Source organism: Manacus candei, unplaced genomic scaffold, assembly GCF_025592945.1.
Source record: "Manacus candei isolate 608988 ecotype Guabito, Panama unplaced genomic scaffold, ASM2559294v1 h1tg000049l, whole genome shotgun sequence".
Classification (NCBI taxonomy): Eukaryota; Metazoa; Chordata; class Aves; order Passeriformes; family Pipridae; genus Manacus; species Manacus candei.
The window spans coordinates 26,523,153-26,662,862 of NW_026138097.1; the positions used below are offsets into that span (position 1 = coordinate 26,523,153).

The 139,710-nt window shown below is 39.3% G+C and overlaps 1 protein-coding gene across 1 annotated transcript; it reads right to left on the reverse strand.

The window, feature by feature from the left end:
- Nucleotides 1-67,572: 67,572 nt before the first annotated feature.
- On the reverse strand, nt 67,573-120,685 carry BASP1 (brain abundant membrane attached signal protein 1). The gene is made up of 2 exons (XM_051799338.1): nt 120,473-120,685; nt 67,573-69,201 (listed from the first exon to the last, which is right to left on the reverse strand). The coding sequence occupies exon 2, from the start codon at nt 69,190-69,192 to the stop codon at nt 68,461-68,463; it is 732 nt and encodes a 243-aa protein (XP_051655298.1). The 5' UTR covers nt 69,193-69,201; nt 120,473-120,685; the 3' UTR covers nt 67,573-68,460.
- Between the last annotated feature and the right edge of the window lie 19,025 nt (nt 120,686-139,710).

Here is a 139,710-nt window from a genome sequence, read left to right on the forward strand (position 1 = left end):
CATGTATTTGAAAAATGTTTGCTAGAATGAACAAACAAAACCAAGAAACACACTATTTTCATTTGCTGCCTTTTGTTTTACAGAACACTGCAAAGATTCTTGAAGTTAACAGGCAAAGGAGGCAGGAGCATTTTGTAGGGGAGATAAACATAGCCCTTAATTTTTGAGACTTATGAGAGATGGAGACAGTAGAAACATCTAGAAGGCCAGGTATAAAGCAGAGTAAGGTAGGAATGTAAAAAACAGGTCAGGTTTGCTACAAAGTCTCAAGGGAAAATGAATAATACTATTAAGCTTTACCCTTTGGTTTCAATGTAGCTTCTACAGATTAGCTGTTTGCTGAGTTTCACCCACAAGTGGCCAGACACAATTAGGAAGTTTCACTTTAAGATGGCTTGTAGTCAAATTTAGAGCCAAATATAGTGACATTCTCAGATCAAGAGCTTAATACTCAGGCCCTGATCACAGAATGAAGAACTGGGGTAAAACAGTACAAGCTCACAGGTACTGAATCAAAGAAAATAAAAAATCCTTTTTTTTTTCCTTTGTCTTTTTTTTCCCCCTTCTTTTTCCTTCTTTTTTTTTTCTTCTTTCAAACCTACTCCACTGGTTTTGTGTGATGCACAGATCAGACTGACTTAAGAATTTTGCAGAGATGGCTCTTGATGGAAACCCAAGATATTTGTGCTTATCTGTCTGGGCACAGTTCTGCACTCCCTCCTGCTTATTGCACTCCAGTGATTCTGCTTTCAGAGCTCTCCATACAGCATGTCTGGCTTTTACAGAGTCGATCAGTAATAAGTATTTTGGTCATAGAGGTTTTCAAACACATGGGAGAAAAATGCTGTGATAAATTTGACTATATGCACCATGGGACTAATCCAAAAGATACATCCATTCAGGTAACTGATAATTGGGCCAGCTTTAATCTCCTTGTCTTCTTTCTTTCACTACACTTTCTTCTCACTGAACAGAGACACTAACTAGGTGAGTGGATGGGAGGGGTATGGAAAAAGTGTTAGCTCGCTAATGACTTGAGCTGCTCAACTTGACAGATTTTGGGAGGTTATGAAAATTATGGTAGTAGTAACTGGTCCATGTTATTTTGTTTCCATCTAAAATTCCTGGAATATATTAAGCTGACCTGGGTTCTAAAACAACATTAATTTTTCAAATAAAAAAAGGGAAAACAAGAAAACTGTTCTTTCACTTTCTACCAAGTCAATGATACAAACAGTTTAGCATGGTACTAATAACATCAAGGTTGTGGGTTTGATCTCCATAGGGGCCGTTCCTTAAAGAGTTGGACTCGATGATCCTGTGGATCCCTTCCAACTCAGAATATTCTCTGATTCTGTGATTCAAAGTTTGTTAAGCTATGCTGAGGACATAAATTGTATTTTAGTTTTGTCAACTTCCTTTTCATGGACTTGTGGAAAACTACGTGTTGAACATTCATAAATTTGTCTTTTCTTATCAAACAACATTTCCGTTCTCACTGAAAATAAGGGACTGGATTAATGCAAAGATGGTACTCAAAACAATTGGGAGTGGATAAAAAAAATCTCTGTTTAGTCACATGGACAGTATTTAAGCCCAGGACTAAATTTATTGTGTAGTAATTTAAGGTGCATTTTGTTCATCAAAGTACTTTACAAATGTTAAAATTCAGATCCTAAAGCCTTCTTCATTTACTATTTCAAATGGTTTAAAATAGGAAGCCTCTTTAGAAGCAGACTATACAGACTTTTAAGAAGATAACTTGTTCACGGATGAAGAGAAAGTGAACATAGAGGCTAGCCTGTTTATTTTGGCCACTGGATGTCCAAAGCTCCAGCGTCCCACCTGCTCAGATTTAGATCAGACTAAACCACCTTCTCCACTTGTTTGGCTGTGTTTTCAGTGATAATGGTTCTTACAAAGGGGCTATCATCAGTCCAGCTGTTAGGAAAATCTGCCTTCAGCATGCAGAAGCAACAGACTTTATCATGATTAGTGAAATTATAATTGATTGTGAAGTGCTCCAACAGTACCCATGTACCCGCAGAATTGTAGAGTACTTTGGGTTAGAAGGGACCTACAAAGATCACCCAGTCCAACCCCCCTGCAACGAGCAGGAACACCTTCCACTAGATCAGGTTGCTCAGAGCCCTGTCCAACAGGATACATGAGTGTTTTCAGTGATGAAGCATCTACCACCTTGCTGGGCAACCTGTTCTAGTGTTTCACACCCTACTTTGTAAAAAAATTTCTTCTTTATATCTAGTTTTTCTTCACCATGACCCACACTGATGCCCCATGTGCTAAGGACCAGCCAAAGGTATTTGTTCAATGCCATGTTTTGTTCCTAATGAATAGCTCTGCTAGGAACAAGCAAAGTCACAAAGAATAAGTCACTCTTCCAGATTTGGCCATTTCACTGAGTCCTAGAACATGCCTATGTTTTAAAGAAACCTGGTAATAAACCAGCATGGGTGGCTGAACCATCTGCTGTTGAGCCTAGAGGCAATTTTGAGCAACTGAGACTATGAGTTCTCACTCAGAAAATGTTTATACCCCAGTTCCTGCTGTCCAGGAAGACATTTCAGAGACAGCTTCACGGTACTCAAATCAGAAGCTGCAAGCAGAGAAGTAGCCACACTATAAATCTCAAATGGTACTGAGTTGCTCAAATGTTTATTCTCAGATGAGAATCATAAACTGTTGAGCATCATGAATACGTTGAAAGCAGTACCTAACTTTTAAGTTTCTTTATTGTCTACACTGACTACAATATTGGCTCATCCTTAGGTTGCAAGACTTTTCAGGAAAGAAAATATCCATTTGAGTGAGTAACTCGGAGTTATAGGGCAATATAGCTCCAATGTCCAGCTGGATTTTTACTCACAAATACGAAGTTGGAAGTAAGTATTACTAAAAATAAGATGTCAAATACTGTGTCAAAAAGATGATTTTTGAGTATGCCCAGTAAAAAATAGTGCATTCATCATTAAAGCAAGCAGTTCTCAAGAGATGTAAAAGCACAAATTTCAAACAAAAAACACCCAAACAAAACTGCAAGGTCTCACAGAACTCTCTATATGTGTTGTACTTAATTTGCCATTTTTGTTCTTATTGCTTCTTCCATTAATTTTTCTCTAACTTTTTTTCTTTAAGTAACTTTTCCTTCCCACATATTCTCTGCCCATCATTCACCACCTACCTTCCTATAATAATAATTAAGAGGAGATTTATGTCTAATTTGCTGAAATCACTGTATCCATGTTTTTTCAATGCAGAGTATAAAAAAATAAATAAAAATAAAATGAAAGGTGATTTTTACTTTTTTTTTTAATTAAAAGAATGTGAGTTTGGTTGATTGTTGGGTTGGTTTTGGGTTTTTCCTTCATCAGGTCACAGATAACTTTCGTTGTCACAGATTCTGGGATTGTGACAGCATTTTTAAAAAACGTCTTCTAAGTAAGTTAAAATCATGCCATACAGCAAACTGAAATGAGGCAATGAATCACATCTCCCATGGGTATAAATCTGCTAAATTCCTTTTGGGTCAGTTATTTTACACTGATCTGCTGAGAAAGTGGTGGTGGAGAGGGTTTAATCCCGTTTTGCATCATTCTTTCCCTCTGCTGCTACACTCCTATCCTCTTATCATCCCTTTTTGACTTGTAAGACTCAAGTCAGAAATATTTTCAGGAAGTTTTCATAATGCTGGTGACACTTCAAACATGTTAGAGGGGGCAGAGAGAGAGAGATTAACTAAGTAACTATATTTGTATGCATTAGCTCAAAAAGCAATTAGCTGCTGTAACAGGAAACCTAACAGATTGGTGCTTGGCAAGAGCATATATGACTAATGCTGTGTGACTGTATCAAGAGGAGCAGTTTGCCCACTAGAGAAGCTAACACATTGCTATATAAGAAGTAATTCACTTTGAACTCACATTTTTAAGTTTGCAGCTGCTCTCAACATTTAAGGTTTTTTTTTAATTTTTTGCTTCCTTTTTTCCATAATTATTTTTGACACCTCCATCCCTCCTACTCAGCCCAGTGCAAAGCAATACAGTGGAAAAAGCATTGCACTTACACCAAGAAAATGAATAGATGTATATTTTATTGTCTAACCCTTCTCCTCTTCCTCCTCCCCTGGAAGCTCCAGACCGGAGATATAATAGAGGACAAAACCAGAATATTCACTCTTATAGAAAAAAACAATAGAACTCTTATCCACTCCAGTGACAGCGATGTCTGCCTTTACGTTAAAGCATTTCTCACCTCCTATCCACCCCCAGATTCTCCCCGGTATAAAATGACCATCTCAGATGGATGCATTTGACAGTTCCTCTTAAGTCATTACTTCAGTGCGTAAAGTTGGCTAAAAGCAATATTATTTTGCATGTGTTCCAACACAGGCCACATCCATGCCTACTTTACAACAGTACTTGTTTTGATATGATTGCTTCTAGTTTCAGTGGTATATGGTATTGTATTAACACTGAGAAATCACTAGAGGCCTTGAGAGTTTGTCCTTCTAAGTTTCCTGAAGGCTGGGCCTCTGGTCCCTGGGAGGAGGGAGATGGAGAGTGAGTGAACTCCTGCAGTGCTTCAGGTTACACAGCTCAGCAACACAAATACAACAGCCGTAAGTTTAATATCTTTCACTCTCCTCCTCAGAGGACCCCCCTACCTGTGCCTGTAGTCACACATTTTGTATCAGCTTTACCTTACCTTCCTGGTGACAGCCTTAGAACACAGATCTGTGACTTCCTACCTAACTGAGACTGGAGAAAATTACACAACCCCTCTTCTTCTGCTTCCCTTTCAGTAATACTATCGCATATACTGAAGTCTTCAGTTCAAGCAGATGAAAGACACTTGAGGAAAGGCTTAAGACACTGATTATTAGGTTTCCCTCTAATACGGTTGATAGGTTTTTCACACATTTAATTGTTTTGGTTTTTTTTAAATTAGTACAGGAAACCTCCTGCAGTCACTTGACACATATTAAAGGAGTGCAGGAATTGATAAACAATACAAGACTAAAGATCAATTGTTTTGAGAAAAACTGATGAGATCATTCACTTATGAAATAGCAGCCTTGACAGCAAGGATCAGGTGTCCCTGAACTAGTTCCCGAAGTATAACTATAACAGGTAAATATCAGCCCTCAGAGAGGCTAACATTTCTCTTCAAGTCTCATTTCTTTCTGCTATCAGTGAGTTCTTCTGCAAACTCAAGGCACAGTGGAGCAGAACAACAGGGAGTGCAGTACTGTTACTATACAGGCTGCATTGTCTGCAGAACACACTGCTAGCTAGTAATAGAAAAGAAAACAAAGACACTGCTGGAGAGTCACTTGGAAAAAAAAAATGCCAGAGGTGCAGCACTGGATATGCTTGCTATTACAACTTGGTTCAGAAAACAGAGAACTTTCCAGGGTCATTTCCAGTCTTTGCAGGAAACTGAGCTCCCTGGAAGAGAGAACAGATTGGGCTGAGTGGACTTGCCATGCCCTGTCAACTTTTCACCGCAATTTTGCCTGTTTTATCCTCTGCTTTTCTGAAGGGAAGAGTAAAAAGAAGTGCCCCAAACAACTCTTTGAAAATATAGAAAATGCCAACCTAAAACAGCAAAAGTAATTAAAACCTAAGGCCAGTTTAAAAACCATGTTGGAAGTCATACAGCTGCAGCCTTCAAAGGCTTGCTTTTTTCTCGAGAGGGGTGGAGAAGAGAGCTTTGATGTAAAAACCACCACCACCACAATGGATCACTTGATCTTTTAGTTTCTCCTGTTTTATTTTAATTAATGTTTCAAAGTACCGATTTAAAGTCAATCCAGCTTTATTAAAGGTTCATTGCAGGATTAAGACAGATTTGAAACCAAGCTCAATACAGTCAGCAAAGAGAAGCTCAAAATGGCCACTCAGCAAATAAAAAGCATATCATGCTGGTAGTGTTTTGAGCGATCAGCCAGCAAAATCAGGCAGCATTAATAAACACTGTGTAATTTTTTTCCCCTAGAAATGAAAATCTTTTAAACTCCTAATTAATAGGTTTTTGTACAATTTGTGCAACATTTCTTTGCATTTTCTTGAGAAAGCATTCATTCATTTTATGTTATTGTTAAATAGGATCTTGCATATATGTACATCAAGTACGCTGTCATTAACCAAGCTAAATGCAACGTGTTAGCAACATAATACCATTTGATTCCACCTTTTTTGCCAAATTTGCAAGCTCAGAAAAAGCAAGATTTCCTAGTTGAAGAGGGTGTCGGGGCTTTAACCTAGTCAAGACTGCACATTCCTCTCCACATGCACCATGTATAGGACACAGAAGGAGCAAGGCTTTTGAAGACAACGAGCTTATTTTAAACTTTTCGGAAGCAGCCACCTTTCTAACTCTTCCAGGTAGATTGCATCCAGTTGACAGCCTGCCTTGGTGGTATCAGGACTGTGTCTAGGAACTTAATAGTGTTTAATATGGATTAGGAATCAACCTATTTATTTCAGACTCCACTAAAAGAACAGTAAATCTGAGATCCTTTATAAAAAAGCCCTGTATTATACTTGTCAGAGGTATCCAAAATGTCCCTTTCTCCCTTCCAGAGGGAATGTTATCCAAGTTATACATGCTGAACTCCTCAGACCATATTTATAGCACTCTGTTCAGTGCTTCTGACTTCTGTTGGTTTTAGGGGAGACAAGGGAGAGGCACACAAAAACTTCACATGCAGTGTAACACCTTGGAAAGCACCATTCTCGCTTGCAAAAAGCTTTCCACAGCTTCTGCAATGGACATGTGGGAAAAAAGGAACTGCTCTGTGAAAAATCTGAATCTGCTTGTAAGGCATCCAGGGTATTATCAGGAAAGAGTGTGTAGCAGAAGAGTGTGGGCATTGGGGCTGCCGTACAGCAGGTCCAGGATCAGCTGGTATGGCTCATAGTTCCTCTGCTTCATTTGGCACAGCTAGTTCCCTCTCCTTCAAATGGACAACAGTTCACAGCTGTGGGTGTATTACCCTAATTCACTCTCTCCTGTGACAGTGTGTCTACAGAGGGTATCAGGGCCCTCCATTACATTAGTGGGGCTGCTAAAGCAAGACAGTACTTACAGAAGTGTATTTCAATTCTGAATCCAGCAGGCATGCTTTGGTTACTTTTGTCCACTTAATGAGAATATAATCTAAGGCCCAGCTGGTGTAAATCAGCACAAAGCAATGAGCCTGAGGAAACAGTGCCAATTTACCTTAGTGAGGATCTGGCCCAGGGGATTTATAATGGATGGAGTTGTCTAGTCAACAAGAGGTTAGAACGCCTCAAGATGTCTGCATTTATCCCTCACTTTCACAGTCCAGACAGCTTCTGCCAAATGGTATGAGCAGCTGGACATCTCTTTCAAATCCATATTTAATTCCCTAAAGCTGCATTGAAATGAAGTATACTACCCACAAGAAAAAAAAAATCAATATTTTGCACTGCTTGAGCTTCAAATTTTAATGAAGATGATGCTGTAGTGTAGGAAGAAATCATATAATCAAAGTTACTGAGTCTCAAGGCTGAGGAAACCAAGAAAAAAAGCATTTTTAAATATTTCCTTTGTTTATTGCTTATGACATTAAAAAAATTGTTTATTAAACAAATTTAACACCTTTTTTTACTCAATACAATATTAGTAGAAAAAATAAATACAGTCTGAGAATTGAAATTTTTGTGCAAATTAAATGAGAAAATATTTATTATTGTCATTCATACTGCCATCCATAGACAGAGATACTATAACTGAATCAAACTGCTTGAATTAGGATCAGATTATTATTTAATCTCTCTACTTGAGTTTTCTCTTTCAACACAAAATAAACAAATTTCAAATCAGTGAATAACCACAGGTATGAATGGAAAATAGAGGTCATTGAAATTCTGATTGAACTTTCCTTCTTCTCCTTCTTGGTCTAAGCAGAAGAAATCCTCTTCAACATTCTTTGGTGCTAAAAAATTAGTCAAATATGGCTGAGATGCACCCAAACATAAGGAATGGAATATAGGAAATAAATAATTATACCGGTAGTTTTATTGATTTTGTTGGAACTATCTAATTTGTATGAGGGTACTTTACATTGTGGAGTGGGACAGAATCCACAGAAATGTAGTGTCTTAGGTTCTATTTATAAATTTCAGTCTTAAGAATCTGTTTTGAGGTCTCTCAAGTTGAATTGTCACTCTTGTTAAAAAAGGCATTGTAACGCTGGATTTTGTCTACAGCTTTGAACAAAGGCAACCTGAAATCCTCAAGTTTCACCTGACTAAACCAAAGAAGCCTAGTTTAGAATATAGGTATTTCTGAAATTTTTGCTATCACTGAATACAACATTCCAGTAAATGGGAATCTGATCTTTACTCACATTTTAAAGCTAACATCTCTACATCTTTTTAACTTCTATTGATAGTTTAAATCAGAAGAAGAAATTTGACCTCATAACAACAGAGATGCAAGCTTTCATATGCTCGCCTGAGACTATAAAAATCACTTATTTTACAGATGGATCAAACCCTAAAAGCCCAAATAACCCAAAAGCCCAAAGATAAGATGATATGAATCTCACTTTCTCTTTTTGACCCTTTTGAAGCTTGAACGTGGTATCCTTCCTCTTAAAACAGTAATTAATCTCTAGAAATAAACATGGGAAAATAGTTTTTTAGAGAAAAAGGCTCAATTTCTCAGTCAGATACAACTACACTGATATTTTCTGCAGTGAAACAATGTCATTTTCAAACCTCACCAGTAAATAAACCAAAGGTGCTTTCTGCTAAGAAATAACTCTCGCTAAAAACTACAATCTACAGGGTACACATACCTTATATACAGTACACATTGGAGCAAATGTACCTGGGTGTGTCTTTCAGAGCTTATATTTCTCTGCATTACAAGGGATTCCTAAGACTGCCAAAGCTGGCGTGGTTTAGAAAAGTAAAACTGCCTAACTATCAGGTAATGGGAAACCAGATTGCTTGCTTGACACAGCTTTAAGGTTGATATTCATGCTCTGTTACAAATGAAATCTCAAAAGAATATCATAATAAAACATAGTCTGAACATATCCAAGGGCAGCACAACAACAGGCTGCTTTGCAGGGACAGAGAGAAAAAAAGGAACAGGAAATAATATGGGTAAAAGAATGCAAACTGAGAAAGGAAGTGAAAATTAAAGCATGCAAGTGTACTTGAACAAGGTACAGAAGAGTGGGGTTTTTTTTCAATTAATTTCATAAGCAAAAATTCTATACATCTCTAGACTCATATGGACCAATCAGTTGCCCTTCTAAAAGCTTTTTTCACAATTTAGAAAATTCTTGCATCATCAATTGCAGATACTATATATCAAAATCAAAATTACATGTATTTATAGTCAGATTTCCATGTTTGCATTACTAGAAAAGTCGTTTTACTGAGTTTTTATTTTATTCAATTGGCCTGGATATGCAATTAACAGTAGTCCAAACCCTAGTCCTTCTTTGTATTAGGTTCACAGGATGCAAACTCCACTGATATATTAATACTGAATCAATGGTTTGTGCTTTGTAATCAATATGAACACAGTGGTGGAAGTTCTAATTTTGAGGGAAGACATGAAGATAACAATGCCAGAAGACAGGAACTACAAAATATACTGTAATAAGGAGAACAGAACGAGGAGTTAGCAAATAGTGTGGCAGAACAGAAAAAGAAGGAAGGTCTTCTGCATAGGAAGGAGATAATTCTTTGTATTGTCTCTGGCCTAGTCCTGTTGACTGAATGCACACTGGTACAGTAGGTACTTGGAGCACATGTACCATTTCATTGTCCTCCAGAAGAAATCTAATTTGTGTACTCCAAACATATCTGTAGTGCAAAGAAACCACAGTAATAGGAGATGCATGGGAGAGTGACCTGAAAAGTTCTTTCCTGATCCAAATGAAAACATTGGCATGGATGCACCTCTCATTATCCTGATTGAAAAGCAGAGACAGAGCAGGGAAGGAGTAAAAGGGCTTGGGCTAGGAAATTATGAAGCTGGGAGAAATTAGACAGAGCCGGGCACCACCAGAGAAAGGTCTGCTGCTGAACCCTGAGTGACAAGTCCAGTAATTCAGTAACCTCAAATTGTGCAGATTTCCCACCTCTGGTGACTATTCACACCAGCAGCAAGAAACTCTTTTTCCATTATCAGGAGTGACATAAGATCTGTGCTGTCTCTCTAGAGGCTCTAGCTTTGCCAGGTAAGCATGTTTCTCTATGAGTGAATTTGATGGGGTGGGGAGTAGGGGAAGAAAAAGTCTAGAAAGCACTGTAAGTGTAACTGCATCCTAAAATTATTTTGAATGCTACTTGAGTCCATCAAAATCCAGTTGTGAGGAGTGCTGAATATTTTCTGTGTATATCTAAGGTTGGTGTGAGCATGACTAAACATGTTAGTCTTTCAAACCTAAGCATTTCTGTCAGACCAGCTAAAACAACACCAAGAGTCTGAAAACTACCCCTTCAAAAGGAAGATCTGTGGGTGAGGGTCAGGTGTCTTTGATGCAGACCAGATACAGCACAGGAATGTGCAATATCCTGCTTCCTTCAACACCAGAAAAATCAAAGTGCTAGAGATAGTCTCCCTGATCACAGGTCCAATCCTTCCAGACAACAAACTCTCCACAGGGGGGACCTCTCTCAGGGGACTGCTCCAAGGGCCTGGCTGTGCATGGCCATCTGTGCATCTGCATTTTTTTCCTTTGTCTTTTCCCTTGGGTGGTTCGTTGTTGTTGTTATTTTCTCTCTTTGCCTCCATATTCCACCACTCCAATAGCCCTGTGCCTTAGTCCACACTGCAAACTTCTGACATAAAGCAATCTAAGTTTTTGCACTCAGGATGGTATTTATACCTACTCACTTCTGTCCACTTAAGCCTTGGTTCTGATGGGGGTAGGGATGTACAGGGCATTTAACAAACACTTGCACAGACCTTTCCCACATCGAGGTCCATAAAGCCGAGGCTGCAGGGTACTGAGCAAGCATGGCAGCTCCCTCAGACCCTCAGTGAGCAGCCTCCACAACCAACATGAACTCTCTAATAAACTCTAGCTGCATTCAGAGCAGCCATGAAGATTGCCTGGATATATGTACATACATACACAGATATATAATCTTAACTGCCTAATACTCTACCTTTGAAGCAGCAGTCACACACCTCAACCTCCCAAAGGTCATGAGACAGTAACTTAAATAACACTTGTGAAGTACACAAGAAATTTATTATCAGCAGCAGAGCCCACACAGAAATTAATAATTGTTTACTCAGAACAGGCTTGGCTCTGAATGTACAGCAAACAAAGGGCATTGAACACTGAGGGCTAGTGATAAAGGAGAAAAAATATGGTCATTTCCTCACCATCTCATGCACTGAGGCAGAAATCAGAGGGGAAAAAACCAAGTGATTAATAATTCAAACACCTATTTTATCATATATTTGCAGGAATAAAGTCTATACTGAATAGAGACTTGTTCCTAAATTTTCTTACTTCCAAATTATTTTAATTTTTCAAATATTGCTGTAAATGTAATGTAAATAATACTTACAAAATATATTTTACAAATTCAATTTATTACTAATAGGATATGATGTATTTCACTACCCAGACTGTCAACTAGCAGTCCAAAACTTGCAGACACTCTTTTGCAGGAAAGCCCTACAAGTGCCAGAGAGTCATATTCCATTTCCATGCAATCCTATATTTGCATAGTTAAGACTGAATATAACCAAACATTTGATAATCTCAAGAATTATGTGAGAGCTCAATGAAGATTAGAAACAACAAGATGTCAGTGTCTCAGGGAAAAATTAGGGGAGAATATTGCAGGGGGAGGGGTGATACAAATCAAGAAAGCAAACCAGAAAGTTAATTTTTTTTCCATTCCTCTGCCAGCTACATGCCAGCTCTAATGAAAACAGCAGATAATTAGCCCTGCTAGCCCTCCAGATTGGAGATGGATATGATGACAAGGAATGCGAAGAACGAAGCACTGCTCTTTCTGTTGCATCTGTTTTAAAATCTGACATCATCATCCCTTCAAAGCTAACTAACCCAGCAATTTTTGCAGCTATTAATGGGACACACTTGCTATTAATAAACTTAAGGTGGCAGGAAGAATCAGACCCCAATCCATCCAGTATAACAACTGGATTGTTATTATTTTACCCTTTAGAGTTTTGCTGCTCATATCTTTTGATAGAGTTTTCTTTTTGTAAATTAAGTCCAGGTCATTAAAAAGGGTAGAAAACAACAAATTTGAATACAGTCTCCAAAAATACTAAAAATTAAAAACCTTTGGCCTTTATAAAAAATATCAAAAAATAAAAATAATGAGAACAAAAAGTTAGAAATTAATGCCTGCAATTGAGAGTCCCCAGCTCCGTATACCTGTCACTAAGAGTGTGTTATGCCATAACAAAAAAGTCAGCAAACTGGAAATTCCTCCTGGAGTGCACATATAAAGCCAGAAATGACTGTCACTCATGCCTGTACAGGCAATAGCAACATCTGTGTGATGCTACACAAACTGGGTATGTTTGAGTACCCCTAGACTACAGCAATTTTGACAATTCAGCAGCACACTTAGGCACAAGCTAGTTTCACTTCCATTCTGATGTGGATCCTGTTAAAAGACTTGTTTGTAACCACAGGAGGATCTGAGATAGCCAAGGGGGTATATAATAATATTTATTTTTTTTATGTTCCAGACAGAAAAGGACAGAATACCACTCACTGATTTAGTGCAAAATACAGTAAGGAAATGACCAATTAATTATTCTGTTTTCCCTACCAGTTGTTGATACTTTACCCAGTGCTTTTTAGAGTCAGAATGTTGCCTTTCTGATCAACAATTCTACAACTTCCTAATCTGTACATTTGTGCATTGTATGAACAACCATTATTGATATAACTGCAAAATAACACAGTCTCTTCTTATGATGTAATTAGGCATCAGGCATGATAATACTATTATTAATGAAAATTTATTGCCTTCCAGCATGGTTGCCACAAGTGAAATTATTGAACTCTCATATTACCTGATTGTATAAAGTGCAACAGCAATCTTAATGTTTTGTACAGATTGCACAAAAGGTTAAACACAAACTTTAGACTATTGAGCAGAAACTTGTATTGCAGCATCAGCCATTCTGTGATTTTGTGTCAGACCATAACATGGAAGAGAAATTTCAAAGACTTTTTCCTTGATCTAATTAGAAAGTAGACAGTTTTTGTCAGCTGACAAGATAGTTAGCCAAATGAATCTCAAAGAGAACCAAAAGAATGCCTGATTGTGGAAACAAATGGAGAGACCACCACTTTTTGTAAGCGGATCACAGGATGTACTTTGAATAAGGACAGTAAAAGAAGATAAAATGGCATAAACCAAAAAATAAACAGTAAGAAATGACCAGAATTAAGACAACGTTCACCCCAAAATGATAAAGGAACATGAGCAAACAGCCGGAAAGAAAAAGTTTTAGTTTGCAATCTCTCTTTTATTAGTCCTTTCATCTAAGGACTGAGAGGTGGCAAATGGGAAGTCAATTTTTTAAGAGATCTTGCAAGGGAACTACAGGCTTCTAACTCTGGTCATATCTATGCTGGGAAATTTAATAGAAACTAAAATAAAAACCAGAATTAGTGGACACATGGATAAAGATTATATATTTGGAAAAAAAATAAGAGTTTTCACGTGGCTCCGCCTAGTAAACTTATGAGAGTAATTTACAGGGTCAACAAGTACATCCAGCTGATATAAACTACCTGTATTTCCAAAAGTGTGCTATTTTAAAAGTACCACTTCAGTACCTTTTCAGGAAACTCATTAGTTGTGGCATTGCATGGCAAATACCTCATTAAAAGTCAGGAAACAGAAAGTGGAATAAAAATAGAAAAGAACAAGATCATTAACGTAAAGAAAATCTTATGTTGGCATTACTCCATACAGTGATAATCAACCTGGAAAGGACATGAGCAACAAGTAAAAAATGTCTGCTGACAATACAAACGGATACTGAGCAGGAACAGGAGAGAATGATGGTGAAAAATGAAGAGGTTCTTTGCACACTGTACAAAGAAAAGACAGGTAGTTCAGTAGAGATGAGTGTAAAGAAGAGCACAAGGGGAAGAACAAGACTTAAGTGATATACAGAATCATGGTCTCAGAGCTGACTGCTAGCATTCAGAAGAAAGATCATGGGTTTGCAACTGATGAAGTGTTAATGATTATTAAGAATAAAATTGAGAACAAAACATTCCACTGTAAGGGATCAGGGTTCCCTATATATCAAGCTGTGTAATTCTGTCTCCTTGATTTAAAAAGGACACAGAATTACTGGAATAAATGCATGAAAAAGATAATTAGTAATGTGAAAGGGCTTCAATAGAGGTGATGGCTAAATGGAGTAAAATTCTCGTCTGGCTCAGTGGCAATCCTGGGGAATTAAGATAAGGGTCTCTAAAACCATATGCTGCAGGAAGAAGGCACATAGAGATCAACCATTCCTCTTTTCTTTTAACTTAAGAACTAAATTTCATTGAAAAGTCTTGAAGAAGCAGACTTCAAGACAAAGGTAGTTGTTAACCACCGGAATATTCACTTATATATATATATATTCACTTAGGTGTTGTTAACTATTGTAATTCTTTGACCAAAAAATTTGTGGACCCAGAGTTTGCCTTGTTTGAAGAAAATATTAGTCAAGTTCATGCAAGGGAAACCCCTGAAGAACTACTATGTCCAGAAACCACATCTAGCTCATTTCTTTTTCAGGATATTCAAGGAGCAAAAGTCCCTTTTCCCCCACCGCCTCTGTCAGCCAACCTGGAAGTTGGTAATAGACAGTTTTATCTGAGAGGTCTCCCCAGAGACCAGCATCAGCCAAAAAAATGTCTTTGGAGAGCATCAGGAGATCAGAGAGATTTTGATATAAAATACTCTAGGATTGAGGCAAGGATGTCAGAAATCTGCATTTGTGATAAAACAGGTCAAAATATTAATAAACTCTGGTAATACCAAAATTTTCTATGAGGTCAAGGAAGATAAAACAAGTCCCTGGAGAAAGACCACTTTATGCTTGTCCTGTTCTTATATTCTTAGCAGTAGATATCTATCAGTAGATATAGCAAACAGAGCTAGAGACAACTGCGTTTTGACCTGCTACTGGTATTTTGTTGATATGAACTCTGTTTTTATGGTGTCATGCAAGCAGGCAACGACAGAGCTTAAAATGCATCGCCCTGCTCCTGGGGCTTTGGCTGCCTGGGCTCAGGCCAGCTTAGAAACAGCACATCTGCTGATGTGAAGAAAACTAGAGGAAGCCCCAGCAGACACCACCTCTCCTTCCCTGGGAACTGCTTTTAGCTGTGAGTGTTGCCCTTCGCCTCCACCTGAGCTATGTTGCAGTTGCGTTATAGCCATGTCTGCGCCCAGTCACATATCCCACTGCTGAGGGCTCCTGCCTCTGCTAAGCAGGCTGCCTGCCCAGTGCACCCAGGGACCCATCTTGTCACGGTGACCTCACCTGGTGATTACTGGCCCTGAGTTCTCCCTTGTCCTCAACCCCAATCCTTCTTGGCTTGGCTTGTTGGGCATGGCAGGACCACACTCAGCCAGGGGCGGCCCAGTTCTGGAAATCTGTGGGTACCTACTCTGTCTGGGTGCAGTCAGGCACCTACCTTGCCCTGCCCATAACCCATGGCTCATGCTGCACCCCAACACAGGGCAGCAGTGTGGAAGTTTGATCAACATCTTTTATTAGTATCCACCCCAGATCAGAAGAACACATCAATAAAAAATGAGGGATCTGAACAGTCAGGAAAACTGCAACAGCATCTTTTGTCTTTAAAAGAAGGTATCTCCTAGCATACTGTCATAATTCAAAAGAGCTTCATTTATGTAGAGATATCTACTGTGAAATTCCATTGATTGCATAATACAGCATTTCCTTTTGGAATTGGCAGCTAAAATATATAAAGCCCTTTGTCACAGGAGACTTGTGTCCAAACTTAGGATACAGGAAAAAAAAGCTAAATACAGGCTGTTCTCTTCTTCTTTGCTGTGCTTTTAGAATAATGTTCCCCATTCCTGCACATTCCTTCCTCCAGAATCACTGCAAGAAATAACTGAAACTGGCTGCTCTAGTAGGATAGCAAAATTGCAAAGCTCTGGCTCTGAACAGAAGTGTAAAAGTACATCAAAAGCCAAGAAAAAAAGAGGGAAAGGGGAAAAAAAGCCTCAATTGACATTTCCTTTTTTATTTGGTTCACTGAAGTACATATTCCCCTAAATAATATATTGCATTAAATTTTAAAATACTACAGTTGTCAAAATGTTTGATTGTTCACTCTTGTTTCTATACCAGTGGAGCTCGTTTGTTTGATTCTTTCCATAGTTATGGAAATCTGAGTTTTCCTTTTTAGTTTTATCATAGGAATCTTAATTCATTTATTCAACTGATTCCAGGAACTGGGGTTTAAGAGTAGAACATTAAACACTGAAAAATTAGCAGCAAACTTCTACGAGATGGCAACAATTATGACTGCAACGACTTTACTTTTTAGCTCTTAAAGTTTTACAGTTCAGAATCACTAGAGTTTAATGATGGAAACAGTAGAATCTTCTGATAAATCCTCCCGAAATCTCTCATCTTCAAACTGGAGTTCTCATAAAATAAGTAAAAACATCAAAATACAGTCAACAGCTTTTATGCAAAATACCAGCTATATGTATATGTACTTTAATTGTGATCAGACACTTCACATTTCTTACTTTCCCCACCTCTCTTGCTCATTTGCTTAATAGTCTTTTACAATAATGTTTTTTCATACCTTGGTAAAACATGATGCTAGAATTCAGTCAGTGAGTCTGGAGTTCAAAAATATTTTTCCTTTACAGCCAATTTAAAGTATTAATTCTGTAAAGTCAGGTCTACTTATATTCTAAAAATTAAAAGTTAAAATTAAAAATTGACAAGAACAGTTTGCACTGACTTTAAAATGTATTTTGTATTCAAGAAAGAAAAAAAAGAGTGACTATTACAAAGAGAATTAGAGAAAAAGACAAAGTTCAGAAGAGGCTTGATTTTAATATCCAGTAGTTTACATTAAAATTAATTCCAGTTGAATTCTATCAAAACCAGAATGAGACTTCAGGAAAAGCTTTCTGAAATAAATTTATGTATGTAATTATGATAGATTACACAAAAGGAAAAACAAAGATCTTACTCTCTTTCAGACATTATTGCTGACCAGAACTGGTCTCAGGAAAAGCTGCTGTTGATAACCCAGATGAGGAACACAGCTTTCTTTCCAGTTACCTTTAGATGTGAGTTCACCTGCATTAGCAACTTTCTGCTCTTTGCCTTCTGTCTTCTGTTACTAAGTGATATTTGGCTCTTTCCTGCCTCTTGAGCTGAAATGAGAAACACAGGCTCAACCTCATGTGAGCATAACTGTGAAAGGTATTTAACAACTAAGATTTCCTTGTCATCACCCTGCAAGGAAAAATTCAGATACCTGACTTCCCATTTACAGTGCCAAAATCTAAACATTATGCCATCAAATAGTCTCTCTCTCACTATCTTTTAAACCACATATTAAGAAGACTAAAAGTTTCTTTCCAAAGAAGCCCTGGAGCATTTTGGTTGGTTTACATAGGAGCTGATTTCTTCACATGTAACAGAAACACCACAGTAATCAATCTACTAAGGGAGAAAAATTAAATATTCCCCCAGCTACTCAACTTCTAAAGGATTCCAGCAGTTTCTGAATTTAATTACTGACAAGTTTAGATATGCTGGGAGATTCCAGGGCTGATTTTATGCACTTTCCCTTGAACCTCTCTTGTCAGACTTTCTCACAGTTCTTCATAAGTGAAGGCCTCGATTGTTTATGCTAAATTGGAACATTGTGTTTATGTCCATACAGTGTAATACTAAACATAAATGAAATCACATGAAAATTCTTGGTATGAGAAAAGAAGACAGATCTCCAATGTATCTATTGTATCACAGAGCACATAATTTATCTTAAAATCCAGAAAACCATATTAGTATTTAAATCCAAACAAATTATAGTAATGTAAAAGAATATACAAATTTATCCTATATAAATAAATCTGATAATAAACAAGTAAGCCCTGATTTTTTTCACTGAGAATCAGGACGACTTACTCTGGTACAAAATACATTCAGTGCTAGCCCAAAATTCGAGGCCACTACTCAGGCTCAGCTGAACACAGCAAAGACTGCTGAGAAAAATTGCACAAAGTTAGCTATATTAGTTCATGTATTTTCCCCAGATTCAACTGGAGAATGTTTGTGTGCACCCAGGACCTTTGAATTTGAAATCAGAGTTACCAGCTACACAGAGCTGGCAGCTCCTGGCTTTTGAGCACTGTAGCCTGAAGTTAAACAAATTGTTCAAAGACAATGTAGCTGCACATTCATGTTCAGCTACAGAAGTCACATGCTTTGGGTGCAGAGATATAAGAACGAGAGTTTGTGGTTGGAAGGAAAGTTCTTGAAAATATTTTGTCTTTACATTCACAGCAGAATATTCCCATTAAAGCTACTTCGCTTTTATTGTTACTAAAAACATCTCATAATGGAACACCTGAAGTTTCTTAAAATTAAAAATTAAGATTATTGAAATATTCTCTTTATCAAAAAAATTTAAAATTTTCCTCCACTCCTCCCAATGTTGTTAGAGAACAGTCATCTTTATCCTTTTCCTTGTATTTAAGTAAAAATGTTGAGCAGAGGAAGACCACAGCTAAACAGATAGGCAAGTGCAAAAATCAAAGAATGACTTCCTGATGCCTTGTCCATCCATCCTTTCACTCTTACTGCAACTGTGGTTCACACACCACCGGTAATGACATGTGAAAGCACACTTTGGTGTTTGAAACTCCAAGAAGTAGCAATGACACTCAGGAATCATAGAAAGGCTGGGGTTGGATGTGTTTATCTTAGATACCTGTTAACTTACTCTGTCTGGTTAATAAATTGTCAGCAATCATGTTATTACCTCTGAGTTACTGAAAATACTAGGAATAAGTGTAAACATTTATGTAGCTTAAATATAGGAGGATTTAAAGATGCTACCCTTTCCTAATGCCTGTAGTGACTTTTTCATTACCATGGACAAGAAGTCTAAACGGATGTCTTTCAATGTCAGTCATGACTTGAACCAAGCCTTAATTAAACTGGTGCTTTCAGCTTTGAAGAACCAATGAAACATGCATACACACACCACAAAAGAGAAAGAAAAACATATGTCAAAATTTTGGGGTATTTTTACAAGATGCTTGACATACCTAGTATGGCATTATTACACGGAAACAAACAACAACCGAACACAAAAGGGTTTTTTTTGTTGCAAGAGTAAAACCCAAATTCTTTGTACTACCTACATTCTCATGAATGAGAATTCATAAATCATTGCTGTACCTCTGAAGATCTACATTTTTCAGCCTATGACACTGTGTTTTACCCTTGATACACAAATATGCCCCATGAATCTACTTGGAAGTGTTGGAAACGTGCTTGTGCATGTGTAAGCATGTTTTGGATTTAATGAGCAGTGAAAAATTAAGCAACAATTATAACACTTCTGCACAGTTTATAAACTGGTATTTGGGAATGTACATGCACTGTAGAGGCAGTTCTATACTACCACTTGAAACAAAAATAAACAGCTATCAATCCGTACTTCCCCATATAAAAATTTCTCATTTGACAGCCTTACTTAATGTTGTGTAAGAACACCATATTTAGAAAACAACAAGCAGCAAAGAACTATTCTGCAGCAGCAACTCCTTTCAGGAGCTAACTTTAGATGCAAAAGGAGAATCTTTTAGCTAGAACTTACGTTGTACCAGAACTCATTCTCTGTTGACAGGAAACAAAGATTTATTAAGTTTCAGTTTCTTTGTGAAGCTGAACTGCCTTCAGCAGGAAGACCTTAGCAGAAGAGCAGACTCAAACTGGATATAAAATCCCCATTTCACCAGCTACCGCTAGCTAGCTGGATTTTCAGATACATCCTATGATAAGTTTAATTTTTTAACACCATTACAATTCAACCAGTATATGGCACGACCTACACTGTGGTGTGCTGATGAGGAGGAGGAGCTTCTCCCCACAGATTCTCATCACACAGGTTTGGCTAGGTTTGAGGCTACCAGATGCCCCCTTAAAAAAAGGGACATTAAACAGGTGTTATCATCATGAGGCTAGAGCCAGATCAGAAGATAAAATAACTTAGCTTGAAATACATGAATTTTGTATAAAGGAGGTGTAAAATTAAGGGAAGCTGAGTTGACACAGGTCATTGAGGTGGAAGTAGAAAAAAAATTCATCTGTTAAAGTTAAGAGCTGGGGAATGGGAGGAAAAATGCACAGTCAAATGAAGGAGTTAAAAAAGTATTGGAAATAAGGAACTAGGAAAGTATTTCCTACTCAGGATAGCTGGGGAGGATATTATTCTAATTCAGAGAAACATGATTATGTTCTCTTCTCCCTTTTTTTTCAACCCAGCAATAAAAAAACCACTGGACATGTGCATTGTACTTGTATGTAAATAGAGAAAACCCCAATGAAAAATAAGGGAACCAAGTAATATATGCTATAGAAGGAATCTAAATTACCATGGCTTGGTGGTTCAGCATACATAGGAAAGAACAAGTAAGGCAGAATTGTTTCCTTAAACAAAAGAGGTTGGAACCCAGTGTGATCCCAGTTTTGAAGTTGTCACTAAGAGACCTGATCCTAGCATTTTAACCACACTCAGCAGCAACTTTCCTTGGTAGATAGTTTCTCATGGACTGTGACAGAGGGGGAACCAGACAAAACCCAAGCATAATACAGCCTAAGAAATGGTGCACTGGGATTTTATTATAAAATGTCTACACCCAAGCGTACAGTAATAAAAGAAAACAATAAATATGTTGGATGAAAGTGAGGTGGAACTCATCAGTAGGCACGTACTACAGGAGATCTCAGCTAAAGAAATGGGAATAGGCATTTGCAAAGACTACAGAAAGAGAGGTGTTTGTACACACACCAACAGAAGACTTCCTTATACAAAACAAAAGCAAGAAACAGAGGCAGGAAGGAAATCACAGGGAATAGCTTGAGTAGAAGCCAAAATGCAGTTTCAGATCTGCGTAAATGTCAAGATGGAAGACAGAAAGCAGGGAGATCTCACATATAGTGCTAAAAATCAATTCTCCGATCAAACAAAATTACGTGAGAAAGAGGGGTAATAGAGGGAGAAAGGGACAAGTACTTTGATTAAGGCAGTTAATCCCTAAAGTTATACTTTCCACCTGTAAAAATAAACCCCAGAGTCCTAGCTGTGCCAGTAGATATCAGTAACAAACTGCAAACATTAGCTGAAAGAGGAAAAGTGTAATTTGATAACTAAAACACAAGGCAGAGGAAGAAGAATATTCAGAGTAATACATGGTCAGATGGAGAACACTCCCAGATTAATATTTTGTAATCTCTTTATCTTTCAGTTCCCAGATGAAAATGGATGAGCAAAACATTAGAACAAAGAAGGAGGAAGAAACACTAACAAATAGTCTTTTTTTCCATTTTCACTGAATGTAATGAAGACTGAAGGAAATTAAATGACTGCGAAAGGAGGTAATTAATGCAAGTAGGAGAAGTATTCTTAAAGGAACATAAATTATATTAGAAGGAAGCATATTGTGTGAAACTTCTCAGGTGTCAGAGAGTTCAGTAGATTCACTGATTTCTAAGTTCTGTTTAATCTATGCTTATGAAGCTCTATTTTAAATCTTTCCCAGTTAACTCTTCCAATTCTGCAAATTTTTGCGTACAGAATTTGTCAGATACTAGGAAAAAATCTAGCCTCAAAAACTGTAACACCATCTCTCATAAGAAACTTTTTTCCTCCCATGACCATAACAATGAAGCCTTACTGCAAAGCGAGAGAAGGACAAATCAGTAATTATAAAGTGAATATGTATCACCTGACTATGGTGGTTGCTATCAATAATAAACAAGACTCATAGAAACAGCTGTTTCTACAAGACCAGGCTATGCATGCTGTACAGAAACGTATTCCAGAGAAGTTCTTGTGGAGTGCTTGCATGGGAGTACTATTCTCAATGTATCTTTCTGATTCTGCATCCTTGTCCAATATATGGCTTCCGGCATGGTGGACCAAAACCTAAAAATGGAAAAAAGAGTTAAAGGGGAAGTATTAGAAATAAACCAAAATTTAAAATAGAGGCAGAAGACCTCAGTATTCTGGATCTGCCTTTTGGACTTTCAGTGCTTAGCTTTCAGACCAGGTTGGAAGCCGAAGCACACTGGAGAATTCTTTTCACCCTCATTCATTCCATAGTGAGCAAATATCATCATAAAGGATATGAGGCTAATTTATGTTGCTCATCAGTAACCATGGTTGATACAAGAACCAAACTATGCAAAACTTTTTGAAGTCTAACTAGTCTGAGGAAAATATTGTTGACAATGGATTAACAGCAAATGTTAAGGCATTGACTCAGTATGGCTAAGGTTTAATCATTCTTACACAGGAGTATGTACAGTATAGCTTTTTTCCCCTCCCAATTCTCATTGCACTGTAAGATCCAAATGGTTTCCCTGTGGTGATCCACTAGGTTTCCAAATGGTAAAGAAAGATTTAGAAAGTGAGGGTGACAGTTTTCACACTGCCTTCAGAACCGAAGAAGGAGGTTGCCAACCTGAGATACATATTTGGACTATCTACCCATCTGACCTAAATTAGAAACTCTCTCTGACAGCTGGGAGAAGGCCTGTCAAGAAGCTGAAACCTCTTCCTTTCAAAGCATTTGGAACTTAAATGGAACAAAACCTATGTTTTCCTGAATAGGAATTTACATATGTGCTCTTTTCTTTACAAATGTAGGCAGAGAAATTGCCCAAGAATTAGGAAACCAGTAGATGATTAAATCAGAATTTGAAGCTTTCAAGAAAAAAACAATGACAAGAATAATCTGAAATACTTCCTTTTCTTTTTTTTTTCTCTCTGAAATTACTATAGGTAGAATTTTAGAATCATTTAAATTAACAATCCGTTTAGGGTTTTTTAGCTTTTGCACACTCACATTTGAAAATTCAGATTGAGACCTGTGAAGAAGATGGTATAGAACGCTACTTTCACTTTTGAAAGAATACAAGGGAGTTAAAAAGACATTGCTCAGAAAATCCTACTGTGAAGCTCAGTTGGCACAGAGGCATGTTCACGAGCTTAGTTGCTTAGATTTCCTCAGTGAAGAAATCAGATTGAGCCTTACCATAGGTTTCCTAGCATGATGCATTTCTGTATTTTGAGAAGACTGACTCTGGTACCACTGGAATGGCTGTATTGCAGACATAAGCCATGCTGAAGTAAAGGTCCAGGTCTGGCAATTTTTAAGGCAAAAGATAAAATGATGCAATCTTTTCCTAGGAAAAAAAAAGGAGTACAAGCTCTTTTATCAATTAATATGAGGAATAATTTACCTTAAAAGCCTAAAAGTGAATTATAGAACTACTCACTGCCGAGTTCAATTACAAGTGGAATGAACTGCATGTAATGGAAAAGAGGAGTTTCCTTTTCTGTTACCTCCTCTTTCATACAGGCACCAATAGATGACATCAGAATATGATGCAATGTCTTTCTACATTTGCTTTTTTGCCAGTAAGTAACATGTAATTATACATCATATAGAACAAACATGAGTTAGAGGTGGGGTGCTATCAAGATTTATTACTCTAAACAGCAACAAAAAAATCTCAAATCCTTTGTAAGCACATACAAGAGTTAAGATAAAGACACTCTGGAAGGTTCTTTTCCCAGAAAGAGCACAGAGTAGTTACTGCTAGTACCATCCAGGGAAAGACTGAATTGTGTCTCCTCATGAAACTGCTTATTTCACACTACCTTTTACCTGACCTTGCTGTCCAAATAAGGGCTACTCCAATGCCTAATAATTGCAGCACCTTGGAAATTTTGTTGATGGTTGAAAAGAGATAAATAGTTTTTTCTAAACCTTACATAATAAGAAAAAAATTGTCTATTACTCGTCTCTCTCTGACCATAATTTTATATAATACAAATATGAAGATGAACATTTATGGTACTATTTTGTCATGAATAACAATTGAGCATCCCCAGGAAAAGGCAACTTACTATGGGAAAGTAAAGATCACAGGACTTCAGTCTCTTTTTCATCTCTGGCTGACATGTTCCAAGTCATATGGCTTTACAAATTCTTACTGATCTCCATCAACATGTCTCTTTGATGTTTAAAGTCTCAGCTGGAGTCACATTTGTAAGCCAATACCTCCTTTCAAAATATTTATGTCCTTTGACTCAAAGTTCAAAACAGGGCAAGATTCACTTTGTATAATTGCTTTGAGCAAGCACAGTATTTCTGTTATACCAGTTTGAGAGATAGGCATGTTGTGTATTTTAAGACACTGTACCTCATGCAACTTTTGACACTGGTGTCAAAGAACTATAACCTTTTAGTAAAGAGAAAAATGTGCTCATTAAGCCAGTTTTGACTGTACTGAAAACAACTTCAGTGGTCTAAAAGTTTTCCATGAGGAGAATCAAGCTATAACAACACTCTAAAATGAAGATCATGTACAAAGTTTACTGTTTTTCCAATGTATACATAAATTACCTGTGAAAAAAATACAATGGAATGAGAATATTGATTAAGTCAATAGGGTCCATTAGGCATTTATCTGAAAGAATTTAATAAATTATGACATCCTTTCTCCAGAATTTTTTAAGTAATATGTACTTTCTTTAGCAGGAGAAAAAATGGTGAATTTCAGTTTATCGAGCTCTGTGCAGAGTATCAATTTTATGTATATCAGCACAGATTTTGTTTTGCAAGACTTTTAGATTTATGGTTCCGATGCCCTTCTGCTTCCTAGGTATTCTTGGCAAGATGCTGAAGCCCCCAACTGGATGACAGTTCTTCTGCTAGATGATCCAGAGAGAGGGTGTGAGACAGACAGAGAGGAGGAGTAGTTCCTTCATTTCTCACTGATTTGCATAGCTCATTCTGTCTGGGCTGGAGGGCTCAAACCAGCTGCTGCAGAAGGTGTGTTAATTACCACATAGAAGGACACATTCCAAATCATTCCATAACTCATATTCCAGATACCCCTGTTCTGGAAGCAAGAGTTAAATACAGGATTATATTAAACATAGGTGTCAGTTTCAATCTTTCTGCAGCTGAGCCTGACTGGTGCTACTGTCTTCTCTCTCTCATTTACATTTTCCCATCTGTTCTTGCTTCATTTCCTGACACCCCACACACATTATTACACTCCTTTCTAAGTCCTCCTCCATCTCTTTCCTTCTCCCATTACAGCCTCTGTCACTGCCTTCTCACTTGCCTTTCCCAGACTGTCATAATCCTTCCTCCTTACCCAGCTTCAACCATCACAGATCCTTCCCTCCCTTGCTCCATCTTGCCTCTCCCCATCAGCATCTGTGGCAGTGCTTCCTGACCCTGTTGACTTAATTGCAAATCTGTACAAACACAGCAAAAATGTGGCAGTCTATAAGCCTTATGTGACACTACATTGCACCTTCATCTCTCATCAAGCATATATATAACCTTAGAAATGGTGGTGTAGATAAAAGATATCTCATTTAAATATGTATTTTTTCTTTTGTATTTCAGTTAATTATATTTTCATGCATAGCACAATGAAAGAAATATTTGTGTATTTTACCAGCCCCAGAAATTTTGCAGAAATTTTGGGTGACTTTCTGGCTAGGCTATTTAAGGAACATGGGAAATTACCAATTATCTTTCAATATTTTCAACTTTTTATATCTGAGAACAGTTTGCCAAACACAGCAAAACTAATGAAATATGGCTGCTTCATAAAATAAATGTCTCAATGTTATCCTCCCTCTATGAAATCCATTAAACGGCAAGCAGAAAATGCCTAGGTATTTTATGATGAACCAGCAGAGAACATCATGACCACTAATATGCCAGAGCAGCTCCAGATATGCTACAAAGACTGTTTTACATTAAAACCATCCACTACTTTTACAAGGTGGTGGATTTACTGTCCCTGGAGGTTTTTAAGATGAGACTGGATGTGGCACTGGGTGCCATGGTCTAGTAACCACAGCGGTAGTGGATCAAGGGTTGGACTTGATGATCTCAGACATCCCTTCCAACCCAGCTGATTCTATGATTCTAAGGGGTTACCTCAGAAGACTGCCCAAGTGATTAAGGATTTACCCTGCCAAACTACAAGACAGAGCTTTTAACCACAGAGAAAACTGAATTGACAAAAACAATGCTCTGGTTTACTTTAAAGCTTTATATATATATATGTAATTTCTGCACTTTTTTTTTATTTGACAAATGTAAACTCTTTAATTCAAAGCACAGAGAGTCATATTCCTATTATCAGGTTTTCACTATACCCATGCTTGACCAAATAGGGACATCTTCTCTCAACTCAAGGAACCAATTGTTCCTTACATCTGTATACCTATATACTTTCATGCAACTGCAACAAAGCACATAGAAATCCATTTTTCAGGACCTGATTCTGCTTCCCTGCTGTTGCACCCACATTCTCAATCTTTCAAAAAGGAATGGCATAACACATTCACAAATATACTGTGAAGCCAACGGAGAATTTTGTCTGTAAGGTAATGTGGCAGGAGGGAATTTTGTGAGGATGTATGAGATCTACTTGACTTAGACATCTCTAAGTGTGTTATTCTCTAGCAAAGACAAGTCAGTTCTGTGAAGAAAACTATCATTAAGAAAGAATTGCTGTGATGTAAATTGCCCCTGCTTTATATGAGGCAGACTGGTTATTATCTCGTGAGGGATCAGATGAGAAGGGCCAGCAAATTGATGCTCTGTGGAATAGGTTGCAAAAATTCAGGAAAGAAATGGCTCTTCCCTCTATGACCTGCAGCATTACCCCTGGTCTGCAGGGGCTTAAAGATTATTAGGGAAAACTAACCAGCTTATGATACAGGAGTCCACTCCATGCTGGGATTTTTCCCACTCAATGAAAAAGGTAGAAAATCACTGCTCTAGACCCCTTACATGCAGATTTTGTCTGTATAATTGCATTCTGCCAGAATGGCTACATAAGAGGAATTAACTCTGTTTTCACTAAAAAAAAGAGCAGCAACTTCCAGTGGCAGAGAAAGCTTGCTTCTCTATATTGTATCTATATGTCACTATTCTTACCCCACTTTACCACTAGCAAACCATGGCTTCGAGAAGGGCCTGATGAAAGTGTGCGGAATCCACCTACACCAAACTCCAGCAAGTTTGCTGGGATTTCCCACTCTGAATCAGGAACAAAAAATGTATGTGATGTGTACAGCTGGTTGTATTTATAGATTATGACTCCTCTGACCAATCGCACATTTGGCTATTTTGGTGTTACAAAAGTTACTGAACACTCTTTGCTTTATATTAGGTGTCAAGGAATAAAGTTGCACTGGTTTGTAGAAATAAGATGGCGTAAACATCTAGACTGAAAGCACAAAACCAGATCTATTGTCATAGAGTAACCTTGAATTAGGCCCTCAAAAACTAGTTCTACCTTGACACCTTGAATTTTTGTTTGATTCCAAGTGGGAAAAAGGGGACTCACATGTATGACATAATTTGATTATGAATGTCCAAAAAACAATTTACTCCTGCTATTTACTTTGCATGCAGTCTTGCACAGGTTTATTTTTATATCTGTGACATCTTTATTTGCTGTCGGCTCTTCCTAAAAACAATAAGCTCTTCCTGTGCTTTTGCCGACTATTGTAAGTAAACAACTCTCCTTTTGGTTTTAAAATTATCTTTTGGTCAAGGAACATTTGTCCTACATAACAGCCAGGAAATTAAAAAGGATGTTGACTGGGAGATATATCTGTGTATAATATATTACAGAAAGTTTTATGACTTCCTACATAGTGACTTCTCTACTATTTTACCAGTGTGGGCCACAAGGGATTCTGGAGTGATTAAGTCAGAAATTTCTCAAGCGCTGTATTTTGAATGAAAATTATAACAGGCAGCTAATGTTTTATGTAGATCTGGACTTCCCCCACCTCCTGATCTCTTCTTCCACATTGGTTTATGGTCAGACTTTCCAAAGAGCTCAATCACAGTAGTAGATAATTTTGAAACCCTAACACAAGACTCATAAAAATCTTGGAAGCTTAAAAAAACCAAATATCAGAAACCTGGAAATCTACTCTGCATCTAGTACCTGACCTATTGTTCCAGGCTATCTCATTTTTTTAAGTTTTCAAAATCACTTGCAAGATCTCAAGGAACCTGTTGAAACTGACTTTGCACAAGTCCTACTTCATTCAAATATATGGGATCCTTAGAATAGCTGGATAAAATCAGGTAGGGAATTTTTAGCCAAATAGCTATTTGTGAATGATTGCTCTCTAGAACATTTCTGTTTCCTACATGCCACCCATACCCCCCAGCTTCATCCTTTCATTCTTCCACTTGCATCATTCCTCAGCTAAACTACATTCTGCTCCTTCTCCTTTTCCAGCCCACCTTTGATTAATTACAAGTCCTGTATTCACGTATTCTCTCAAATTTTAGCAGCTGACATTATAGTCTTTAATTTCCATCAATTTGTGGACAGGCTTGAAAGGGACAATCATACGTGGTTGAATATGGTGAGAAAGAACTATTTGTTCTTCATCTTCCATTCTCCTTCCTACCCTTGTGGAAGTGGATAGGCATCCTTGACCCATGCTTTGTGCTTGTTACAAATGCTGTCCCCATTTTTCCATTTTGAATACCTGCAGGTTTTCTGAGCAGGAAAAAAAGAGACATAAAGGCAGCCCTGTGCTTAGAAGAGAGACAGAGGGTTATGGGACTCCTAGAGATCTGTTTTGTTGCTGAATGAGAAAAGTCTGAAAGAGAGATAGTCGATGAGCAAAGACAAGGCAGGTAGGTAATGAGCTGAGAGAGCAAAGCAGCTTGTTGATCTACAGGAGTAATTATGAGATCAACTTTGTGAAGCACAGAGAGCAAACAGAACATGCAAGACTGGTGTCACAGGTAACAGAGAAATCAGGTAGTAAGCTCAGACGAGAAGACAAGATGCTCTCTGGCAAATTCCACAGGTTTGTTCTCAGTGGTTGTCAAGACAGATACAGACCAGAAGGGACTACACAGACACTAGCCATGGAAACCTGACCATCTAGTGCTGCTATCAAAATTACAGTGGGTTTTTGTTGAAAACAAAATGAGAAAGTAGCTTCTGAAACATCTGTGCCCTCTCATCCCAGCCAGCCTGAGCAACATATCAGGAATTATACCTGTCTGTGACTTTTCAGCATAAAAATCCAACTTCAAATATCTGTCACGACTTATCGCAATGTACCCTATGATAACATACCAGAAGGATAACAACAGTCAGTCAGCAGTGACACTTAATCAAGAACCTCTTTCCAACATAACTGGTTACTGGAGAAAGGAGAGAGAGAAGCTTCAATAAAATGATACATTTGTATTTTTTATTTTATTTTAGCTGCTTTTTCTAGTTTTGCCAGTCCTGTCCTGAAGCTCAACTTCCCTGGTACAGGTTGTCACACACTGTGCTATGGAATCTAAAAGTGTTTGCTAAAGTAAAAGTAACGAATACATGCAAGTCCAGAACACTCATGTTAAAACTGGAGACTTATATGGGAAAACCAAATGAGACCCAAAGATATATGTAAGAAGGACATGCACTGTTTGAACAGCTCTTGGCCCTTTTCTATTGATAGTTTCCAAAGATTCATCAAACTGCATGTGGTTTACTAACATAAAAGTATTATGCCCACATCCATGTCACAGCTCAAATAAAATAATTCTATAGCTTCAGTTCTAGTGAAGGCAACTTCATTTCTTCATGGAAGCCAACAGACTCACATCCATTTAGACTTCACTTATAAAAGTAACTAAGACCAGAGCTTGGCACCTGGCTCTGAGATGGCAAGTGGTACAATGTGTCTCACCTTCAAACAGCTAAGCTTTCCCTTCCCCACACATAGCTGAATGGCCTCATCCATTCTACTTGCCAGGAAAAGTCCTCAGCATACGATCCTTCCAAAACCATGCCTAGAAGCCTGTTAACAACCATGGGTCAAACAGGAACATAGTTCCTATTATGCACAGCTATGCATTACCAAGCACATAAGCCTCAGCACTCTTTGGGGGACTAGCAGTCACGTAGCTTTGTACGCCTTTTACAGAAGAGCAACAGAAAGCCAGCTGAACTGTGACACAAGGGAGGAAATACAAGAATTGGTAAAAATTGATTTGGCTTAATTTAAAAAAATGAACTGTGAAACATGGGGATATTATTTCTATTATTTGTTCATGTGACAGGCTGCTGTCATCATCCTACCATGCACACCAAGTTTCAAAACCAAAAAAAAATATATTAAAGAACGCCCAGTCCTAAATGTACAAACTGTTACATGCCTTGCAATGAGTGCATTTTTCCTATGAAAATATTCTCTCTCATACAGCAAACCTCTTTCCTCAAAGGGCTTCTGTTGCCTTGCCCCTGTCAAATACTTTCAATGAAAGTAAGATAGGACCAAAGGGGAGAAACAAAAGAACAAAACTAATAAAAAAATCTATTCAGATCATTTATCCTTCAGACTTCTACAAAGTTCAAAATAAAGTTCTTATTTGTCATTGAATACTTGCAAGCAGCTTAGGTCAATTGCCTTCACATAGTATGGGGGTTTTAAATGTTGACAGCAACAATTTGCAAAACATTCCCCATTAATTTCATCTGATGTAAAGGAGTTTGAAGTTGTGGATGTCCCATCCTGGAAGTATACAAGGCCAGGTTGAATGGGGCTCTGAGCAACCTAGTTAAGTGGAAGGTGTCCCTGTTCATGACAGGGGAGTTGGAACTAGATGATCTCAACGGTCCTTTCCAATTCAAACCATTCTATGATTCTATCAAATAGGCCCTATATCAAGGAGATTAAACCACCCTGGGACAAATTTGGAACGAATTTGCCTGCACACTAGTGTAAAACCTGAGTAATATATATGACTTATCTAAGGGGTAAACTGTTTGCTTTAAACAGCTGAAGATTTCAAGGGGAACAGAACAGAGCAAACAGTGCAGGGGACAAAGTTCCAAGACTGTACCTGGTTTAGGTAGCACCTTTTTATCTGTGACTTCTCAGTCACAGCTAATGCTCAGAAACTGTTCTCACCGCATTCCATACACAGTGAACCTGGCTCCAATTTATACCCTCTCTTAAGTTTATGCAATACTGTTACCAAACAAAACAGATGTCCTAGGACCCAACAGCTTATTGCACTTGGGAAACAGCATCTGGATTTGGTCTGCAATTATAATGAAGGTAAACAAATAAACACAGAGGACTAAGGAGTGACAGAGGCAGGCTATGAAACAGAAATAATCTGGCAAGGTCAATAGAAATCGTGCTAGGAAGGCATTGAAGACATCATTACATTAGAGGTTAAATGTTGAGCTGTTCATTTCGTGGTTATCCCATCAGTGGATAGATTGGAAATAAAAGTAATTAAAGTGATATTATATTTAGAAGTAGACTTTGTTTTACGCAAAAGTGCATTTTCAGTATTATAAAAATGCCCTTCCTCTTGAGGCCTTTTGGCCTTTCAAATCAGATCTAGACTGCTGTAGCATATCTACACCCAAATACATTTTGAACTTGGAAGAAAAATTTGAGTCTGTGAATTACACTGATTTTACCTGGAACAAAGTTATTTATCTGAAGTGAAGAGATACAGAATAAAATGTTCTTGAGACACAGAAAATTTTTTCAGTCTTTTGATTCATCATCTCAAGGTTAGCCTTGGCAGATGCTGACACTGCTTCTTTTCCTGCTCCATGTGCACAACCAGCTCACATAGTTTTCTGAGGAACGATTCTCTCCTTAACTAATGATTTCTCTCTTATTAATGTGATTTTTCAATACCAGCTAAGGTAATGGATCCTACGCTTTAAGTTTTTCCTAAACTCAAACTGACATTTTCTTTTAATAAATTTATTGTCATCAATTGTTGTTGTAATTGTCTTATTCTTCTGTAAGGTTTTTCTTTGTTTTAGATGTGACCTTGACCTACTAAATTTTGGAGATAAAATTTTCTCTCTTACTACTGGCTCAGTCTGATTTTTTCCAAACAGTTTTCCTTTTGCCATAGATCAGTCACTTTTGAAAGACTAGGGAATGAAAAGCATGGAGTTTTTTCCGTACTAAGACAGGTGATTTTTTCTTTGAAAGTTACATGTTTTGGAGCACAAACTATGAAGAGCCAAGGTAATGGCCTTTGTATCAGAAAATATGCTTTGCAAATTTGCATTCAAGATGGATTGTGCTACAAGCCTTCTGCTGCTGGTGGAATCATCCCATTTTGAATATGAACAGTAGGGGTTAACTAGGATTCAACAGGTAAAACTGCTGTTCCACTCATATTTTCCAGGAATGAAGCAACACCTTCTTTGCCACATCAACTTCATCACATGTTCCAGATCCCAGGTAAGGAACAGGAATCTGTCTGTCTCCTACACAAAAGAACAAAAGATAAGATGCGTATGAGACAAGATGCGGCAAGAAGAGGTGTCAGGAGGAGTAGCAAAAAGGTGGCCAAAAGCAGCAAACCTGAGAACCAGTGAAAAAATGCCCTAAGGGATAGCTGAGACAGATTTGATGAGGCATGGGGTATGGAGCTGACTAGGCAAAGATACCATGACACAACACTGTGAGATTCAGAACAGAGTGAGGGGGATAATGAACAAGTGATTAGGGGCCAGACACAGAGTGAAGAGATGGAGGGGACAGAAAGGTGAGAGTAAGATTGTCAGAACAATGTTGTAGAGCTCTTCCTAGATATAAAATGCTCAAGTTTGTAAGAGTGGTGAAGACCTTACTTGTGAAGGAAGGAACAAAATATGAATCTATCTTTTTTGACTATTTTTGCTTGTGCTTATGTACAATTACAGGAAATTTAAAGTGATTTTACAGACAACAAAAATAATAAGCTAAGGGACAATGTAGTCTAATGTCTGAGCAGATGAGTATTTAAAGAGATAACATACAAAACCGCTGAAAGAAAGGAAGAAAATAACAGATTGTGACATGGCTCTAGAAAATAGGGGAAAAAAATAAAACACAAGAGGAGTAGACTGGCACAGTTGTTATGGCCAAAGGGTGTCTTGTACTTCGGTGACATCCCACTATGTCAGCAGCAGGCAGGGAGAAATCTTAATGCTCCGGAGCATTTTAATTCATTTAAAAATCCTGCTACATGAAAGACTCCTTTTTCTGTAAATCAAGAACCATCAATGCAGAACAATGGGTCAGAGATTTGGCAAACTACACAAAGATGACTGATTCATGCAATTCCAAACTGTACAGGCTGAACTAATTTGTGATAGAATAATGACAGGACAAAAATCCAGGCACTTAAATGAGAATGCTTAGGGATCCCATTAACTCTACAGAGAACTAAAGACATGCACAGCTAGTGAACAAACTCACATCCGAATAGAGAACATAGGAAAAGCAGTCACAAAGGTATTTAAGAAGGCAGAGCAAGGAAAGTATGAAAATTTACTGAAAATTCAACAAAGAAATGCATACAAACACAAAGCAGAAGAGATGAAGAAAATCCAAAGACTTATGACTATTGTGAGGGGAAAAAAAGATAATAATGAAATGCCCTTTACATGGGGTCACACGCAAAAATTCTGACAAGTCATTATGCAAAGGATGGCAGACAAAGAAAAAATGCCCCCATATTGAGAAAGTAATCAGTGACTCAGAGATCTTTGCATGTATGTGACATCACTGAAGTGCAAAACAGCAAAAAAATAAATGGACTGTGAAGTTCAGACTAGCACCAGATGCAAAGACAGGGCAGCAGAACACAATAAGAAATAGAATGCAAATGAACAGTGGGCATTAGTGTGTGTGAAAGGCACAAAGACCTCTTCAGAAGTGTACATAAAAAGACAGGAAATAGCAAAACCAGATTTTTAAGTCTTTGATAGAATAATCTCTGTACCATTAGGCCAAGTAAATTACGAGTGGGATATCAAGTAAGAAGTAGATAAAGTTGAATTTCAAGTAGTGTAAATGTTAGGAAGACATTTAGCAAAAACAAGAAAGTTATTAGCCCTAGAACATTAAACCTAAATTACAGATGATTCCTGTGAGAGACACAAAAGTAAAAACCATACCCTGTGTGGCCAATGCACTACTGCATCCATACAATGAAGGACTTTTGAGGCAAGAAAGGAACTGAGACGCTTAGAGACAAAAAATTCAGAAGTGCCCACACTTAAGACAATAAAAAGAGTTATCATCTCTATTTATTTGATTTTAGTATTACACATTATATAGCAAAATTTCAGAATACAGCATATGATAGGTATCAGGAAGTCAAACATATACATTAAAGATTAGAAGAAAAATAATAATAATAATAATAAATGATAATTTACATCTAATTGCTCACAATTAAAGAACTGTTACATGATATAATAAAACAAAACTCTTCATAATAAAATCAGTACATGTCACCAAGTGGGCATATCTATCTGCTTTGCAGTTACCACCACAGAAAATGGTTAGTGCACATTATAGAGTGTACATGTTCTACTCTTTCATTGGAAGCTCAGAAAGCGGGCAGGAATGAGCAGGAGACAGTGAAATACCATAGAGCAAAGAGATCATGCTACAGCAGAGGAGTCTTAGTGTCTGAGAGTCCCAGTCTCTCAGAGGAAAGGGATAGAGCTAGAATAAGAAGAGGTTTGGGAACACACAACCTCCAAGCCTGGTGGTGGGGATACACAGAGGAAAAAATATGGTACTGAAAATAGGCAGAGGAACAGATCAAAATCATTCATTTTTACTTATAACATGAAATATAAATCGTGCCTTTTACCATTTTTGCTCAAATAACAATCATCTGTGGTTACACACCCAGACAGCAGTCTTTGGATCCACACTTGCAGTGGACGGACATGGAAAAGGTGTGGCCCAGGGTATGCCATCAACCACCTTGAGAACCGACACCCCTGTGAGGGATGCTGTGGCAAAGCCACCAGCAGTGGGAGCTGAGATGGGGGCATGACCCACCCCTAAACACAAGGGTAATTCAGGTCCTTGTTAATAGATCCCTTGGGGTAGATTAGAGTGAAACAACACTGAATGGCCCCTAATTACAAATATATTTATGTATGTATATATAGGGGCTACTTTAGAACAATTTGGTTGCAAAGGAAAGGAGGTATGTAGCCATTTTGGCTATTATCTATAGAAAGATACCAATATAAAAGTATTAAAATAACACTTAAGAAAATGTAGAAGGAAAAGAAAGACAGAGAAAGAAAGGATAAGAGTAGAAAGATATCACCACCCATAGATCAAGCGATGAGACTTGATAGTTGCAACTTAGGTGTCCATTGGTCAAAGTGATGGTTGCAGTCTTGATCTGTCAGGAGTGGGGGAAGCCTGTGAAACACAACGTTCAACAGGTTAGGTTTACGTGGGAATGCCCAGGTATCTCCCCTGGGAGTGGGAGTTTTACCCTGTCTATTGCAACACTTTGGATAGTGCAGTCTTCTGGTGGAAGGTCCCAGAAATTAGTATGGGGGTACTTCAGGGGTCTTTGATGGTTTATGATCCCTTCTCAGATGTGAGAGCTGCCTCTCATGTCGGTATAGTTCAGCCAGTTATTCACTATCATAAAGAATTAATACCTTCAGGCCTACCCATGAATGTCCCGCATGAATGTATATGTCTCAACATCTTCCCCAAGGAGTGAGGGGAAGTTTTACAACTGAGCCAGTTGTGCAAGGGAGGATATTGGCACTATCCCACCTCCACAGGGTCTGCTTCTCATCTGCCTTCTCCCTTATCCGGCCCAAAATCCAGTTTGTAACCTTCCATAGTGGGTGTGCACCTTCTCTGTCTTATGCAGATCAGGTTTCACTACCTCACACAGAAAACTCTCCTCCTCCTCCTTGGTTGAGGGGTGCAAACCTGGCCTCAGTGAAGCACCGTGCTGCTTTTGCAAACAACTGAGTCCTTAACGATCAACATTACAGTCTCTCACATTTTCCCTCATCTCTTCTCCAGAAGTAGCCCAGAAAGAAGTCTGAAATTAAATTAAATCGGCATGGGTCTCTTCCCTGCCTCCCACCCACAGCCCAGAACCGCATTGCACCTTCCCAGAACTCACCCCACACACCCCATGGCCCAGGACCCTATGTCAGAACCCTGGGGCCACCAGCCCCTGCCCCAGTATCCCCACAGCAGGACCAGTCTCCAGTTCCCCACAGTCCTGCCCTGGCCAGCCATGGGCCCTGCCGAGCTGGGCCACCGTGGACCCATGTCCCAGACTGACATTGGCCCATCCCAATCCCTAGAGAGGTGCCCAATGCCTGGGCTGTGGCTGCCCTGGTGCCCCCCCGTTACCCTGTTCCCGTGTGGGGAGACAGGACAGGCCCTGCCTACCTGCCTGCGATCGTCCACCTGTCATTTATAATGCCCATCCCCAGGGAGCCACCAGTCTTGACACTGGCAATGTACTTGGGCTGCTATTCAGGCAAGAGAAAATGCTATAGCTCCTGCACCCAGATACCCACCAAACACAGAGGCTTTCCATACTGGTAAGTAAAACAGAGTGAAGACACAGCCTGGAGCCCTGGCCCAACTGTTGAGTTGCCAGCATTGGCAAAACCATTTATGAGGAGTGAGAATAAAGCAGAAGGACAGTTTTAAGCATATGAAGGTGCACTGTAAGGCCTATTTTATTTACCACTACTGGTGAAAGCTCTTTCTGTACTACTCAGGTGGGAAAAGTTCAAGCTGTGTGTTCCAGGAGAGGGAACTATTCAGGCAGAAATTAAATACGCATTGCTACAGAGCATTTTTAAGGGTTAGTGCCTGTTACTCAATTTGCAATGTTAGCTATTTGATGCATGGTACACAAGACAGGTATGTGCTTATCAAGTTACGCAGACTAGCCTCACACTACAAAATAAATAGCAACTAAGTCGGAGCATGAGATCTTCAGCCAACTGGTAGGATGTCTGTCTTTCTATAACAAAGAAATATAAACCAGAAGACTAAGGGACTGTTTTACCCTTCTTTCAGGGCAAGGGATGGAAAGAGTCCAGTAACAAATTTTCTAGAGGAAAGAGGAATACGTGTTCACATTTGTTGTACACAGCACTTGCAGAGCAACCTCATGTGTCTCTCCAAACAGCAGGACTTCACACAAGCCAAATGTGTAATATTTTGCCTCCTATATTCTCATATCATAATATCAACACTAATGAAAACAGAAAATCTCCTAAGAGATCAGAACTACTCCGAAAAAAGGCAAGAGAGAAAGACCATACGGAAACCTACAGTGGAATTCATCTCCCCTAACTGTAGGCAGACAGAAATTACACATGTCCTCTAAACTACTTGCTTACTCTGACCTGAAAGTTAATAGACAGCTATCTCTGCATGAGTTAACTGTCCTGAAGGTACCTATTTCTTCCTAGTGACTTCAAGGGGAACCATATAGCTAGTTCAGAGTACAGACTGACCTTTTTTCAAAATAGAGAAGCAACAAAATCCAATTTTTCCAATGCCAGTCAGAAGAACAAGACAAACAAAATTTATTATCTACTTCCAAATGAAAGGTGGAAAGCAAAAGGCCATAAGATCACAGAATGGTTCTGGTTGGAAGGGACCTCTGGAGGTGATCTGGTCCAGCCACTTGTTCAAGCAGGTTGCCCAGGACCATATACAGGTAGCTTTGTAATATCTTCAAGGATGGAGATTCTACAACTACTCTGGGCAACCAGTGCCACTGCTCACTCACTCTCACAGTAAAAAACTGTTTCTTGATGTTCAGGTGAAATCATCATATGACAGCTTTCCTCTATTCCAAGACATAATCATAAAAAAAGCATGGGCCAATACTTCTGTGGCAAATTCACAAACAATGTCCTTGTGAAAAAGGGGTAGTATTTGATCAAGCATCAATTTTTTTTCTTCACTGCCTATTGCACCAATGTATTACAGCTGATCTGTTTGAAATGCTAGAGGCAAGTTGTGGGGTTCACTGCAAGTTCATGCCATAGTAATTTTTAAGACTGATTATGAAAGAAATTTTGCACCGAGCAAGAAGAGGTTGAGTGAAACAGGACAAATGGTCTGATTAAAGACAAGTAAAACCCAAAGCAAACTCTCAGGGTGAGAAAAGAGACCACACTTACTGTACATACTCTGTAAGAGAATTAATTTGATGGCAAGTGAAGGTAGATCACTTTAAAAGGAAACACAGTAAATTTATATTCACAAGTTTTCCTGTATGAGGTAACCCAGTATTAAATTTGTATTTTCATTGACAAACAAGAATGCAACATCACTGAGCAGAGCAGCAGGAAAAGAGGATATTGGGATTTAAGGTGTTTTTCTGAAATTCACTTGCATTTAGTCTCTAGCAATATGAAGGAACATCTTTATAAAGCCATGACTAAGAAAAGGATCCAGATCCGCGAACTAATAAAAAAAAGCAAAATACCTCTGAAACTGTCCTCTCAGTAGGACTACTGGTAGATAACTTTTCAGAAAATGTACTTCCAAACAAGTTACGAAGTTGCAAAGGCTACTCTTTGCTAAAATAAGGTTGATGGAATACTTTTATTTAAGATATGTCTTAAAATGGACTCTCAAATGACAGATAGGACCTTTTTTCCCCTTAGCAATTAATTCTGCTTTGAGGACTGCACAGATACACTCCTGAAATACTTCCCCCTTACAGGTCCATTTTGACCTATAGGGGCACATGCTTACCACACTTACCATGTCAACTTCAATGATTCTCCGATCTTTTCCTCTTTATCAAGTCCTTTCTCAAAAAGTAACTGATAGCTATTACCTTATAACTTCATAAATTAAAAAAACCCAAACATCTAAGCACAAAAACTGGATATCAAAGAACTCTAACAAGAAAAAACAGGCACCATAATTTAAGGGGGACAATAAAGCTGATAAAAGGATTGGAAGGAATTTCCTACGAGGAGCAGTAAGGACTTTGGGTTTGTCTAGTTTGAAGAGAAGGAGGTTGAGTGAAAAATTCATTTCTCCCAACAATTTCCTGAGGATGGGAAGAGGAAAGCAAGGTGCTGAGTTCTTCTCCCTGGTATCCAGTGATATGGTAGATGGAAATGTTTCAAATCTGTGCCAGGGGAAGTTTTGACTGGACATAAGGAAGCATTTTTTTTTTCCAAAGCAGTGGTCAGTCACTGGAACAGGCTTCCTAGAAGGTGACCTATGCTACAAATCTGTTAGTGTTGAAGAGGAATTTGGACAACGCCCTTAATAGGCTTTAACTTTTGATCAGCCCTGAAGTGGTCAGACAGTTGGACTAGATGATCACCATACATCCCTTACAACTGAAAATATTCTATTCTATTCTAAAATAAGCACTCTTTAGACAATCCAACAATCTGATATGAATAGAACATGGGACAGAAAGCAATAGATGACAAAATAGATTCAACATACCCCAGCATAAGATGAAGCAAGTGCAAGCAGTAGCAAGTCACCAAAACAGACTTCACATTTTTTCAGCATCTTACTAAATAAGCAAAGGCTTTTTACTAAGACAGAGAAGACATTATTCCCAAAACAACGTAAAAAACTGTCATGGTTTAGGAGTGGTATTTCCCAATTTAGTATTCTTTCCCAATTTAGTGTTCCCACTGAAAACACTTCAAACCACATGCTGCTTGTTCACTGCCTCCTCCCCCTGCAGTGGGCTGGAGAGGAGAACTGGAGGCACAAAAGGTAAATATCACAGAATGAGATAGAAAAATTTACTAGAAACAAAAATGACATAAGAAACAAACAGTAACAACAGCAATATTAATAAGAGAGGCAAAAGTCCACACACAGAACCTGGCAATACCCAGACTTCTCCTCTGCTACTGGCACGACTGGAAGGAAACCCCTTTGCCCCCACACCCTCGTCCTCTGTGCGTAATGTGAGGTGATGTAGAATAACCTCTGGATCCTGTCTATGCCCCTCCTGGCTACTGCAGAAATTAACCCTATCCTAGGCAGAACCAGGACAAAATTCTCAGTAGAGTTGGTGTTAATTTATCTGAAACAGATTTTCGAAGAATGTACCTGAGACTTCAGTAGCGTAGAAATTCTGTTGTTCATGTTTCATATCATTAACTCTCATGAAATTAACACAAGGAAAGTTGCAGTTTGAACCTCCTAGTATGGGTCTGTTTGTCAGAAGAGTTAGTGTTTAGGAATTTAAAAACACTTTCAGAAAGTACTTGGTGGTTGTCATAACAAAAAGAGCAGAGTAAACCCCGGGTACTGCTTTTTCTCAGTTGTCATTTTACATCAATTGAATGTGACCAGCAAGGAATGGAGGAAGGCCTGAGAAAGGAGCTAGGAGACAGAAAGTGTCTGCAACAGGGACAGATTGGGTGGAAAGGAAAAAAAGAAGCAGGCATGAAAGTTTGTGCCTGTAGAGTACACTCTCCTAAAACCTGAGGGAGTCTGAGGGTTGTGGTCTCATCTTGCATCATCTGTTACGGACCCATTTGAAAACCCACTAGAAGAGAGACCTTTCCTTTTGCAGCATAGGCTGCAACAGAGAATGACATCCCATTACTGGCACCATTGCAAGCTACAATAACTCAAATGGCAGAGATCAGAATGGCACATCTAAAGGGCTCTAGCCATGATTTTGAACAATGACATGTGAATATGGAAAGATACAGTGAAGGCTGGAAGATGCAATTTGATCCACGCCTTTTAGCACACATCTAAGAGGCGTTTGGATAATACTCTCAGGTACATGGTGTAACTCTTGGGAATGGTCCTGTGCAGAGCTAAGGGTTGGATTCGATGATCCTTGTGGGTCCCTTCCAACTCAGTATATTCTGTGATTCTGTGGTTCTGTTCAGGCAACATTGGTTTTTATTGCTAGAGCAAGTGGTCTACCTTTTTTCAGCCTAACAGGCACTAAAAATCAAACTTTAGGGTAACCAAGAGTTAAAACTGGGTAATCTGCCCCCAGGGTCAAGAAGAACACCACGTATTCTGCAGACTAGCACAAGGTTGAGCTTATATCTTAATCTTATTGGACAAGAGAGATTTTTAACAGAATTCTAATACAAGGAATCAGTACCTTTCAGTTCAACGCTTCCTGAAATTTTCCAAAATGTAGAAGCAAAACCAAAATAAAATAAAATATGCACACAGTAGGACAGAAGATATCTGTGGGAAAATCTCATTCTCAGTTCAGTGATCAAAGTGGAAGCAAACTGTAAAGATGTTGAAGATTTAGACTAGTGTAATGAGAAAATCAGCTTTTAATGGAGACAAAAATGTCAATTAAAATGTTTACAGTCACAGCATTTTGCTTTTCATTGCTGCATGATAGCCCAATATTTATTCAAATAGCAGGGATAAGCCAATTCCACAGATTTAGAGAAGCAAAAGTGAGTAAATTCAAATAACAATACCATAGCAACAACCCTATGATCGCCTCAGTGAAAAAAAAATTGGATCCCTCTGGATCCCTTTGTGAACTCAAAGGTATTGACACAGAAATCCTGAAACTGATAGAACTGTTTTTAATGCATTTCTTTCACTTTTTTCCCGTTGTCATTATCTAATTAAAGACATGATAAATGCCAGAATTCTCACTAATAGATACTAACCTACATTAGCGCTGAACTATTATTAGTTACAGCCTAGTGCAATTCTGGTTTAAGTTCATAACAATCTAATATACTTTTGCAGTGTCAATCAACATCACTATTAAATGTGAAGGGGAAAAGGTAAAAGTCAAAGTTATTGTTGCTGGCAAAAAAAGTATTTAAATATTTTCTCTCCAGATTAGATGAGCTCATATTTGCTGGAGAGATGTGTGACATCAAAAATCCCATGGTTCAAAATGCGAGGTAATCTGCAGAGGTCAGCAAAAACAAATGTCAGACAGTCACATTTAAACAGCAGTAGTGTACATCCAATTTCCGTATCATTTATAGAATTTGCCTTTCACCTGCATGCTTCAATGATCACAGAACCTTCCCTTTCCACCTGTAGATACCATGATAAGATGAGGTAGCTCACTCACTTCCACTTAACTGAAGAGTCTGCAAAAAAAAACCAAACAAAAAGCCTGACCAGGGCAGCCACTTGTAACCAGTGTACCATCTCAGAGTAGATAACTCAGCTGAACAGATGATCATGACTGATCAGGTGCTTCACATACCAAAGTCAAAAAAAAGCCAGATCGATGACAAAACAAAACAATATCTGAGATCAACTAAAAGTTGTACTTCATGACAAAATTAGAAGTCTTAAGATGTGCATTCAGTCTGGAAAGGAAACCTTTTGCTCATTCAGTATAACCCCTTTATCTTGAAAGAGATTTAGTTTGACTGTATGTGTCTACATCATGGTCCACAAATTTCCTGGCTTTACATAGGTTTCTCTATTCTATACAGGTATCTTTTTATAGGTATCACTATTAACGGTTTGACTACGGTCTCTGCAGTTCAAATCAAAACCTCATGTTTACAGCGACACTACAATTTTAAAATCTTTGACATCTGAAACCCATGTCTTTCAACCAAATGGGTGATTTTTTCTATCCAATAGGTCAAAAAAACCTCTGGCTCTCAAAGAAAATTCAAATAACTGAAGAGGGGGTCATGTGTTCTCTATATTAGACATCATTGATTTCACTTCTTGTCATGCTACAAGGGTTTAAAGTATTCTTACAAGTGTCTTAAGATTAATCTCTTTTGTATAATTTTGTCTGTATATATTGCATAGCTACAGTAAATATTCTTTCACCAATAGATTTTTTAACTTATAAGCAAATCAAGAATTAAAAATCTAAGTGTTCTGATAAAATCCCAAACTTTACACATGTAAATACCATTTTTACTCTTAGAAATGGGGTATAATTTGATGACAAGTTTTGTTTTCCAGTTTTATTTTACTTTCTGGACATTTATGAAAGTAATTTAGTAACAACAAAAAGACTATCAAACTCTAGCAAGTAATTAATACAAACAAAAAAAGGAAAATTACTAAATATGCTATTTGGAAATTTACCAGCAGTTTTTATACCCACCTTTACAAAAAAACTTTTAATATTCTATTGATAATGCAGAGATTTTTTCACATTAAAAATTGAAGTGATCTCATGACTGCTACACTATGTTAAACACACACTTTGTCAACTCTGGTAGAGGGATAAAATCCAGGAGAATAGGGTGATAAGATCTGAGGATCCAAGATTTTATTTATGCAGTTACAAAGAACATTCTTCCATTGCACATTTTTCCTCTCTTTGAGCAAATTTTTAAAAGGCCAGAAATAAAATGACGTTTACAAGGAACACCAATAATTGTCTATAAAACAAACAAAAATTGCTGTTGTTACAATTAAAAAGATTTCGTATTATAAATTTGCATTTCTATCTGAGATATGAAACTGTATTGTGCATGACTTATTACTGTCTTGATGCAGCTTTTATAATCATGTGGTCTGGGATTCTCTTGATATCCTAATATTTACAGGATTCTCATAACATATGTCCAAATGGAATCTACAGCCTCAAAAATTTACTGCTTCCTCCCATACTAAATTATTTTACTTCAGTTGGTTTATGATAGTCAGATGGTCTTTTGAGAGAAGTTCCTCCAGAAAAAAAAATCCAAGAAAACAACACATTCTAGTCAACGATGTACAAGATATTTCCTACAAAGAGGGAGGAAGCACTTGCAAAGAGGCAATGTTTCACCTGAGATTTTAGCTGCTTAAGAACTGTTCGTGGGTAATGAGAGTTTAATTCCCTAAAGAATTGTTCTCTCTTCTTTTTCCCTCACTCTTCCCAGGGTATCCTCACAAACTCTTAAATTTCTCCAATTTTTCAAAGCACAAATATGATGGAAAACAGAACATGAGGTTTGAAGAATACAGATTAACACTTGCCTGTCAACAACCAGCTGCCATTGGTGTTTTGATTGTGAAAGCTCATGCTCTCAAAATATGAAATTTAAATTTGTTTCTATATTCTCACGGTTTCCCACCATCAGTAGGTTAAATAGTTTGTTTTCAACTGCTCTTCTGGTCCTGTAGCAAATGTGTACGACTTAGATCAGTAGAGCAACAATTCTTCTGCTTGGAGAAATAGCTTTTATCTTTTCAGGTCACCTTTGTCACTTGGAAACAAAGGCAGTTACTAAACATAGAATATTAGTAACCAAAATTTTTGGGCTTTAAAGGAGGCGATGGGAAAAAACAATTTTCAATTTATAATCTTCGAGGTTAAAAAGGCATAGAAAATGTAAAAAGTATTTATTTTTCTCAAAATAATTCTATTATGTAGCAAAAAATCAAGACAAAACTTCTTCCTTTTATCTATCTAGTCTGAGCATTACTTCAGAGCAAAGAAAGAATTAGCAAGTTTCATTCATTTCCAGTATAGAAATGATTTGCTGTTCCTGTTGGCTCACATGGTACATCCACAAAGATATTGGGGGAGAGAAAAACCAAGCACAAGCCAACTTGTTATTTACTCATTTAAAAATCAAGGAAATATTGACTTACAGAAGGACAAAAAGATTTAAAGCTCAACTAATGAAACACAGAGAAAATTAACAGTCTGCTTGAGTAACTGAAGACCAATAGAAATACTTTTATTAATTCTTTTCAAAAGCAATATTTCACTGGGAAAAAATAATAACAGTTAATTATGTCCAAGATATTTGAAAAATAAAATTTGCATTTCAGTTCTGCATATTAGAACTTGAGGTAGGAATAATAATCCAACTGGTGTGATTTTACTGTGAGGATGAGTATCTTTGAAAACAAAACAAATTCTCAAGTAAATTGTGGAATGAACTCTTGGTTTTACTTCACCCATTAGTTTCAAGGCATCTGTATTTTTTTCAATCAAGGTTTCTAAGGGCTTATCAAAGAAGGCAGAAATACCTTCCAGAAGTTCTGATGGGATTTCTGGCAGAATTGAAGAGCTGCTGACCCATACACACACTTGGAACAACTATGATTTGGTCAACCCTAATATATGAGGGGTTTTTAAATTAATTTATATCAAATTTGGTGTAGAAGGATATGGTTTTCATCTTAGGACATAGTACATTGCACCAGGTGAAGTCTCCTGCCTTAGATTGAGTAAGAGATGGTACGAGATAAGCTTTTGAGCTGACCATTAATCCAAAGATTCGAATCAGAGATGACCACGAAATTGAGGTTTATTTTGAATTCACTAGTAAATATTTCCTCACAGAAAAACTAGAAAATATGACTATGTAGAACAGTATCAAATACTATAAACACACTTAAATTTCTTGTTCTGTTTATTAATTTATTTTCCTGTAAGAAAACAACAAAAACAACAGAGTTGTTGGAACTGCGGAACAAAGATGGAAAAAAAATAAGATACTTATCTGGCAATTTCAGGTGTTTCTCTTCTCTTTGTCCAAAGTAACTATGCAAACATTTTTCAGGCTGATACAGTGTTCTAATTTTACCAGCATTATTTTCCTGTCAGAGAGTGAACATACTGATGAGAACATTAAAACACAAAATATTCTTAATGCTCTAATGTCCAATTAGGGGTAAAACATCTAAGCTAACTTCAAAGAAGGAAACTGCTGCATATGACCATGTTCTGGAAATTGCTTCACGTTGGAATGCTTAACTGTTAGCAGAGAATGAGACTCTTGAGTATCATATTTGATTTTAATGCGTTGCTAGATACATTTACTTCATTAAAAAGACTGCTGCCTGTAGACATGGGTAATAAAAATGGCAAGGCTATTTAAAGCTGAGCAATATCACAGTTATACCTTGCTACAGAAATTACATTGAATATATAGATATGTACATATATGTACATCTGCAGTGATCTATTTACCTTTATATGAAATAAGTGTGTTCACAGATGTATCTGTGAACTTGGTGGCAGTTAGTCCTCCCACTCTGTTTTCTTAACGCGCAACAAATACTAAAATAATAAAGAAAAAAAAAGAAGAACTCATGGAAGTCTGAAAATATATTAGTCTGGAGGTTTTCCTCTCTGCAAAGCAAGGACAAAAGTATTTTTTTCTGTCCTTTCTACAATAAGATTTTTCATCGTTGTTTTTCAGAAGTAAATAAGTGACTTCCTCAGAAATTGACAATATAGAGGAACCACCATGGTAGAGCACTTTAAGGATATTTGTTAGGGCTCCTCTTTTAAGCAGGAGCTTTAGATTTGGTAGAAGGATCACCTCCAATACTGGGTTTTTTTTTTCTGATGAATATCCCCTCAAAGTAGTTTACAAGCCCTGAATATTCTAGTCTGTATCTGCTCAGTGGTTTGATAGCAAAACTTATAAAACTCTACCTTCTCTGTTCATCTCTCCACAAAGCCTGAGGAATGAATGGGACTCTCCCTGGAATTGCATCTGCCGTGACGTAGTACCTGCTGCACTGGCAGAATGAGTCAGTGGCTGCTCTGAAAAGACCTAGGTGACAGAGAGACAGAAAAAGCAGCAGACTGTTTTGGAGCAAATAAGAAAAGCAGAAACTGAGGTGCAAAACCAGAACAGATGCCGGAGGTGTGTGATAAGAAAGTAAATGAGCAGTAAGGAGTTGCAGAGCTGAGAAATAAAAGTAAGACCATCCCTCTGCTCTGAATATTTTCTGTGACACTGAATATACCACTGGGCCAAAATTTTTTCCCACTAAAGATGATCAATGCACAGAGTTTTTTAAATATCTGCATGCAAACTGATTTTCTCCACTCCCAGGCTCAGATCTGCAGAAGTGATAAGCACTTTATAACAACTGAGGGCTGTGAGAGCTATGCTCTGAGCAGAGTAGCTGCTTTCAGGAGAGTTGGTGCCTAACTTTCACAGACTTGATTTGTCTGGGAATTGAGAATCTAAATATCCTTCTTTGTGTGTGTGTGTTTTTTGTTCAAAAAAAATTATGAAATGGCCCTCAGTTCCATCTGTCGAGTGGCCCAGAGTTTATGTTCAGAATTGGTCTCCAGGTGTGCAATATATTCTTCTCAATCTTTTTCACAAGTCTTGTTACTAAGTAATTTGGTCTTTGAGAGTGTCAAAATTCACAGTGGAGATTTTGATCAAGACTTTCTGAATCAGCAGTGAGATCCTTTGAATACATTATACAGGCTACCACCCTGAAAGGCCTTACTTTTGGAATGTGTTGTTTTGCTATTTCACAGCATGGAAGGCACTTTGCATGAAATTCACCAGCTGTTTTAATTTGAGAAATGTATGCTATAATCATTATCAGTTTAGTCATTTCTATAAAAATTTTCTATTTCACGTCCTTTACAGTGTGATGTGACTGGATATGCAGGAAGAAAATTCTCCTCCTCTACTTGTCAGCGTTTTTGTAACACTTCAGTAAAGTAAGAAAAAAAAAAGAGGGAACCTTAATCTGACTTGGCACCTCTGAATGACGACCTCTATGCTATATATAATTTTAAAAAACCCAACAAAAAAAACACCCAAAAAACCCCCACCTAAAGCGGAAACTTTGCCTGTGACTTCATCAGATGCATAAATAGGCCATAGAAGAAGGGTTAATATGAAGAACTAGTTATGCATATAATTACCACTTCATCAGTTGAGACTGTAATCCTGGCAGGATAGAAGAGGAAAAGAATAAATCACTGGACATCGACGTTTCAGTTGGCAGTCTTTGCCTACAGAAACAATGCTCTAGCTCTAGCTTCCACCATAGGACATTTGCCCAGAATCTAAGCCTAACAAGTGAGCCTTCTTTGTCCTACACCATCCTCATTTTCTGGACCCAAAAAGTCAGGTGTTAAGAGCTGTTTGGAGAAGCAGAACTCCAGGAAGGTAGCTTATAAACAAAGAATTGACTTCAGCAAAATATTTTTGCTAAAACAAAAGATTTTTTAGTTGAATTTTGGGTTTCCTTGTACCTCTGTATGATAAATATCTGTCTAATTATAATAAAAACATATCTAATTATACCACTGCAGGAGAGCACAGTAAGTCTAATCTCAGGAAGCACTATAGCAAAAGCCTCTCAAAGCCTTCTCAATCTCTTCCTGAAACACTATTCAATCAATCAAAGCATTATTGTCACTCACTCTTCAAAGTAAAAACACTTCCTCTTTTATTCTCAGTAAGAAGAAAATATGTAAGCTTCATTATAAGACTAACAATTAGCATTCGACTTAAACATGGAAGCTACTAGCTGAAGGAAGTATAAGGATTGTAACGGACTTTGCTGAATAAGATAACACCTTTTGAGTGTTGGTGTGAGATAATGAGAGGTTCTGATCCTGATATTGCACTTACTGACTTTACACTTCACTACAGCTACTCCTAATTTAAATGTGAACAGACTTGTATACTCCCTAACTTTTCCCTTATCCTGAGACATTTGCCTTTGATAAGGTGTTTGCCTGCTTTAAAATGGGAATATCCATATCCCTCCTTCTCAGGCCTACATATTCCTATTGCTGTATATGTTATCTCAGGCATCTAAATATTACTTTGCATTTAATCATTCAGCAAAAAGGAGTCAAAGTGTTCTGATTAATCCAGAATATCAAAGCTGTCACATCAGAGAGCCACATCATAATGTGGTAGAACTTTTTTATATGTTAGTCCCTGGAGATTAAATAATTTGTTTAGAAAAATGTGGTCTTATGCAGATATTCCTCTCTATTCCCAAAGTAATAGTGTACATATAAAACAGATGCAGTTTCATACACATTTTCATACTTTTTCATCATCATTATTATTATAGCGTTGATACATGTTTCCATGTGCTTTTCAAGATGAGAAGTTAGCTCTGATTGTTTGAAGGCTTCACTTAATTGATTTTCTGATACATAGCTAAATTCTCTGCTGGCTCAAACCAGAACAGCAGCACTGCATTTGATACAGGTACTTAGAAGGTCAGCAGCATTTATTGGTCAAATTCAGCTTTCAGTTGCTTTAAATTGAGAGAGACTTAATTGATTTCAGCTAATGTATTGTAGAGCTGTACTTGTACATTTGGGAGCCAAATTTAGGCCAAGGACAGCAAGGACTGCAGCCACAAATGATTGTGACAGAGAAGCACAATTTAAACTCAACAGTTTAGGGGCAGGTAATAAGTAGACCAAGGCAACACCAGGCTGAGCTGTCAAAAAAGCAACTACACTCAGCCTGTAGTTGAGTTACTGGTAGATTGATCCCAGCTCTAAATTTCTAGCACTACTTATGATATTAAACTGTTGGAGAGCAGTTTGTGTTGTGACTGCAGTACAGGTTTATCCCAAGTTATATAATTCTGGAAAAAAAGCCCATTGATTAACCAGTCACCTACCACTGATAACATTTTTTTAAACTAATCCTAAATAGTTCATTATCACAGTTCCATTTGTAAAAGATAGCTTAGCACTTTCCCATGGTGTCAATTACAAAACAGCATGAAAACCACAGCCTCCAGGTGCTGTGAATTCCAAGCTGTTCCTTGTGAGATAACTACTATCAAGATTCCTTCGTTTAGTTTTGGCAATCCCATATTTAACCATGTTGCTAAGAGTGCTGAAAGAAAAATCTGAAAGGGGCTTTTCTCAGTTTTCATATAAGTGTTGCTATGTAGCTTGCAGAGTGATTATTTTTCAGATTTGCTTTGAAATACAATTTTTATTTGATCTCTTTTCTTACACATGGTCTTTTTCTTCGTTGCATTATAACCTGAGCTGAGAGCAGGGAAGTGTGTTCCAAAATTGCACACTAAATGTGTGCAAAATTCCTAAGACTGAGATATTTTGAAGCTGGTTTCAGATTTTGAAAGTGTACTGCAATATGATCATAACAAGGAAAGGTAATCCTGCGCTTGGAAAACACTATCAAATGTCATTTTGTATATACAGATTCTGTGTTTAATGTGAAATTACATGTTTTAAAGTCTCAGTCCACTTTTGGAATCACACTCTGTACTAGTTTTTGTTTTCTTCTTGAGCTGAAAAGGTAGAAGTATCAGAGCGCCATGTAGAATTAAACAAAATCTATGCCTTTCCACTCATAATCATAAAGATGATCTTACCAAAATCTCAACATAATACCCACTCAGTTTAGTGGAGACTGATTATGGTGGTTTGACCTTGGCTGGTGTCCAAGCATCCACCAAAGCTGCTCTATCACCCACTTCTGCAACTGGAAAGAGGAGAGAAAATACTGCAAAAGGCTCATGAGTTAAGATAAGGACTGGGAGAGATCACTCAGCAATTATCAAAATGGACAAAGCTGACTTGACTTGGGGAAATTAACTGAATCTATTACTAATCAAAATCAGAGTAGGATGATGAGAGGTAAAACAAATCTTAAAAATACCTTCCTCCCCATCCCTCCCTTCTTTCAGGTCTAAGTATTATTTTCATACACAAAGTCTAAGCCCCAAATGCTACCACTCACTGATATTCAGGTGAAATGTTTCAATCTACAGGTGGACTAAGGAAAAAGGGATGCAGGTTTAGTCACAAAATTAAAAACAAATTACAAGGTGCTCCTTGTAAATACACAACAGTATTTATACAGTGGTATCTCTTACATCTTAAACTTAGCATATGAAATTAAAATTATTTGATCACAAGAAGATCAAGTTTCTAGTAGATTGAAAACTTTCCTGTACCTCATGTTTTTGAGCCAATGAAACTGGTAAAACCCAGTAAAAACTATCTTGAGAAGAGCTGTCACTGAGAGCCTTCTCATTCCTTCTTTCTATGATGTGCCCAGTTGAAGCGTTATTTCCAAGAAGTGCTCCAGTTAGGAGGTTTGGTAAAGTTTCCAAGTCACATTTCTGCAGGATGAGGAAGTCCAGCATAATGACTCTGAAACAGACATCCAGTACATCCATTGAGCTATGAATGCTGCTTCCCCTCCTGATTTTCTTTCAGCATTATTTATTTATTCATTAGAGAAAGCCCTAGTAAGTAGTACTAATAATTTGACACTCCGTAGTTCTAGAGATGAGAATCCCCTTTTTTCTTTCACACATGGTAAGAAACTTTCTGGTGTCCCTCTTCTGGTGCTTTGAGATTGTTCTGTAAAGCCCAGCTACAGCTGAGAGGTTGTTACAGCAGCTTCAGTCACTGCACTCTGAGCCTGTGGTTGCCATGCTCTCTTGCACACGAAGGACAGAGAAGTAGCTGCCCTAATTATGTCCAAGCCATCACGTGTCACCAATAGACAAGTGCAAATTATTTTGTTTTCTGTACAAATGTCCTTGTATCAGATCTGGTGCAGAACTTCCATTGACTATGTGTGCATTTATGTGTATGACCTAAGGTTATTTATTATATATTTATTATTATTATATTGGTTATTTATTATTACTTATAGTTTTTTCCTGAGGGAACTACTGATATTCTTAGTTTTATTCAGCCTCTTTAAATAAATATAACGCAAAGGGTTCTGAGCATCAAGCATCTGCAGCAGAAAAGGAACAGCAAGGGAGCTATGAATCCATTCCTAAGTTTTCACAGCCTCATACTGTACACGCAACTTCCTCAACAATTTAAAAACACAAGATTGTGATTTAGAGTGGTAAAGTCACCAACTAACACAGTCATGCTTCCCTTGTTACCAAAAGCAGGAAAAAAGGACAAAGGATAGATCTGAAAGAAAGCATGGATGTATGAAGCCAAGTCGTGTCTTAAACTGTCATGGTTACATTCAGAAGTATGAAGTAAGATCCAGTGATCTTCCTGAATGAAATCTGATTTAATCAACGTGATTAAAATTCCTGATTTGGAATCCTTGAGGTAAATAGCTCAGCTTCTGTGTTAGAGCTAAACTTTCAACAAGAACATTCAAGTTTAGGAAATGGTTTGAGGTAAAAGAAAGCAGGGCAGAAACCCAACCTGGAGGAATGTCTCAATCCCCATAGTGATCTGGCCGGTTGCTTCCTGGGGGTAAAAGACATAAGCCAGAACTGCAGTACAGGCTTGTGAAACAGAAAATGGAAGGGAGAAACCAGATAACTTCATAAAAGTTTTAGTCTTAAAATAGAGTTGTTTTAAGCAAGCAGTGTCCTGCAGAGAGCAGAGACTGTGTGCATGCTTATTTCTGCTCCTAAGACTTCTCTGCTGCCCGCCACAGGAGATCTGTATGAACATGATTGCTAAGGGTTGTAATTTAAAACCCAGAACAATGTATTAATAAATCTGACAAAAAACACAATGAGCACAAGTCAGACTTGGGAGCTGCAGCAAATGCTGGAAAGCTGATGTGGCTACAAAAACTTTGTCTCATGACCGGCCTGGATTGCTTTTACATGAGTCATCCGACCTCAGAACATGGTCCTGTGAGGGCTGGGCTTTCATATTACCCTTATTAGGGGTTTATTCTTTCTCAGATTTCACACTGCTGGACTGTCATTAGAGAAAATGACAATACATCTGATGGAAGCATCCCCTGGAGGTGGCCAGTGATTCATTTTGAGTAGTGTGATAAAATTGCACAAATATTTTGGTTACTAGATGAGCAGGATGTTAGTGTGGTGACTACACTTACAGAACTCTCTCATGTGGTATTAAGAAAACCTAACACGTATTTGTGATCACATTTTTACTCTGTATTAAACATATCTGCATCAGAACAGTAAAGCAGGTCCATAGAATCAAGTCACTGTAAAATGGCTAAAATAAAACCAAAAATACAATATGCTAACTTAAAGGTTCCAATTTACCGAGATACACAAAAGGATCAACCTTGCTAATAGCTAACGAAAAATATCCCTTCCAAATATCACTTCCAGAGCTACATTCAAATCCAAACTTACTCAAATGCTGTGTCTTCAGACTTCAGACTTCAGCGTATACAATGAGGTTTGAATTCTGAAGCTTGTCTACATCCAGATTTTGGATTTAGATTCTATTCCATTTTATTACCAACTTCATACCTACTTTTGTCTCTGCAGACCCCAAGAATGTATTTTCTTTAGTGTCAGAAATGAAATGTTCCCTTTGAACATTTAAATCTTATTTCAATAGTTTCTAGCTGCTGAAATTTGCAGGGCTGCATTTTAAGCTTCATTTTAATTTCTATAGGTATTTAAGCAGTTCTCCTACTCCTATTCTTAAAATACAACTATAATCTTTTTCTCACTTGCAAATAGATCTACTGTAAGTGAAGTGGGCTTTGGCATGGAAGTGACTACAATCCAGAAACCAAGATTTTTATTAAATGCTGTTTCACATTTTTCTCTACATCTTGGGCAGAGACACTATGCATCAAACCTTTAATCTGAGTGATTGATATGCCAATTTATACATTGTCTTTGATCTTTCAGTCCTACCACAGGGCAAATTTGGCGTCGTATTTAAAACTTGGAAAATCCCATGGTTATAATGTCTGCTTTTTCTCACTTCCCATTCTGAAATAGTTGACTTTTTTGTGGTTCCTTTGAGAAGTGTAGCCCAGCATCTCCTCTTGAAGTTTCTTTTCTCTGTGTATTTAGACAACTGTAGACTACTGCTTCAGGATTTGTCTTATTATTACATTGCAGCTATTCATATGGTAGAGATCTTAAATTCAAAAAATTCAAGTATGCATTCAAAAAATGTTGCAACTGTGCATGACTTTTAAGTATCTGCTAAAGTCTCATTAAGCTTATGCCTGAAGTAAAATCTATCTAAGTATTTTGCTGAACAGAGCCCTTTTGGATCTAATCCAATGCACATTGCAGCCAGTCAAAAATTCCCATTGACTTCAGTGGGCTCCCAGCCGATTCCTGGGAGGTATTATGTGTGTGAAGTTCAGCTCTTCTCCTGCCAGACTTCAGTTCTTGCTCTGACATGTGTTCTTTAGTTTTTTTACACTGCCTCTTTTCAACAAAAAAGTATAAAAATTTTAAGGCCTCCCTGAAAGGCCTGAAGAGTTTTTCACTGCTTTTTTAAATGCACTCTGGTCAAAACTGAAGCATTTCAAAACCATTCATTTCCTTCTACGAGAAACATAAAAGTAAATAGTTTCAGGTCTAATATAAAATTTTAGGTCTGATAAATGCCATTGCAGCCTTATAATTTTGAGGTTGCATTAGTATTTTATACAAATATTCAGGATATTCATTACAAATACTATACACATAAATAAACACAGAATGCAAACACATTGTATATAATCATAGCTTTCTAATAGTTTAAACACTTTACAAAATATTTTTTCTTTTTCAAAATTTCAACTTTAATAATTTTATATTCTGTTGGAAATTTTAAAAGAGAGACATTTTCAGTTCAGATTCAAACCAAATTTCTAAATGTTCAATTTTCTGTAGACAAAATTCCTTTTTTTCTGTCGATACCTTCTAGAGTGCTTTAGATATTTAGCTTTCTATACTCACTTCTCTCTCCTCTCTGTTTGCTTTTACTAGTAAAGATGGAAATCTGCTTTTCAACATCCTCCTTTATTAAAAATACTTCTTCATTATGTATACAACCAGTACCAGAACACAGAACTCAACTGGCACAAATAAATCTTCCAAGTGAACAATGCATCAGACGTTCATCTTAAATAGGATATCACGTTAATCATAGTGTAGCTCAGACTTGGAGATTTATACCATGACCATTCTGTTAATTAGTAGGTACAAGTACACATGGCACTTTCACCTCGGCTTCTCTGTTTGAAGCAACTTAGAAACACTAACAAATTCCTTCTAAAATAGTCTTGCAGTTAAATAAATTTACTTTGTATACAATGTGACAAGCTAAACTAAATTCGGCAGAGGAGAGCTCTGGTTTCTAGGAACTGTGGTAGTTTTGTGGCAGCTTCATTAAATATAAAAATTGAGGCTGAAATCTTAAGAAGTGTTAAAATCAGTAAAGCTCTGAAGTCTAATGAGCTATACTGATTCAATGCAGCTGGAGAATCAGTCCATCGAATATGAAATTGAATAACAGGAATTGAATAAAAAAAGCCTCTGCTTTATTAAGATAATACATTCAATTCCTTTTTTGTGGTCCCTGAATTTTCAAAGAGCCTCTTTACTTTCTTGCTGTCTTCTTCTGGAAGCTGTTGGGAGGGTGCTTCATGTTTAGATGGTGGAGATGGGGAGCTCACCCTCAAGAAGGTGTTGGAAGAAAACTGAGCTTCTCAAACAGTTTGAGTCCTAGGATATACATGCTAGAGGGATCTGGACAAAATTTAACCACAACTTAAATTTATCACTTGGAACGGCTGGAGTCACTTGGCCTGTTCAGCCTGGAGAAGAGGAGTCTGAGGGGAGACCTCATTGCAGTCTGTAACTTCCTTGTGAGGGGAAGGGGAGAGACAGACATTGACCTCTTCTCTGTGGTGACCAGTGACAGGACCTGAGGAAATGGCATGAAGTTGTGTCAGGGGAGGTTTAGACTGGGTATTAGAAAAGGGTTCTTCACCCAGAGGATGATTGGATGCTGGAACAGGCTCCGCAGGAAAGTGGTCACAGCACCAAGCCTGACAGACTTGCAGAAGTGTTTGGATGATACTTTCCGGCACATGATGTGACTCTTGGGAATGGGTGCAGGGCTAGGAGTTGGACTCGATGATCCTTGTGGATGCCTTCCAACTTGGCATATTCTGTGATTCTGTGATTTCACAGTTACTAGGCCATAACAGTACATGGCATGTCATGTCTTTTAGATTCAAGCAGGGATTGACCATAAGGACTAAGGGACCTGTAAGCGCCATCTCCAGAAGCCACTCAGGAAGAAGCAAGGCACCACTAAAGCCACTGTCCACAGCTGCTTTAGCCTTGCTGTTCCCAAGGCCACACCAAAATCTCAAGTACCTGGGGACAAGGACATTACTCTTGTGCCACACATACCTGTGGCAGCCAGTATTAGCTGCTAGGGCAGTCCTGGCTTGGTACAGAGGCTGGCATCCAAACACTGCTTCCTCTGAAATATGTTAACTCACTGGAGTGCATCCTGTTGCTATTCAACCACCCTCACAAGGGAAGGACTGAAATATTTATCATCATTTGTATGAGAAGTCTTTCTTACGTGTTTACAAATGCAGATGTGAATGATTGTGTTTTGTGGGTTTTTTGTTTGTTTATTTAAAGAAAAGAGAAAAAGGAGGGGGAAAGAAAAAGGTAGTGACAAAAGGGAAAGTCTCTACTTGCACAGTGAGCTGTATGTCAAAGATTAAGAGACTGAACTTTCTTCAAGGGTACTTAAGTCTCAAGGGTATTATGTGCCTGCATAGTCACTGTACTGGTTTTAAGTTGCCTTTCACCATAAAAAGAACTCAAAGTGTGTTTGTCCTGTAAAGAGAAAAATGAAAATCATTGTCAGTCATCTCCTTCAAACATTTTTTCCTCCTCCATCTCTCTGCCTGGCTGTTTATTCACAGCAGTGGCTCTTCCAAGTTGAAGAGAAAATCCAAGAAAGTTTTAATTTGAAAAATCACCTGTTGATACTACTTTGAACTTGTTCCCACCACTAAAATCAGTGGTGATGTAATTAATTCTTGCAGCGTTGTGCACAACCTGATCCTTATTTTGCAGAGACCTTGTTCTGCAAGGACCTTGTTCTTCAGGGGTAAGTAGCCAAAGCAAAACTTCCCTCACTTTCATTCAGAAAAGGAATTTGGAATTCTTTTTTTTTTTTTTTTACCATGCGAAGCAGTGCTTGCTAGGATAAACACAGGTAAAGCAGAGAGGTTATTGGAGCATGTAGGTTCACTAACATCTTTTACTCCATGACAAAAATGATGGATTTATTGAGATCTTTGTTCCCCAAAGGGAAAGTGGTCATGTTCTTTTTGTCAGTCTTTTTGTCTTCAAGATTTTGAAGTAGTTAAAAAAAAAAAAAGAGAGAGAGGGAGAAATAAGAAAGCCTTAAAAGCAAATAAATAAAAACCCAGAGATATCACTCTGCCAGATCACTATTGTAGACCCTGCAGAAATGGGAAAAAGGGGACGCTGGTAATTAAGAGGTAGAACGTAGATAATTTTTTTATAGTATAGTTGATAGATTTTTTAAGAGAATCAATGATCAGGACAGCTACAGAGTAAAGTGCAAGACCACAACAGAGACTCTATACTTAAAATATGTCAGCATGTCCACCTGCAGAGGATCACAGAAATATTACAAAGGGAGAAGTGCCAAAACTGCTGAGTCTACAAGTATAGAGAGAAAATGAATAGGAGAAAGCAGAGGAAGCCTCCACCCTTCTTAAGTTTAGCTAATGTTTTTAAACCCTCTCACTGACTGTTTCCCTGGTGCTTCTCTAGCAACCTATCCCTCCCACAGATTAGTTAAAGTAATAGACAGTAATTTATACTACTGTAATTCAGATGATGCCTCTTCATTGTCCCAGGATAATCCAAAACATTTTCTTTCTTAGTGGAGCAGTAGCTTATGTTGTACAGATATCTACATAAAGGCAGCTTACCAAAATACCCAGTTGGAAAAGAACTGTACACAGAGGTTTAATTAATCTCTATAATTTTAGATAATTTAATAGAGTTGGTATTATTACAAATATGTGAAAACATGAGCTTTTAAGCTTTGCATCTCACCAGCATTATTTCTCTCCCTATTTTATCACAGCTATACTAATGGTTATAACAGAGCAGCCACATCACCTTCTTTCTTCCTCAGACCATACTGTCTGGCCAGACTAGCATGCTTGCCTGAAAGTCAGGAACTCACTCCCCTGGACTCTCACAGACACTGGAGGTGGAGGGAAGAGTGGGCTACATGGGTAACTAGTGTATGCCTGATTTCAGAACAGCAGTTAATAATGAACAGCATGGATATCTTGTCCAGGACAAGCCTGTGTTGGTTTTGGTTTGGCTTTCCAAAACTGAAGTGAGTTAGGCTGCCATTCTGTAATGCCCTCTACTTCTTTACCTGCTGCATAACTGCCTAGATACTTGAAGATCAAACTAGGTGCAACTGCTCTGGACTGACTTGAAGCTTTGTTTTATACTGAGGCCATTTTTTTAACCTTCTATGTTATTTTTCCCCTCCTTAAGAGTAGACCATGCATTTAAGAACATCTACAGAAAGCTTCGGGCTCTAAAATCTTAAAAATAGAACTGATCTCCTAAAAGTAATATATATTAGTAAAGAAATGGCCAAGTACTGCGGAATAAGAAATCAATACATACAAAAATATTTTCTCTTCCTAACTTTCCGCTCCGTGCCTCAAGCCTCCACCATCTCCTGGGAGCTGTTCTGATTATACTCTTAGGCAATTGCTTTAAAACTAATCAAATTGAGGGTACTAAGTTTTGAAAAATTGTTTTGTCTTTGTCCCACAGTGGAAAAATATCTCATTAAACATAAAGTCATGACAGAGTAGTGATATCTGTGATTGTCCAAGTTATCAGCCGTAGCAGGAATGGTACCTCTTCCCATGTGGCTGTACTTCACTGTACGAAATGACTGGGCCCACTGGAACAGCTATATGTAATGGGAATATATACCCTGCTATTTGACTCCCATAGCGAAATCAGCTTCTCAAACATACCTTGCAGTTCATGAGTGGAAGTTGCCAAAGTACATATTCTACAGTTCCATTCATTTAATCATTTAAAATAGCATCAGTTCTGCACAGTTTGTGCAGATAATGAGTATTAGGAGCAGTTGCAATCATTGTAATGCCCAACACTTGACACATAGGAGAAGTTTGGAATATTTCCCTAAAGGAAAATTATGAGAACTAATAATATTGTAATGCAATTTGGGGGGAGCGGTGGGAGTGGAATTAAACCACACTGCTATTTCATGTCTCTTAGATCTTTGTTAACCACATCAGGAAGAGAAAAAGGAGCTCTCTTCTCTTCATCACTGTTTTTAGGTTTGATACAATGGCTCATGGAACATAGCTCTCCCTTAGTTATTCAGTAACTTCTTATGACGATTCGAATTGTACATTCTGTAAGTAACTCATGTTTCTTATTTGCAAAAGATAAAGCTGTTCAATAAAGATTAGGGACTTCGTGGGAGTATTATAAATAGAGACAGGCAAGTACTAAAACACTTCACGCCTTCCTGTATCTGCATAGTAATAAAACAATGGAGAAAATCTACACGGTAACAGGGTAAGCCATCCACTGCTTTCAAATAGCAGGTGAGAGAAATCTTTGGGAACCACCCATGAATAAACAGTCCAGACTTTGTGGAAGGACATGGCTGTTTATTCAGCAGTTCCAGTTTTTCATATGGAAAACATGTTTAAGCATCTTGCCTACACGCAGGTGCTCCAGTTGAAAAAACTTTCATTTTCATTTTTACCTTCATTTTTATAGCTTTAATGATTATTTTAACAGCATAGTTTTCATGACTAAAATCACAGGAAGCTGAATATGTAGATTCGTCCTTAAGTTCACTGAAATTTAGAAGACTTTTTACAAACTAAGATGGGAGTGGTAAGGGATGCCTGGAATCTATGTTGGTTTCCAAGACTTTTGATGTAAACTCCAGCAATTTCTGCAGATATTTTGCTCTGAGGCTTATGTGTTGATAGATGCCAGAAGTCAAGACAGAGTACAGAGGGAGAAGAACCCACGGCATTTTTGACTGGAAAGAGTTTGAAAGAATCCTCAAAATTGTTGGTTCCCGGGTTTCAAGTGGACCTAATTACTCTGACGCATATGGCTGAGTCATTTCTGAGCAGCTTCTAGTGCCCAAACGTGGCTATGTGGAGATGCACGAGGACTCAAGAAAGTCTGACCTAGCTTCAGTTTCTAATCTTGCTGCTTCCTCCCCACAACAAAAATGAAAGGCTTAGAAAATAATTTTCTCTTCAGGATAAAAAGAGAGAATTTAAAATTTTGTGGTTTCCCCTATGCCTATCCCAGCTCTGAATTAACTCAGTACTAGTATATCTATGCACAGGCCACACAAAGGAAAAAAGCACAGAACAGCAACGACAGCAATGTCAGCACTGTACATGAGGCAGGGATTTTCCAGGTCATTTTCATCCAGTTCATCACTACAATTTGCTGGTCTAATTCTGCCAAATCAGCAGAAGTACTTCTTAAAAGAAAGCCTCACCCAGTTCTGCACAGGCAGCACTCTAAGAGTTTGCAGGGTTACTAGCACTTTTCATCAGAGATCCATTGTGAATTGCACTTTTAAATAAAGCACACAAGGATTAGAAAATTCTGACCACTGCTGGAGGTATTCATATCCCCAAGGCAATTTATAACAATTGATTTTGCCCAGTTGAAATAACAATATGGTCCTTGCCTATAGCAGGCTGAGACACGAACTGAAGAAATGCAAGGGAAGCTGTGACCAACAGTCATTTCTCATTCGTGGAATGATTGGTGTACACAAAAAAAATAAGTAAGCAGTTTTGCCTATTGATGGCCTAGTGGACAAAAGAATGCCTGGAATTAAATAATGTAAAACAGTGGGAGAAAAGAATGAAGTAAAATTGAGGAATATTTCATTTCATGCACTTAGACAACACTTCAAAAATCCATTTAAGAGTACCTTGTACTGCCCTTAGTCCTGCTGAAGGCAAAGTAGAATGAATTATTATTCCATGAAAGCAGATACAATCTAGTTCTTATTCAGATGAAGAAAAACAGTTCTTACTGGGACAATCTTTGGTAATCACAGAACCATACAAAACTTGAAAGACCTTGACTTTTGAGGTCTTTTAGGGCTTTCCATTCCCCTGCCCTAAGGGAGAAGCAACCATATCCATTTAAATCTTGTCAAAGAGCTCTTACCATCCTTAAGCTCCCTCAAAGCAGTTCCATGGTCTACCCAGATAATTTACTGTCCTCCTAGCCAAGTCTCTTCATCAGGAGACTGTTGCAGGTATTTCCCGGGTGGAAGGAGGAACAGCTGGAGGGTAGAAAGAGGCAACCCACCTGCAGACCGCTGCAGGGAGCCCTGGTGACCTAAAGGTGGGCAGCCCTTCTTACCCTCATGGTCAGTCCAAGCCTGGCATTTTGATGCCAGCTATCATGCTTTCAAACTCTTCCATTCTATGCTTATCTTGACCAAGGAACTGTATAGCTTTTTTCGAGTTTTCAACCCTTCAGCTGAAAGAAGCACCCTCCAGCTCAGCATGCTAGAATATATCAGCCACATTTACTTTTTTAGCACATGGAAGAGAGGGAGGCAATGTGACGTGGGGCACCCAACACACATTAAAACCCTCTGACAGCTTTTCGCAGTCACTGCCATGGGTATGAACACATCAAAGCCAGAGGTAACAAGCTCAGATGGAATACAGTAGCACACAGCTCAGTCTGGATGCTAAAGGTCCATCTGATAGCTTTTGTCATCATCTCTTCAGGTCTCCACTAATGTAGCCATGTTGGTCTTGGCAGATTAAAAGTGAGACACTGATATGAAATTAGATAAAGTATAGCTAGAAAAATAGTGGTAATCCAGTGAAAAATCTGGTTCAACATGTGTATGATACAGTTAAGGTAGAATAGAACACTAAAACATGGGGAAAGGCAAAATTCAGGCCCAAAATATTTAAGTGCAACATGATGCATCAGTTCAAATTTAACAGCTATTAGAGAGCTACCACTCCTCCCTGCTGGCATTAATTTTTATTACCCATTTAATTTTCACTTGCATATGTAGAAATATGCTAATCCTTATGTTGTCCCCCATGTCTCCCACTGTGAATCATTCATAAAAAACTGACTACCTAAAGTCTTGAATAAATCCTTTAAATGTGCTATTTCAGAACTTGCATTACTTGCCTAATTAGTATTTGTACATTGCTTCAATTCAAATCCAAATCTGTCCATTATTAGGTTATCACAAAGGTTAACAGCTTAATTCACTCATATCCAACCACTCAGTGCTGCCTAATATAATGTGACATTCTACTACTAATATTGTAGTGTTTAGATCTATGTGGAATAACTGCAAATGTAACGATTTTCATACAGTGCAGTGGACCTGAATCAATAATTCTGCTAGCTGATGATCTGGCCTCCCATGTTCCAGGTTTTCTTTAGCCTGCAATGTGTGACCAGACCCCATTAGATTGTCCATTTAGCATACATCAACACTTATACTATAAAAGTATGATTTTATTAATATGTTCTTGAAAAACTAGCTATCAGAAAATTATTTAAAATTTATTCTAAATAAAATCCTGGAAAAGACTCCTAGGTAGTCTTAGAACTTCTTTTACTGGGAAAGGTTATTCATGGTTTAATGGGATTGAAATTTTCCTTTGCAACATACTCACTTTGAGCTACTGTTGTTTGCCTTTTGAAACAAAAATGCTAGCTCGGGAATGCTGTCTTTTATTAAAAAATAAAAAAATGAAGTGCAGCTGACAAAGTTCAGATAATTGGACAGAGCAGCAGAGCTTAAACACTGTATTCAGCATAGTGACATGTGACATCTTTTGAAATCTCCATAGGGTCTTTTAGCTTACAGCGAACCATTGCAGAATCCTGGACTGATGGAGAATAAAGGGTTTGCTCTTGCAGGCATGCACCAATTTCCAATAATACAATTATTTTTTTGGCTTCCCCTTTATACTAAATCAATTCATATTCTACTTGGTAAACATACATGTTTTTGCTAACCCAGTCCAGAATCCAAGTAATGCCACAACTCTACAAAAAAAAAAAAGTTCAAAGCCAGAAAAATGTGTTTAGTGGAGCATCAGTATGGTCTGACATTACAGTAGACTATTCTCATTAACACATAATAAACCTGAGACTGGTAGAAAGCCAATAAACCAGGAATGGGGGAAATGGGTGCTAAAAATGAGACTCCCTGGAATAGATAGAACAAAAGACCAGCAGCTGGTTTCCTGTCACACAATATCTCTAGTAGTCCAGGCTCTTAGGGATCTGTATAGCCTGTGATTAAAACACCTACTATTCAGGTTTAGGGTTTAAAGTATTAACTGTTAAGTTTTAAAGACCATTTTTTGGCTAGGATAATTTACAGTCTTGCCCCATTCCTAAAGTGCGAAGACCAACTAGGGGCAGACTCTTGTTTCACTCTGGTTTTCTGAACAGGATGGAACTGAAGTGAGTTAAAAAATTTAATTCATTTCCGTCTCCTAATGTGAACGGAGGCTAAAATTGCTGGCCAGCTGAACCAGCAGTGATGTTTAACAAGCTAGGCATTTTGCAGCAACCTGATGACATTCCAAATAACAGACTAATCAGGCTCATAGGAAGATTTCACTTTACCCTCAGCAGGAACATCGTGTAAAGCCTTTGAATTTTTGCTTAGTAAGTGAAATAAAGTTGAACTCAGTCAAATCTGCATCTCACTTGGCTGAACAATCTCAAAAAAAAATCGTCTTGATCAAGTTAAGACATCAAGAAGCTCAGTCAGCCTTCTGATGCAATTGAAGGCTCTCAGAGATGTCAGTTTTCCATTGTGGAGGGCAGACAAGCTAAAGATGGAGGCAACACATTTAAATGACAGTAAGAGCTGGAATTAATATTTATTGCCTAAACAAGCAAATACACTAAAAGAGAGACAAGTATCCTGACAAGCTGGAAAGACTTGGCAGTCTTGTGGTGGCTGGTTAATACACAGTTGTGCTGTCTCCAGGAAATAAATGGATTGTGTCATATGTTCTGTGTCCCAACTTCTGTGGTCGTATTTTGAAATACCCACCCCTTTTCTCTCTTCCCTGACAAAAGAAAAAAAACCTCCTTCTGCGTACCTGACTCCGTAGCTAGATTTTGACCCCATCATGATAAATGCGGCTAGCAATGCTCTGCCTGTCCTGAAGAAGGCTCTTTTTCACAACAATAAAGGAAAACACAGGTACATGGCTTTTCCCTGTGCTGTGTTTTTCCCCTGACTGGAGCACCATGTTTTCTAAATCTGACTGCTTAACAGCTTATATACATTCATGTTGCATAAATTATGGTGGGGAGGTTAAATTTAAAACAGGATGTAAACAATTATATATGTAAATGAATAAATGAAAGGTGGAAAGTCGACCAAGAGTCAAGATAAATGCCGAGAGTTTGGTGCAGAAAAAAATATGTAGCCCTGAATAAAAACAGCAAACTAAGTGATTATCATCTTAAAAATCTTTAAGAAGAGCCTCAAAGGCTATGAATTCTGTGCAAGGAGACAGCAATGAAAGCATAGCAGTACATGTACTGAAGAAATGTATTTTGAGAAAATGCTTTCTGCAGCACTGGCAACAAATCTGAGGCATTTCTTTGAGACACTCCCCTATTTGGTTAAATAAGGATAAAGTAACAGAAATGTAATGTAGTGATAAGAAGCTCCTGAAGGAAGACTGAGGACTTGATTCACCCACTGACTCATTACACTTGCACCAAGTTGGAGTTCGTGCTGATTTGGAAAAGACAATGATTAGGTGAGACAGAGACTGGACGGACCTCCTAGTTCAGTGCTGGGACAAAGAAAGCACCAGCAGAAATTCAGAAGTCACTGACTGTTTAGATACTGACAGCTACACAGACACACATCTAGAAGCACTGTTACATAAGACAGTGACACATCCTATAAAGTTTTATTGTACTGTTTCTTCATGGAAGTGTCTGTCTCATACAGACACAGAAGTAAGCATACAGAAACCTATTGTAGAGCAAGTTGTAGGCATTGCTCCTAGGAAGCCATTCCATTATAAATAATTTAACATAACTTCAGGTTTTTTCCCATCTCCAGAAGTCATTCTAAAAATAGTATGACGTACATTTCAAGTACAGTAAATTAAAAAAAAAAAAAAAGAATAAAAAAAGAGGAAAGGTGAAGTTGCTCTACGTTTAACAGAATCTGTGCTTCTCTTTCCTGTGCAAGTGCAAGCAAAATATGAGCAAAGCCAATGGCACTGACCTTCCTATTGCCAAAGGGAGAGAAATGGATTCTTGACAGTCTCCAGGGCAAAACAAGGGAGACCTTGCAAACATCTCTCTGTAGGGGCTCTAAACAATAGCAAAGGTTCTTTCCCAGGGTTGAATTTCCCTATTCCTTTGGCACACTTTCATGAAAAGGTTGGGTTCTTTGAGGTATTTGCAATGTGCTTGCACTCAAAGCATTAACATGCCTATTAGCTCTGTACCCTCAGCATACTTTTATTAGTATTAAAGAGTGATCATAACTCGAAAAAAAAGAGGATCTTGGAGATGAAATACTGGACTGAAGAAAAGCAGGCCTCAAGGTTCTCACGTCTCCTCATGGAACTTCAGGCAAGTAACATGCATCACATTTCTATTACACATGTACGCTTAGTTCGTAAGATCTTTGAATAGAGATGATTTCTTTCCTTGCATATGTAGGTATAGAATAGCAGCACTGTAGAGCAATGGCCTCAGCCAGAATGCCTTGGAATGCCTACCAGTTACACACTAAGTATTTTAGCAACTATGAGAAGGCTAATTTTGCAGCCCCCTTTATTAATAAAAGTATTTAAAACATTATATGGCAACTTTCCTTTATTTTTTGAGAATACTGAACACTTAAGTGCATGATCTTTGCTGCGTTGCCTCTCAGTTTCCCACACACAAGCACATATTTCTTTGCCCATATGCTATTGATTTCCAGTTATGTGGGTCATAACACTTCTTCACACTTTTGATACTCTTGAGATGAAACTACCATCAGCAAGCAGGTCGTGAGACCCTCAGCATGTGCAATTAAGAGTTTGTTGTCAACAGCTGCAAAGGCTGCTGTGTTTGGATATAACTGTGGAGCACGGGTATTTTTAATTACCTAAAAGAAATAAAGTAAGACTGCATTCAAGATCTCAACAACTTTAAATATGCCAAATGAAGAAAGCTCAAGGGAAAAAAAGGACATGTGTTGATTGTCAAACTGTTAGAGTAATTGAGATTAAGTGCTACTTTGAACATTATATTGAAAGTGAATGGGTGTGATATTGTTAGTAGGCACATTCCCGTACCATCCCAGTAAACAAGTTACATACCTATTTTCCGTTGTCAGCCACTTCCAACCCAAAGGCAGAACAGAGAGTTAGTCCCATCAGCTTCAGATTGATTCAGTGCTACATCACCATGAAGTACCACAGGATGCCTGCACTCCTCTCTGTCCTGGACTCATCTCATGCAAATTCATGTGAAAGTTGTGGACAGATGTTCTCCCTTTCCAGAACACACCTACACTGGGAAATGGTGGCAGAGGACTATTAGAGAATTGCAGGAAAGACAAAAATTTGACTGCACAAAGATGCTGTAAATCGTGACACCTATATATACAAAAAGCTTGGTAAATTATTCCAAATGTGTTATCTGTCTAGTCCCTTGCAGTGCTTCAGCTATATAATCTAAAAAAACCCTGCTCTCTTTTTAAGCCAGGTATTAGGCTAACTTTTCTCTGTGCAAAAGAATCCACTTTATTTTAATGTGTCATGCATGAAATTGACTCCTTCACATCAAGGATGCAAAAGCTTGATGGTGGTGCAAGACTCATGTAAGTGAATGACCTGATCTAAACCACACAGAACTACTCCTGCCTTTTCCAGTAAGCTTTTCCCAGGTACACAACTGCACACCAGCATCCTCAGCATGGTATAGGAAGCTTGTATTTCCGAAAAATTTTAGGATTAGTATTATGGAAGTCTGTAGAGTGAATCATCCTTGCTGCATGAAGAGAAAGTATATGCAATAATTTATATCATTTTAAAACACTATTTACTAAATACAAGTCTGTTTATCCCTTTGGTATGTGTACAGTTGTGTTTCTATTTACCACTGCCCACTTCTTTCATAACTTCTGCTCTGTCTAAGAGTTTGTTAATAGGCAGGCCAAATATGCTGCTTTAATCAGTTCTGTGAATCCTGGGCTCTGCACTTGAAATCATTGTCCATATCCAGCAAGGGCACTATTCAGCAGAAACTGCAGTTATTCAGCAGTTCTGTTGAATAAAAATGGGGCGAATAGGCCAAAGTAGTGAAAAATGTTGTTTATGTTGGGCTAAACTCTGCTCAGCTACACAAGGTTATTCATATTTGAAACACACAGAACTGGCCTTTTGTGGCAGCTGCGGTTCATCTCCTATACAATAGCAATGGGAAAAAAAGCAAAGTCCATCAGCACTAAAAATATTTTACTAGGACTAGGATTAAATTTAATTGCCTCATTTTTAAAGATCAGTTTATCAAATCCACTGTCTTAGTACCAGTTAAAACCCAGCCATCATGCCTCTGGCTCTTCAAAATAGCGAGAGAGCATTTTTTTCACATGTTAAGGCAGGCAAAAGCCATTTCTACTTTACCTGGGATAAAACACATGTGAGATGTGCTGTTCCTTGGCCACTTCTTTCAACCTCACCTGGGAACACTTGTGGCTATTGGAGTGTTACTATTTATGGGAAAGTAAACAGCCCCAGATGTAATAAGTGTAAGAATCTCCTTTGCCTAGTTCTCAAGGGGTAAAAGTGAAGATTTAATCAGTCTTTACACTTATATATTTTTTAAATTATTTAACTTTTATTACTGTTGCACCATTTATACAATTACATATAATTTCAATGCATCCATTGTACATTTTGTTTTTTCATTTGTTTTCCAATGAGTGTGTGTTGGTGTCTGTGACACAGAATGGAAGAGAAACTGGAACTGCAATGAACGCAGACTTTTTCATTTCCACTGACCAATAAACAGAACTACAGGTGCACCCAACCACGGACATGCATTAACTCGTCATGAGAAATCTAGGTAGGCTAAGTAGGATGAGAATGCTTTTTACTCCCAAAAAATATTTGGAGAGGAAGAATTGGAGGATTGGCATTGAGAAATATGTGGACAGCTAGGTGGGTTTTGTCTGAAAGTTGGCATTCATCCACTGCATAAAAAAAATATCAAAATAAGAAAGGCTGTAAATAATTAAAAAAAAAAAAAAAGAAAAAAAAACCACAGAAAATACTGCTTTCATAAAGATCTAATTGCCTTGGCACAAACCTAGTGGGCAGAATCCAACGCATCACTCCCAAATCCCATTACAGAACAAAAAGAAGATTTTGATACACTGGTGGAGTGCATTTACAGCAGTTCAGATACAAAAGATGTGCTGTACTTTCAGACATCCATTTATTTTACTTTTTTTTTAATCCAGGACTTGTGTCAAGTTAGCAGAAAGTATATTAGATATTTCCCCACAAAAATACTATTTGGATTCTCCCCCCTCCCTCCCTCCCAACTTGATGGGACATCCTTTTCATTTTATCTTTTTTTTTCTCCTTCTTTCCTGGGCAATACATATTTGTTATTTCAGATCTGAAACGAGTTAGTATAGCTGAAAAAATAAAAAAAAGACACAGGTTGTTTTAAGTGGTTGTTTCAACAGGCTGTCCAATTTAATCTTGCGCTGCTATGGTTTGATCCGAATTAGTTGCTGGAACTTCAGAAGGTTTCGCTTCCTCTGGCGGGGCTGCAGGGTCTGAGGCCTTAGCAGTCGAACTAGGTGCTGCTGTTGTCACGGGCTCCTTGGAAGAAGGCGCAGCCTCGTTGCTGCTAGGTTTTGAGTCTGAAGCTGGGGCCACTTCACTTTTAGTTTCTTGGGCTGCAGGCGTTGCGGGAGCCTCAGTCTTTTTGGCTTCCCCTTCCTCTTTGCTCTTGTCATCTGCTTTACTGGGAGCTGTGGCTTCTGAGGGCTGGGAAGCTTTTGCATCGTTGCTAGGCTCAGAAGTTTTGGATGCTTCACTACTGGCAGCGGGAGCAGAGGCAGCAGTCGGCTCCTCTTGCTTGGGTGCCTGTTCGGTGTTCTTCTGTGGCTCTACTTTCGCATCAACAACAGACTCCGACTTCTCAGGTTCTGGTTTCTGAGTTTCTTCCTGGGTCACTGTTTTCTCCTTCTCTCCTTCTTTTTCTTCTGTCTTATTGGCAGTGACCTGAGTATCCTTTTCACCCTTCTCCTCCTTGTTGTTCTCCTTCACTTCTGTGGTCTCTGTGGTTTTCTGGGCATCCTCAGCCTCTTTTGGAGTCTCCTCTTCTTCAGTTGCTGCTCCTTCAGCCTTCTTGTCTTTGTCTTTAGCTTTTTCATCATTGACACTGTATCCCTTCTTCTTCTTGCTCAGTTTGCCTCCCATGTTGGAACTCTGTAAAGAAAAAGAGAAAGAGGTGATTACACAAAGCTCAGCAATCTTCACTGAGATAATCAAATCCAGATCAGCTGAGGTGCTAAGGAAAGATTGATGCTGGTTCCTGAAAAGGAGACTACATGAGGTTTAAGATGTTATCAGCTGAAGGCACTGATGCTATGGAGCTCCACTCCTACTGAGCTTATGTCCTGCTCAGCCATGCAGCACTTCAGTCAGCAAAACCCCTTCTGCCACATCCCCTTATGAACAGTCCTCTGAACAGCTCTAACCCTGGTTATAAGACAGTGGGGAGGAAGAGGATGGAGTAACAAGATGATGGAGGACACAATCTTTTGTGTCCTGAGAAAGGATGGAAGTTGAAAAGAAAACATATTTATATTCAGGTTGCGCACAAACTGAATTTAACCGTCAGTCTTGGCATTCACACCTGGTTAACACAGAGCCCACTATCACTTTAGCAAAGGCCATGAACCACCTTTTCATTCAGGCTTGGAAAACTCAAAGGAAATCCAGAGTCAGTGAGAAGGCTAATGCATAAAACTGTGTCTACTCCCTACATCTCAGTGCCTATTACCCTAACAGCCAGCTCCCACAGTAGATACAGCCTATGTGGAGGGTTGATGGTACCCAAAGGCCAGGAGTATGTGCCTCCTTCATGCAGAGGGATGTGGGCACCAACCTTCAGATGCCCCAGAAGCAAGACCAGCTCCCATGCAGAGTCCCACTCAGCCCCACAGCTCCCACAGGTATTGCCCACATGAAGTCCTACATTCCCACACACAGCAGGATGGGAAACATGGAACCTGAAGCATAGGAAGACTGTGACCACTTCATAAGACAAAAGAAACACGTACAGGTACTTCTGACCACAAGCCTACACGTGGCATGTGACATGATGCAATAAAAAATGTGAGGAAAAGAGGAGGGTATACCTTGTAGCCCCTGCTCACAGTTCTCAAGCATGACAAGCCATCAGGTACACTGTTCAGTTATTTAAAAGAAGTTGAGCACATGTATAACCACATCAGTATTTATATACTCTTTATGTGGGAGTCTTAACAAAGAATATACAAAATCTTTCACAGTACTTCAAAGCAAACTTTGCCTACTAAAACAGGAGACCCAGTTATATTGGGTCATTAATGAACATGAAAACCTCCATGAATGGCTGAAAAATACATTTCTGGTATTAAAGAAAATACGTAAGGAAAAAACATTTCCATGTTTCATGCTCTTTGAAATTAGGAGGAGGTGACTATTTTAAAAGAACTCTCAAACAGATGTTTAATGTACGAACTTCTCCAAGGGAGATTAATCATTGTAATTTTCTGGTTTGCACAGGTAGATAGAATTATATAGACTGTATATTTTTCACACACTTGCTAAAATCCTGAGTACAAACCTGCAAAAATTCCTATGAGCGTGCATAGAAGGCTGAATAATAAATAATATTACATACCACTAAGAACTAGCTGCCTCTCAGTAGATTTTCTGTTATCACAGATACAAGCCCCAGGCAAAGCCCAACAGCAGACTATCCACGTGTCTTGGGGAAAAACGAGATATTATGGTCAGCAGAGATCTTTCTGATTTCAGCTTTCAAAAAGAGTAACAATTTGCAAATACTGTTGAAGCGTTACCACACAGCCCTGCAGAATGGTAATGTGATGTTACTGAAACACTACTTTGTTGTCTGAAATTTTACAGAGAACAGCAATAAAAGGATTAACTTCCACAGAGACACAGCTGAGCAATCTAATCTCTACCTTTATGACAAGAGATTTTAGGTTTTTAGGTATTTAGGGCAGGCTATGGACATTAGTTTGTTATCTGACAAATTTACAGTCTTCTTGATTACTCCATAAATATTGCCCAGATTATTGTTCATGTACAGTTGCAACCAAATACTTTGAAAGGGCTTTTGCAAATCAGCAGGATTGGAGATTTATGCTGAAGTCATGTGTGTATCCCAATTTGCAATCCCTAATTAAGTCCGTATTTGTTTTCCAGCAAAGCCCAGGTACTGTGAACCTAATTTCATTTGCTGTGTCTTCTGTATTTTTCAAGATTTTGCTCTTTCATGGGTAGTCGTAACTCCCTACAATTTATATTTCCTTTCACAAAAATATTTTAGTCTCAGATACAGCTGGATACAAAATGTGTATGCCAAAGGATCTTTAAGAAGCAGCAAAGCATGCATATGAGAAATGTGCTCCCAAACTATGAAAAGAAATATGCACTGTCATTGTTTGGAGGTATTCTGTGAAATCTCTGTGTCTCAATTTGCATCACAGCCAGCTCTAGATACTAGAGCAGAAGATGGGGAAGATATTCAGAGACTATCATTATGATCTATTAGTAAATATTTACACTTAAAAATGGACTGCCACCTTCCAACATAGTTTCAACTCCTTTATTACACAATAGATTCACTCTTTGTGACACTGAATCTCATATCTCCCAATTAAAAAGCTGCCTAGATCATCATGATAACAGCTATGCCAAGCTATAATGCAGAAGCACAGCAACCACTGAGGTCATAGCCCAGGTAGCAATGTTACAATGTCCCTTTCCCTCTATATCTGAATTACAAACATTCCTCCTCCTCCTCCCCCCAGCCTTCTGATAACATATCTGGGTTCCCCATCACCTTCTCCAGAAACAGCCCCCATAAAAACAGATACTGATCTCATCCCTGTCCCACTTTAACTATGCCTGAAGCACAGCTCTGAACCATCCAGCACAGGGTCTCAAGGTATAGCAGACACAAAGTAGACCTTAAAAAGTATTCTAAAATTAAAACCAGCTATACCTGTAAGAAGACTGGCATGTGGATCAAGATGCTTAAACATCTCTGTGACTGTGCTGGGTATTCTTGAAAGGCTAATCTTGCCTTGTACTAAATGAAAGTGAATCTCAGTGAAATGTTTCCCAAGTGAAACAGACAGCAAAGTCTTGAAAGAGTACAGATTTTTTTTCTCCCCCCACACCAAATGACTAAATTCTTAAAAAAAGGAGATAACCCACTCTGTCCCAGTGAGACTGATGGCCCTGTGTTTGTTGCTCAGACTCTTCCACTACTCCTGCCTCTCCCTAACCTCATAATCATTGCATTCACCTTGTGAATTACAGATCCAGGACAAAAATTTGTCTAAACTATTCTCCAGGCAGGCTAAACCACAGTATGTCTTCAGTTATTTGCACTGCCATTGACACATACAGGTTTTGAACTCTCTAGCAGCTACCGAGTGCAATGCTCTTTGTAGCAAGCATGTACCAAAGGAAGAACCTTGAAAATTTTGGTTCTGAGCACCATTCCTATAAAATGGCACAGCATTTGATGTATATGCCTTCCTACTACTGGACAGAAAAAGCTCTGGAGAGAAACACTCTTGAAGCAGATCTCATAGAAGAAGTTGCAATATATCATTAATCTTCAGGGAACTTTGATGAACTAGTTGGCAGACCGGTGCTTCAGAAGAACAAGGTTAAATACAATACTTGGAAGTTATAATAGACTTTATCTGCTTCTCAGGTTGCTCCATATTCTTTGTATTTCTCTTGTCATGGAAGAATAAACAGATCCAGAGATCACTGTGGAGGACTTTTGCAACAAAAGCAAGGATTTCTTCAGTTTCTAAGAGCTGCTGTACATTCTGCTCATCCTGAAGTTTCCATTCTTCTGCAGCAAGCAGGAACAGAACCAGAGAGCTTGCACAGGTATCTTTCTTATTGTATAGAATAAATAATCAGCTTCTCTTTGGATTACAAATATGTTTACAGGTCAAATGGAGCATGTTAAGCAGTTTGAAATTTGAATATTAGTAATAATCGGGTTTTCCCGGGATAATAGTCTCAAAAAAAGATTTTATGTCCATAATACCATAATGCAAGAGAATTTCAGATTTTCCATCTGAAGACTTAACTGATCTGATGGACATGAATCCCTGGAACACTGGCAGCATAAATTTGTACTGCTTGTGAAAAGATTATTATTTTGAAGTTTTATACTTCAAATTGTGCTTCGGTATTGAAAAATTCCCTGGAGTTAAACTCTTACTGTCTCTTTTGTCAGTAAAGATTTGTCCACCTAATAAGTTTTCTTATATGCTTATACATTTCTAAACATTTCTTTTAGCATACACTGTCACATGCCAATAAAGAGTCTGACTATTACAAGAATGGACTTGCTATCACCCTCACTCACAGTAGTGAGAGCAGGGCATCAAGAAAGGACAAACATGCAGATACCACCTGTGTGTTACCTCAGTCTGATTGCCATAGCTAAATTTCCAAAGCTCCTGTTCACCTTCATGTGAAGTGTGGGGAGTTCAGCCCACCTCCAGAAAAACCGGTTCAGGAAGACAATAGATATCTTCTGGAATTCCACTGCCTTCAGCACAATGTAGGCACGTGCGGTGGGTCAGGCCAAAGTAGCCCTTGCACAAGCCTGTTCCCAGGCATGACTTATCTCATATTGCCTGCAGACAAGTGCTGTAAAATGCACATCCCTCCCAAGACAGAGTTTCAACACTCCAAATCAAAGGAAATACTGATCCCAGAAAGTGCCCCATCCCCCATCCGCTGAAAATAAATAGAAACATCTTGAAGAAGCCATTACATCTCTATGTCTCACTGATTCACCCTACATCTTCGTAAAAACAAAACAAAAAGTAGAGAAAGATTTTATAAAAGGGTATATATGGGAAGTTAAGGAAACAAGGAATCTGCAAATACAGTTTTCAAAAGATTTTCTAAAACTTTTATAAAACAAAAAAACCCCAAACTTACTATTTCTCAAACTACGCAGTACAATTTCATGCTTCCCATTACATATACTCTTGCATTATGGTATTATGGACACACACTCAGAGACATCCCTACCTCACCAGGCAAGGTCAATCAGTTTTCCAGGTTAATCTTAGGAAATGTCTGTAGCGTACCCTTAGATAGAATTAGACTCACTAGTATTGCCTTTTAGCAATAAAGCCATGCTTTTGTGTTCTCTCTCAATTATCCTCACAGATCCTCCTTTTCCTCCGATTTTACTTGGAATTAACAGAACAGAAATACTAGGTCTCATTCAGGTTCAAGCCTCTTCACTCCTAAGTATCCATGATACTTTCTTTTTTCTTTTCTTTTCTTTTCTTTTCTTTTCTTTTCTTTTCTTTTCTTTTCTTTTCTTTTCTTTTCTTTTCTTTTCTTTTCTTTTCTTTTCTTTTCTTTTCTTTTCTTTTCTTTTCTTTTCTTTTCTTTTCTTTTCTTTTCTTTTCTTTTTTCTTCTCTTCCCTTCTCTTCTCTTCTCTTCTCTTCTCTTCTCTTCTCTTCTCTTCTCTTCTCTCTTCTCTTCTCTTCTCTTCTCTTCTCTTCTCTTCTCTTCTCTTCTCTTCTCTTCTCTTCTCTCTTCTCTTCTCTTCTCTTCTCTTCTCTTCTCTTCTCTTCTCTTCTCTTCTCTTCTCTTCTCTTCTCTTCTCTTCTCTTCTCTTCTCTTCTCTTCTCTTCTCTTCTCTTCTCTTCTCTTCTCTTCTCTTCTCTTCTCTTCTCTTCTCTTCTCTTCTCTTCTCTTCTCTTCTCTTCTCTTCTCTTCTCTTCTCTTCTCTTCTCTTCTCTTCTCTTCTCTTCTCTTCTCTTCTCTTCTCTTCTCTTCTCTTCTCTTCTCTTCTCCTTTTCTCTTCTCTTTTCTCTTCTCTTCTCCTTAATCATTTCTCCTTTCCCCTTTCCCCTTTCCCCTTTCCAGTTTCCTTTCCTTCCCTACACTATCCTCTTGCTTTGTGTTCTTTGTGCTTCAGAGCAGTGATGGGAATCAGCTCTGCTACAGTCAGGCAGGTTGTGGTGCTGGTGTGAGGGAGGCAGCAGGAAACACACACTCGACCAACTCTCCCTTCTGAAGAGGTGGCTGGGCCAGCACAAAGCTGTGCCACGACAGGCCGAGCACATCATGCAAAGCCACCCCTGTCGGGCTATGAGCAGCACATCACTTGCACATGGCAGCTGCATGGACCCCATTGTAACAAGATGCTAGTACACAAGATGCACACAACAAAACATGCCCTGGTTGTTTCTTAATGCTATGCAATTTGCTGTGGCTGTTGCTGTGAGACACACAATAGCAAACTGAGAATATATCAGCTTGGCACTTGTGCTCTTTCCTTCACAGACCACAGATAATTTTTAATCCTTCCCTCCGCATGTTCACAATCCTGTAACTACTGTGTCTCCCTTCCTTCCTCCAAAGCCATGTGAATCTCAAAATTTAGCAAAGAGGAATAGAGTAAAAGAACAGTAAATGCTTAAAACACAGAAACTGTGCTCACTTGATTTCCTAACCTTGATCTTTAAAAGGCAACAACTCCAATTTTGGGACTGACCTAATTTCTTTTAAAATGCAGCCAATAAGGGAATTTTAGGAAGTAATACTGTCGAGTCTAAGTTTAATTCTCAGCCAAATTTCAGAGAAGTAGAAGTAGAATATATTTAATGCAAATTTCTTTTTAAAATAAAGGGAACTTCAATTTTCATATTATTTTAAAATTCTTGAGGGTACATACATCACACAAAAACGGGAAGGATGACTGGCTTTTTTTAATATGAACCACTTGTTTTTAATATATCTAAATTATTATCACTGACATTAGACTCCAATTTAGAGTTATAATAATTTAAGCACACTGCAGGCTGATATAAAATTGTCTCTGGCTATTTAAGACCTTGTACATGAATAACCACTTCATTTGAGAAGCATAGCTACTAGTAATATAGCAAGTTATAAGAAAAGTTAAGCATTAAAATTTAAAAAGTTGACATGAGAATTTTTTTGAGAGCAAATTAAAAACTTGTACCTGAGATATTACTAAGATTTAAGTTAAATACTTGAACTCAGACGGGTTTATTAATTTCATCAGTTAGGAACCAAATTTTCCAAGAATAGAAGAGGAATAATGATCAGCAGTTTAATTAGAGATAAAGGTTTTGCCGAAATTATCAATTCATAAAGCCTCAAACTGAAACCACAAGTACTTCACACGTGTAATTTGTCTTTGCACCCTGTGTGGAAAAGAGGTAGCTAGCTAAGCAGAAGTTCTGAATAAAAGTAAAATTTGTTCTTATTTGATGATAGAGTGGTGAAGATTTTATGGGTTACATTAAAAGCAACTATTGGAGACTCTGGACTTGCATCCTCCTGACTTGGAGGGCTCTACAGCTGAAGAATCTGGACACACAATTGTGACTGAAGATCCACTACTCAGCCTGACTCTAGTCAGACACCAGTACTGCCTTAGCTGTAGGAGGATCTGCATAAAAAAATACATCACAATACTGCCTTGTGCAGTCTGTGTGTGTGTGTTACTCTATATTAAAGCCACTTTGGTGAATTATTGACTTGGGTATGTCAGTAACTCTATAAGAGCAATATAATACACCTCATTTCTACAATACACAAGTAGCTTCTCCAGCTACAGAGCCATCTTGCAGAAAATATAAGCTGAACATAGGCCATTCTCGCCTTCCTAAGACAACAACCATCATGGAAGAAATGCTCTGCAGTGTGCACTACCCCAGGTAAGGTAGTGCTTTGTAGGCAGAGATAACATCTTTTATTAGACCACCTAATACAGATAGTGATCAATATGGCCAAGGCTGAGATGTTGTTTCAGGGAGTCCTTGTATCTTTTCCTCAGGGCTCCTCTCATGCGGCAGCCGGTGGCAAGTTCACCATAAAGCAGGATGTTGGGGAGGCAGTGGTCCTTCATCCTGGAGACGTGCCCTGTCCATCGCAGCTGTGTTCTCAGCAACATGGCCTCTACTTGTGACTGCTGCTTGTTCTAGAACAGATGTATTGGTCACATAATCTGACCAGTGGATGTTTAGGATTGTACGGAGACAGCACTGATGGAAGCGTTCTAGGAGTCGCAGGTGGTGGTGGTAGATGACCCATGATTCGGAACCATACAGGAGAGTAGACAACACTATGGCTCTGTAAACACTGATCTTTGTACTTTTCTTCAAGTGTTTATTATGCCATACTCTTTTGTGGAGTTTTCCAAAAGCACTGTATGCCTTTGCTAACCTGTTGTCTATCTCCCCATCAATCTTACCATCCAAAGAGATGAGGCTACCAAGGTAATTAAACTGCTGGACTGATTTGAGCTCTGATTGGCCAATGGTGATATGGGGATGATGGAAGACTTCCTGAGGTGCAGGTTGATGGAGAACTTCTGTCTTCTTTAAGCTGACTTCCAGCCCAAATAGCTCAGCAGCATCTGCAAAGCAGGATGTTAAATGCTGCAGAGCTGCTTCTGATCACCATAACTGGTCTACTCTGGCCTCCAATCGGGAGGCCTGGAGACACACCATCTATAACGCAGCTGTCTCCTTCGAGAACACACGCAGGATCACTCTCGAGGAGAAAAGACAACGCAGAAAGAACCGTGTCTTGAAGAATATACCACCTAAGGAGTTTTTCTGCTGTGCCTTTTGCAATCGGATATTTCTATCTCGTATTGGCCTCATTAACCACCAGTGTGCCTGTAACAAATGTGGATAGAGCCTTCCCAAATCTTCGTTCGCAAAGCATAGCCATGACTCTAATACAGATAGGGATAACAGAACATCTATTGTCCTTAAATGATTGTCTACAGCAGATACATTTTTGTGTTAGCTTTCTTTGATACTTTCCTGTTGCTGGTTTCAAATCAGAATTACACTGTTCTGCCAAAAGTGGTTTTTTTTCACTGATCCAACACAGCATTACATTGCCCAGCAGCGCAGATACAACTGCCAGTGCACTCAGTTTCATCCCTAGCAGCAAATCCAAGGCTGTTTTATGTTGTTAATAACAAAAACACAAGTCATATTAAAAACTGAGCAAAAGAGAAGCATAAAATATTTTTACAGGGCAGTGTATGTATTTATTGCTCAGCTTTGCATCCAGTTAATCCGATGCTTTGATTACTTAAATTAAAAACGCTGCCATCCATTTCTATTTATTTGCTTCATCTGCTCCTTTCAAGCTACAAGTCTTCCTACAGACTCCAGACCCAGCTCACACTCAAAGCATTTCTCCTATATTCAGACTAACTGCATATGTTCTTTTTGTTGAATAATAAAAGCAGCTTGCAGACATGCTTGTGCAGGCACACACATGCAGCCAAAAGTCAGCCTGCCCCAGAGTGAGATCTTAATCACACTATTGTTAGGCACAGGGTTGGAAGGGGAAAGTCTGCTGTAAACACCTGCTTTGCAGAGATTGAGATTAATCTTACAAGAGCACCTCTTGTAGAAACAGTTTGCAGGTTTCAATAACCTGAAAGACTAAGACAAAGCATAAAAGCATATGCCTCCTCCTTCTAAGTTGCCACATCAGTAGGGTTTGTGCATGACTCCCCAACAACCAGTTTAATAAATATTTTACACTAGCCAAAGTTTTCTAACCTGTATCCTGGAATGAAGTTCCTAAATAGGAAATTATGCAAATTTCAGAGGTGGTTCTTACCGTCATCTTTCAAACAGTTTAGGTCTCAGGAACCTGCACCGCCAAGGAAAGGTGAGATTCCACACATATTATTCCAATTATGGCCAGCCACTTTTTGCCTCCACCAAATACTTAAGACACCACCACCATGTCTAATCACAAAAACATGCAAAGTGATAAAAAGCTAGAGAGTGGGATGATTTCCTTTTAATTCAAATGTTGCTTGAATGCTATCCCTCCAGTGCAATCCCTATCAAGGACCTCAACACCACAAATATGCTCGCCTTGTAGACCCATGAATGGTTCTGGGTGCCTCCAAAAGATACATTAAAAATCTAACAGTCAGATGCTGGTAAGTAATGAAAACATTATTCTCCTCCACACTACAGTCCTAGTGAAGAGCAGTAGTGGGAAGACCTCATTCCTGGAGGGCCTGCACACTGGAAAAGGGACACAAGCTTAACACCTTAACATAAGCTTATATTTCTCTAGCCTCTTCCTGAACAAAGGAAAAACAGTATGAGATTTGAAACTCATGTTTTCTATACTAAAAAAAGAAATTATCATACAATCCTCATTTACGTATTTTCTTCAACAGCAAAAGTTCTCAATTATTGCTTTTTTAAATAGTAAGCTTACCTGCCATTTCCTTAAAATAGAGATGGAGAGCCACATTCACATTTCGGATAAGGCCTTAGGGTATTTAACTAAGGAACTGTCACTGGAGACAGTTATTTATGGGAATCTACATTTACATTTTATCTGTTTAACATTCCATACTCAAAAAACCTCTATTATTTTAATTTAACTGGTGAAACTAGTTTCAATCAAAGTTGAAAGAGTCCTTAGAATACAAATTACAGTATGCTATAAGAAAAGGATACATTAACTTTGAAATCTAGGAACTACCAGTTTTACTTTGAAAATGGATTCTCCAAATGATTGCTAAATTATTCCACATTTTTCTTTTCCATCTCATGGTGCTACTCACTGAAAAAAGCATTGGCTGTAAGAAAACATTCTTATACCCCAGCTGTAAGAAAACATACTATAGCTAGAAACAGGACTTTTAACAGACAGCTCAGACCTATGATAGATCATGGCAATCCTTAGATTATGTAATTTCCTTCTTCTGTTTGCATGACACCCTCACCACAAGCAACAAAACTCCATTTACAATTATGAACTAAATCCAATTCTCAATTTTGTTTTTCTTTTTAAAGTTCAAGGTACATGGACTCCAAGACACCATTTCTAACTGCAGCACATGACTCCACAATTTCACCACAGAAAGAAGGAAAACAGAAGCAAGATCAGACGCCAACCACTTAATGCAGAACTTGCTACTGGGGTGCATATCGTGGTGTTCATGGGAACATTGCAAGCTGTTCCTTCCAAAATACACAGTATTTAGTTTACCCAGCAAAACAAAAGATTAGCAATTTAAATGAAGTATTTATTGTTGTCTCCCTTATTCCATTACCTAACTATTTAAGTATTTTAAGATTTAGAATCTAGTTAACACATTGTCTATCAGCTTTTATCTGTTTCAGCTCTATATTAAACTGCAGGAATAGCTTTTCCCAGTTTTTCCTGAAAAAGAAATGATTACACATCCACTTGATGCTCCAGGGTGTACCACAGTTTCAGGTTTAGACATTAGAAGAGGTTAGCTGATTTTAAAATAACACCAACAGTTCTTTTCTTGCAAAGAACATGCAGCTACTTCAGTCACTGGTGATGTGCCCACCCTCCTGATAACCTCAGCCCTGAACACAGCAACAGCATTCCTCAGAAATTAAGGTATATGCAAGACTCACAGGATAAAAACAATTTCATCCTCCAGTTAACACACAACTGCTAATGACAGTTAAATTAGTAATTGAAACATTATTCCAAAAATACCTGTGAGTCTAACGTGGCATTTGAAAGCTGAGTACGCTTATGTCCTTAGGATAGTATTACACATCATGCCTCTGGTGGAATTTAACCTCCTGCAAACAACCAACACAAAGCTTACTTACCACTTCAGCAGCACTTACAGGTATTTTACACCAACTTCCCGAAGAGCTGCTGCATTTCTTCTTGGAATAACAACTGACTTCCAGTCCTGTGTACAAAGTCTCATTTTAAGCAAAAAATTCTGTAATGAACTCAACGTATTCAAGTCAAGTCATGCCTTGCATAACATCAAAACTACCTATAATTAAACCTGCAAGACTTTGGGCTGAATTACAAGTATTTTTCATGTTGTTAAGAAAAAACTCCTCCTCTTGACCACAGTATCAGTGTCAGCAGCTTATCAGCTCTTAGATTCTCACAGCTCTGTTGTAATAACATCTTGTTGTAAAGACGTGCTCAAAGGAAATCAAAGAAATGGAAGACTGAGTGTTCAACATCTTACAAAACTTTTTATGTTCATGTTCCTAGACGCTCATTTGTGCCACGTACATTTTCTACAAGTCTGCAGCTTGGTCTATTATATTAAGTTTTTCACTTCTGTCACTCTCACTTCCTGGTTCTCACACTAGCACAATATGTGGGGGGTTTTAAATCAGCATACATTAACACAAAAGAAAATCTCATATTTCAGACTTTCTTTTTTGATCTTATATAGAATGTGTGTTTATACTGCATTTTTACTCTTTTCCTTTCCCGCCTCCTTTTTTAAACAAAGCATTACATTCAAACTAGTTTACCAATTTCACTTTACTCACTTGGGGAGATTTCTCAAAATAACATGGAACCAGAGCTCAACAATCACTGACAAGAAAAGAGTGTTAAACAGCTAATTTTTATTTGTGTCTTCTCTCTCTCCATCTTTTCCACCACCCCTCATTTAGATTCCTGTAATGGCTGTTCAAACTACCAAGACATCTTAGGCAGTCTTTTATTAGGACTGGTAACATCCTTCAAAACTAGAGAAATGAGATCTGTATTCCCTGATCCAGATAAAGAACTATAGGTATGCATCAACGAACACTGTCTTTTACACTCCTTCAGTGTCACATTATGGTAATAAGCTAACATGTATTCTGAGTGTGCCACAGAGGGTTGAGAGGAAAGAGGCAGAGTTTGCTTTTCAGTTTCAGTGGTGCAAGATGACAGAGGGAACTGCAGAATAAAACCAATTTCTGTTAGAGAGTTTTACCTCGTGTCCCAAGAGGATAATGATTTACTTAAAAAAAAAATCCACTTTGAAAATGTAAAGTGTTTCTAATCATCCCAAAGTAAGAGCTATGCCTGGCAATAAGCTGTACCGTGTCATGTTTTAAGCTGTTAGATATGACACCTTGGATTCAAGACTCCTAGGCCTAGACTGATTGCCTAAATTTCTTTCTGTCATCTTCACTGACTGTACTTTCTGTTTTCTTTTACTTGTTTTGGTTCGGGTTATATTGGGATGTCTGATCAGCTCTGCTAGAGGGAAGGTTACGTAAGTCTGGAGGCTAACAAGTCCATTTGGCAAGATATGAAGTGAGCAGCTAGTGCAATCCATGAATTGCACTAAGCAATTTATGTTCAGATCAGGAAAGGCAGAAATCCAATTTAATAATTACTCAGCCAGAAGCATTCCAAGATAGCAGCTACCCAAAAAGGAGATGAACAAACACTGCAGCAGGAATGAAAACTAGAAATGGGGAAAGATGATCAGGTGCATATCTCCTTTCAATAAATAGGTTGGTTTACTTTTCCATTTAACTATCTGCAGGAAATCTGTCCGTAAGAGTTATCAAATTTAAACTCACTAAAGGAAAGCAAAAAAAGATTAATTTTGCATGGATAGCTGTGGATTTGGATGTAGTCCCTTTTCCACCCACTCACCTGAGCACCAACTTGCATTTTATGTCAACGAATTTAATTAATACCTAATATGGTCAAAATTCAATTTCTGCAATCCAGAATCCATATCAATTGCCTTCAATTATACACCTCTTGATGTAGACAGGCTGCATGTATGCCAATTTGCAATTCTGGTCAACTCATACCATATAACAGAAAAGGGATCACTTTCCAGTGCCCACATGCTGTACAGAAAGCTATTTATAGAGAACTCTTACAGTCACTCCATCAGGTTAAGAAACTTTCAGCCTATGGCTCTTTGAAATACTATTTATTCTAACCAAAGAAAGCAGGCAGACTTCAATATAAAGTATAACTGAGCTACTTCAGGATTTAAATGAGAGAAGTCTATCAAAGCAATAGAGGGTTGAGAAATATGGAAAATTGGTTTTCATTTTTCAAGACAGAGACATAAATAAAATGTACCACTAGAAAGGTCCTATCAGCTCTTTCAGCACTATTACATTTCAGTAGTAGCCCATGTTTCAAAGCAGCACCAGTGTGCCATTTTGCTGTTCCCCTTATTAGCACATATGTGGAACCCATCCATGCCCCAGGAAGTCCATGTTTTAGGAGTAAGAGGATATAAATTCATTTTAATGCCATTAAGAGAACACAGATGCCAAGACTCCCAACACTAACTGGCTTTTCCAGAGGGCTTTTTTTTGTAATCAGTTCTCCTGGCTAGTTAGGTAGCAATGGTCAGACTGGGCAACACTTCAGATTGGCTTTTTTCCCTTCCTGCTCTAGCAGGTGAGTTGGTGGGGCAGAGCCCCTGCGTTCCCCTGCGAGATCTCAAGAAATGGGAACAGAGGGAGTGCCTCTGCCCCACTGCCTCAGCTCTAGCTCTCAGGGTTTGGCAATTCATTTGCTTGGGCAGTGGGGAGAAGGACCTGCACCTCATAAACTGTAAGATGTTGGCTGTCACAAGCCAAGAAACATTTAGCTCTGCAGAAATCATGTTCACAGTTCTGTTCACTGCAGTTTTCTGGGTAATCCGCCACATATGCACAAGTTGAGCACTAAATTCACATGTCCTGAACAAGGGGGCTGGGTCTAAATATGAATCAAGTGCATAAAAGTCTCATATCCATATTTGGAAATATTACTTTCAAAGGTCTAATGCTATCTCAGAAAATGCTAAGTGAGCCAGATCAAGAAATATGTCACAAAAAACACCTAACTACTCTAAGAATATTTGCAACCCCAAATATTCATTTAAGTCTCTTACCTATTGCAATCTCTTACTCTCTCTATTTTTCCTTTTTTTAATCACAGGTAACTGGTAAGCAATACCACAGTTAACCTTATTCTATGATTTACATATAAACCAAAATAAAATAATTTTTATTCCACAAATGCACAATTTCCCTGTCCACTTTCAGCTCAGCAACTCTTCACTATAAATGGGCAAGTCCTCTAACTAAGTATTTATTAGCTTTTAAAAAGTAGTGATTAAAAAAACTTCTTTTCAAATTCTATTCTCTCTGAATATATGAGGCTAAAAGGAGAGGTCCTTTTTTACAGTGTTTGCCAGTGACTGCAAACTTCTCTCATGTCACACACTTCTCTGGACAGAATCTGACATGAGCTACTTCATTCAAACACATAGATCAAATACAGAAGGAATTATACTCCTTATTCAGGATAACTTAAATAATGCAAAGCTACCACCATACCATTACATTTTGCCGTTGCCGCCATTCACACTTTGCTTCATGTGTGCAGCCTGTCCCAGCTCTGCATTTTTCTGTAAATCTAAAGAACCAACCACATATTCTTAAAATCACAGCATGCTCATTTAGAGCAGGAGTCATCTTCCTAAGGTGAAATAGCCATCCTAGAGCAGTGAGACGATATCCTTTGTTTAAGCTCTTAGAAGCTGTCATAGTACAAAACTGTACCATGGTAAAAATTACAGATGAAGTCTTCCCTTTCAAAGCCCAAATACAAACACATATGGCTACACTAAAATTATAACACATTACAAAACCATGAGACTATCTCTCTCCCTCTTTTCGGGGTCCACAGCAGCCTGGGGTCAGAGGGGGCAAGAGCCCAAAACCTACTCAATCTATTCCAGTTGCTGCTGCGTGGGAGGCCATCTCATTTGCAGCCCAACTCCCTCGTTTGCAAAATGAGGTGATTTCTCTTTCATCCTCATAAAAGCTCTGCCTGATGTCAACAGGTGCTATAAAGGCTTGGAAATATTTCTCCTTGCTTTAAAAAACAAGCTTGTTTTGTATGATTCCTTCACCCCAAATCTCTATTAGAGAAGGCTGGGGGGTTTTTTGCCTATTGGCACTGTACTGAATTGCTGTCTCTGAAGCTTACCACTGTATAGCACATATTAGAAGAGCATAATGGGCAAGTCACTCATGGTGATTTTACAGTACTGTCCTAATACTGTAATAGGCAGTTGTAAAGCACTCTGAACATTTTCAGGTATTGCTGAAAACTCCTTCTGGAATCAAGCTCCTTCATACTTAGGTCTCTAAGCTGAGAACATCTGTACATGGACATTTTGATTTATAGTTCCAAATATGCACATTTCACTCAGTTTCAGTTCACTTGCTCAGAAGGATTTTTTCTCAAGCTAAGAAAGCTCAGGTGTATCCAGCTGGATGAAGACGAAGCTACTACTTAGCAGCCATCTTAGTGCTTTATTAAAGACAGATGTAAGAAAATGAAGTAATTTTGCTTAAACAGAACATTTGGAATGCTTGAAAAACAACGATAAACCCTTTTTAACCTGCTTTTATTAGGTTTTTGGGTGTTGGACTGATGCATTATCGTCACTGCTATATTTATCCTACGTTTATGAATTAGATGCATGTCTCTGCTAAAAGGACATCCCTTTTAGGATTGATTATTTAAATTTGAGCAGATTGAAGAGGAAGCTCTAAACTGGTTCACTAACTTTCCAAGACCTTTTTAAAGATTCCACAAGTTTGAAAATTCTGAGTTATATTTGCCACATACTGCAGAAGCTGCCTTTCCTACCTACAGATCTGAGTTGTAGTGAGTGCATTATTACAGTCACAGAAAGTAATGAAAATTGGAAATGTCTTCCTTTAAATGCAATTGAGTATCAAGTAGACATAGCAACACAGCACTGTTGCAAATAACGCTGAACAGAACAGGATACAAAAGAATCATCTGCAAGGAATGGCAGGAATTAGGGATTTGAAGGGTTACAAAATTAGGTAGATTTCCCTCAGTAGCAGCATTTTCTCACCATCTACTCAAATAGTATCTCCTCTGGAATTTCAGAAGCCTTGGTAAGTAAATTAAGATCAGCAGTACAAATTTGGCCAGGTCAACATCAAGGGAATGAAGAACAGCCACAGAGCCCTCAGTTCTTAGTACCGGCACCAAGGGTCAAACAGCTACAAAGGACTGCACAGTGGGCTCAGAGTCACAGACCGAATTTGTGAACAGCTAACTTTGTACACTTTGATTTAATTGTCTTTTTTCATTATGAGTAAATGATGTGGCACTGAGGACATAGCTTAGTGCTGTTGAGCAGGTCCAAAACCTATTTTGCAATCACTGTTAGGAAAATAAATTTATCTTAAAAGCAAAAAAAGGGTTTGGGATTAATTTAAAAAATAAATGTAGTTTCCATGTAAAAAGTTCAAAAGTTACAGAGGAATAAAAAAAGATTAAGAGGTTTTTTTTTCTTTTAAACTAAAAGAAAACTGCTTTCATTATCATATTTGTCAGACACCAGTCAGAAAAAGCTTTATGTGTGCCAAGAAAAATCTTAGATTCTATCCTGAGAAAGAAGGGAGGTTAAAATAAATAAGTATATGGGATCATAACCATATAACACTCTAGTTTCAAATTAACTCAGTTTCTATGAACTCTTGCAAGAGGCCAGCTCGTAATTTTATCATAAACTCAGAGTATGTGGATTTTTTTAAAAACAGCAGCTCTAGTACTTATTAAAAAAAAAAAATCTAGTTTTCATTTCTAATCTTCAATTTAGCAAGAAAAGTCCTGAAAGAGTCCCAAACCCAGAAAGCATTTTTTATCTCATGTTTTCTTACTACATCATTCATTTTAAATGCTTATGGCTGGGAATACTGCATACTTGCAAGGAGACAAAGGTATCTGAAACATTCATTTAGTGTCAATTTATTGTCAATTTATTTCAGTCATTCATACCTGCTAGCCTGGTATTCAGATAAGTCCAAGAAACCCAAGAGTCCTTTTATTTTAAAATTTGTGTGAGTGTCCTTAGTATGCTTTGTTCTGACAAGTTAATCTTACATGTTTGGGAGTCAAGATATCTAGCACCATTTGAAATAAACATGATAATAAACAACAAGGCCACAGGGAAGACAGAAGAATTCTGGATGGAAAGAAGAGAACTGAGTCTCTGGTAACTAGCATGTCAAGCGTACAGAGACGGGAGTCTGTCAAAGTCAGTACAGGCACAGAAAGGAGGCATCCCCAACATTTTTTCCATTTTAAACCTACAAATAAAATCAAAAATTGTCCTAAAAAAATTAAATCAACTTTAAAATTAAAAAGTTAAGAACAATTTTGTCATCTACAAGCTAGCTACAGTGCATCATGGCAAGATGATCTATGACATTTGCTCTCCAGCTACTGAGCTTCTGGAGTGTTCTGACATAAATTCCTTTGCTCATTTGCACATAACTGATATTTTTATTTTTGGTGGTTTTGAGTGGTTTTCCAGCTGGAGCACTATAACAATCACTGGATTTTATTTATGTTATTTATAGTATCCAATTAATCAAAAAATGAAAACATGGGAATTTTAAATTGGCTGCCTATTAGGCCATTTCAACTATTTTGCCTGAATACTTTTGACTATCTTTTTTTTTTCATATGTCATTCGTATTTTTAGCAACTGGCAAATAACTGTTTGCTATCAGACAATATTAGAAGAAGAGTAGTTCTAAAACTTGTTCAGAGTAATGTGGTAATTCAGATACAAATCAGTGTGCAATTTCAGTATTACTAAAGAGATGAGGGTTTCCTCACTTCTTTTTAAGATTCAGATTTTTTTTTTTGTGAGTTACATTTTCAAAAAGCAGTTGAGTGCTCTTGAGAGTTTTTCCCTATGATCTTTCCCTCAAAGATAACTGTAGATAACAGTTGAAAGCAAGAACTCGGTCTTTACAAAATGCCATCATCATTAAGAATAATTTTGCAGTTTGACTTAAAGAACTACAAAGTGATGCTTAGAAATGCTAAAAAAAAGTTCATCTGCAATGACTGTCTATAATTGAGTACTCAAATGATTATTAAAACCCCAAGTTTTATATTTAGGAGAGTGGAATTTAGCTGGGATCTTTGATCACATCTCCAGCATTTGCCAGTACAATTCTCTTCCAGTAAGACAGAAAAGACAGAAAAACTCCAGCACCGTTTGCTAGTCCTATGAATGAAGTTAGAAGCTGGAGCACGGAATACTGAACCAGAGGCCTGAAGCCAACTGGCTTTGTTGAACCTCACAATTCAATATTATTTTTTCAAAAATCAAGCGTTTCATATGCACCCTACCTATATGACATCTACAGTTACTCAAATATGATTCTCGGTTGCCAGAAATATGCTCATACTAGCAAGCAGCAGCTGGAAAACATTAACATCAATGGTTAACCTGGATGGATATCAATATCTGCAAGCTAATAGCCAGAGAAAAGAAATATTACAGTTGTACATGGCCACCTGCCTATATAGATTGAAAGTAATGAACTCTCTTCTCAACTGAGCGTCAACCTCCTTTGACTGCTATAATTACTTTCAAACAGTGAATAACTGACAGTTATTGAAAGCATATTCTTTACATTTCTTAGGTACAACACCATTTCTCCACAGTAAATTGCTGAGATTTGCATCCTCCCATTGACTAGCACCTCAGCACAATGCTGAGGAGCAGAAAGCACCACTGGGCCTATGAAGACTTGGTGCATGGGATTAAGCATGTGGAACAGAAGTCTTAATGCTCAGCTGCAAAAACATTCAACAATTAATTAAATATTTAACTACCGCAGGATGAAATTAGAAGCCAGAGTTTCCATTAACCCTCTGTAACTCTACCTTGGACTGATGTCTAAGAAAATATACAGCCCTGTCTTCCCTCATGTGACATGATCAAGCAATTGACAGCTCTGTTAATAAATAGATAGGAGAAGAGAGCAACAGGAGAGCAACTTTGTGCATGTACACATTTTTGTGTTAAAAAAGAAAGACATTAGAGCATGATTACGATTACTTTTTCAAGAAAACAAAGTCTGGAATTTGTAATGAGGTAATAAGATCTGAGAAAATGGTGTTCTTTCACCTTCCCTGAATACTGGAAAGGTACAGAAAAAAAAAAAAAGAAAAAAGAAAAAAGAGTAAATATCACCACTCTACATTCCCATTCAGATGTGGACACATCATTAAGCCTGTCAGTCTGCACTCATTTTGAATAAATGGTTATCCACAGAAAATGGGAATACATCACAGAGCTGTTTATTTTCCCTTTAACATCCCACCTGGAAAGATCAGAAATCTTACGGTTCTGATAGGGTTCCATGCTCCATTAGCTGATCTTACTAAGCTTTGAGAGACCATCAGCACTCAAGGGCGCTGTGCAGATTTATTGGCACTGCGAGCTTAACAACCGATCGCAGCCTGAAACAGTGATATCTACATGAAGACATTTCCATAGAATTATTGTATCAACACCTCCAAGCTGTACTTTTATTCTTGGAACATGATATTGCTGGGAGTTTTCTATAGCACTAAGACACATTTCTATCAGATGCTAGCATAAATTTGGTACAATATGTTCATGAAAGTTATTATTCCTGTCCACATCAATCCTCCTAAGACATAAAGTTTCAACTGTAGTTTAAACGTAAAAAGAAAAAAATGTATGCAATCCTACCACTTTTTTTTCCCCTGAGAATCTATAGGACTTTACATCTCAGCTGGAAATAGATATTTGGTATCATGGGGTCACAGTGCATAGTAGAACTAGAAGCTCCACTTGCTAATGCATTCCATGGAAATGGGACATAAAAATTGTTGAATAGTTCTTTCCAGGCTATGCTTTAATTATTTTCTACAGCAGTGTTTTAGATATCAAACTTGTTAAGGCATTGGGGCATTGGGGTTCTAGTCTGGACATTGTATAGTTGCCAAGAAAATCTCTTATGTAGAATCTGCAAGTTGAAGGTACAGAGGAAAGTTAAACTATAGATTTAGACTAAAACTACTAGCCAGAACATAAGGTACTGAAGCATGAGTTATTATTGTAATTCATAAAATTAAATTACTCACTGCCAGTGTCCATACTGAGGGTGGTCTAATAGGAAGTGTTTAACAAACTATGTCAGGATAGGGTTATTAAATTAGTTCTTATGCTATTCTGATTATTCAAATGTTGTCTAAGTATTTAACAAATGGTTGACGTCTTTGCACGGATTAGCAGTAATTCTAGGATGCCACTAATAATTTCTGAGGTCATTCTGTGTAAATGTTAAAGAGTGAAACGGCTCTTATGTCCAACAGAGTTTGCAAGAGAAGGGGAAAGGACAAAAGGGCGACCCTTTCCCTTCAGAACATTTCTGAAGAAGGGATGTCTCTTATCTGTTTACTGGAAAATGGCAGGTCACCTCCCTCCTACTGTCTTTCCTCTGTTTTTTACCATGTTCCTCACTGCAGGAATATTCAGTAAACTCTCCTAGCATGCAAGGTAGTGTGAACCATCACACCGAGAAGGCAAGATGTCTTCTGTACTAACCAAGAAACCAAACCAATTTCTATACAGGGTCAGTATGGTTCATATTGTTCTCTGTTATCCTGACAGAGCACCTCAGCTCCAAGCTGTCCTATGCATGTTCAGCATAGGATGTGCCCCATTTTCCTTTTTATGGCACCAGTTAGCATCATCTTCCTGCTTCTTCTGCACTGGCACATAGCAAAAGACCCCATGAAAGAAGCTGGAGTTACTAGAAGAAAACACACAGTTTTACACTGTAAGGAAGAGGAGGAGAGGGACAAAAAAGAGAATAGAGAGCTGGACAAAAGTATATATAATATATATATACTTATAAAATAAGTGTGTATATATATTTATATATATAAAATATATGTATTTATACCTTCACAGGTACAAAAAGAGCAAGAATATGCTACCACAAGACCAGCTTTCACCTCTTTTTCCGTGGGGTCTTTGCAAACAAAGTACTCCTCATCCACAGCTGGAAGTTAGATAATGGCCACCCATCACACTAGCTGTTGAACACAGGAATAAGATGATGCCATGTATTAGATAAGAAAAGTACAGCATTAGCAAAACACCAAAGCAAAACACCAAACCAGCAAACAACAAAAGCTCTCTCAGACCAGTAGTAGCAACTCCAGCAACAGAGCTCAGCATCTGTTTGGACACGAGCCTGGCTTGCCCAAGTGCCTGGTCTCATTGCAGCAGTGGCACAGTCTGAATGCACAAGGCTAGGCCCAGCAAGACATCAAATGAAATTTAACAGCAAAGTGTACAGAGAAAAGTGGTATTCTTAACTCCTTCTTGGTAAATAGCTATTCAGTGCAGTTGGGTTGAGATGCATAACTGACCTAAGAATCTGAGAAATTTACATGTGCCACAACATTCAGCAGAAAAGTGGCATAAAATTGTTAAATTGGATTGAAAAAATCCTCACTTTCATCTGAGCAGAGAGAAAATAGTTTAGTTACTTAGCAACATAATTTTTTAATTATTTATTTTAACAGATATCTGAAATTAGAGGCAATGATCTACATCTCTAAAACTACTTTTATAACTGTTTATATTGCTATAGCTGCATAAACTTCAGTTATACACTAAAAGTGTTTGTTGGGCATGTTTTCTGTAGGATAATAAACCAGAATAATAAACAACAGTCTTCTGTTCTTCCCCATCACCTTATGCTGTATGTCACGTTTTGGTTCATACAATACCTTTCATAAATAACCCTCCCCTTTACTTACAGTGCCCCTTCACTTTTATGAAACACAGCTGGCAAGGACTTCAGTAACAAAGACATTGACAAATTCTTTCAGTCTCAGGCATTTTTCTGTCTATTACGCTGCTTTCAAAGAAAAAGGGGTATTACATGAAAAAAAGGCTGCCTTAAGAATATAGTTGCCACTATCTATTGACACAGGACACTTTAAAATGAGAATGTAGTAAGAGACAGAGTTCAAGATTCATGCACCCAGTCCAGCTGGAGAACATACAAACATCTTACAACTGTCTCATTAAATGAGTTCAGGGAAAGGGCATTGCTAAAAATGAAGAACAAATGTCTTGATTTACAGATCTACACAGCATTTGCTGCACTACATTAAACAGTAAGTAACAGAAGTAATTTTTAAATCAACTTCTTTGACTGATGACACCACATCAGTGCTGCTAAGGAAGAACCCCAAAAGAATACATACAGCATAAGTCACTTGTGTTACCTTTTACTGAAAACCCATACCAGTAGAAGGTAATGACAGCAGAAGGGTGATGTACAAAATATTGTTACAGTTACTTAAATCAGTTTCTTCAATCTTTGCCTTTCCTTTCCGACCACTGCCTGTCCAGTAGCCAGGAGATGCTGTCAACGACCACTGAATTGCCCAATGCACTGTATGTCACCAAGTTCAAGGGACTCAAATTCATGCCTGTAAGCAATAGGGTAGAAGATCAGAGCTTGCACATTCGTATTTGCACACTAGGGACGCGCTGATACAAATCAGAATACTGATTTTACCAGTTTACCAGTGATAACCAGTTGGTCCATATCAATTGTACCAGTTGTTGAATAAAAATAATTTGTTGCTGGTTTTTTCTAAAGTATGCACATACCTCTGTGAAAGAGCTCTGTATCAGGGCAACTGCTTCTGAATTACCACTCCACAATTCCCAAAGATGCCTAAGCAACTTCCTGCACATGTTTTATTCCTCTGTTACTGCAAAAGGCCATATAGCACTGAGTAAACAGCCCAGATCCCACTTGGATGGATGTGAAGCAGTGTCAAATGCATCCGCCACGGTGAAACCAGGTCAATATGTGTGCAGTTGATTCAAAAGTGAGCTGCTTTGATTTTGGATTTTGGGAGAGGGGCAGAAGCTCATTCCTCTTAGGCACAGCATTAGTTAACTTTCTGCAGCTAAGCAGACAATCAAAAAAAGACTCACAGGATTATAAGGATCATGTATCCATGGAGATTTTAATAAGAAATCTTACTTGCACTAGAATAGATAGAAGCAAGAAACAGAATCAGGCTTCACGGGTGATTTATTTTCGTTCATCTCCTAGGAAGTAGAATGTTACTGATTTGATTTGAAGCCAAAAATTGTAAGCCTGGATCAAGTTCCTGAGGTTCAAACTCAACTATAGTCTGCTCTCAGAAACCAGGACATTGTGGTTGTCTTTATCTTGAATACAATAGCTCTCTTTGGTAAATTGCTTATAATGTACAAAGCCAAGTTTTGACAGAGTCATGCTGTGAACATTAATTTCATTAAGGTAAGTATCTTACTTCAACTGCCCTGTTTCTTTTCTTGTAGCTTTCTGAAAGAGCAATATTTACGGTACTTCTGTTCCTTTCCAAGGCCACCAACATTTAATAGTGCTCAGGTAAAGTAGTCTAATATACATATATCTAATTTTGTCAATCCTTCAGCCAAGAAAGAGCAGGAATTTTTCAGAATATGTCAGGATGCTGTGTAGAAAAAAAGGACTAAACAGTTACAACTTTCATTTGAATCTAAATTACATTATTACTCCTTGCAGCTGACGGCTACATTTTTGGAAACACAGCAAGTTCATTGTTATTGTTTATTTTAACAAGCTATTCTATCAGGTATTTTTAAATGCTCACCACCACCAGCACCATATTCCCTGAGATCCAGCACAACCAGAGCATTTGGACTTGCAACACCCATGGGATTCTGTGACTAAGCTGTCCAGCTGCGGGTGTGTCCCGAGCAGTGAAGCTATTTGTGATGTTATTCTATGCCCACTTGGTTTCCCCTATTGTCTACAGCTATATTTTACTCAGTTATATTTTACTCAGTGTCTTGCGCTCTCAACAAAGTAGAATACAGAGAAAAGAGACTTCTTTGCCTTGAGACTGACTCTGTAGGAGAGAGATACCACAGTCAGAGTTGAAGCTTGAACAAGCTTATACCAGAATGGAAATTATGTTAAGACATCTGAGAAAAGGACTCCAGACAAATGGCAAACCAGCAGTGAAATGTTTGCATTCCTTTTGCAAGGTCCAATAGCGCTGTTCCCATAGCTACTGTATGTTGAGATGGATGATGTAGCTACAGCAACAGAGAGCCAACATCCATGTTCACTGTAAAATTCCTGTGTCATTACTTAATCCTTCTTTTACCTCCTTCCAAATTTCTAAAAGAGGAAAAAAATAGGGTTATCTTGTTCTTTGAATGAACTAAATTTTTTCTAAAAATATTAGAATTAAAAGGTCCACTGCAAACAACTGGAGCTATAATATGCTTCCCTGACACAAACTGCCTCATCCCACAGTTCTCCTCTCCATACTGACTGGATTGCTGTTTTGTTAATAGAGAGCTGCCACTGCCTTACTCAACAAGTTGTGTTTAGCAGTCTGCAGCTCCTCCAGGTCCCACTATATTCAAGTGCAGCACACAGTCATTTATGAGCTAGTCCTTCCACCGAATAAGCTCAATCGTTTCTTATCTCCCACCACCCACTATGATTTTGGAGAAATACTTCTACTGAGAAAATCTGCACATTTTCATAGCAATTATTTGCATCCCCTTACCAGTGCGAGTTCCCTACATAATTAAGAAGGAAATATTACATCAAGCACTGAAAGTGTTGTTTAAAGCATAGAGTCTTTTAATCTTCAGCATGTTGTTTGCCATGTGATTGCCAACTGGATAATGTTTGGCAAACCAAGGGCATATTTTGTTATATATATGTACAACTAAACAGAAAAGAGTTTAAAGTTTAACCCAACATAATGATTTCTACTTTAACACCCTAATTTAAGTCTCATGAAAAACAAGGAGTCTCACTTAGGGGGATTTATACTGGGTTTTTAAGAGGAATAGACTGCACAAGCCTTGATTTCCAAAGGGTCCCACACAGAATTATGCCCTATCATTGCAAAATCCAAATGCAAAAAAAACAGCTAAAGCCAGCACCCTGAGCTTTACTTAATTTTTCTTTGATGTCCTATTTAAAATTGGCTTTTTTTAAAAGCTACAAAATCTTAGTCAAGTGGTCAGTCTTTGCTAGAATTCTAGAAGGATTAAGAAACACTTAAGCCCTGATACAGCCTAAATTAATCTGTAACTGTTGATTTGAAAAGCACTGAAGTAGTTTTACGTTAAAAAGTCAACGTTAGAATATTCTCAATCAAAAGAAAAAGCATCCTCAGTACTCAGAAATAATCTCACAAGAGTCCAGAAGGCAGCAGATTCTCAGTGTAAATATTTAAACTTTTAATAACAAGATGTTTAAGCAAGCTTATAAATCCATGTGTGGCACAACTATCCAACATCTACACTGACATTGCTAATTTTGGTTTGTGTGGACAGAAGGAAGGCTCAAGTAAATACTGCAGAGAATTTTTTTGCCATACCCTGTCTTTTTGCCAGGTCAAAATTGCTAATGCTTGCAGAGATATTCAGTTAATGTCTGGATAATTTTTTTTCCTGTCTGAAAAAGTACAGCACAGGTAGCATGTATGCAAAGTTATTCCTTCAGCAAGTGTTATTAGTCAACATTTTTCTATTAAAAAAAAATGAAAAAAGTAATACAAACACAGCCCAAGTTTCAGCTTTTTCAGAGGAGAAGATTACCACTCAGGTTCTGAGAAACTACCATTTTGTAGATGAGGCTGGTGTGCTTTCTGCCCCACTTCCCCAGCATTACAACATATCTTTCCCACACGCTAGGGCAAAGCTTCTGAAAGAGGAAAGTTTCACAACACGGCGTGGGCAAAGCCAGTGCACATACCACACACCAGCCCGGGATGACAGAAATTGTGCAGGAAGTGAAACTACTGTAAGTTCACAAGTTTCTAATACACAGCTGTATATAGATACAATCTAGTTGAAAAGTGGAAGAAAAGTAGAGTTAATAGGGTTCATGCAATGCACTGAGAGACAGAAAAACTCACAGCAAAGAATTTATGGATTTTTAAAGCATTTGATGGGTTAGTCAATAGGTTGATATTTCATGGGTATTAAGTTTTGTAAAGAGAATTTACAAATAATCTTTTTTTTTTTTCCTAAAAAACCGTATGAGGTTTGGGCAATCTAACAAAATGACAGCCTAGTAGGTCACCAGGTCATCACTAATCATGGTGCTGTAATACCTTTGAAGTACTGAAGCAAAACTGATTTAAACATCTAAGGCTAGCTATCAAGTTGCACTAGCAGAGTCCTCAATATCTACAAATTTGGGATGATTGTAGGCTCTGAACTAATTAACAGCAGAAAAGAAGATAGGCTGCTCCATACAAGCTCTCCACACAAGCAGGCACTCAGACATGATTGGAATTTCAATCAGAACCAGAAAAGGCTTCCTAAAGGCTGCACAGAAATGTTTTGCCACCACCCTGAAAGTAACAGGTCTGAGGCCAAAAGCAAAAAAGAGTAGGAGATCAAAATTTTCTTTCAACATTTGAGATTCCAACCGCATTCCAGGGTGGTGTGAAACATGTCTGGTACAAGCCTAAGCAAGAAGAAAAGAGGATTCAGAGGGTACGTCTGTATTCTGTTGCTTCCATACCTAAACACAAACTGGTTCCCACCTCAATTTTACACATCAGATTCTGTAATAATGAATGATCTGGAGGAGTAGGACTGCCTCCTCTTCTAGCTGTGTTCATTCTACAAAACCAACAACTACAAGTTTTAAGAAACTGGCTCTACAGCATCTGGATTTGGCTTACTTTATTGCCTTAAAAAGACTTTGAAACAAAGAATGCCCATGACAGAAAACAAGTTCCAGAGAAAGCTAAGCTTCCTTTCTGAACACTGGCCACTGCAAAGAGATAGACAGGAACTCCAAATGACAATCCCTGTAAAAGTAAAGTACAAAGCTGGAAAATAATTTGCTGTGGGATTGTCCTGGGCATGCTAAGAGAAAGAGTACCAGTGTTACATCTTTCTGAAGGAGAGATGGAAATAACATCAGTAAATTGGATTTCAATGCCAGAAAGTCAGTATGAAAACTAACAATAAGGAATAAATCATAAACCTTGAGTATCCTCAAAACTTCCAAAGTACTAGTTTTGTGAAATATAAAATATATTCAGAAAAAGAAATCCTCCAAATTCAAGACAACTTAAAATGAAGTGCCACTCTGTCATAGAGGCACCAGTCTTATTATTAAAAGGAGTTGTGGTGTTTACTCTACTGTACACAATAAAAATGCCAGATCCAGGATTGCATTTCCTCTCTTCTTCAATAAATCAATTTCTTAAATTTTACACACTGATTCCTGGCATAATTTGAAGAAGGCATCCCTCCCATCTGAATTACACATTCTGGTGTATTCAGCATAAGCAGTGCTTTCTCACAGGAATGCAATTGACTCTTGTTGCAGCAACAGAGACTCAGCACAACAATCTGAATAAAAAAGAAAGTAACACCTCATAGACACAGTCAACCTTATGACTTCCATCCTGCATTTATTTTAAGAAATGCAGTAACTTATTCTAGCCCACTTGCCCTTGGAGAAAGGTGTTTTACAAGCAAGACCATCAGTGCCACAGCATTATTCATAGAATCAGAGAATCAGAGAATCAGCCGGGTTGGAAAGGACCTCTGAGATCATCAAGTCCAACTCTTGATCTAGTACCACTGTGGTTACTAGACCATGGCACTCAGTGCCACATCCAGTCTCATCTTAAAAATCTCCAGGGACAGAGAATCCACTACTTCCCCGGGCAGCCCATTCCAGTGCCTGATTACCCTCTCTGTAAAGAATCTCTTCCTAATATCCAACCTAAACCTCCCCTGGTAGAGCTTAAGACCTTGCCCTCTTATCTTACTGATAGTTGCCTGGGAGACCAACCCCCACCCAACCACAGCTTCCCAAGCAAGTGACTCTCATGCTCCAATCAGTGTGTCAAAAATGAAGTATACATAGATGGTAATGAAGATTCAAGTATAAACAGCAGGTGGTCTGCCCCCCTTCCAGTAAAACTAGCACTTCACAAGAGAATTAATCAGTATTCTGGTAAGGAAACTGCAAGTGAGAGAGGCAGTATGGAAAATCATCCCAGAGACCACTTCAGTAGTTGTGACATAGTTTTAAAAAATTTGTTCTTTTAGTGATTCAGCTTTACTGTATCTTCAATAAAGAAAAATAAATTTTAAAAAGTACAACAGTGATTTGGGCAATACTTAATCAGTATTATTTTGAATGAGCCATGCTATCGTAAAAAAAAAAGAAGTTTTTTCAGATAGCTCCATTTTATATATTCTTTCGTTTGTGTGCACTAGTGTATTAGAATACAGAGTCCTTAAAGACTCAAACGGATGCAAATAGAAGCTGTTTACAGTGAGTGGTCTGAAGTGACTGCAAAAAAGCTCATTATTACTCAGTACTGACAGTGGTAGCTGTGAGTTGATCCAGGAATGGGAAGGAAAAGAATTATGAGGTCCTGATATGGGTGAAACATTCATTTATAAGAATGTATTTCATAAGATAAGATGCAAAAGTGATAGCTGAAATTATTCACTGAAAAGTGAAAAGCATCCTAAGAAATGACAGTGGGAAAAGTTCATAACAGATCTAGAAGCTGCCAAGAGATGGCTGGTCTGATATACTTTCTATGTTTTCATCTGTATTTGCAAGGTAAAAACTGAAGAATTTCACTCAGCAGAGCAGGGCTGAGCAAATTCAGGTCTCCCTATGGGTCTGTGAAACTGTTATGTAAGTTGTTTCCATTTTACATATCTCATTTATTCACTACTTCAAACATATCAAGCACACAGGAAATTTTCTATGTATCTAAATTAATGTATTTGCCAGCTAAAATTAATTATTTTCTCCAGCAAAGGAGGTAATCCAGAAAGAGAGACTTCTGCTTGGAGGTACTGATTTGCAACATACCCACCTGTCAGAGGAGGTTGTGGGGGGTGTAATCTATCTCAGAGAATTCCTTAACCAGTGAAAGAATTTCAACTCAGTGCAACTGAAGTGGCTGATGGTCAAGGAACAAAAGGAGCTCCTTGCTCAAGGATGTGTTGAGCTTGTGTGTGCACTTAGTGTGTGCCTACCAGGTTCCATCCATTCCTGTAGGCCACAATGGAAAAGCTGATGTGAAAAAATTTAAGACATGTAAGTGAGAATTTAAAATAAACTCAAAGTATGGAAGGACCAATATTTTTTGAGATACTACAAGTACACAAAAGAATCACTGCCAGCTGGCAAGCTGGTGAGCATATAGCCTGCCAGAACAAACTATCCTGTGCCCTGGCGCAAGGTTTTGGCAAGCTTTGCAGTGTCTATTGGAAGTTTATTTCCCGTGAGCCTTGGCAGCACCAGGCAGTCTCTCACCTCATCTGCATCCAAGCAGGAGCGAACAGAGGGAGAGGAGATGAAAGAGAAGAGATGAGTGCAAAGGGGAGCTTATGGTCAAGCAGTGGTCTGGGATTACCTTGCAGCATGTCAGAGTACAAGAAGCAGAACTAGCATGGGAACTGACTGCAAGAAAAGTCCTGAGATCCAAAGACATGAAAGATTTGGGAGAAGGATGAGGAAACGGTATATAAATGGCAAAGAAGCCTGTGCTAATCATTAACTAGAGAGAGTTCAGCACAACAAATCAACATATTTGAAAGAGGTCATTTCTGTGACAAGGAACAGGACACACATGTCAAACTGTAAGGGCGACATCCCCAGAGCAGAAACACAGAAGTCCCAGACCGGGGCAAATCACCCTGTTAGGGACTAGAAGAGATGATGTGCTGGGATGAGAGCCTCCAGCTGAGAATGATCTTTGCTACCTTGTTTTGGTTTGGACTTTGGAAGGTGGAGGGGTTCAGGGGGAAAGAAGATAAAGAAGGAAAGAGACTGTTCAAGGTAGCAAGGCAATCCCTGATTCATACAAACAAATTTTGGTCTTTGTTTCAAACCCCATAGTAAGCAAGAATAAATGCCTGTGCCTGCATGCTGCCTCACAAAGGGCTGACGAGATTCAGGAGGTCTTTGAAACATCTAGATTGGGTCTGGCACTGAACAGGAGGTAAAACCAAGGAGTTTTGTACAATCGAACTTCTCTTTACCAAGCCATTCCCATCTCTGCTCTTCTTTTCCCATTACCTGAGCTAATGAAGAATTGTCCATTATGTTGGTCCAGCCTCGAAGCAGTTGCCCAAGAGGAACAGAGGTGAAACAATCTCTGGTATTGCAAAAAACACACATATTGGCAGACAGTAATGGATCAAGTATAAGCACGCGGTTCATCTGTTTTTCCACTCACTCTAGTATTTAACTCTACTGAGATTACTTTAAATACAGAGGTCTCACTCACTGCTGTAGTGGAATATTTTTTGAAGTAATTCCAGAATATTTTCACTGTGCTGCTTTTTTTCTTCTTTTCCGCTGTAATGGAAAAGCCTCACACACACACTCAAAAAAAAAAAAAAAGGCTCAATTATAAGAAAACATGTCAATTGTTTTATGTCCTCAAGGACTTGGCAAACAGACAGATTTGGCAAGCAGAGGAATGGCCAAGCAGCAGCTTTTAAGTTTATGGACACGAAGGCCAGTGACATAAGGCACATACACTCCGTATCACAACTGCCTGCTACTGAATTTCCACCGTGGGTCAGTGACTTGATTACATAAATAGTAGAAATAACAGATCAAATAATTCCTAACACAGCCAATCTATTAATAAAATAAAGTCTTGTTGTGTGTGAAAAATCAGGAAGTGGCAAAACACCAGGAAGGTTCCTGACTTAAAAGACAGCACAAATCTGAATTTGAAGGTACTGGCTCCAGTAAACTTGGTGTAAATCAATTTTCATTATCTACAACTTTTTGAAATATCATGCTTAGCTTCACTGAACATCTGATATTTAGGGTTCTGGACATACAAAGAGGAAAGGCAATACCTTACAAAAATCTGTTTCTAGCTCACATTTCTCATCTTTGCTTCAAAGAAATCCTCAGATCATTTTCATTACTGTCATATCTGAGTTAGGATAACCATTTGTCCAAGGACAGTTAGCTAATTATCTTCAGTGGATAATTAGGAGCACTGAGGAGCTTGGCGTTCTTCACCAGTGGTAGATGTCAAGGCTTTTCATTTAGGAATTTAAGTTTGCTTTTTAAGCTACTAGGTTTTTACTACATTTTCAATTTTTTAAAACCTACAAAACAGAGCAAAATCTTATTTTATGTAATAATTATGTGTTTGAGAGCACTGCTGGGTCTTTGGTGTAAGGACCTTCATAGATGATGAACTAAGGCTTCAAAACACCATCTAATCCAGGCATATACCTGTAACTGAATTCAAGTAGCTGCTAACTACAGCTAAGTTACTAAGGCCCAGGTCACACTGAAGGGATAAAAGTAAGCAACAAAAAGGGAGGAGTTAAAGCATCTTCTATAACAGTTAGTTGAATATCTTAATGATATGTTTTGTAATGATTTATTTCTTAGCCCAAGCAATTGGACAAAAAATCTGGGTTTCACTTGTGGTCTAGGAAATGGAATTTCAGATGCCAATATCTAACTACCTTAAAATGTAATAGTATGATACAGTTTTCCTGAAAGCATGGTCAGAGAATTGTAAATTGCCACCACACTTTGTCAGAGGGAACCCTTAAACAGTACATGCAAGATACCCTGTGTGGTCTTGAAGTGCTCCAACAATTGATTGAAAAACAAAACATACTCTGATCTCAGTTTTATTCTTGATTTGCATGATGTCCTTGTCTAGTTTACTTTATGTGTTGTTCTGTGCAAACAATGGAGCTATTTGTCTGAGAATAGAAATATTCTGTAGAGTGAAAAAACAATCTAATTTTAATTTTCTTTTAAGATGATGTGAGGAAATTATTTCTGAAGTAGTGCAAGTTACTTGTACAGTTGAAATAGAAAACAGAAACATTGTTCCAAGAGAAAGAGGAAACAGCCTCAAAATACTTAATGAATTTTCCACGCATTGCTCCATCTGACCAGTTGCATTACTCATACCATACAACATGCATTGCACATTCTCACCTACTAAAACTGCACATATTTTAGGCATGAGAAAATTAAGCTCATGAAAAAATTAACAAATTGCAAGCCCTGAAAACAGGTGTTTAACAAGTCTTATCAATCATGCTTATAGCAGTGCTAAATTTGAAGATCTTGCTCTTAGCTGAAACAGGCACTAGTGACTGATTCGTCTTTGACATTCTGCATTATTCTTTTATTTCACTGTTTGAGTACTTCATAGGAGAAATATTTGTACAAAAATTGTACTTGTTAGCTAGGACAACGCACACAAGCCAGTTGTTGAGGCCAACAATACCCCTGAAGCAATGCTTCAGCGCTAGACTGCGGAAATAGCAGAGCAACCCAAATGAACCCAGAATTTCAAGGGATGGCTCTTTATATCCCTCTAATTGGGTGGACACATCAATCCTTGTTAGAGCACCTCAGTGATTCATTTGTTGTTTACTGAGGCGTGTGCTGGAAGAGTCCACTGGCATGCCTTTAAGGGTCACAGAGAAGCGTCTTCCATTGAAATTAAAAATCTAGTTGTCTTTAGCAGCTTTTTAATAAACAGGATTTCCATTTGACCCACATTAGAAGCTTGCTTTGTTGAGATTCAGAAAGAAATGTTTGTCCTTGCAAAAGAGTAGAGGGGGTTGTTAATATTCAGATTAGATTTCTGCAATGATTAGGTATTATTAGCACTTGAGTTTCAGCTCAAAATTAATATCATTTTTTCCTTGTCTCAAGGAGTTACCTTTTTTCCTCTCAGGGGCAGCAGCTTTTATAATCATTGGAGTCTTTTTAACAAACAGATTTTCAATCAGACATGCTAATACAGGTGAGAAGCTGGAGTGCTCCAACCACTCATCGGGCACAGGTTCGTACAAGACCACCAGCAGCGCTGATGCATGCTGCCTGGTTTTAACACCAGCTACACCAGGTGCTGGTAGTCATGTGGCTACCCCAAAGCACAGTGTGGGCTAACTTTTTGTGCGTTCACAGTGTTACTTGCACAGTTTCTGCAGACTGCTGAGCTCTGTGCTGCTATGCAACTCTAGCACATACCTTGAGCTAACTCAAAACTATTAGTGCATTACAGAGCCATCCCAGCAGCACCAGCAGCGTAAAGGTGCCATAAAATTCACAGGCAGAAGGAGAAGGAAACAGTTTTTGATCCAGCAGCACAATCATGCAGCTTGCCCAGCAGGACCGGTGGGTAAGCTCTCAGGCACAGCTCCTCACACCCCCCATACTGGGAAGCTTCACCACCAAGAAGGCACATGGCATCACCCAGTGGTGGTCAAGCCAGAGAGCTCTATGAGATCACAACTTCACTCTAATTCACAAAGTCTATTTTTCAGCCTGTTCTCCTTGCTGGTTTTTAGCATTTCTATCAGGGATGATATGCTAACCATATACTCATTATCTGAATATAAGTTGCATCAATTTTCTACAAGCTTCATTCCTTCATTCAATGTGAGTTTGTTTTACAGAAGTGAACCCACCAGAAAACAGGGGTCAGTGTCCTTTTCCCTTTAACAGAAGGAACTTGCTATAAACTGCATTTATGCTGAATATCTGTGCTGAAGGAATGATACTGGACCCACTAACACTTGCAGGATGGATTCACTCTCTAGAGTGCCATTCATTTTTAAAATTGTGCAAATGTAAAACAGCAGAATCTCCATCGTTACTGTCATCTCTCATGTTGCCATTCTATAATTATTCAGCTTTTTAACGTTGAAGTTTAGAGGGACTGTTAGATTTTACAAGCATTTCTGAAAAGCTGTGTATGCAAAAAAAAAGCTTAAAATAAAAGATAAAACTGATATATTTACCACAGATTTTTTTAAATATTATTTTTATTCAATTTAATTCAATTGAAAAGAATGGAACAAGGACACTTACTCCAGGCAACACTATACGTAAACTAGTACTAAAACATTCAGTTGGAAGGTAGAAATATGGAGCACAGAGCAGCATAACATAGTGGCGTCCACACTAGTGGAAGCAGTAGGGCAAAATACATGCGAAATTCTCCAGGAGGTGGTTAAAATTCTCAGAAGGATAAAATTAGCTCCCACAGAGCTTCCTCATGAATGTGGCTATGGTGCTGCTGTGAAAAGAGCTAACTCCTGCACCTCTAAAGCTACCAAATGTACTCCGGACAGATTCCCACTTTTATGACTGCAGTAAAAACAAGCAGAAAGCTGTAGATCTGATGGATTAGGACCAGTCCAACTGTTCTCCAGATAAAATCAGAAAATACATTTACTTGCAGTTGGTTTCTCAAAAATCCCATCAATAGGCCTTTCTTTTTACCACATTGCCTCAGGATATGGCAGAAAAGACTTCTCTGGGAGTTTCGGTAGGCAGGAAGTATCAAATGAGTTACTGTATGAAAAGACAGTATGATTGCTGGGCTCATCTCATAAAACAAGCTTTACAGAAGAATAGTTCACTTACCTTACTGTCCTGACAAACTGTCTCATTTTTGGCTAACAGTGCTAACTTACTCTCCCTTGAGGTAGTGGTATCATTTTTCTGCAGCCAAATGGCTGACACAGCAGACATAAATACAAAAGCCCTGTACAAAATGAAGCTCAGTTTTATAGTCATTTCATAAGCATGCTAAGTGAGAAATCATAAATTATGCTGAGCAGCTATCCACAGGGTAAGACATTTCCAAAAAAGTGCTGAGTTCCTGTTTACAATAAAAAGGATTTCTTAAACCAGCATCAGTGTAGCAATTTGGTTTGTGCAACATGTTTTGATTGCTGCTTTACCGATCTAATTCTATCAAGGAATGCAACCTGTAGTCTCAATGATCTGTTTTGTATTGGGAATCAAGAACTACAGGTGAAACAGTCAAGCTAAAATACTCTTATCCTTTGAAGTAAACTATGAGTAACTCTCATATTAATGAAAAAAATTTTTTAAGAGATCATAAATACATATTAGGAATTAAAATGTAGGCCCTTTGATTAAAACTGATGGAAATCCCCCCAACTCCCTCCAGACAGAATTAAATGAACGTTAAGAAACACTTGAAAGTATGAACCCAAGCTTCCAGTGCAACATAATAATTTTATAATAACAACCTACTCAATATTCTTATCATATGAATCAAAAGGCAACATAAAATAAGAATTTAGTCAGTCTTCTGTAACTCTGCTGCAGTGCTAGGATCACAATATCCCTTGAAAGGTCTGGCTCCCAGCCAAGGCACAAAAGTGTCGGATGGTCAGAAGCACCCCTCTACTCATCATATCAGTTTACTCACACCTGAGCTTTACACATCAATCTTCACTCAGATGTAAACAAAAGGACTGCATGATAAACCATAAGGGTTATTGCTTGCTTTAATAGGAAAGAGGAAATTCATATTCATATACAGCACCTGTGATCTGCTCCATTACAGAAATTTCACGGGATATTCTGGATTGGAAGGGACCCACAAAGATCATCGAGTCCAACTCTTAAATGAATGGCCCATACAGGGATCGAACTTTATAAAACCAAAAAAAAGAAGAAAAAAAGGAAGCTTAAGATTTGAATCAGTCTTCATTTACACAAAATAGATGTAGATGTAAGAGATGTAGATGGTCATCAAAGATCACAGCCTGAGTTAACTCTGTTCTGATTTCCCACACTGGAACTCCCTTGCTAGACATACAGTGGTCTTCGGGCATATTTAGCTCTTTGGGTCTGAAGTAATGCAGTTACTACGTTTTAAAATAAAAGCTTTTTATTGGAAGATTTCACAACTGAGTTTAATCTGCAAAAATTTGTGAAATTATTTATTAAATTTCATAATGTGATGTTTCCATGTTCTAGTCATAAGATGGATCACCTTAAAAATGTCAGTTTAGATGAAAAACATGCATAGAGCAATAGCATTAAAAATCTTTAAAATCTTGAAATGAATGTGTATTTAGGTGATACAGCTCAGCCAAACTAAATAGCTTGCTGTTTCAAGTGGGATGGGTTTACTGCAGGCTCCTCTTCCCTTGCAGCTGGCCTGGCCGATAGCTGAGCCCTGGGTGAGGCAATTCAGCTCACTGAGCTGGGAGAAAAGGAGCCCAGCCAGAAAACAACAAAGCAAACAGGGGAGAGCATGCAGCCAGCCCACCCTGTGGAGCTGGTGATTCAGTTCAGCTGTCACACCTTAACCCCTGAAGTGGAAGTATCTAACACCATAGATGGTGTTATAAATAAGGAAGAAATCCCTCACTTTGCAATATAAATTTTAAATTTTCACACCATGCAATTTGCCTCTAATGTAAAGTAGTGGGACCTGCTCTGTGGTTAATGCCATGCACTTAATTGGCAGCTGGGGACTTGAACATCTTCCCAGAAACTCCTACAAATAAAATACTGCAAAATGGCAGAAGGAGTACACATTTCATTTATGAATTCAAACAAAGACATTGGCTTTATACTAGAACTACATGGTAAAAATCTGTACAGTCTCCCTAAAGACTGGTATCTATAGCATTTTTACACAAGCTGGTACAGTCAGACAGGCAAAAAATTAGCCACCCTTTGTTTAAAGAGAGTCACTTTTCTATAAAAGAGCATTTTTTAATTCTTCCCTACCCAGTTCAGACCTGAACCTCAGCTTTCAACACCTCGGTCAGGGCTTGGAGTGGAGGCATTCTCTTGCCAGTTGGTAGTTTATATAGCACAGGGTAGCCAGCTATGTCAGTAGAGGCTGAGTCTGACTCAACCAAAACAAAATTATAGTCTGCTGAATATGGTGCTCATTTGTTTTAGAGGAGACAAGACTAATACCCCAGCTGGAATCCTGACTGTCCATGTTATAGATGTCTTTCTTTAATTAATACTCATTAGTCCATAGACCTTGTATAATATTGTGTGCTTAGGTCTTAAACCTCAAAACTCTTGTAAATTGTAGTCTTTATTAAGTGGCTAGTTACATTACAGCAGAAAATGAAAATGTTTTTGCTATCATAGAGTGGTTTGAGTTAGAAGAGACCTTAAAGATCATCTAGTTCCAAAGCCCTTGTCATGCGCAGGGACACCTTCCGCTAGACCAGGTTGCTCAAAGTCCCATACAACCCAGCCTTGAACACTTCCAGGGATGGGACATCCACAATTTGTCCAGGAAACCTCTTCCAGTGTCTCACCACCCTCACAGTAAAGATTTTTTTCCTAATAGCTAATCTAAATCTACCTTTTTTCAGTTTAAAGCCATTCCCCTTCTCCTATCCCTACATGCTCTTGTAAAAAGCCCCTCTCCTGCTTTCCTGTAGGCCTCTTCAGGTACTGGAAGGCTGGTCTGAGGTCTCCCTGGAGCCTTTTCTCTGGCTCAAACAACCTCAACTCTCTCAGCATGTCCTCATAGGAGAGGATTTTGTAAATAGCATTCTCAAAAGCATACTCAAATCCTGAAATACGAACTTGAGTGTTGATTTTAAAGTTCATGTTTATTTTCCTTCATCTGTCTGTTTAGTAGAAAAGGTTTCTGTATAAGCAGACTAATTATGCCAGCCATATCTGATTTATACCTGCCAGGTATTTCTCTATGACAAATCAGACCAGCTCTGAGTTTAAACGTCAGCAGGCACATAATACTTAGAGACGAAAACTATTTTCTAGAATATATCAACCTGTGAATGACGTTCCAATGTGGTCATTTTTAGTACTTCTTCTTGTCTATCTGTCGCTTGCACTGCAGAGCTTCATAAGGCAGCTGATGAAACAGGCTTGGTTGGATTACTTGTGAACAGTTTTTACCAAAACCAGATTAACCACCAAAACACAGCTGAAGGCAGCTCTGATGCAGGATGTTGCCTCAAACCCAGGACAAGCAGTGAAATCCCCCACAACCACCCTAACACACCACCCTCATTCAATAGCTCCCACACAGAGATCTACCGCAGAGAAGAGGGCACTGCCTGTGTATGCACTATTAGACACTCCCTACCTATCCTAGTATATGCTACTGCATAGTAGCATGTGCTTGCATAACCTAGTATATCTAGGGCACAATCCCTTTCCTCGCTGCTGTAATTTCTAGCTCTGCCGTTTCTCATGTAGAGGCCCACGAACTGGATAAAACCTCATTCCATTCTGCAGTTCTTTCTGTACATTTATATGAGCTTATTAATATTAACAAGATCTAATGCCAGGGATTTTGTCTCTGATCAAAATAATCCTAACCTAAGGCATATTTTATAACCTATCTTTTCAACAGAAAAACTGCACTGCTGCACACACTTACTTTCTACAAATTAAAAAGATAATATTTCTTTCTCTTCAGGCAGTAGAAAACTTACCTTCAACATTGACACTATCCAAATTATTCTACCTCTGGTTTCTCAAAGGAACCCAATAGAAGGACAGAAAGAAAAGCAAGCAGATGAATAACACTGGGATTTAATGTTTTGGTAAATGCTTTTGCATTATGATTGCAAACACAAGCAGTGTTTTAAATATATATATATGTATGTATATATATGTATATATATATATATGAGCATCGATCCCAATCAGTGCTGCCCATCCAACCATCCAAATTTCAGTGAAATTCTAGTGGCTGACAGCTCTGACTTCATTAGTGAAACTCAATTAGATTCAAAGCAGATAGTCGCTGATCAACAACATGAATAAAACTGGAATCAAGCCCACCACTCTAGTTCTGCTCCTAAATATGCCTCACTCATTGAAAGGTTCACTTTGAAAAATGCCAACACACTGCTGTGCATGGCTTGATATCCATACGTTGCTGAATAACCTAACAATTAGCAGTTAAATGAAGGTGAGCATTCCCTCATCTCCAATAACACCAAGAAACGGGCAACTAGCCAAGAATCTGGTACATTAGACAGAAACACATGTACGAAATCTAAAAATGCTTCTTGAAAGCACAACACTATTTCCAGTAAGCACATATAGAAACTAAATACATCTCAGGTTGCCCTCAGGCAGAAGAAGATTGATTGATTTCAATCACACAGTCCAAATTAGTCACAGCATGGATAGCCCCTGGTACTGAACCAGGAACTTCAACAGCAGCTGCCCACCTGCCCACAATAGATAGAATGCACAAAGATATTGTTCAGCTAAGACATTAAGTCTATTCAAAACCATTTATGAATACACCAAGCATTTCTTTAAAAATAAGCCTAATTTATATCACTTTCAAAGCTATTGTTATTGTGTCAGTAAGTTTCAGCAACCATGTGTTGAAAAGATGTGTATAGCCTTTGTTACTCAGTTAGATTCTCCACTCATCTGTGGAACAACCCAGCAAATGTTTCTGCTGGCTACAGATTAAGTAACAAAAGATGTCCTAGCATCACATCAATCAGAAGTACAAAACCATCCTCAGATGCAGTCACAGAATTTCATCCTGGACTAATAGAGTAAAATTTTCAAACATACGCACATGACTTCTTATCACTGTCTTGAAATAAAACTTTGGAACCAGAAAGCCTCAAATTTTTGTAAGCTTTACTCCCCTTCTTGCACATCAGCCTCAATTTGAAATATAGCCTCAAACTTACAGCCCATTTCAGGACTGATGTCAGAAGTCCTATGAGAAATTTCCATTTAACAACCTATTCTGTTCAGCACCAATAAATTAAATATCCTCTTTCCAGCTCTAGAAAATCCTTATTTGTCTATTTCTTTCTAGCATATACCATGTCCTTAAAGATCTTAGCAGAAGGTTTATCTTTGGATCTCTATTTTAACAGAGCTGAGACACATTGCCAGTAAATTAGTACACTTGGGAAGGATTTTGTTTCAACTGAACTTATTTCTCTGCAATCAAGAACTACCTCGCTCCAAAGGTTCCCCATCTGCCTGATCACACAAACCACAGGGCTGGAAGACACCTCAAGAGAAGTCTAAATATTTCCTCTTCTTGCCCCAAGGCAGAACGAGCTACATTTAAGTGATCTCTCAGTGGTTATTTCTTACCTTTTCTAAAAATAATCGTTCTCTTCTTTACACTGCACAAAACCAATGTGTACATTTTTCCCCTTCATAAGTTTTGTTTGATCACTCTTATTGTTTACATGTGCACCCACTTGAACAGTATCTCTCTTTTATGTGGCGTATGACCCATGCAAGTAATATCTTTAAATGTTCAATGCATGGTATATGAAAGGAAGTTCTTAGATGTCCATTTTAGGACATTTAAAAGACAATTTATTCTATACTGGTTCTAAACACTCAACACAACTAGGGAATGGACCTCTGTTATCCTTGTTTTCCCTTTCTTGCCAACAAAGTCTTCTTTATAGTAATTCTGATCACATATTCCCTATGACTACCACATACTGCATCATTAGAAATGATTGCACAGACAAGGAATTTTTACTATGTTTTATTCATTATAAATTATTCAAATTATTTTAATTCAGGTTTCTGGCCATCTTTCATTTGTCACAGAGCAAAGGGTAAATATTTTCCTTGTACAGTCTAAAGTTATGTTTATCTACCTGAACAGTGGAAATCCATTTTCTTGTGTACCACAGATTCTTGTTAGTCCTTAGAGACAAAACACAGAAAGATGACTCCTTGTTTCCATGAAAGGCTTTAATAGGATTGTAAGTTGCGAGGTATATTACTAACATAAAAAAATATTCCACCATGTTAATTAAGATGAACTCTCTGTATTTTTTACTTCAGATGAAGGGCAGCTAGAAAGTATTCCCAACTGTGACTCTGTAACTTTGTAGTATATAGTCTCTTAGGAACCGTGAGCAGATTTAACCACGAATAGCTAAATGTGCCTAGATACATGAAGTTATATTTAACTATCTCCCTAGCTAATTAGATCAGGGAACCAGGATCTTATGGCTAGATTAATTAAGATAAATCAGGGCATTTGTAATAATTAAGTTAGCTATTTGGTCTCCTTTCCAGAGCAGGGAGTCAACGAACATCATTTGTGCAGCAGCCGATGACTGCCTCTTCAGACCAGGGATGCAGTCCCACCAAAGCTACTGTCTTTGCAAGACTGCCCAGAAGGATCCCACAGATAGTCTCATTTTATTTGTTACTTTTAAGAAGACCAGAGGAGCTCCTTCCCTGGTAGAATACCTACGTCTGCTCAAAAGTGAGGTTTCCAGAGACAGCAGGGTGAGACAGGCAAGAGATTCAAGCCAGGAACATGTAGCTCAGAAAAAAACTTGTAAAATGCTGAGAAGAAGGTAGCAGACCCACAGTCAAACTCCAAAGGTGTTGGAAAGGAAGTTCAGGACCAGGGAGGACTGTGGTTTTTCGTTCCAATGCACAAAACCTCAGCGTACTCAAAACAAGCATTAGTATTCAAAACTTGAAAGCGTTCATGGGCAGAGATCAGGCTGTGAATAAATCTTATATCTATCTATTATTTTGGTTCTATCAACACTGTAAGTTTTCTCTATGTAAGGAGTTAATTAACTAAGATGACTAGCTGTAATTCTAATGAAAATAATATCCTTTGAGTTTTTTGATCTTCTTTGGGAACACAATGTACAGCAGATGATCTAAATCAGTCCTCCTCAGTTCCCTGGCCCCCTACCTGGGGACCCTCCACAGTGACCAAAGGCTATTTTGTGTCTTCACTCTGTAGCTACAAACTTGTACTTCAGAAAAAAAAGGCATATATATGTGCCATCATGAACTCGGCCTGAACAAGGCCCTCATCTTGATGGCACTCATACTGAATGTGCACAGCAATCATGTTGTTGTCTCCATCATTTATAGATGTTATGCTTTATTTAGACACAATTAAAATCTCAAGCAATTAGAAGTGGATCCAAAGAAGGCTTTCTCTATGAAAGAAACTCAGGCCAGTATGACTGTGACAGCTACTGGCCTTTATGCAATATGCAGCCCAGCACAGCCACAGCTTGACAGACAAGCTTTGTCTATTACAATAGCAAATGTTTCCCCTAAAACTCTGTTTTGGAAGGTTTTTCAACTCATTAATGTAGTTTAATTATGATCTTGCAGCACTTTATTTAATTTTCTACAGGAATCAAAATCTAATTCTTCTTGAAAATAAGACTGACAATGCAACCTATCACAGACAGGTTTGGGTTTCTTGGTTTTTTCTTTTTAATTTAGTCAAGAGTCACTTTTCCTTAAAACTAAAAGGTGTAAGAAGGAAAGAATTCTCTTCCCTTTCAGTCAACAGAAGAAATCACATTAATATTTCTTCAAGTGATAAGAAGTTTAAAAGTGTTGAATGCTTTCAGCTGGCAGAGCTCCAAGTTTTCCATATTGTTACAGTATTTGCATGAAACTTTGTTTACGACCAAGTTCTCATGTTGATACGATCTCACTAGTGAACATCTAGATTTGGGAGCCATATGCATGCAAACAGTTGGGGTCTAGTAGCACTAGTTATAAAGCTTACAATTAAAGTTTTACAATAAGTCATTCTGTTCTCATGCCTCCACTCATACATGAATGACAGCACACACTTAAGCTTAGGACATAGATCGTACCGTGTTCTGCACATCTGCTAAAGTACACATTGAATGTTACTGTCACTGATTATCAAGGTGTTCTCTGAAATAGGTTGAGTTAGTTCATGGCTGAAAATATGGACTTCTAGAAAGGGTAAGAAAGGGAAATGACAATATAACCACTATGATAATTTAATTGAAATACAGATAAATTATCTACAGGAATATGGTAAGGAAGGGTACAGAGCCAAAGCTAGATGAAAAGTTAGTAAATATTAGCTTGAAGACACCAAGCCTTTTTTTACTGTGACACATTTACAAATATGGACAGGGAAAATATGGTATATCCAAATAGATTAGAATACAGTTTCTAAGATATAGAAGCATATAAAATTGTTTCTTTAACAAGGAGAAAATTTGCCAAAGAACTTGTTTTTTAAGTAGAAAGGAAATAAAAGCTGCTGAGATAAATATTTCTATTCTCGGTCTGTAAATTTATTGTCATTGTTTCACAGTAAACTCCTGGACAGACTTTTTTTCTGAACCACAAATCTGTCAGTGCAGAACTTCCTTCACTCCCTGTCATCTCTGTGTTTTAGATGGTGAGGCACTCAGATGTTCAGTCTCTTTCCTCACAGGGTCAGTGGCTGCAGGAGAGCATGCAAAGCCAGCTTGTTTCCCTCAACACCATCCTCCATATATCAACTTCAAGTTAGAACAGAGATGGTAGGTATTTAAAGACACAATATTTACCCTGCTTCAAGCAAGGCGGATCCACTATGTTTGTCATTTGTTGACTGCTATGTTTGCTCTTCTCCATAATGCCTTGGTGACAGTGTTGTTCCAAGACATTTTTGCAAAAACACCTGTAGGTGATTTGCTGTATAATTTGAACCCTTGGTAACAGAAGGTACCTCAGCACTGAAGGCCACTTTCAATACATCATGTGGTAGTGGATTGTCAATACAGCATATTGTTCAGTCAGGAATTAGACACCATAAGGAGCGCCACATTCCTTTTGCTAGAAGCATCAATAATTTCTTCTGAGTCTGTCAGTCACTGACTCATCCACAGAAGAGAATGACGGCTGAACTTTCAGTGACTTAATAATTATTCTAGTTCTTATAAAAAAATACTGCATCATTAGTTTTCTTGAGCTCTGTTGAAGCTTTTACACGCTATTACATGGACAGGAAAACAGTGCACTCCGGTGAGCTATCATATTTCAGTTCACATGACAGCTCTTATTTAGCATGGCTCTAAAAGTATTATTCATTAAGGTAATGTCATCAGTTCAAGGCAACTGGATGTAAAGCATGGGTCACTATGCCGAAAGCTGAATGTTTCTCTAAATATTACCTAGGGAAACTAGAAATGAATAAATCATTAAGATGCAAAATACTGGTGGAACATCAGATGGCTGCAAGAGGCTTAAAAGGTTTCTGCTGATACCTCTTCACTGCAGGATAGTTTTCTTCGAGGCAGAGATCCTTAAGGGCAGGAAATGAGAATATAGGAGCAAAGAATGGATAAATCTCTCTTACCAAAATTTTTTCCTGCAAGTAGTACCAGATTCGTCATAAAAAAATGCCAAGGACATCTTGTCACTCTCCTTGAACTCTCACATCCTACATGCAGCTTTCTAGAGCTATCAGGAAGTCCTTAGCTACAGCTGCTGGAGCTACGTAGAGCATGTGTGGACTGCAAAGAAGGAAAGATTTTCCATATTTCCACATTTGCTTTGGTCGGCTAATTTAGGCATTTGAATGATAGGCTTGGGGACTACCCTGAGCACTCAAGTATCCTACAGAGGTCTCATATGCTTGTAGTGAAAGCTCCAAGTGAAACAAAGCTGCAAACCAAGGGTACCTTCTCCTATCTCTCAAAGTGAGGGATGGAAGAGCCTGGAAAATCTAGCCGGATTTTGAGTTTTGTGCCCTGGAGAGTTGCTGTCTCTCTTGTTTCACAGGGCCTGTAGATCCGAAAAGGAAAGCAATAGACAACAGCCACCTTTCACCCTTTCTTCAGTGACACCAGCTATTCCCAGTGCAGAGTGTACATTCACTGGTGCAGAGTTTACACACAGGGTTGAGCGATGCTGCTGAAGGAAAACAAGCCCCACAACCTCAATACATCTGGCTAGGAAACCTGTTGGTTAGAGCAGCCAGCACATCTTCCCCATTTGTCTCACTTTTTCTGGTGACAGCAACAAACCCAGAAGAGTTGTTTTTAGCACCTCAGATCTCATTGAATTTGCCTCCTCCCACCAGCTCAGCACAATTAGCAGCAGAATTCAATCATGTACTTACCATCACTGGCCAAAATACAGCAATTTTGCATATAGGAAACTTTGCACATGAATGGGAAATATTGAAATAATCTGAATATCTCATCTAGTGGTGATGGGTTTCTCTCTATCCTTTTCCAGACTCCTGGTTTTATACCACCTCTAGCCTGTTTTTGTTTTTGTTTTCTTTCTCCTGTAATGACATGCTTCACTGCCTTGAGGGAAGATGATTACAAGAAACCGATGTAGCAATTCTCAGTCTCTGTTCTATCTCAGGCAAACGGAAGTACCAAAGCGTTTCTCATGGTGTTACTCTTCCAAACATGTTTGTAATGGGTTTCCACAGTTTTCTACATCCTGATTTGAGTTTCTCTTGCATGTGTTTTTCTAAGGTAGTTAGATGAGAGACTTGCATCATTTCTAGTATTGTTGATCCATTCTTTATTTTGTCTAACTTTGCTTAATTTCTTCTCCATAGTTCAGCAATCACCTTAAATTTGTCTAGCGGACGCACATCTACAGCATCCTGCTATGTCACCATCTTCTACTTCATCCTAAAATAGTTAATAAGGTCAAGATGTAATTTGGAATATGAGCCCCTCCTTCACTAACCGTTCACATAAGGAAAACAGTAATAGCAGAAAATAATTTCACAAATTATAACCAGGTTCTATCCTTCTATAGGGGTTATGCTCTACATCCCACTGAGCATTTAAAAACTACTGAAACAGGAAATAGTCAGCAGCCCCCTGATTTTACTGCTTGTACAGAATTGGCTTCCGTCAGCAATGTAAGGTAGCGATGGCATAGATTTCTGTCATTAAAATTAATCCTTGGAAATCTTTGTCATTATAGTTACTAGACTTTTGCCTGGAGTAAAAGGTTATACTTCAATATTGTATTCACATCCTCTTCATGCCAATGCATCAGTAGACTACAATCACCATCACGACATCATCCATTAACATGCTTTTATAAGTAGCAAAAGGTAGGTGGCTAAGGCCCAGTCTTATTACACATTCAGTGCTGTATTCTTCGTAAGGACAGTAAGTCTCTAATCAAAATGAAGCTCGTGTCACCAGCCCTATGGTTTACATTAAGCAACAAGTCATGCTGCTCTGAACAACTGCTAGGGCAGTGTATGTAAAATAAAATCTTTTGAAAAGACATTAAGATTCCTAAAGGTTAAAAAATAAAATCCCTGGATCAGCAGATCATAATCATATGTGGCACCACTTACCAGGCTAAAATCTAAACTATGCAACATGTGACTAAAAAGCATGTGGCTTTCCCAACACTACGGCACCGGTGGGGTACTTGGCAGCCTATACTAAACAAGTCAGGCGACTATGCAGCCTACTTAAGTTTTATTCTGCAGAAGACAATACCAAACACATCAAAAGAGATCAGTCTCTGACTTCTATCCCAAGACAGAAGGTTTTTATTAATAAAACTGTTTCCTCAGAGTTAAATTCCATTAACCGTACTTAAGAGGGAATTACTACACATCTTGCTCCCAGGCAAAACCTGACCATTCCACATGTGTTACAAATCAGTATCTCTTTACATTTACTGGTGTTCTGAAGAAAGTCAAAGGATTTTATTTTCAGATTCTGGCAAGTCAGGAATTTTTCATGTTTAAGGAATCACATTTCTATCAATCAGTTTCTATTTTAAACTTATGAATTTTCATATCAAATAGCCAACAGCTACATTTTTATACTAACCACATTTCTCTATCTTGAAGTAAGAAGCTTAGGTGGCATCATGTGTTTAAGGAAGAGAGCTGTGAGATACAAGATGTTGTAAAGAAGACATTAAAGTCCTTTCCATTCTGCACAAAGTGTTTCCCCTCTTCTTCTCCCTGCACTTTTTTTAATCTTGAAAGCATTTTCTACTAATGCATGAAATACCAATTATGCTACATATGGTTTCTATTTTCAAGTCTCTAATGCTTTCAGGAATTTCTGTGATTTCTCTAGTTGTTACCTCATCCTTGTCATTCCTGATTGACACAGAAGCAGCAACCCAAGTCACTCCTAAGTATCTTTCTTTACTTATAAATCTGTTTCCATACATCTGTAGCATACTTCAAAATGGCGTGCCTTTAGTACCCTTGTATGAATGAAGGTACAGCACTGAATATTGGTTGATTATTATACTCTTCATTATACTTGAAGAGCATCTAGTTTTCTTACTTGAAGAATTCAGATTTTAACCATCACATTTACAGCGTACCCATGGATACCACATTTATGCCTACCCACCTAAATCAAGACCTGGGATTTGTGCATAAATGTGCACATACAACTGCGGAATCCTCTCCATGCAGATGGATGGGGGGAAAAAATGAAAGAAATATTCTGAAATTCTTTTCTTTCAAAATTAGTGTAAAATTAGTTTTCCATGGCACATTTCCAAATAACTAATAGCTCAATGGTAGCTGAATATCTGAAAATGAAGCCTCACAGAACTCTCCCAAGATTTCATGGGAAGGCCTGTTTCTGCCCTGCAACCAGCTTCTGTCTCTTGATGCATCCCATCAGGCCATGAGTGGTTGCCTGCCCAAGGGAAGAACTTAGCATTGTTCTGACAGAAGCTGTCGTGTACACAGGAGGCTCTGCTGAAGGACTTCATGGTTCACTGCATGGGGCGAAGCTACCAGTGGAACACAGCACAAACAGAAGCAGCTTCATTTGGAAAATACAGTTTATTCCAGAGACTTAATGTTGAAAGATCAAAACACACAAATACTTAAGGACTAGAGACAATTCTAGAGACAGTTTCAAAATTATGGAGGTTGCATACTCTATATAATCTCAGGGAAAGAGTATGCCCCAAAGGTATGCCCCTTTCTGAAATAAATCAATCATTTATCATCAGATTGTTTCAGTGGGTGATGCATTTCAAATGCAAAGAAGCATAGAAGGAGGGGCGAAACAGAAATTTCACCTGATCATTGCTTCAGCAATAACTTGAACAGCAATTTTACCAGTTTTACCTTTTAATGTTGATTTTATTTTAACTGGATATGATATACTCAGAGGTTCATATCAACAGAAAAAACTGCTGCATGATTGCTTTTTGGCAGCTATTTACAGTTTTCTTGTATTACACGATCAGCTATTTCATTTATAAAGCATGCAAGAACAGACAGAGCCGCCATGAATTTCCCAACATTTTGGGTTTATTCTGTCCACAGACCAGAGTTGGTGCTCTCTAGTGAAACTAAAACAGCCAGACAAAAAGAAAATACTCACTGCATACAATCTAGTAGCCGGGAAGATCTCGAAACAAAGCTTCTGCCTCTTACAAAGTTGTGCAAGACAATGAATAGACAGCAAGAAAAAAAACCTTTGGTCATGTCCTTGCGTCTTCCTTTTCCCTCACCCCTAAAAGATGGAGAGTCTGACCAAAATTCTCAGAAGCACCCTGAATACAAAAGGATTGTGTGGGATAAGGTGTCTCCCCTGGGGGCAGCAGTAGCAGCAGATGCCGCATCTTCCCTCAGTATGGCACTTCCACTCCATTCTCCCTGGTCCCGTGCGTAATGGGGAACAGCTACACCGGGAAAAACCCCTCAGAGTTTGAAGCCTGGCTGCCAGTCTAGGTGGTGCTTGGCAAGCATCTGGCAAGAAGAGAGGGGACATTTTGACAGATTTTAGGGCTCTGATGGCTTCTTCAGAAGAGACCTTAATTGGAAACACTGGAAATACCAAGCGATAGCCATGCCGAGGAGCCTTGGGGTGTATGTTTTCCAGTGAATGTTCATCACCCTCGAGGGGAAGCAATAAAATCCACTGTCATCCCTTGTTTAGGACCCCACTGGCAATAATCTTTTGTTAGCTTTATCTTCAGCTTGATAAACACACCAGCTGTCTCTGTTCAGAAACTGCCATTAGCTTACAAAACTATCCATTTCCAACAGGCTTACGCATGCTCCCCCTAAAGAGAAATATATATCCTAATTTTGGACAAGAGTTAGGAAGGAAAAGGGGAGGAGGAGGAACCAGCACCGATGCCAGCAGCGAGATGCAACAATTCGAACAAAAGAGATTTCAAGATGTCGCACTAACACACACACACACAAATCTTCCTGCTGAAAGATTGCTTCCCCTCGGCAGAGGGAGATGCTTGAGGAGGCCGCCCGAGCACGCAGAGCACGCGTGTCTCCCCCAGACGGAACCCGGCGGAGAGCACGTCCCTGCGGCGTGGCTGCTCCACAGGGCATCCGACTGCGGCACGTACGCTGCACCCACTTCGCCTCTTTCACCAAAGGGACCCAGGAGCGAACCTGGGATACCCGCGCTGCTGCAGAGGGACCCCCTGCTCCTCATCTCCTGCGCCGCCCCTCAGGGCCGCTCCGAGGAGCGGGGGTGGGTGTTGGAGCCCGGGGCGGGGATGCTCTGGAGGCACCCGCAGCCGCTCGCAGGCACAAACCGAAACCCGCTGAGGGCGGGAAGGGGGCGGGCAGCACCAGCGGCCTTTTCCCCTTACAAAATTCCGAATTTTGTCTCGGCGAGGGGAAGGGGGAAGGGGGGTGTGCATGGCCGGGGGGAGGGCGGTGGGGGTGTGGCACAGAACCAGATGCCAAAGCTAAGCCGGGCGCAGCGCCGGGAGTGAAGGCTGGGGGGTCACTCCGACGATCCCCCCGGGGCTGGTAGGGGGCAAGGGGCGTGTGGGGCGCCCGGGGGTCGCGGCGCAGCGCGGCGCCTTTGTTCTGCCGCCGGCCCCAGCCCCAGCCCCACCGCCCCTCCGCGCATGCGCCGGGCACAGACAAAGGCGCGGGCTGGACGGTGGGGGCTTCCGCATCCCCCCCGACCCGCACCGCATCCGCCTCCCCGCATTGCATCCCCCCTCAGCACCGCATCCCCCCGCTTAGCGCCCACCCGGCGCGGCGGGAGGATGGGCGCGTCCCGGGGAGGGGGATGTGTGTGTGTCCGCCCCCCCCCCCCAGCCCCGCGTGAGCCGCCACGCCCAGCTGAGGCGCGGGCAAAGCTCCCTGCGGGAGCGAGGTTCGAGAGGCACGCGTGTGCGTGGGGGAGAGGCGGCACGGCGGCGCGGGGCGGGAGGCGCAAGAAAAAAAGGTCGAGAGGAGGTGTAGCGTGCTTCGGCGCCGGGAGAACGGGGAGCCGGCGGGGAGAGGGGGACCTGTGGAAAGCGGGGGGCGGCATTCGATGAATATTCATGACACAGACACACTGGGGCGCACCGCGGGGGCGGCAGCGGCGGTCCTCGCCGTGTTTGACGGCCGGTCCTTAGCCCCTGCGCGGGCAGAGCTCGGCGGGGCAGCCGAGCCCCCCTAAACCTCGGCTTGTGCTGCCCGGCCGAGAGCGACCTTAAAACCCGCCGGCTCGTCCACGAGCCGCTCTCGCCGCCTCGCCGGGGACAGTCGCGTTGTCGCCGGCCACAATGGGCACGCGCCTCTTCCCCGCGCCTCGCCCGCCCCGCCGATCTCCCCCACGCTCCCCCTGCAGCACCGCCGCCCCCCGCCCAGCCGCCCTGCCATCTTCCTGACTCCGTGCGTGCTCTTCTCCCAGCGCTTCCTTTCGTGGAGAGCTTTGGCATCTTCTTTTTTTTTTTTTTTAATTATTATTATTATTTAAGCAGCCTCTCTTTGGAAAAAGAAAAAAAAAGGCTAAAGGCACCGAAAAGAAATTGGGCACAAACCACTATTATTCCCACCACACCCACCGCTACCCCCACCCTTCCCCAAGAAAGCCTTCCCGGGCATTTAAATCTCATGGAATAGCCTTCGGTCCGTTGTGTGCCTCGAACCCGCTCCCAGGTGGTCCCCTCTCGAGGAATCGAGCTCCTCGCAGCGATATTCCTAAAGTGTGCCCGAGTAGGCGGCTCCCGGGCTGCTCCCTGCTCTTCCCGAGTCACACGCACATCTCCTCTCCCCACATCCGAGACAAAACGGAGGGGGGGAAAAATGATAAAAATGACAAAGCTCGTGGGGTCTGCTGTGTAAATGACATAAATGAGATACACTGCTTCTTACCTTTATGTGTTTTTCCTCTGTCCCTCTCGGTGTGCTTGTGTGCTGGGGTGTCACAAAGAGAGTCCAGGTAGCCCCGAGCCCCCTCGCCTCGCTCGGAGCGCTGTGGCTCTCGCCCGCTCGCTCGCCGGGACTGGAGTGCCTAGTGCCTGCTGGAGCACTGCCGCCGCTACCGCGGCTGCTGCCTCTGCATTTCTCACTCTCTCCCCCTCCCTCTTTCCCTCCCTCCCCCCTTCCCTGTGACAGTCTGTGGGCAGTTCAAAAGCCACACGCACTTATTTATTTATTTTCCGGCTCGCGGGCGGGGGATGCGCTGCGCGGCGCTCGCGCTTAGGGGGCGCACGGACCCCAGGTTTAAATATCAGCCGTGCAGGCTGCAGGGGGGGGGCGGGTTGGATCACAGGTCCGCGAGCGCACCTTGCGACATTACCCCCCCTACATTCCCCCCAAAAAGGGAAGGGAGCAGCTAAACTCCCTGCCCCAAGGAGAGCGGGCGCGGCGCGGGGTCGCACGCCGAGGTGCGGGGCGCTCCGCGACCTTCCGCATCCGCGCCGCGGCGGGGCCGGCTGTGCACCGTGGGGCGGTGGGTCGCGCCTCGGCGGAGCTGAGATGCTGCGCGACGGAGGGAACGGGCAAGCCGGGCTGCCTGCCTACACCTGCAGCCCTCTCGGGGAGCGGGAAGCCCGCCTGCCCGGCGGAGAGCGAGCACGGGCGGAAGAGACTGAAAAACCCCGTGCGTGGATGCTCTTGGCACGCTTAAGGAGAGAGTCTGCCCTTTAAACACAAGAGGCAACAAAATAGAGGAAAACAGCCCATTTCTCAGGAGAATGGATCTGTCTCCCGGGCGCTCCTGCAGCTGAAGAGCTGGCCTGAACGTCGCTGGGGCTTCAGGACTGGTACCCCTCCAGCTCTCCCCATTTTCCAGAGCGTCCCTGGGGCCGCCACAACGCAACAAAGGACACTGCCCGCACCTTCCCACCTCCCTCTTTTTAAAACCTGGCTGCGGCGGAGACGGGGTGCGCCCTGGTCGTCGCTCCGCGCCCACTCCGCTCTGCGGGAGCCCGGCGACGGCAGGCGATGCGCGGGGCTGGGGCGCCCTCTGCTCCCCGAGCGGCAAGCAGGCAGGAGCTGCCGGGATGAGCCGTACTGGGCGCTGGCTCCGGGCGGGGGACCAGCACCTGGGACCCAACTGCCTGGGACGGTCGGTGGAACGGACCCGCTGGGAGCGAACCGCCGTGGCGGCACCTCCACCGGGACGCTCTGGCTCAAGAGGCTCAGTCCGGCTGCGCCAGGGCTTCATAGCCAGCAGCACCATCTTTCAGCAGGAACAATGCAGGCTGTTTCCCATTAACTTGAGGACAAGGACCCTATGAGAGGCGTGCAGTAGGATTAGTCCGGTTTGCATTTTCGATGGAGAAGGAGCGAAAAGGGCGCAGGGCATGTGGAGAGGGCGGTCGCGGCGGCCAGGGTGTGTTGCTGAGGGCCCCATGTGTGCGGTGTGATGTGCAGTGGTTCCCGGACTTTCCCGTGTAGGAAAACTATCGGGCAATAAAATGCATTTGAGGTTTATGTCTTTCACAGCCCGCACCCTGTAACCTGTAGCCGCGCCGAGCATCCAGCCAGCCGCTGCCGGGCCGGGGAGCTGGTCCGAGATGCAGGGGGAGACGCGGGGCTCAGGAGCGGACAGACAGCGCCGTGGGAGCCCCCATTATTCCCCCACGGTCACGAAAAAGCCCCGGGCTTGGAAGGAGCAAGGGAGAGAAGGAGCGAGCACGGGCATGGCGGGTTGCCGGGGCTGCTGCAAAGACAACTCCCCATATTTTCGTGCAAGCCTTTACAAGCCAGCCTTTTCCTCGTTTTTATCTTATGGGCTTTTCTTTTCCCTAGTTCTTCCCTGTACCTCCGTTTTTTCCCAGTGGTTAAATTCTCGCTCTGCAGCCCCCGAGGCGCAGCAGCTCGCCGTGCCACACCTGCCCGATGCAGCATCCCGCCCCTCTTCGGGCGCGGTGCGGGGCTGGCTGCACCCTGCCGCAGCTGTAGGAGGGAGGGCAGGCGGGACCCCTTCTCCCACGTCCCTACCCGCTATATCTCTCCGCTCAAGTGTGAGCGGAGCATACATGAGTAAGGCATGCAGCATTTCCTGTTAAATTGGGTAATCGAGGAAAAAGATAAAAGAGGGGGGAGGGACACGCCCTGACACGTCCTCAGCTGTCGGAGAAGGGGGTAGCTGCTCCCTCCGGAGGCGAGGCGCACCCCGCTCCCGACCTGCCTCCGCTTAGACCGGGGAGCAGGGGTCCGCCTGCTCGCTTTCCCGGGAGCATCCCTGTAGAAGGAACAGTAACGTCAGCGCCAGCCTGGGGGTGGTCTGCTGCAAGGTCAAGGCAGAAAATCCCTCTCCCCAGTTTTATTTCTGAGCCACGAGTATTTGTGAGGCAGGGCTGCACAGAAGTGAGAGGCAAATCTAGGGTCCAAAATCAAGGCAGAGTCCAGTAGAGCATAGCAGCGTGTCCTGGGCTGGGCTGAAATCAAGTCCTGGACCATGGGTAGGGCTCAGGGGAAGCTCCAGATTAGGCTGGGCAGGGACAATCAAGCCTAACAGTGCCCATGAGGCCATGACATTCAGACTGTCGAGATTGTCCTGTAAAATTGCCTAACCATTACACAATTAGCATGAAATTATGTAAGAGAAAAAGAAAAAGACTGGTGTTTAAGACTGTGTTTAAAGGTGGGCTTAGGCAGTTAATGCTTACCTGCATGGAATCAAGCACTGTCTGACTTGGTAGCTGAAATACAGGGTTCCCAGTATATCACAGAAATGAAATTCCTGAATGTGTACTGAGTCATTTGCCTGGGAAAGCCTGTACAACCAAAAGTGGCACAGAAATAATTATTGCTGCTATCAGTTTGAGAGGGATTTTGGTCCTTTTATTGTTTTCAGCAGCTAGAGGACTGAGATGATAACCATAGTTTACCAGTTAATATTCTTTTAAATACACCTACATGCTAAATTATGTATCTCAGAACAGCTAAATTCAAAATTCACCAAATGCTCACTTTAGTTACTTCGCTGCTTCAAGGTATCATACATATCTGGATGTCTTATTTGATAAATGTGATACATTTAGCCAAATGGGGATTCTAAGCAGTCTTCGAATATTTTGTCATAACTAAAGGTGTGTAACGTGTCCTCACCTTTTCCTTTTCAAATTAAAAATAGTATCATCAGGAAGAAGAAAAATATGGAACAGAGTCACCTGCAAAAAGATGAATAACCAGGTCTGTTGTGGAAACATGGGTAAGTCTAGGCCCTTCAGTAATTAACAATTAGCTGCTTTTCTGAAATCCACACTCTTATTCCACTATGACAAACACCCAAGCCACCTCTCTCATCTCAGTCAGCTCCTCATGTCACCTCTTGCCAGTTACTGTACCTTAATGCCTTTCCCACCAGATTTAACATTTCAGGCCAGACTTTGTTCAGCCCTGTCTCTCTTCGAGGTCTCACCTGCTGTCATATTTCCATCTTCTCCAATAGGGAAAAAATCCAGTTCTAAATACTTTTTTCTTATCTTTAATTTGTATTGTTCGTTCTTCTGATTAATAATCAAGTATTTTTTTTGTGCTTATGTTAAGTCTGACAAGAGCCACGAGCCATGTCTCTTAGCCCAGCATTACCACAACAAAAGTCCAAAGAACTCACAAGGCCACCTCCCCTCGTCTTCCACCAACACTCTACCAACACGCCTTCATCTCTGTCACCCAGCACCTCCATTTTTGTGTCCGGTAGCTCTTTGTTTTTTTTCTTCAGGAGAAGATAGTATCAGTAAGGAGCACCTGTGCTGGAGTAGTGGAGGCCTTTTCTCTTTACTTCACAGGAAGAGAGAAATGGCCAGCAAACAGGAAAAAAAATCAAGTTAAAAATATCACCAGTGCCCCTCTTTCAGAATCAGTCCTGAAAACGACATGCCGCCTTCCTCACAACCAAACAGAAGCAAACGCAGAGCCCTAACAGCTCGGGGCTTTCCAAGCCTGTCAGCTCCAGCTGCAGCTGCCAGAACAGCCCGCCTCCCCCCCCCGGTCTCCAGCTGCTCCCCTATTCCCGAGTTTTTACCACAAGAGGGAGCATTTTGTTCAGTTTATTGTCAAAACCTGGTTTCCCTTGTAGGCAGGCGAAGAGAATAACCACAGTTTCCCGTATGTAGAGATTTTCCCCAGCTCATTTTCCCCATAAGCATTTTCGTAATAACGTGGGTTTTTTCCTTTCACCATGCAGTGTAATTTTTTGAAATTCTGTAAAATTATTATTCGTTTAAAGTAAATTTTATAATTAATAACTAAACTGTGTTTCCTTGTTGATTCACTCAGTTGTAGAGTCATTCTTTCATGGGAAAATACAAGATGCTAGTGTATCGCATATGTAAAATCTTCTATTTGCAGTGGATATCGTTCTCCTCACCAATTTAAATACCAGCTACAAGAATTTCAAAAATTGACTGCAACAGCATAGGCAGACACAAGGTATTATTTCATAGATTTGCAGGTAAAGCACATAAAATACAGAGCTTTGATCAAATCCTGAAATAGCAACTTTGCTAAATCACTACTGGAACACCTCATACAAATGTAAGCCCTGATGTGAAGACAGATGCAAGCCTCTGATAACAATTTTAACCTGAACAACTCAAAGTCATATAGCAGTAGGCATACCTCAGTCTAGTTTTATTAGACTGTTTCTGTTTCTACGATAAAAAATGGCACTTCGTGCCTATAGCCAGGTAGGGATATGTGGGTTGTGAACCCATCTTTACCCTAATGTTCCTGGCTTCAGCTCAATCTCTAACACAAAGCATATGTGCCTCCCAGGAGGTCCTGTGCTAGCTATCAATATTAAAAGGCTTTCCTACTCCACTGAAGTCTGTATGCATGTTTTCCCAAAGATGGATATAGTTGCTGTTCTGACAATACAATTATCTGGGTTATTTCTGTCTGTTATTCCAATTACCCTAAGGAGTTAGAGTTACTTATGTACAAAAGAAGCAAATGTGCTCAACTACTATAAGCTTCCCTTATGATTTATGCATGCCAGGCTTCTCCATGACCATCTATAGGTTAGATCTCGAACTCTTTACTCCATTTTCACTTGCAAGTTTCACTGAAGCAACAGCCGAATAAGATATTCACTGTTTGGCTTCTATGGCCACAAAAATGTCTTTCAGTTAACAACTGGAGTGACTATATCAATATCTTGATAGTGATCAGAATTGGCTTCTCTTGTGCTATTTTACTCTCTTCTCATTCAACTACAAGAATGTCAGTAATGCAGGATCAAGTGCACAACTGACTGGATAATCTAACTAATGTGACAGCTATTATGATGTACCTCCTAGAAGGTAGGAGAAGTGAGGCACATGGAAAAGAGTGCCAAATACCCTCAGAGAAGAAAAACATAATTCTCTGCTCTAATACTTTGTGTTCTGATCACTGTAATGAAGGAGCTTATACACTTTCCTTGTACTAAAACACTGTTCTGTTTGAAACACAAGTTGTTGGATTCCTACCTTGAGAGAGAATTTCTGGTTGTCACCCCCAGGACCAAGGACTTGAGAGCACTGTTAACCCTGACTGCCCTTGCCAAACCTCCCTCAGGACCTCACCCCACCCCTTCCCACAGCCCAGGACCCCCTTCCAGCTCAGCCCAAGCCATCAGTCCTGGTCCCAACTACACCACTGTTTATCCTGATCCCATCCCTGTCTCTGACCCAGTCTTCTACTGCTTCTGACTGAACTTCATGGATGGACCCTGGATCTGGTTTATCTCCTTCTCTTGCCCCTCCTTTAGCTCTCAATTCCTCCTCCCTTGTAGGACAGCCCTGTGCTTGCTGCTATGCAAAATCCAGTTTGTAACAGGAGCCTGCTGGCAGCCCAGTTAGCTGTGTAAAGATAGTGCAACATGCAGTTCCTTGCAGTAACTCCAGCTTAAGCCATTTGGTTTACCTGGCATATTGCTCCTTGGTGAAGGCCCTTGTGACAATGACACCACAGCTCTGCTTTTGAATTCAAGCTGAGTCACGTGAGGCCACTTGAGGAGCACCTGCATCTGTACTTTTGCAAGCAGTCTTATAGTTAAAACTCGCTTAATAGTGCCAGTGTTATCTCAGAGTCAAAGCAGAGGAAGGCCAAGATGGATACCCATCTCAAATTTGTCTAACAGCAGCAAATATTCCTGAGACCTATCTGTTTCCATTTATTCCTTCAACTTGGAACCACTAGATTTAAAGCTGTCCTTTTACTGCACTATTTGTGTCAAGAGCAAGCTGCAAATTACTTTTGAAGAGTCAAATTGAACAACTACATTTGAGGTGGCTAAAGCTAAAAATATTTGTAAATGTTGAGACTGAAGTGGCTCTCACAGAAAAAGAGAATCAGACAATACTCATGCCTCAAAACCATTATTCCTCAGCTAACCACCAGACACGTCCACAGAATTGTTGAGACTGCTCCTGTGTACGAAAACACTCCTCTGCTTCCAATAAAGAGCCAATTGTAGAGATTTATCTGAAATTAAAATGTTAGCAGTAGATCACCACAGGAAAGACCCATTGCTTCAGACTGCCAAAAGCAAGTCTGTGAGCAGCTACATGGTAAGTTATGTGACCACATCTAGAGGACCTGTCTTTTCCTATCAGAGATGGATACATTCTCAGAACATGGACCGTGCATTCAGCCACAGGATTCTCCATGTTGGAGCAAGACATGCTGTCTGCTTCCTGAATGCTTCTTTGAAATGCTACACTACATTGATATTTTTATTTTCATGTTTTTATGTGCTAAGTTTAGTTATTGTAGAGGATGGGTGAAAATACTTGAGCTTTAAATAAGCTTTGCAATGTGCACTACCAGCTGTTTGTAGCTGAATGACAGAGAGTCTGTAGCCACCTTTTGCCTTTATTGGGTGAATTTTGTGGATGCTACAAATGAAAGAACATATGGGAAATTCTTACATATGGTAGGATCAAGGTTGTTACAGTACATAAATCAAACACACACAAAATGGTTCAAGCTTTATTGAAAAACTTCGGAAAGAAAAAGATAAAGGCCACTGGGATCTGTGGAGATGCAGAAGCTGATCATTGATTGCACTCCAGCATGGAAGTATCAGACATTCTCTGCTTTATCAGCCACAGTTCATTGACCAGTGTAACTGAATGACTTCATGTAATGGAGGCAGATGCTGTTTTTGCTTGCCCAGCAGCTCGTATTTGTTTAGGGACCGGTAACAGCCTTGGTGACAGGCACAGGCTGCTGATGTCACCACAGTACCAGTCTGTCCTTCAGTGCAGATCAGTTAATTTCAGCAACAACCATTCAGAGCACAGAAACAGCAGCTCCAGTTTCTATTTAATAAGTTAAAAAGCTGATAACTTTCCAATGGGACAAGGACAGCATCATCTTTTCTCATCAAAATCATTAAAAGAGGTCCCACTGCTGGTAAGTCTGACACAAAGCTCACAGGACAAGCCATCCATTTGACTGGAAAGTTTTAACTTTCTACAAGAAGTACTTTCCAAGTGTTTCTGGAACATCATCATTTCCAAGATGGTTGAAGTCTCAATCACCTTCCAGAAGACCTGTGACTGGCGGTCCACGGTGTGACCTTACAGTCTAGACTTCCTCAATGTAAGACTTCTGTGAAGACGTATACGGTTTTACTTCTGGTCAGTCAAGTTCATAGATTCCGCCTTGTATTGATCCCATCTGCTCTGTGTTCTCGAGCAAACTTGTATGTTTTAATTCATCAGTCAGGAAAACAAGGCTAATAGCACACCTGGAGGTAAGTTCCAGTTTAGTAAATGTATCCTGAATTCCATGAGCTACATAAGCCTGAGGCAGAGCTATTAATAAACAAAGATTACCAGTCAAATCTTTAAAGTGTTTTTGCTCCATATTGGGTAGTCACTGCATTAGCAGAAGGGCTTTCTATTTTTTTTGAACTAAGAATTGAACTGGGAAATGGCATAGTACAAAACAGTGGCCATTTAGCCACTTTCCCTCTCCACTCTCTCCCCTGCCTTCCCTTACAAACCAGCACTTTGGCTTCTTGGCAAAGGTAGGAATTTATAGCATCTTTCACCAATGCAAGGATTCAAAAGGTAAGTAAAATTAGGACAAAATTGATTGAAAATCAAGTCACAATCATCTTGCTTTTCAGTCTTCCATCTGTGCAGTCTGTCCTGTTGCAATGTCAGGTCTTTGTGACAAGGCAGAAACTTGTCCTGGTTATACACACCTGTGTGCTGTAAGTCCTAACCAAGTCAAATAGAGCAGTAAGATCATGATGCTGGCTAGACTTCTCTACAGTTTAAGGATCGTAAAAAGCATAAGTATGAGTGATACCCCTATAATGGGAATAAAAGAGTCAAGGAGGCAACAAGGCTGGATTTAGTGCAGGCTGTATCCCTCTGTTGTGGGGACAGCTAATGGCAGTGAAGTTGGCTCAGTCGCCTCCTGCTGCTTGTCCCAACATAGCCAGCATGACTGAAATTATGCATCAGGGAGGATATACTGGCACCAGAACTGCACCTAAAGCATATGATTTCCTCTCTGTAAAAAGAGAAGAAGGATGTTGGAGGGGCTATCACATCAATTCAGGAAGAAGTGAACCTACAGGCAATTTTTGGTATGGAAGCCATCAGTACTAAGAAAAAATCCTTATTGCCATATATAGAAAGAAAAGATGATGTCCTAGTTAGAACAGCTGGGACCAGTTCATCACTAGATGGGTGTAACCCAAAACTGTGTATTCTATAGCCTTCCATGCCATTTCCCAGAAACTGTTATCAATAGAGCATTTACACCATCTGCCCAGAGCAGCCTGACTCCTCAGGCTATAAACCAGGTGTTAAGAGGCCTGCGAGATAGGAGGATGCTCCTGTCCTCACACCCGTTGTGGAACGCCCCGTCCTGAGGAAGGTACTGGGCATTCCTGCCTGAACTGGAGGATATATAATCTTGGAGTCTTGGGACTTTTTTAACCACTTGTGGGATCCAGAGGAAGACTGCAGACCACCACTCTCGACCAGACTGCAGCCACCACTCTTGACCAGACTGCAACAGCACTCTCATCAACAGGTTTTTTTCCCTCTCCTTTTCCTTTGGACTCAGGGGGCCCAAAGAACACCACTCTGTTCATGCCCCAGGGTGCTGGGTTATACATTTGGGTTTTGTGGGTTAAAACCAACTGTTTGTCTGTATAATCATATTTATTGTATTATTTTATTAAATTGTTATTCTGACTTAGAATCTCTCCTTTGAGTTGAGTTCATTTCCCCTGCTGGTTTACCTTTAAACCAGTACAGATGACCAAAGCATATTGGGCCAGTCATATTCTGAGTGAATATTGGTTTTTTCACAACCAATGTAACAGATTTACTTTTGGGGATTTCATGGTGAATTTGCAGTGGTGTGTAATGAATGCATAGCCATGGGCATGGTTTGAAGCTCTGATCTTGTCCAGTCTACAACCTACACCTGGTTTTCTTGTTCTACCACTTCTATTCAATCTGCTTCTTTTGCTTGTAGAAGTTAGTAACATAACTTAAACCAAATCCTGTCGTCTTCTCTCTTTACATGTTTTTTTTTTTTTTTAGAAGGCCTTCTGAGAAAAAGTTACTGTATGTTCTGGCCTGAATAATTAAGCCTCTGAGCACAAAATGCAAAACACTTGAAGCTGGTACAGATCATTCCCCATACCATGCAATGAATGAAAGATGCTGAAGATTTGCCTCCACTTCTTTCAGCCTTCTGCTGAAGCTAGAACAAGGTTTACTTTTGTTAGTCAGTAAGTAGCAGAAATGTTTAGTTCACCACAAGGTAGATGAGCTGTAAGGAATCATGGGAAGAATATACTGCAAGCTTCTGCACCATTATGATACAAAGGCTGAACGAGACCATTTTTACCAGGGTATACTAGAGTTAATATTGTAAACAAAACATACACGTCAGCAGTTTGCTTCAGGTTGCTTTCCATTTGATCACTTAATTATCAGTTTCTGGATTTATGTGCAATACAATTTTGTTGGCTACCAAGACCTTTCAAAATAAAGTGCCTGAATATAATATTTTCTCTTCTCTCTCCAACCAAACAACTCTAAAAAATATCTACTTTGAGATAGAGGGGGGAAAAATGTCATAAACTGAAATTACTTCCTTACCAAAAAGTTTTCCCTGACAATCTGAATTGTATATCCCTCACTGATATACAGAACATGAGCAAAATAGACTTCTTGAAATACAAGATTTCAACATAGACTGGAGACACATCATAGCATATTACAAGAGCTGTTTTGAGGGAATTTTGGGAGTTTTATAGTTCTGTTTTCTTCTTAGAGCAGGGCAAACATTAATGCTAGAATTGGCCTGTCATGGCCTCATCTGGATGAGTCTTGAAAACCTCCAAAGGTGGAGACAGCACAGCACCTCTCATAACTTCTTCCAGTGCTGCAATACCATCTTGTTGAATAATATTTTCCTAATGTCTTATTTGAACGTTCAAAGTCACAACATGTGTCCCTTACTCTTGCCTGCTTTATGCTTGCTACTTTAAAGAGAAGTCTGCCTTTGTCATCTTCATAACTTCAGTTTGTGTAGTAATAGGCTGTTCAATCTTCCTGTTGTCTCTTCTTTACAAAAGTAAAGAAGCCCAGCTGCCTCAGTTTTACCTACCTTGATAACCTTCTGCAGGACCATCTCCAGTTTTTAACCTCCCTCTTGAAGCGTACCCCAGAGCCTGGCACAGTGCAACTATGGCCTCCTCAGCAGCAGATTAAATCAAGGAATAACCCTACCTTGATCTGCCAGCCACGCTCCCCCTAAGGTAATCCTTGGCCATTTGCTTGATTCATGATGGGAACACACAGTTGGCACATGTTTAGCCTGGCATCCACTGTCTCACCAAGTAATACCTGTAATCCCAGGTCTTTTCCAGTGAGGTTACTCCTCTGCCTGCCAGTTCCCCACTAGTGCTGATGCACTGGGTTATTCTGCCCCAGGTGTACTTTCCCTTACTGAGTCCCATTTTCTCGGGTCACTGTGAACCTGTAAAGAACTGTGAAGTTCTGCCATTTGAGGTTTTGGTAACTGCCCCCAATGTAGCATCATCCACAAATTTGTGGGGGATGCGTGCCACCTCATCATTAAGACTGTGAATGAAACAATAATATGGACTGTAGTGTTACCCTCTGAGGAACAACACTAGTTACCAGTCATATCTCAAGCTATTGATTTCTTACCTTCAAGCCCCAATTTCTACCCTACTCAAGCCCAGATTTCCTCATCTGCTGGATGAGATTTGGGATATGATAGAAGGGATGTCAAATGCTTTACTAAAGTCAGATATATTATACCCACCATTCTCCCCTTACTTACATAGCCAGTCATTTTTTCAGAGAAAGTAATCTGTTTGGCAAAGGATGATTTACTCTTTGGAAATCTGTGTTGACTAGTCCTGTTTACCTACTTGTCCTTTGGGGGTTTGGAAATGTCCAAAGGACATACTCCTCAGCTGCTTCTCCTGATTGTCATCAGAGGCACCACAATCACATCACCCATCTCTGTCAGCACCCACTTTCTACCATAGACTGAATACTTCCTCTAATCTGTTGTGCCTCCCTACTCACCACCTCCTTCCAAATATGTGCTACTATACAGAGGGCTCTGGGAACAGATTTTGTCTGTGGAGGCAGAAGCAAAAAAGGACTTTAGTACTTCAGTAATTTCCATGTTTGTTACTAGACCGTCTCCTCATTCATCCACTGACCTACCTTTTCTCTGAGTTTCCTTTTCCAGCTAATGTTCCTATAACCTCTCTTATTACCCTTTCTCTCTCTGGCCAGGTTTAGCTCCCCACCCACCTTCTGTTTTAACCATCCTGATTTTGTCTCTACAACATTTGTCTTAAAGCATTGCTCAGCAATATTGTTATACTCTTACTTCGTTGCCTTTCTGTGTTCCCATTTCTTCTACACTCCTTCCTTGTGTGTTTTAGTTCATTGAGAAACTCCTGACTTAGCCAAACAGGCCTTTTGCCAGAATTCCCAGTCTTCCTGAACAACAGGATGGTTTGTTCTTAAGCTCTCGAGAAGTTTTCTTTAAAAATTAGCCAGGTTTCCTGGGCACCTTTCCCCTTCATGGCTGCTTCCCAGGGCACTCTGCCTAGAATTCCCTAAAAATAAGCTAAAATCTGCTCTCTTGAAATGCAAAAATCCTAACCCTGCTTCTTTCCTTCCCAGCTTTCCTTCATATCCTGAGCTCAATCATCATGTGGCTACTGCTACCCAAGCTGCCAACCATGTCTGCATTTTCCATTAGCTCTTCACAATTTGTGAGCAATAGGTCTGGTAGAGCATTAATTGTGGTTAAGCCTCTAACATTTCTGTGTCATGAAATTATCACCAACACAGTCTAGGGTTTTCCTGGAATACTGCCATGTTTTTGATGCCTACAGGGTTGAAAAACCCATAAGGATGAGAGTACAAAATTAAGAGACCTTTACTAACCATTTTAGAAAACTTCATCTGCTATGTCCTCTTGGTTAGGGAGTTCCTACAGACTCAGTGTACTCTCCTCCTCTGTTCTTGACCCAGGGACGTGCTCAATTTCATTGCCTTGCTTTGTTTCTACTTCTTGTACACTCTTTCCTCATGTGTTTTAGTTCATTGAGAAACTCAGTGACCATGTCCTCCAGCTTTATACTGGAGCACTGGACAGTCTGACTTTAAATAAACCTCCCCTCTCTTCTTCCCTGTTCATCCTTCCTACAAGTCATGCCTTTATTTAAGCCTGATCATGGGCACCAGCTACTGTTCAGGAGAGATTTATGTTGTACAAGAGGGTAATACAGAATTCACATTCGAATTGTCCAACCTTGCTGCCCGTTTGTGGTTAGCTTGCTGTTAACTTTCACAAGTTATACAAAACCTGACATGTCAAATGTTGTTTCATATTTTGGAGTGAAAAAAATCTAGGACTTGTCCCTCTTAGATTTCTGCAATCAGGGGTAGATGAAGTTGTGATCTGAAAGGGGACAACACAGCTGTTCCCTGTGACATGGATCACAAGCGCAGACAAGGTGTGAAATGAGTCACCAGACAAGCCTCAGCATTTGGATTCAGTTTTCTACCCACACCTGCATTTGGACCCTGGAAAACACAGGATTGCTTAAAACAACAATGACTTTGCCTATACCATGACACCACAGTCATGCTGCACATATGAACATTCATGCTGAGGAAGAGAAGAAAGAGAACTTACTCTCAACTTCAAAGTAGTCAGCATATTCCTTTAACTCAGGAAACTCTCATAAAAATGTAAATATATCCTATTTCCTATTGTATTCAGTAGTGCCTATATACATCCAGCAATACAGTTCACAGCAATCTTTTATAGAGTTCCAGCCAAGCTAAATGCTTTTGAAATGCTAATGCACACAATGAAACAATTCTTCATAACCCAAAACACTGCCATGCACTCAATAAAAGGAAAGCATCCTTAGGAAAGCCTGAGTGTCCCCCTTCACAGGGGAAACTGTACAGGTTTGCTTTTGTAGAATTTGTTAGTGGAAATCCAGAGCCACCTTCAAGCTAGTACTCATGCAGATTTTGTTATATGCCTGATTATTTATGAAGCAGCTAATTTAAAATGTGTTTCAGCTATAAATAAGGAAAATTATACTTGCAATCTGTGTAATAATTTGTAAGTGAGACTGTATGTGGCTTGCATATCCCTCTTGAATTTGTGATGCCAAACAAATTTCAACACACATAGGAATGCAGCATCCTTACAGAAAAGGTACAAATCTATGTGTGCTTAAGCAGATATCCCCTGAAATGTCAGGAATCACTAACATCAATGAAAAGTCATTTTAAATTACTTTGGATTTATTGTCTCAATCTTACAGCAAATGACAATTGTTGAGAATTCATGTTTTCTGTATTTGATATTTGCTGACAAGACAAAGAGCTTTCCGATCTCCAGGTTACAGGACAGTGTTGACAGTGCCATTGTTGATGTTCTATATGAAGCAAGGTTTGTACAGAAAATAAAATATTTTCAAGCAGAAATGTAAAATATAAACTACTTTCCCCCTTCACTTCCACAACTTTGAACAAATTGGCCAGTTTTATCCAACAATGACAACAGAGATCTCACATGAAAAGCCTCCATGTATTCATTTCTAGAGGGACTCCAGTTTTGCTCCACTTTAGGCAAAGGTTATAATGTGATCTTGCACCTCAAGGACATCCGAAAATGCTTATATGAGCATCCTGAATGCCTTCGGTTTAGGGAAAAATTTGGACACATCTATAGATAAAGAGTGGAGTCAGGAGGCAGAAAGTTATTAAGGGCACGTTAAGAATGTTTCTCTTATGGCATATTTACATAGCAAGTCAGCATCTCACATAAATGAAACCAGATGTGCTGCACAGATGTTGGATGGTCTGATTTTACTGCACACGTGCTCTGCAGTTGCTGTGTGCACATGCAGCACAACTTGTGTGTGGTAGAAATTGAACATCAGCTACAGGGATCTGGAAAACAAACTTCCACTTGTTACAGTAACTTCAAAAGCTCACAGAGTTCCTTGTTTACTTGCACAAAGCTGTTTCTCTTGATACTTTAAATCTAGCAAGGCCAGCAGGAGGATCACTTCCTTCAAGCACTGTGAAGCTCTTAGTGCGTAACTCTCATTGCTTCCCAATTGGCTCCTGCCTTTTAGATGGGATCACAGAGCACCACAAACTTGCATGCTACAAATATCAACCACTGTTGTCAAAGGAGTTCAAGGCAATGTAGTTCTAAGTCCAGGATGGTGGGTGGTCTTCCTAGACTCTTGGCTTTCTGCACTGTGTGAACACTCTCCAGTAGTGTCTTAAGCAAAACAAATGATTTGTCATGTGTTTGGTCCCCACTTTGAAAAATCAGGCATAGCTTTCAGATTGCTTCCCTGGAAATAAGCAGAGCAGCGCTATTTGCTGCACTAGTGTGTCCTAGTCCAAAGGAAACTGAGAAGCCACCCAGTTGATTTATTCTTGGTGACAAGTACCTTTGGAAAGAATAGATCAGCACCATTCTATGCAGAAGGCACTGCTAGAAATGGCATTATCAGAAAGCTTCATGGTTCTGCACATTTACCAATCCAAAAATCAAACACAATCACATTAGGGCCAGTTTTGATCAGAGGCAAAAGACTCATTTCAACTATTTACACTTTGAATGAACTTTTGAAGGAGTAGAATGTTTAATTTATCCTTAGGTTCTACAAAAATAACCGTGACAAATTTAAAATTTCCCTCTGAATCTTACAGCTTTTGTTTTCTATTTTAAGTTAATGTAGGTAGGGCCAAAACCAGCTCCCAACTGATTCAAACATCCCAGCCAGCCTACCAGGATGTGGTTCTATGCTCCTAGAGCATGATGTGATAGCTAATCCTAACTCCCTGTTTTAGGAGAACTACAAAAGAGGCATTTGCTATGCCCAAGCTTACCCAGCCTTGTCCTGGAGTGGGAATCCTGGAAATTCACTGTCCTGTCCATTCAATCTTCCACACACAGGAAATAAGCAAATGATCTCATCTACTGTTTTTTTGGTCAAATGAAGGCTGTACGTCACAGCTTGTAATACCACGTGTATTGGCCACAGAAGATTTGCTACCTTTTCTCCCCAAAATCACAGAATCATGGAATATCTCAAGTCAGAAGGACCCGTGAGGTTCATGGAATCCAACTATCTGCTCCTTGCAGGACTACATTATGCTAAGCCATATGACTAACAGCATTGTCCAGCTTCTACTTAAACTCTGGTAGACTTGGTGCTGTGGTCCCTTCCCTGGGGCGCCTGTTTCGGTGACTGATCACCCTCTCATTGAAGAACCTTTTGCTGCTGTCCAATCTGCATTTCCTCTGATGCAGCTTCATTCCCTTTCCTTGCATCCTATCACTGGTCACCAGAGAGAGAGGTTCAGTACCTCTCCCTCCACTGCCCCTTGAGGAACTTGTAGACTGCGGTGAGGGTGCCCTCAGCCTTCTCTTTTCCAGACTGAACAAACCAGGTCACCTCAGCTGCTCCTCATAAATCTTGCCCTCAAGGTCTTTCACCACTGTACAGTTGCCGTCCTATGAACACACTCTGAAAGTCTGATGTGCTGAATGGATTAGTTCACCAATCCTTCACCCATACTATAAGTGGAATTTGCTGAGGCAGCGCAGCTTTCGCTGGGAGAGAGACTGTGAGATATCTCATTTTGTCAGTCCAAATCACTACTTATTAGCTAACCTGAAGGGAGTCAGAACAACAGATTAACTCAGATTCTGACTGTCAGAGAAAGAAAAGAGCCATTTTTTAACAATTCAGATTATTCAGTCTTTCCTAAAATGATTGCTAGCACTGCTATTGGAAGTGCGTTTTATGTTACAGGAACATGGTAGTTATAGTCAGTCCATCAACATCTTTATAATTTCAATCCAATTTACAGCCACCAGAACTAAATGAGATCTGAACAACGTCATAAGAGTACATTCATTAATAGAACAGGAGACTATTTGGAAAGTGTAAAACATCTGAGATTCATCAATAGTATTTAAAAATTGGAACATAGTGTGTTGTTTTTGTTGACATTTGTTGCACTTCTAGTGAACAAAAAGGCTGGAAGGATACTAACAGGAAATTCTGTTCACAAGATAAGCAGCTGTTAGCCCCCAAAGCTTCAAAAGTTCATAAAGGCTGAAAAAAATTTCTCTCTGTGTCTGATTTAATGAATAGTCAGCATTCCACATCAGCCAAAGGAAATGCTTTGGGGACAGTTTTTACAGAGGCAATCAAATCTTGTGTTTGTGTGAAGAAGGACAGAGCTTGCCATTTGTTTGTGAAATAACAGTTTCAAAGGTTATGCTTTCACCACAAAAATCTTGAACTGTTGTCATTCCAAAATACTTGAGAACCAGCCTATTTTGTAACTTACTGTTTAATTTCTGGAAAGAGACTTGGTCCAGAACATGTCATTGTTTTCATATTGGAAACCTTCATGACTTTAACGCACATTTCTTGAAAAGTGTTCTGGTCTGGCTTATAGTCATCCACAAAGCAGCTAACAGAACTGCTTCAGTCTTTTTGTCTTCTGTTTGTGGCCCACAGATTCTAAAGCTTTCAAGTAAATCCACACAGGAAAGAATAACAAAAGCAAGTCAGTTGTAGACTGCATGATCCATTAGTAAGGTCATAAAATGGTTATGTCTTCAGCAAATTTCTCAGTGCTGTGCAGTGAGATACATCTTCAGCTGACATAGGTGACATAAGCTCATTTATTACTGCTATGCTAATTTACATCAGCCAAAGCTTTGGACTTGGTGAGTCACTGTTAACTCTGGGAAAATTCCGTGTTTCTTTGGAAACATTTGTTCTTGGAAAAGTGGCATTGGAATTTTGTATATAAAATACATCCAAGGGCTGTCCATGATAGCAAACAAGTGGTAATTTAAATTCAGACATTATGATTTCATATGAAATAATGAAAATAAAAATGAAATTGAACAAGTTAATGCAGGTTCTGTATGATTTATTTCTAGAAGGGTGGTGAAATTTTAGAGCCCTGAATTCCTTCCAATGGAAAAAACCAAGCTGTAAGGAGCTTGGCATTTATGAAATCTTAATCCAAATTCATGCGCATTGCAGGGAGATTGACATAATAACTTCAAACCTTTCACAAACCCAGCGACAGAGGACATGTTAGACCTTCAATTAAGCTGCTCTTCAGTTCTTTTCAATATATAAGAAGAGAAGTTATAACATTTGTGTTCTGTTAAAGTTTAGTAACTTGACAGTGGAGGCTGGCAGCCTAAATAAGACAGAAAAATTACAAAATGCAGCACTAATTGCTTGCACAAACTATCACTAATAAACTGAGAATTTTCTCAGGCTTTATGAAATGATGAAGGAGAGGACCACACAGCTGCTCTGACAGTGCATTCAAGCTGCTTGAATAGCCACGGCTATGCCAAATTGACAGGCACTTGAGTATTCAGCTGCCTTGGACCAGAGCAGATCTAGTAGGTCTAACCATTGTCTCCGATTTCTCTATCACTAATGCAACCTCAGAAGGTGCAGGTGTAACTGATGTTGGAAATGACACCGTGAAAAGGGAATAAACATTTTTTCAGGACCATCCTGGTTTCAACATAACAAATTATACTTTTATCTCTATATTTAGCATGTTGTTTTATTAATAATGCCTAAAGTCCACAGAAGTAGAAATGCATTGTGACATTTATATACATTGATTTCTGTCTTCACATTTGAAAATATATTTTCTTTGGAAAAAGTTGAACAGTTTTACTTTCTTCTTCTTCTTTGTTGCTTTGTTTTTAATGTAAAAAGTTCTTTTCAAAATGGAAATAGATGTTTCAGTTTTGTTTGAGCTTGAAAGCAGTATTTTATTGGAAGAGAGCATGCTCTTTTAATTTTGTTATGTTTATGTGCACGTGTGTTTCATTAATGTGTATTTATATAGAAAAGTTTATATAAAATTTCCATAATTAAAATTCACTGCAATGTTTCAGAAATATATTTAAATGTCTAGTCTATAGGAAACTTGAATTTCCCATAGATCACATTTTAAGTTAGTCATCTGTATTTTTGAATAAGTACGCTTCAAGACTGAACCACTGCACTAGATCATACCTCACTGAACTTGAACAGAAATGACATCTTTTATTTCACCCCTTTTTTTCCTGACCTGGGTGTTTGTACTGCTTTCCTCAGAGGCAGTACTTGGGTAAGCTGAAGTTCCTGCCTTCCCGTTGCTAAAAGCAGCCCTCTGCTAGCTGAACACTAGTATGTGGTACATTTTTACAGCAGTCTCACTGGATTAAGTCAGTAGATTCTTGTTCTTTTATTCATAATGGTATTTTCATTTGTGTCTCTCTTAAAAGCTTCTGCGCAAGTGGTAAGACTCCTGCTTTGTTCAATGGGAAAATCCAGTCTAACCTTTGTCTGGGACCCAAACACAAAACTAAGCATATCACACTTAGCCAAGGCGCTGTTTGAGGATGCTTGCCAGTGCTTTTCCAGAAAGTTCTCAAATTCAGTTTTCCAAGCTGTCCTTCAAATTCATCCAGACAGCTGACAAGAAGTTTTTTTAAGCAATGGCAAGTCTGAGATTTGCTAAGACAGAAGGGGAAGGCAACTGTTT

Coding starts and splice junctions, on each gene's coding strand:
- BASP1 (XM_051799338.1), bottom strand. CDS start 69,192: ATGGGAGGCAAACTGAGCAAGAAGAAGAAGGGATACAGTGTCAATGAT.